This window comes from Chionomys nivalis, chromosome 19 (genome assembly GCF_950005125.1).
Source record: "Chionomys nivalis chromosome 19, mChiNiv1.1, whole genome shotgun sequence".
Taxonomy (NCBI): Eukaryota; Metazoa; Chordata; class Mammalia; order Rodentia; family Cricetidae; genus Chionomys; species Chionomys nivalis.
In genome coordinates this window covers 33,529,291-33,673,469 of record NC_080104.1, presented here as the reverse complement: position 1 = coordinate 33,673,469, position 144,179 = coordinate 33,529,291, and the positions used below count along the sequence as shown (strand labels likewise).

At 43.7% G+C, this 144,179-nt stretch overlaps 3 protein-coding genes across 11 annotated transcripts; 1 reads left to right on the top strand and 2 right to left on the bottom strand.

Moving 5' to 3' along the window:
• Nucleotides 1-13,961: 13,961 nt before the first annotated feature.
• Pdcl3 (phosducin like 3) lies at nt 13,962-26,037 on the bottom strand. Its single transcript, XM_057751179.1, has 6 exons — nt 25,943-26,037; nt 21,167-21,299; nt 18,935-19,025; nt 18,525-18,668; nt 17,089-17,297; nt 13,962-14,442 (listed from the first exon to the last, which is right to left on the bottom strand). Exons 1-6 carry the CDS (start codon nt 25,946-25,948, stop codon nt 14,300-14,302), a joined length of 726 nt encoding a protein of 241 aa, XP_057607162.1. The 5' UTR covers nt 25,949-26,037; the 3' UTR covers nt 13,962-14,299.
• Nucleotides 26,038-57,248: 31,211 nt separating this feature from the next.
• On the bottom strand, nt 57,249-97,304 carry Nms (neuromedin S). 7 transcript variants are annotated; one of them, XM_057751746.1, is made up of 13 exons: nt 97,246-97,304; nt 70,875-71,001; nt 69,674-69,818; nt 67,330-67,676; nt 65,437-65,492; nt 65,078-65,128; nt 62,855-62,878; nt 62,712-62,765; nt 61,192-61,266; nt 60,152-60,187; nt 59,522-59,563; nt 58,503-58,551; nt 57,249-57,375 (listed from the first exon to the last, which is right to left on the bottom strand). In XM_057751746.1, exons 4-12 carry the CDS (start codon nt 67,403-67,405, stop codon nt 58,513-58,515), a joined length of 453 nt encoding a protein of 150 aa, XP_057607729.1. In that variant the 5' UTR covers nt 67,406-67,676; nt 69,674-69,818; nt 70,875-71,001; nt 97,246-97,304; the 3' UTR covers nt 57,249-57,375; nt 58,503-58,512. The 7 variants fall into 7 exon arrangements, 6 of the variants coding, with proteins under 6 accessions (XP_057607729.1, XP_057607724.1, XP_057607723.1 ...); XR_009055622.1 differs by lacking the exon at nt 57,249-57,375 and having other exon boundaries at nt 58,530-58,551; nt 59,522-60,187; XM_057751741.1 differs by lacking the exons at nt 57,249-57,375; nt 58,503-58,551 and having other exon boundaries at nt 59,076-60,187; nt 70,870-71,001.
• A 46-nt stretch (nt 97,305-97,350) lies between these two features.
• Nucleotides 97,351-128,524, top strand: Chst10 (carbohydrate sulfotransferase 10). 3 transcript variants are annotated; one of them, XM_057751737.1, is made up of 7 exons: nt 97,351-97,713; nt 99,646-99,751; nt 110,768-110,899; nt 118,482-118,573; nt 121,201-121,435; nt 124,157-124,262; nt 126,148-128,523. In XM_057751737.1, the coding sequence occupies exons 1-7, from the start codon at nt 97,351-97,353 to the stop codon at nt 126,683-126,685; spliced, it is 1,572 nt and encodes a 523-aa protein (XP_057607720.1). In that variant the 3' UTR covers nt 126,686-128,523. The 3 variants fall into 3 exon arrangements, with proteins under 3 accessions (XP_057607720.1, XP_057607721.1, XP_057607722.1); XM_057751738.1 differs by lacking the exon at nt 97,351-97,713 and adding an exon at nt 99,178-99,280; XM_057751739.1 differs by lacking the exons at nt 97,351-97,713; nt 99,646-99,751 and adding an exon at nt 110,120-110,264 and having other exon boundaries at nt 126,148-128,524.
• The last annotated feature ends 15,655 nt before the right edge of the window (nt 128,525-144,179 follow it).

Sequence of the window (144,179 nt, the reverse complement as noted above, 5' to 3'; positions counted from 1 at the left end):
TTGGATTCCTTTATTCCTCCCCACCCTCCTCTGCAGAGGAGGGCAGTCAGGGAGGCAGATACAACAAGGGAGGCCCTGTACAGCCCTGGCCCTTCAGTTCCTCCTGCGTCTGCATCTGCGACCTCTTTAAGCAAATGTTGAGAATCAAATCTTAATGAGAAAACACTTGGGAAGCAAAATAGACCTGGGGCCTCCCTATACAAGCAAAACCAAGCAGGTGAAAATGTTCAAATGGCAAACGCAAACAGAAGACATTTTCAACTGACCCGGTGGAAGTGCCCCGTGCAGGGCCTCGGTTTATGATGGAGTTACATCTCAAAAACCCACTCAAAAACCAAATGCTGAAAATGCGTTTGCTGCATCTAACTTACATCACAGCGTGTCCCTGTCCACCTTAAACATGGGGCACTTGCCTTGGCCTGCAGCCCGGCAGCCTTCTAACCCACAGCCCATTTTGTAACAGCACATGGAGTATTTCCCTCTAACCGAATGAGCATGGCACTGGCGTGGGGATCAGAATGGGCCTGTGGCAAAAGAAACTAAAGAAACTGATTTTGCACAATTGCAAAGTTTAAAAACTGAGAATCAAGCATCGTAGATCTGATTTTGCCAGGAGATATAAGAGAAAATGGAGAAATAATATTTCACTCCGTATCACTTCCATGTGGTCAAAATGAAATACAAGGCAAAGAAAAAAAAAAAAAAACCTCTACTGGTTGTCAATTTGATTGGCTCAGAGAGCAGCTGAGGCATGCATCTGGCCAGGTTTGTAGGGGTATTTATTTCTAGAAGGGTCATCTGAAGAGGGAATACAGCCCCACAGATACAAGAGGTCTGGAGGGAACCATGGCTGCTTCCCCTGTCCACCTTTGCTCCTTGCTTCTGAGAACATCCACTCTGCTGTTGCCGCTGCCGCTGTCATCCTCCACAGACCACAAAACCCAGTGTCTTTGGCCTCCCAATGTGGAGAGAAAACAGAGGCTCCCCGAGAATCGTGTAGGCTTTTGTTGCCAGTCTAGGAGGGCAGAGGCGTCCAAAATTATGAACTAAATAGCTATCAGGTGCTCAGATCTCTAACATGGCCATATTACCAAAGAGCCAGTACGCTTAATAGGTAAATAATGCCTCATCTAGCCTGGTTTTCTCCCATTCTGCAGGCTGTCTCTTTATTCAAAAATAGGTAAATAAATAAAGCAATAAAAAAAAAGGAACGTAAAAAGTTGGTTTGAAAAGAAAGAGTTCTTCAAAAGGCATGTAAATTAAGGTTGGAGGTATAGCTAAATGGTAGAGCCTATATACACACACAGGGCCCTGGGTTTTATCCTCAATATTTCACACACAAAAAAGGAGACACAAATCACCAATTATATGACAATTAAAATTGTTTTGTTTAAGAGCAGGACATTGAAGACCTGCAAAGTTTAATGCTGACCAAAGTATCTATGGAAGTGTTAAAGTGGTATGTTTTCAAAGAAAATGTTCATATAAGATGTAAAACAGTACATGCATTTATTTTTTACCTTGTAAATCACTCCTAGGAGTAAATCCTAAGAAAACAGTTTTGAGTACAGCGACTGCCTGCAGAATGGGAGACAATTCAGCTAGATGAACATGACAAGATTAGTATCTAGACTGTATAAAGAATTCAAAAACTAAACCATCGAATAACTCAGTTGATAGACTAGCAAAACCAGTAACTAGTTCCCAAAAGTTGAAATACAAATGATCAATAAACATATTTTTTTAAATAAAACAAAAACCGGAGGCTCACTTGCCATCTGAAAAGTGCAAAACAGAATTACATTGAGCTTCCATCTCCCCCAGTCAGAATGGCAGTCACTAAGAAACAAGTAACCAGAACGCTGATGAAGCTAAAGGGACCCTCTACACTGCTGGTGAGCATGCAAACATGCCCTGCCACTATGGAAGCTGGTGCTTCCCACTCCTAAATCCTTACCCAAAAGCCTACAAGTCAGCACATCTCATAGATACCTGTGCATTCCAGGGACACCTGCACACCTGTCCACAATAGCCAAGTTATGGAACCAGCCTAGGTGTTCAGCCACAGAGAACAGATTAAGAAAATGCGATCTATACACAAGCTCTCTTCCAGCTAGAAAGAATAATGCAACTATTTATGTTTATAAACATAAATACATGTCACCCAGACCACACCAGTGAGCCTTATCAGCGGGGAGATGCTAGAGTAGCCTGTAAGCCTACATATAGAATGCACACAGTTGCCTACACATTCCCTGTTCAGCCTGCCTGTTTAGCTCTTCTTTCCCCCTTTACTGTCTTTCTTTAGGTCCTTGCCAGAATCCTGAGCCTAACTGTCCTGATACCCTGGGCATTCTTCCTCTTACTGAAGGCACCAACCCCATCTCCACACAGCTGCTTGCAGACCCCATCCTGTGTCTCCACACAGCTGCTTGCAGACCCCACCCTGACTCCACACAGCTGCTTGAATACCTCCACCGCTGAATCCACCACTTTCTTGGACCCTAACTCAAAAGACATTGTTTCTTCTCCATCTTCCGCAGGAGCTACCAGGACTTATGACTTGCTTGCCTTATTTTTGCTTTTCTCTCAAACTCTAATAAAATGGTTTTAAGCTTAAAGGGAAGGGAAGGAGAGAGACAGACAAACGGACAGGCAGAGTGGACTGGTTTTACCTATGGCTGGACATAGGATGTTTACTTTCTTTGTAGAGAGTTTTAAATCTAGACAACAAGTATGCATTGTTTTAACATTTGAAAAATGTAAATTAGATTCAGAAGGAAATAATAAGCCCCACCTTGATCAGCTCAGTTTCATTCAATGCCTGACAACTGAGGGACATATAGAGGGAATTATGAACCACAGAGAAGTTGCATTCTCGGACTCAGGGTGAACTCCACGGTCCCCAGTTCCCTTTGGGGGAGCATGATCTTTCCTGTCAGGCCCAGGGCACTAGCCACAATGGCAGCACCGCACACTTCATAGGCAATGATTCAGGAAGCTCACCGCCATCAGCAAGTGGCCTTGCTGGGTTTCCTGTGTCACGGGTTTTCCTGCCTAGAATAGATCTTTCCCTGGGCTCCCGTTTACAGTAAATGTAATTACATCTTCATGGCATCCATCTCGGTCTGTCACTTTTTCCACTGCTCCTATTTTTAACCAGCACATTGGGAGCATTTGTCCTCCCATTCACTGATGAGTTTTTAGGCCACGGCTTGGCTTTTAAGATGACAGTGCCCTTAATCTTATTGCGGATTCTTGAAATAACAGCCTGTAATTACGACAATGGAGCACAGACAAGCTCGTGCAGGTAACAAGGGCGGCTCGGCACTGAGAGCAGGACTCAGCAGCTGGGCTGGAAGGGAGAGCAGGCTCTGTCGGGCTGCCCAGCTGCGACAGGAAGTCAGTCTGGGCTATTTCCTCCTCGGGACAGGAGGGGAAGTAGATCTGCTTGTCCAGTGGCAAGGGGCTGAAGAGGCAGCTGGGCTCTCCACCAATCCAAGCACAATGGGAGAAGTGGGTTTCCCCCACCCCCTTGGACTTTGACTATCTTGAGAGTTTTAAGCCCTAGAATGCCACAGAGGCCACACAACTTCCGCTTGCGACACTCCCTCTTGTAGCCCCTGAAGCGCAAAGCTCTCCGAGAGTCCCCGTGTATCCAGCCTTCTAACCACCTCAGCTGGGCTCAAGCATTGGAAGGATGGTTCAGGCCCGGTCCTAGAGCTCCCGCCAGCCTCTTGGGTCTTCCGTACTGAGACTCATACTCTGTAGAGTGTGGACGAGCCATATCTACAGGGTGTGGGTCCATAAAATTTGTAGAATCAATGGGCAGCTGTGCCATTTATAGCCAGGTCCATGGGCTGTTGGGCAGCAGTGGAAGCCAGATCTCCAGACTTGATGTGCGATTCTACTAGCACTTTCCTGGATTAGAGACCCGGTTCTAAGCAAGGTGCAGCATTAGCTTGCAATGTAATTCCAACTCATCTTTCTCTCACAGCCCTGCAGAATCCATACACACAAAAAAAAGTCTGGATTTCTTCAGTCCATTAAATCAAAACTCGACCGAAGCGTATCACGGAGGAGACAGAAGCAGGTGACTGAGCCAAGCAAGAGAGAGCCTTTAAATTGAGGGCACAGAGCTCCAGAGTGCCAGCCTTAAGCCCCTGGACAGTTAATTTGCTCAAATCTTTCTGCCCCAAGCTATTCATGGCCTCAGGGATCCATTCAGCACCTCTGTTCTTTGTAGCTGGACCTGATCTGAAGCGCTGGGGCAATCGCCTCTTTTGCATATCTTAACATAAATCTCCAGTGCCTGCCTATTGTCTCCCTAGGAAAAGCCAACCTCATTAAGCCTCTGTGAGACCAGCCTCAGGAAGACTCCTGATTCTGACCTGATTTCTTGCAGGCCCAGGGCAGGCACTAATTTGCATCATGCAGCCAGTGCTGCAGCCTTCAGCTTCAAGCCCCCCTTGGCAGTCATTTGATTTGGGTACACATTTGAGCTCCCCCACCTCCGTGCTCCATATTTCTGTGTGCTTACTCAGCAGGCCTGCTGTCTCTGAAAGAGGACACGGCAGGCAAGAGAGTGGCCATCAAGAACCTCCAGGAGCTCTTAGTTGAATGTCTCTACTTCCTTAAGTGCCTCCTCAGCCACTGGCACGTTCCGATGGACATCTGGCTGGTCCTTTCCAAACGACAGGAAGTCTGAACAGGAATGGCCTCTTTACACACCTCCTGTTTGTACACAGTCTTTCATTCCCTCACTCACTCTCCTCCCCCACCCCCATCATGTTCCTGTCAGTCTAGGGTTAAGTTAGCAGTGGGTCATACAAGAATAAGCAGTCATGGGAGAGCTGCAGCTATTTGGAATAAGATATTGTCTTAGGGTTTTTCTATTGCTGTGATGAAACACCATAACCAAAAAACAAGTTGGGAAGGGAAAGGTTTGTTTGGCTTACACGTCCATGTCATAGTCCTTCACTGAAGGAAATCAGGGTGAGAACTCACACAGGGCAGGAACCTGGAGGCAGGAGCTGATGCAGAGGCCATGGAGGGTGCTGCTTACTGACTTGCTCCTCATGGCTTGCTCAGCCTGCTTTCTTATAGCACCCAAGACCACCAGCCCAGGGATGGCACCACCCACAATGGTGATGGGTCTTCCACCATCAATCACTAATTAAGAAAATGCCCTACAGCCAGATCTTATGGAGGCATTTTCTCAGTTGAGGTTCCCTCCTTTCAGATAACCCTAGCTTGTGTCAAGCTGGCAGAAAACTAGACAGCACAGCTTCCATGTCACTGGAAGGACACCCCTGCATGACTCAGAACTCACTTCAAAGGTATGCTCTCCCAACCCACTGGCACCGATTGAAACATAAACATTTATCCATTGACCCTGGAAGCTCATTCTTGTCACCAGCAGGAACAGAGGCAGAATAGAGCCTGGGGGAAGGCTTGTAGGGAAGATAGAAAAAATGGAAGAAGTCCTAAGGAACACTCCCCTATATTACAAATGCCCCTTCTGCTTTGTGCTCCGCCCACCTCTTCTCTCAAGCCGGCTCTACTGCCAAGAGAAATGGAGTACGTGCCTTGGACCCTGATGGCCTTCATCCTGCTGGGTGTGGGCACTGAGTGCCCCTACTGAGAATCCACATCTTAAAATTCTCCAGAGATAAATGGAAGGTCCAAATGGCCCAATAATGCTCCAACCTCCTCACTCCTGTTGATACCATCCCGACATTCAGAGGCTGAGACTCCTCACACTGATGAATGGCCGGATAAAACCCAAGACTGATGCCATCGTGGTTTTAACAAGAAGTCAGTGAGGGATAACAATAAAATAGCAGTTGCATCGCTTGAAGAATGGTTATGGAAGCGATGAAGTCATGTGACAGCTTAAAGACTTCATGTTTTATACGGAAAGGCTTCCTCTAGCTCAGACAATAGAAAGGAAAGAAATGATCCAAAGAGATGCGTATTTTTTAACACACTAAGAAAAATACAGAAGAACACAGGAAATAAATACATTATTTACATAAATACAAGGAACACTGTGTGATGGCAGACACATGCGACATAAGAGGGCATTGAGTGTCCTAAATAAGAAAGCTAGAAGACACCGCCTAGAACTTTCCCCTTAAATTTTACTGATGTGCTTACAGGTTTCCAGGTCCTATGATGCCCAACTGAGAATCACAAGGAGCAGACCAAGAAGCTAAGACCATATTGCAAAAGTTTCCTGTGCTAACTTCTCAAAATAAAATAAAACAGTATGCTGATGCTGATGACAGAAAGACCACAGACACCAACGAAACCTGCATGTCTTCACTTTAATTCCCACAACAGGAACACGGACCGACTCCTCTGTGTAGATGAGGAGACTGAGGTCCAGGAAGGCCATGCTCCCTCTAATGGCACTAGGAGAGGCTCACAAGCTTTGTCACACCAATAGGGTGTGATAAAGAGCCTAGAAAGCAAAGGAGCCATGTATTTCAGGAAGATTGGTGCCTTTAGTGTTCCCTCAGGTCTCAGCCTGACACATTCAACAAGTTCCTCAGTTGGCCCAGAGGTAATCAATCCTCAGGGAAGAATCTGGACCCAACCAGCAGAGATTCGGACCCATATATGAGCCAGAAAGCCCAAGTACTGTTTCAGAAGGTCCTAAATTTCCATCAGATCAGCTTGTGGTTCACCGGGGTTTTTTTCATTGTGCAACTAAATTGAAAGAAAGAAATCATGACCAGTTTCTTGGGTTGGAATAGAGATCAGCAGAAGAGTGCTGTCCTGGTGTACACAGGACCCGGAGTTGAGTATCACACTCACGGGAGTGGGGAGTGCTAGCTACTTATTAGCCATAAGAGCCAAGCAACTTAGTAAGTTTTTATGTCCAAACCTGTTTAGCTATCTGAAAATATAAATAGGTGAAAATTGGAAGGAAATGAATGTGCTTGTTCTTGAGTGAAGGATGGACACCACACAATGCCTCCAGCTTGGAGCTGGATGCTACTGTCACCTCACCTCCTGTCCCACCCAGCTCATAGCTCAGCCTGCTATTGACATGAAAAATACAGCTCTCACCTTAAAGGGAATAAGAGACAGTTTATTCTGGAGCAACCTTGAGTGATCATGGCGGGGAACACAGATTTAGGCTACCCCAAATTCCATGCTTCAGTGTGGAATCCGTTTCCTGGAGTTCTATAGATTTTACAGAACAAAAAAGGTCATAAATCAAGGTCAGTTTAAAATGCACTGGTGGGCACATCAGAGAGGTAAGTATAGCAAGATGGAAGAAGCTTTTCTATAGCCTGAGACGCTATTTGAAGGCGTTCTTAGCTTTGGGGTTGGTGGAAGTTAATAGTCTGCTACGCAATTGGATTCCAAGAATTTGTGTCTATTAGTCTCAGGACATTCGTTCCGACACAGAAGTGGGCAAGGAATGGCTATTCCGGGGACTAAAGCTAGCCCAGGATAATGGAATTAGCCGCCGGGACCTGCAATATTCCAGCCTCTCCACATCAGTGTGACTTCAATCAGCCATTCTTCGTGAGCATAGTTTCTTTTTAGGAAATCTGGTTTATGTTGCTTATCAAAGCAGCTGCCAAGCCTGCTTTGGAAAGATGTGACATAGTCCAAAGTGGCACAAACTTGTTTTGAAACTGTCAGCTCACCTAGAGCTGTACTGAAAATATGTAACATTGTTGCCCTTAAAACCTAGGGTATCGCCGGGTGGTGGTGGCGCACGCCTTTAATCCCAGCACTTGGGAGGCAGAGGCAGGCGGATCTCTGTGAGTTCGAGGCCAGCCTGGTCTACAAGAGCTAGTTCCAGGATAGGCACCAAAAGCTACAGAGAAACCCTGTCTCGAAAAACCAAAAAAAAAAAAAAAAAAAAAAAAAAAAAAAAAAAAAAAAAACCTAGGGTATCACCAGGCCATGGTGACATGCCTTTAATTCCAGCACTCTAGGAGGCAGAAGCAGGTGGGTCTCTGAGTTCGAGGCCAGCCTGGTCTACAAGAGCTAGCTCCAAGACAGCCTCCAAAGCTACAGAGAAACCCTCTCTTGAAAAACAAACAGACAAACAAAAACCTACAGTATCTCTTGCTCCAGTAAACTTACGGTAGGAGGTTGGGGAAGTTTGGGAGCCAAACCATTCATTTCTCACACTGGGTTCCCAAGAGAACTGGGACATCAAATCGGAGTCAGTAAAGGAGAGGGCCTGGAGGTGACCCACCTACTGCTCCGATGAGGTGCTCTCAATAGGACATTCCCTCCAGGTGCTGGCTCTGGGTGAGAATAATTTATCCTGTATATGTCTCAAATTCCACCAGGAACAAAGTTGCGCTGAGCCAACACATCCATTTGTTACTCAACTTTTTCCTGCACATGCGCGTTCATATAGTAGATACTGTGTAATTACTTTATGCCTCGGGTGATAATGTATCTGCTGCATGGCTCAAATCATTCCAGCTTTAGCCATCAAGAGATCTGATAACTGACGCATCCCCACTGGTATGCGACAAATCTTCCTAACTGTCGGGAGCCACCTCAGAAAGTTACTTAGCTAAAGTTTTACTCTTTCTTTAGGAGATTGTACTCACTTTAACAAGTAGTCAAGCCGGGTGGTGGTGGTGGTGCACGCCTTTAATCCCAGCACTCGGGAGGCAGAGGCAGGCGGATCTTTGTGAGTTCGAGGCCAGCCTGGTCTACAAAGAGCTAGTTCCAGGACAGGAACCAAAAAGCTACGGAGAAACCCTGTCTCAAAAATAAAAAAATAAATAAAAATAATAAAACAAGTAGTCAAGGAACTGTAACAACGTCACTCTTATTAGGAAGCTGGCATCCTCAGCATGCTAAAGTTTAATAAACAAACCTAATAAACAGACACAGAGGGTTGAAGTCTAAAAGCTGGAGTGGCCAAGTTAAAATAAAATAAAGCTGATTCATTTCACCACCCCGGACTCAATCTACACCATTCCCTCACAGCACGTTCGCTCTCATTTTTAGCATCTGTGAAGTCATGGTACACCTGAAAGGGTTCATTGGCCCTAGCAATTGGGATTAAGTTGTCAGTGTGCGCCACCTGCTGGTGAGATCTGGAAAGCACCAGTATCTTAAGAGGTTCAGAAGTTGGTACTGAATCAGGGACTGGGCGCTGTGATAGGCCTGACCATGTTTTTGTTTGGAGGAACTTGTACTTTATTTAATACTTTGGGTTATGAAATCAGTGGAATGCTTTAATTGCTGCTTAATAGACCTTATATTAATAATAGGAGCATGGAAGACAGAGGTGCTAAGGGTTATTTGAACTGTTGGGTGCTCACTCAAGAAGTTTCAGAGGTGAAGAATGTTAGCATGTGGCCTAGAGACTGGTCTTGTCATATTTTAGTGAAAAAAAGTGGCTTCTTTTTTCCCTTGTCTGAAGAGTCTGCCTGAGGCTAAAGTGAAGTTTTGGATTAATTCAGTTGTCAGAAGAATCTCAAGACAGCCTAGTATAGACTCTGTTGTGTGGTTGTTAGTGTTAACTCTAATGAAAATCTATAACGAAAAGGTACAAGCTGAGCAGAGTAAATTACAAAGTGTAAATTTTGAGGAGACAGAGAAGCAGGAAGTAGAATGCAGCTAAATCCTGTGTTCAAGGAGATAAACGGATTTAAACAATGGAATAAAGAGCGTGGTGACCTCGGGGCAAGATCCCGTGGGGCTACGTTTCCAACTTGTAGAAAGAAATAAAGAAAAGTTTAGAGAGGGGCATAGTGGGGCACACCTTTAATACCAGCACTGGGAAGACAGATGTCGGAGTCTGAGGCAGCCTGGCCTAGAGATCGCCAGGCTCAGGAAGTGAAGGACAGAGAACTGGTGAGGACATCATTGAATGGAGGGGCCATGTTCCAGTCCCAGGAAGCAGCAGAATTTGACTGTTTAGGCTGTGTGGTTCTGGCTTGAGAGTTAAGGATAGAAAGAAAATGGGCTATGGAATTTGCCTCCATGCCTAAAGCCGGTGAGGCCAGGTATCATGGGTGTCTCTGAATGGGGGCCTAATAGACAGGCCATTGCATGAAGCCGTGAAGTTGAAGCCTGGGTTGCCTTGGAAAACCCAAGATGTTAGAAATGCCAGAGTTGCGGATACCTGCTGAGGAGAGCTGCTAACAGGGAGTGGAAGCAGAAGAGGAAGAAGTGTGTTGCAGTCAACAAAACTGAATGGAGTTGAAAATCCGAGAAGCATTTTAACATCTGACATGGAGATGCAGTTTGGAGCTTGTCCAGCCGGTTTTCAGTCTTGCTTTGGCCCGTGTATTTCCTCTCTATGCTCCCTTCCAAGTTTTGCAATGGTAATGTACATCCTGTGTCATTGTATGTTGAAAGTATGTGATCTGTTTTTTGATTTTGATTTTTACAGGTGATTATAGTTAAGAGACTGCATGAATCTCAGAAGAGACTTTGGACTTTAAAACATTGTTGAGATTGTGATAGACTATGAGACTTTTGAAGTGGGACTAATGGAATTGTGCATTATATTGTTACAAGCTTATTGGGACCGGGGAGTAGAATGTGGTGGTTTGAAAGTAATTGGCCCCATAATCTCACAGGGAGTAGCACTATTGGGTGTTGCTTTGTTGGAGTGGGTGTGGCCTTATTGGTGAAAGTGTGTCATTGTGGGGGTGGGCTTTAAGGTTTCCTATGCTCAGGATACCAGTGTCCCAGTTGACTTCCGGTTGCCTGCAAGATGTAGGATTCTCAGCTGCCTCTCTAGTACCATGTTGGCCTGCGTGCTACCATGCTCCCCACTATGATGATAATGAACTTGAACCTCCGAAACTCTAAGCCAGCCTCAACTAAATGTTTTTTTTTAATAAGAGTTTCTGTGGTCATTGTGTCTCTTCTCAGTCGAAAAACCCTAACCAAGACTAGCTACTCAATCAAAAGACACTTTAAGAATGCTGTACCCAATTTCTTTCACTTGTTTTCCTTTGAATGTATGCACAAGAAGGATAAATAACAAAAATTCATGCCTGGATATCCAAGCAATCTCTTCGACATGAGTAGAGCAGAACCAGGAACACACAGGCTCAGAACCACGTTGACCTGTCAGTTGTCTTCCTCCAAGGCATGGACAAGCACTCTGCTCTTGAGCAAGCACAGCCAAGAGATGTAGTTAATATCCCTGAAGAGCAACCCTCACCCATGGGAGCCAGGAATGCGGGGAGCCGGGAATGCCAAACTCCAAGCCCCGGTTCCCATCTCTGGGTCGACAACACTGGAGGGTATCTGCTCTATCCACTGATTGCCTTTCTTACACTCCAGCTGGGCCTAACTCTTCCCCACCCCCATCCTGACTCAGTCTTCCCTTCTGCAGCCTGGGGACTCCTCCCAATCACTGCACCCAAGTGCTGGTTCAGGCCTGACCTTTGGGCAGATCAAAACTAAGATGTGCTAACCCTTCAGTTACAACACGTTCTTACAGACACAGGATAGTCAAGAAGTGAGCACTGCTTTCCCACCTGAGTTACTTTCCATTTGTGATGATTCGTGAGCCACCCTTTCTAAAAATAAGCTTCTGGTATAGCTTTTCCCTTAATTAGGAAGCTCACACAGAGCCCTGTATCTCATATCCAGTTTCTTGACTGATGTGTATTCTTCCTTATAATTTCTCAATATTGGCAGTTGTAAGTTTTTGGAAGGAAGACCAGAGAGGTCAGAGAGGTCAGATGACCTTTTCATCATGCCATGAAATGGGCCACATTGTCAACCTGGCTTGGCATTGATTTTGACCTTTGGCCTTCCCAGCCCCCACCCCCCCAACACACACACACACACACTGCACTTTGAAAACTATCCATTAAGAATCCGTTAAGAATGGAGCGCCTTAGGGGTTAGGAATCTACATTAAGCTCCTGGGGATTCTTCCTGGGGTTGGCTCCCTTCCTTCCCACTCTGTATGCAGTCATTTATCGCACGGTTAAGACGTCAGATTTACTCCGTGGCTCCAGAGACCTGTCCAACAATATATGCCCATCACTGTAGTCTGGGTATTTTTTTTCCCTTTGTCTAGAGGTTCAGTACCTTCTGAAATGACAAGACCTCCAGACTCACCTCCATCTCCTGCTGTGCCATTAGATGAACCCTGTGTTTAGAAAGCAAGTTTCTGGGCTAAGGAGACGGCTCAGTGGTCAAGAGGGCTTTCTGTTCTTGCAGAAGACATGGGTTCGGTCCTCAGCATCCACATGGCAGCCCGTAACTGTACCTCCAGTTCCAGAGGATCCAATGGCTTCTGTGGGCTCGCCCCTGCACCCATGTGATGCAGGAACATCACATAAACTCATGCAGGCAAGCGCACCTAAGTAAAAAGGATAAATTTTTTTAAAAAAATTTAAACGTTTACAAAAAGTCTCATCACCTCTGTCACATTTGGATGTGACAAAGGCAGCAGAGGGGGTGGCGGATGCCCTGGGCATAAACCCCAGAATTAGCTAAACCACAGACACTGGCAGCTCAGGCTCTCGTCACAATCCCAGTTTAGGATGATGATGCTGCTGGTCCTCTGGAGCAAGTGCAGACAGATGCTGAACAGCTGCTTGTGTGCAGAACTCACTGACCAAGGCCACAGGCACAGAGCTGTTGCCATCACTGCATCTGTCAGTCAACAAGGTCTCTATCTGGCATGGAGGCAGTGGTCACATCAGAGCAAAGCGGAAGAGTGACTGTTAGTGTCAGTCCCGCTTGGGCTCCTCAGAAGGGCCAAGCCTGCAGCCCCCGCCACTGCACACTGCCTGCATCTAGGTACAGCCCTTTTCTTTTCGTGTAATAATTCAGGCTCTAAGGCAGTGGTTCTCAATCTGCCTAATGCTGTGACCTTTCCTCTTGTTGGGATGACCCCAACCATAAAATCATTTCATTGCTACTTCATAACTGTAATTTTGCTCTGTGATGAATCATAATGTAAACATCTGATAGGCAGAATATCTGATATGCGAACCCCAAAGGAGTCGTGACCCATAGGATGAGAACCGCTGCTCTAACCGCAGTCTCTAACTTCCCAGCTCTCGGCCACTACAGATTCAAAGGCAGCAGTGCTCCTACAAGCCACGGTGGGTCTTTACAGTGACAAACTCCTTAGACTGTCCCAACCTTATCATTCAAACCTCATGAGCACCTCTGAAGCCAACACCCCCAAAGGTGTGCTTCAATTCAGCAGTGTGGGTCTCACATAATAGAGAACCAGGCACTCTCACACTAAAGCGGGGCTCTGTGCACTGTCAGCCCTTTAATTACAACAAAAAATACAACGTACGCTACAATCTGAACCATGCCCTTGTTCTTAGACTCTTACATTAAGACTAAATCAGCTATACATACTACATCCTCCAGAAAAAATATTATAAATATTTTTCTCTCATCAACGTCAATTTGACAGGATTCGGGCTCACATCCTGAAACTTTTTACGGGTCAACTGAGAGATAAAACTTACATATATGTATGCTTAAACCTTCTTTCCAGAAACCAAATCTAATAGGACCTCATAGCCCAAAACAGTCGGTATCTTTGTAGGTGTTGTTTTGTTTTGAGACAGGGTCTTGGTGGTATAGCCCTGGCTAGCTTGGAACTTTGTGAACCAGGCTGGCCTTGAACTCACAGAGAGCTCCTAGTGCAGGGATTAAAGATGTGCACCACCACCACAAAGAGCAGCTGACATCTTAGCAGCCTGAGAAACACGTTAGTTTGACTAGAAGAAAGACTTAACTGAAAACAAAGGCGGCAGCAATAGAAATCTGTCGCTAATTTGGTAAAACAGTGTTTGTCTTAAAAGCATTATCAGTCATTTCTTCACACAGGACACACATTAGGATTTTTCACCCACGTGGAGACTACTCATATATGTATTTTAGCTGGTAATTCTTTTGCTAGCTTTTCAAAATGAAAATAAAGAGCCTAACTATAAAGACTCTTGTCTTTTGCAGTTATTTTATTTTATTCACATTATTTTTTTTTTTAAAAAATTCCATTTTCCTTCCTACACGGCTGCATGTCAAAAAAAAAAAACTAAACAGTTTGCTGAAATACATGTAGGAAAACAGATATTTGGCATAAAGCTTATTTAAATTTTTCTTAACAAAACATTATTAATTCGGAGTTTCAAGGAATTTAATAAAATTTTCAGTGATGATTATTTCTGAAATGTATAAAATTTAAATATTATAAAAAGGTTAAACTAAAATATGAAAACTTTTTGCTTTTTCCTCCTCAGTAAAAATTCAGACAATATGTCATATCGAGAAAGTTCAAAAGGTCACAGTGGCTGCCATCTCAGTCGCCCTCGGAATCGCTGTCCCTTCTCATGGGGACAGGGCCTCGCACTGAGGACAGCAACACGTCTTTGATGGGCTTCTTGGGATCCTCCTCCAGGTCTGTCTTGATTGCTCCCGACTCGGACAATTTCCACTCCAGCTCTGTGCAGCAAAGAAAAAGCAAATCACACATGGCACCAGGTCTCCTCCAGGGGGTCCTCACCCACAGCCCAGCAAGGCAATTTAAATTTTTCCTGACAGGTTAAAAAAAAAATCAAAATTTGGGGACCATTTTAGTGACACAGTTCTGAAGTACTAAATAGAAACTCTTAGAAAGGAAAACTTAAAACTGTTTCAGAGATGACCAAAGGAAATACTGTATAAACTGGAGCCTGTCTGAAAATTACAGTAAGATACAAAGAACAACATGGCTGCCATTGCTACAGTGTCTCCGCGGAGACATTTCCATGAAGCATTTAGAGTAAACACCTCTACAGCATGGCAGAACCTAATAGTGAAATCTAATTTTAACTAACAAAAGGAAATGTTCAGCTTCATGTCTGATATCCTCTCCACTCAACTCAAAGCATTTGTGCTAATAAATAAATAAATAAATAAATCATACAAAGTAAAGACTAGGTGCCCAAGAACAAGATCCTGTATTTTAAATTCCACTCTTACAATCAGTGAAATGACCCCCACACCTTGGGAGCAAATTAATTGACGTCAAAGATCCCAGGTAGCTCGCCTTTCTTAATCAAATACTCCCACTACAATTGAGGGCCAGTTTTAGTCTCTCAAACTACTCTGAAGACCTCCATGAAACAGGGTTTGAGTGGTGGTTGCCAGGGGCTGGAGATAAAACAAGATGGTCAAATGGTTAAAAAAAAAAAAAAAATCTTCTAACATGCATGGTGACCACAGTTAACAAAGAACTACATACCTGAAACATGCTTACAAAGTGGATGTAATACTGTCATCAATGAGCTCAACTGACTGCAACCTGTTGTGTTCCTACCCTGAACATATTGTACACCTTAATACTTAGCTTTTTGTTGTTCTTGTTGTTGTTTTAAATGAGCCACACCTCAGCAATGCCAGGGGCAGTGTGCGCCACCAAGATGATCATATATACTGGAGTATTTTAGCTCCAGGTATTATGGTTGAATGTTGTGAAAACAGGCTCTTTAGAAGACAAAAGTAAGGTTTCTGACTCGACTCGAGAATGTATTTCTTTAATGTACACACACACCTGTATTTAACTGCCATTCACTTACAGGCACTGAATATGCAGAAGTACTAACTCGAGAATGTATTTCTTTATATGTGCACACACACACACACACACACACGTGTGCACTAACAGTGCTATTCACTTAGAGTATATGAAGATGTACTAACCCTCAAGTAAGAACTTTTCTGGAAATAAAAACAGGAGCAGCAACTACACTGCTAGTTAGACCTGGTGTGCCTCACCAGAACTGCTAGTTACATGTTATATGTCTCAATAACACTGCTAGTCACACACGCTGTCTCACCAGAACTGCTAGTTACAGAGCTGATGCTGGCTTTGGTTGTCCCCTACAGTAGAGTGTGGAGCTGGGGCATTTAAGAGGACTAATGTCTTTCTCACAAGATTATACTGGTTCTCAAGAAAGTGGAGAGGTGGCTCAGTGGTTAAGAACACTGCACTGCAAACAAACAAACAAACAAAAAGGCCATGGTGGCACACGCCTATAATCCCAGAAGTTGGAAGGCAGAGGCGGGCAGATCTCTGTGAGTTCAAGGCCAGCCTGGTGCACAGTCGGGAAGGCAGGGCTAGAGAGAGAAACAGGATACTACTACACAGTAAGCATGACACTTTTCTCAGTCGCTCTCACACACCCTCCTGTGCCAGGCACCCTCCCTTCTCCACAAGGATACAACACAACATCAGGCCTTCCCAAGAAGACAACAGAAGTCAGGGCTATGCCTTTGGCTTCCCAGCCTTCAGAATCAGGACTCAACGTAAACCTCCTTCAGGTGTTTTTGCTTTCATAAGAGAAAAGGCATAAGCTCATCTCACAGTATAACCACAAGAGGACAAATCAGGTACGTATCAACTTGTACTATCGTATGCCTCCGAACACTGGAATGTAGCTGACATGTCTTATGTATGTTTCCATGTCCGTACTTTTCCAGGCTGATAACTGATTGTTAAAGTACATAAAACCATGCTAAAACATTTTTGAAGAGAAGTAAAGCAGTTGGACAGACTGTATTTCAACAGAGATGAGCAATCTCATGTGACAGAGATGCCGCTAGCCTCAGATTCTGTGTCACGTGTCACACGTATTTTAACATCTCCATGGGTATAAAGCAATAAAAAAAATCTTCATAAGAGATAGCATTAAATCAAATTCAAAATTAAAAACTACTGGGAGTAAGCTGGGTGGTGGTGGTGCACACCTTTAATTCCAGCACTTGGGAAGCAGAGGCAGGTAGATCTCTGTGAGTTCAAGGCCAGCCTGGTCTACAAGAGTTAGTTCCAGGACAGGAACCAGAAGCTATAGAGAAACCCTGTCTCGAAAATCAAAAAAACAAAACAAAACAAAAAAACAGAATCTTCAACTGGGTGAAATTTTTTGATGCTACTATGAAGAAAAGGAGAGTGTTCAGTGTGCCTCCTCTCCTCGTGACTCGGCTCAGCCATACAGAGGCAGAGGTAAACAGCACAAACCATGACACCTATCTAAGAAACTGGCACTCCCCGTGAGGAGTGCCCCTGTCACCTCTTACTACACCCTCACGCCGTCGAGAGCCCCTCACCATCTATCGTCAGGTTCATGCCTCCGAACACCAGAGGACCAATGAACTGTGCCTTGATGTCGCCTCCCAGATAAACGAAGAGCGTGGGCAGATTCCTGTCGGGGTAATTGGGTATGCAGGTCGTTGAAATGGCTTTGACAAACTTTACGTCGGGAAACTTCCTGGCGAGTCCGCTCAAGTGCTGGTTTATCAGGGAACAGAGGGGAATCCTGGACACAGGAAGAGAAGAAAGGAGAGTAGCTGTGACCTCTGAGTAGACAGGGCAGCGCCCACTGGGCCGACTACTGACACAGAAACCTCAGAAGGGCTTCCTGAGATGCTTGCTGCAGCAGAATGAATTCACAGTTCTCAAATAATCCACTCTAGTGTGTTCAGGGAAAGTGAGTAACTCCAAATCCAATTTAATTTAACATTAAGTCTGAGAAATTAGCTTTGATAGTTTTGAAAGCAGCCATGTCTTCCTGTAAAAGTTGTTTAGAAAACACTGAAGAGAACACACGATATGATGCATACGAAACAGGTCAGAAAGGATGTCCTGCCTCTAAGTGATTTCTAAACAAGCACCCCATGTCCAGGTGAAGGAAGAGCCTGTGCAGTACCAGAGGCCACATCTCTCAGCAGTTATCTCAAGGTCACCCTGCTACCTATAGGTCATCAATCTCAGAATTCTCAAATGCCATTTCCACTACATGGAGGGATAACTTGATTTGGGATTTTGTGCTTTTTGTTTTTTTAAGAGTTGGGTCTTGCCATGCTACCCTTGCTGCCCTTGAACCCGCTACGTAGCCCAGGTTAGTCTTGGACTCTGTCAGTCTTCTGGCCTCAGCCTCTCATGCTGGGAATGCTAGCATGTACTACCCCAACTGGCAGAATTCTTTTTTTTAATAAAAGAAATTTAAGTCCTTGCTCTATGCTTTTAATAGACACACATTACTCACAAATATTAATTTAAAAGTCTTAAGATGGAAGCTGAGCACATCTCACCTCCTTCCGGTGTACTCAAACGTCATCTCGGTGAGGTCCCCTCTGGCCCAGTTGACAACTCTCTATCCCACGATCCACCTTCCTCACCCTTCCAGTCTTGTTCCCTTTACTTGGGCTGCTACTGAAACACAGACTTCTGTCCGGCTGTGTTCCACTAACTCTCCAAATCCCAGAACACCCAACACACAAAAACCACTCAGTAAACACAGACTGGATTCACCTTACATCTCCCTCTAAAAAACATTCTATATGAAGAGGGCAAAAGTATCGGCTCTGCTGGTCAACACCTCTCAGTCAGGACGGGTTGGGCCAATCAACCACAAAAACAGAGAACACAAGTTCAGGTAAAAACACACAAAACCTAAGAACAAACCCTTCTATATAGGTTAAGCTCCAGACAGGCTGAAGAGAACATCAACCAACACATTACAAACACGTGGAGATCAGCTCACCCTTGCTTGTACAGGTGTAAAATCACCCACAAGCCATCGCCGGCTCTGGTAACTTCTTGAACATAATCCTTCCCTGAGATCTCTAAAACTTCTCCAAATTTGTTCTTCAGTTGAGTTGCTTTCCACTCGGCCAGCCTTTGCTGCCTGCACAACAGGAAGAACACACTTAAATGCACAGATGAACCGCACACACACACATGCACACACACGTGTACACACGCACTCACACACACATGCATGCACATCTTTCACAAGAAAATCCCTGTGAGGCTGGTTGCCTTGCCTCACAGTAAAAGTCTAAGACCAGTTTGTTGAAATGTGTAATATTGTTAAAGTCCTGTCCCGATGCTCAAAGGACACATGCTTCGGTGTCCCACAGACTACCACACAGCCCCTCGGATGGTACTAACCGGTACAGCTCGATAGCTCGCTCGTCCTCCTCATTGAATTCATCCTCGTTCTCCTCCAGCTCCTCCAAAGTCATATCTTCATACGTCTTCACTAGATTTAGTTCCATTGGCAGGAGCATAAAAATGAAAAGATGAACAAACAGACATCTCAGCATCTTTGCTTTTCTCGTGTGTGTGCACACAACTCCTGAAGGTCCAGCCCATTGAGACAAGAACTAAGGTACTCTTTAGAAAGACAGAACTGCCTCCGCCCTTCTTAATGTCATGTTACTCTACAAAGATACAAATGGCAAGTTTCCCAGATTCAGGAAACAAGAGTCCCTTTATTTATTTATTTATTTATTTATTTATTTATTTATTTATTTATTTATTTATTTAAGATTTCTGCCTCCTCCCCGCCACCACCTCCCATTTCCCTCCCCCTTCCCCGATCAAGTCCCCCTCCCTCGTCAGCCCAAAGAGCAATCAGGGTTCCCTGCCCTGTGCGAAGACCAAGGACCACCCACCTCCATCCAGGTCTAGTAAGGTGAGCATCCAAACTGCCTAGGCTCCCACAAAGCCAGTACGTGCAGTAGGATCAGTAGGATTGCCATTGTTCTTCAGTTCTCAGTAGTCCTCATTGTCCGCTATGTTCTGCGAGTCCGGTTTTATACCATGCTTTTTCAGACCCGGGCCAGCTGGCCTTGGTGAGTTCCTGATAGGACATCCCCATTGTCTCAGAGTGTGGGTGCACCCCTCGCGGTCCTGAGTTCCTTGCTCGTGCAAGAGTCCCGTTTGCCTGCAGCTGCCTGCTCTGGTCTCCAGCGACACACTCACGGGCTGGATGTCCTAACACTCATGTCGCCTAGACTGTGTATTACACAGGCAAACCGTCCTGTGCTGTGTGCGCTCACTGCGAGGCTGGCTCTAGACGTGGGGTTGTCTCCCACCCTATCTCAGACCCGAGCACCATTGCCTGGCTCTGGAAGCCTTCTCTACCCCTCAGACTACTCAAGCCCGGCAGGCTTCCTTGCCTTTTCTCTCTCACACAGTACAGTGATCCATCAGCAATTCTGCTGGCCCTCCTTCAAAACACAGCCAGCTCTGACCACTTACCCTCGCCTCCACCACCACAGCAGCCAGTCCACGCTACTGGCATCTCCTGCCTGAGTTACCGCATTACTTTCAGACTGCTCTTCCTGTTGCTGTACCAACCAGCTGTGCTATGCTCAATAAGATGGTACTATTAAATATAGGGCATGCCATTCTGCTTCAACCTCCAATAACCCCTGCTTGGCAAAAAAAAAAAATCTGGGCTCTTTACCAGGAGAGTCAGGTTCCAAGTGGGCAGGCTCTGGGAGGCTTTGTGAACTCTCCACTGCCTTCCCTGCCGAAGCCCCACTCAGGGATTTTTCTAGGATCCCAGGCAGCTTTCCACTTGCTGAAGCACCTTCCCTCACCTTGCCTCCTTAAGGTCTACCCAAACATCATCTCAGTGAGGTCCCCTCTGGCCCAGTTAAGAAGACTCTCTATCCCACGGTCCAAACTTCCTTACCCTTCCTAGCCTCACTCCTTTCACTTCTGCTGCTAATGAAATACACAAAAGTCATTATTCAGTAAACATAGTCTGAATTCACCTTACAGCATCTTCCTCTAAACTAGCATTCATGTATGAAGAGGGCAAAAGTACCACCAGCTCTTCTGGTCAACATCTCTCAGTCGGGAAGTATCGACCCCCCTTCCCCTGCCAGGCACCTGTCTACCATTAGGATGCCTCACAGGAATTCTCATTCAGAAGGTATCAGGCTCCTTTGGACCAATGCTGGGAGTATCAGATGCAGGTGGTAAGAACTTAGGGAGAATCCCTCTCTCAGATGCCATGTACCATGTCAAACATCTTAAGCTTCCTCAAACTAAGTAAACTATTCTAAGTCAATAATCTTAACCAATCCACAAAGATTAATAAAACACAGCCTCGAGAGAAGACAAACACTACAAACTTGAACAAATTTCTATGGCACTGTCCAAAGCAGGTCAGAACAGCAAGTCGTGTGCCCATGTGACAGGCAAGGGCTGTGGTCTGCGGGGCCGCTCGCTCTCCGCTCTGCAGTTACCCATCCAGCTACCACCGGCAATGCTGATGCCAGGGCTCCGGCTCTGGCTCTTGCCCAGAAGGTCTTTATTATAGCAGTTGGTGGCTTGTTTCCAGAGCCAGACAGACACAGAACAAAGGAAGAAAGTGAGCAAGCTCACCCACTGACTGCTGGAGAAATGCCTGCTGCTCTTTTTCTGCTGCCTCCTTCTCCAGTTCCGCCAGGCTTTCCTTCGGGGGCAGGATGCCCTTTTTGCGTAGGATGTCATTCCACTCGGTATCTGCATTGGGGTCCTGGAACAGTAAAGACAAGGGCATGGTGAGGGCAAAGTCCAGGAGAGAAGTCACAACGTGGGGTGGCAAACAGGAAAGGTGGTGAACGGGGAGGAACTCAAGCTAAATTACTCTGAGGCCTACTCCTGAGAGCATCGAAAGATCTCCTACCCTGCTGGAGTCTCCTGGAGGAGCCAGCTTTAGAGCAAAACTCAGGAAATGGTGGGCAGATTGGCATCAACACTGAAACCAAGGCTTAGACCTACTTTCTGTTTAGTATTTTCATTCATAACTTAAACAAATTTTTTTTAGAACTATGATAAATTTCTATGATATTATCCAAAGTGAATCTGAGACCATAAAGCCACATGGTCATTTGACAGACTTGGACTGTGGGGTTTTAGGGTAGCCTCTGAAGTCTCCTAGTCCTGAGGCCCAGGAAGCTGAGGACTCGAGATGCCCCCTGACTTTTCTGAGACCTCACAGGACATGATTCCTGCAATAAAGTTTAAGTGGCTACTTGCATTGTTTTTGGTTTGTTTGTTTGTTTTTGTTTTCAACTTGAAACAAACTAGTCATATGAGAAGAGGGAACCTCAAAAGTCTCATCAGTCTAGCCTGTAGACAAGCCTTGGGGGCGGGGACATGTTCTTGATTGACGATAGCTGTGACGGGCCCGGTCTACTGTGGGCAGTGCCACCCCTAGGCCAGAGGTCCTGAAATATATAAGAAAGCAAACTGAGCAACTCAAGGGGAACACGCCAGTAAGCAAAGGTCCTTGCTCCTCAAGCCTGCCTCGAGGTTCCTGTCTGAGTTCCTGCTGAATTCTTTCAATGTAATAATAAGAGCGGGGGGGGGGGGGGGGGGGGGGGGGGGGCTACGTTCCTGGCACCAGATGACACGCATGGCTAGCTTTATACACGAAATAATTACACGGAAACTGTATTTTTTTGAACACTGCCTGGCCCATTAGTTTCAGCCTCTGATTGGCTAGCTCTTACATATTGATCTAACCCATTTCTAATATTCTGTGTAGCACCACGAGCTGGCTTACCAGGAAAGATCTTAACCTGCGTCTGTCTGGAGTGGGAGAATCATGGCAACTCACTGACTCGGCTTCTTTCTCCCAGCATTCTGTTCTGTCTAGTCCGCCTACCTAATTTTCTGTCCATCAGGCCAAGCAGTTTTATTAGTTAACCAATGAAAGCAACAGATAAGATACAAGACCCACCTCCATCATTTCAATGACGAACTGTGACACGGGAGTGGTAAGATGGAAAAAAAAAACAGAAAAACAAAACAACAACAACAACAAACCCTTTCTCCCTAAGTTGCTTTGGGTCACGTACAGCAGGTAAATTACTTGTTTGGGCAGTAACTAAGAAGGATGTGCTAGTGGCCAGGATGCACACAGGAGCCACTACAGTCAAGGTGACGAGGTAGGCTGTGAACACGCACACACATGCTAACTAGATATTGTTATTAAGCCGTGTCAAGGGCAATGACAAACAGGTTGTTGGCCTAGAGCAGTGATTCTCAACCTGTGGGCTGCCACATATATGCAGATATCCTGCATATCAAATATTTACATTATGGTTTTTAACAGGAGCAAAATTACAATTACGAAGCAGCAACAGAATGTTATGATTGGGAGTCATCACAACACAAGGAACTGTATTAAAGGGTCACAGCATTAAGAAGGTTGAGAATCACTGGCCTAGAATTAAAGGGTCCACATTTCACAGAGCAGATAGAGATGCTCTCTAGAGAGGAATGACATTTAATTATTACATGAGGGTGAAGAGGAATCAGCCAAAGTGAAAGAGAAAAAATAGCAAGCTTTGACTGAAGTGTGATTAACAAGCTTACTTAGGAAATATTAGGCTATATAGAAGTAAGAAAGCAAATAAGAAACTCTCTGAATTGAGGTGACAGAGCTAAAACTGAACTACTGGGTGTGCTGGCTAGGCTTATGTCAACTTGACTTGAGCTATAGTCGTCTGAGAGGAGGGGCCCTCAACTGATAAGATGCCTCCAGAAGGCTGGGCTGTAAGCAGAGAAGTCTGTATACAGCATTTTCTTAACTAATGATTGATGGGGGAGGGCCCAGCTCACTGTGAGTGGCACCATCCCTGGGCTGGTGGTCGTGGGTTCTATAAGAAAGGAGACTGAGCAAGCCATGGGGAGCAAGTCAGTAAGCAGCACCCTCCATGGCCTCTGCATCAGCTCCTGCCTCCACGTTCCTGGCCCAATTTCCTTCAATGAAGGACTGTGACATGGAAGTGCAAGCCAAACAAACCTTTTTCTTCCCAAGTTGCTCTTTATGGATGGGATTTCATCACAGCCAGAGTAACTCTGACTAAAACAGCTTATGTTGCTGTAAACTTGCTAAACCCTTCCTGTTTCTAAAAGGGGTTTACATCTATCTGGTCTCCTTCCTTGAGAAGTGACCACCACCAATATCTGCTTGTCTTATCCAAAAACCTGAAAATTTTATCTTCAGTGAAAACACCACCCTGAGATGACCACAAGACTATGGCATTGCCTACTCCTACATAAAAAGCATGAAAGACTTCTGCTTGAAGCTGGGCCTCTTTAAACAACAGGCTACAGCTACACGCTAATAAAAGAAGTTTTACCTTTATCTGTTAGTGCTGAGACTTTCTCTTTAAGGGAAGCCGAGCTCCCATGCCCCAACAAGAGGAATGGGGAGACCAAGAAAACAGCATTTCAGGCAGAGTGACCAGCAAATGGAAAAGGCACGGTGACATCGTGAGCTTCTGTCTTGAGAGGCTACAGTAGACCTGGGGAGGAGGCGACTAGGCTGACAGATTTCTCTAAACTTTAGGGGTCTAAAGGATAAATCTGGAGAGCAGACTGTCCCCCCCACTCATGATGGCTTATGTTTATTAAACACTAAATGCTAGACACTTCCCTTAGCTGAGCCAACTCTTGCCTCCCAAGTGTAGTGAGGTGAAGCACTGAGAAAGACTCTGCCATCTCTGGCCATATCACCCTGAACCTATCTGATCTCCTCTGATGTCAGAAGTTATCAGGGCCAAGCCTGATAGTACTAAAATGGGAAGCTGGTACTGCCATGCCAAACTGAAGAGGATCAAAGTGGTCTCAGACCTGAAACTTGCATACGCCATTATTCTGGGTTGGCATGGGTTGACAGAACACTGATAACAGGGCTCAGAACTTGGTCCGTGGGACCACCAGGCTCTAATCTCACTCCCGGATCACAATCTGGCTGAGAGAGTGACAGGGGCCATAGGTATGGGTCCATTCTATCTTGACAAAAGGTCCAAAGAGTTGGAACTTCTGTTCCTCCAAGGTTATTGTCAACCGTTCAAATAACAGGTATGGTTAATACAGAGACCTGGTATTTCAGGTATTAAGAAAACAAAAGTCTAAGGATCCAACTAGGTCCCTACTCCCTTAGGGAGATAACTATGAATCTCACCCAGGAGTGGTTTGCCTACAGAATGTTTTGGACTAGGCTGTGAGCATTACTTGTCCTGTTCTGGCAATAGAATATTTAACTAAGAATGTAGCTCGTAATCCTTCAACTGGTCTGTTCATTTCCTTGTATCATGTCAATGCAGGTTTTATCTTACTCCTGCCTTTTGGGGTCAGGGTATTTAAGCAAATGGAAATTAAACACGGGCGACTTTCAGTAGTCACTGGATGTCCCTCCCGATACTACCCTATGTTTCTGTCTCTTCTCCTATATCTGTGTTCCTTCTGCCTAATAATTCTAACCTTCATGCTCCGACCCTGGAACATATGAACCCGCCGCGACAGAAGTCACCCCAAAAAGGTGGCTTACAACACAAAAGGGCACAAGAAAGATGACGCTTCCTTTTAGAAAGGTCAGAGAAGGTGAAGAGTGCCATTTTAAAGCAGGAACCTGAAGAAGAAGAATCGGCAATGCAGAAGAGTCTAGAGCACTTCCTGGACTTTCTCCTCACCTCCAGGGGTACCACACCTGGTTTGTGGCCACCTCTTCCACTCTCCAAAGGGGGAGCCCACAACTGTTTGCCCCATCAAGACTCCGCAGTTAAACACAGCGACATAGAAGGGCCAGGGCCTGCCTTAGACAGTGGCAATTGTGGCTGTCACAGACTTTTGCTCTTAGAGGCTATTTCTGTGGCGTTTTCTAGCACTTTCTTTGGACTTTTGTCAAATACTATCAGCAAACAAGACCAAAACAGAAAAAAAAGAAACAAAAACCCTCAGAGGTTCTGATTTTCTTCATTTCAGAATTAACACTATAAGTTGGTCCCAGGGCTCAGCTCTGGAAATCTGGAAGCACCCCCCCACACACACACACGCACACCAATAAAAACACCAGCGTTAGATAGTCAGCTCTAGATGGCAGAAGAGTCGAGGCCTTCACCAGACCTGGAGGAGGACGACCCCAAGGTCAGGGGCCCCCAAAGGACAGAGATTTGCTGGGCCGGACACACCGGAGCAGGAGCACCCAGCCCGACTCTGGCGAGACTACACCCACCCTCTCTCAATGCGCCTACGCAGGCTTCTCTCGCGGCCTCGCCGCAGCCTGCCGAACTGGGTAATTCGTGTAGACCTCCTTCCAGGTCTGGCGCGAGCCCACCAAACCAAACGACCCTAGCCTTGGGGTTCCGACCACGCCACGCTCACCTGCATTTTGCCTCCACTCACTGAGATCAACGCTCAGCGTGACAGGCCCTCGAGTCCTCTCCGCGCAGGCGCGGCACCGCCTCCCCTCCGTCCTTCGCCCCGCCTCCAGAGGCGAAATGGATGAAGCCAAGGAGGAAGTGAGGGCTTGGAGTCTGCGCCAGGACTTCTGGCAATCGGTGCGACTGTGTGAAGGACTGGACGTGCCCCGATGGGTGGGACTACGGGATTGACGTCATGCAGGGCTGATTCCAGGCACTACCTTGTTAGGGAAAGCGGCTATTGAATGGGGCTGGCCTGAGGAGGTCCTGCAACTGCCCGGCAGCCAACCCGAGCCTGTATAGACGTCTCTTCTCTACGAACTGGTCAGAAACAATTGCCTTTCTGGGATCCGATGCTAGGATTAAAAATAACACCGGGTCACCTGCAAGTCACTCACCGTCTTTTCTGTGGTGGATGAGGTAAATTGCTCATGAGGTTATTTACTGAGAGCATATCGTAACCTACATCTGCAGTTATCGCGGTAATCAGTGGGTTCCATGCCCCATTCACTCCTCACAAAAAGAAAAGACGCCGGTCATTTGTATCTGGTTGAACGCCAGAGCTGTAATCAATGAACACAGGCAACAGGCTCCAAGGCTTGTTGTCCATATCATTCCAAACTGCAGCTGGGAGCACCAGTCTTCCCTGGTATTAAAAGCTGTGTCCACATTTGGACGAACTTGCTCCCTCCTGCTTCCAGAAGGCCCCAAGCACTCCACGGGGCTCCCTACTTTAGCTCTGCTTTGGAATTACCCAAGAACCTTCAAAAGTGCAGCTCACATCTGTAATCCCAATGCTCGGGAGACTGCGGCAAGATCCTCACTGAGCATCACTGAATTCGAGGGCAGTTTTGGCTAGTTAGCCTAGGGGTAAATTTGATTTTATGCTTCTCTCCACCCTGTACATTCTGTACAGCCTGCTTTAGGTAATTGTTTTCTCATAGCAACAGAAACCCCAACTAAAACACATAAAAACAGCAGAGAACCACATGATACCCCCATTCATCTTTACCTTAACATCATCCCCCCCATCAAAGACAAACTGATTTATTACTCAGAATGTATTTCCACAAATTTACATTTTCTTTCTTTTGAATAAAGCTTTGAGATGACTTCACTCTCCTTATTTCTGCAAGTGTGTGTAAGAAGGCCAAGTTCTCGTGAAAATATTTTGATGTGTGTTTGTGTGGTGTGTATTTGTATGTATGCGTATTCACATACATCAGTCATGTGTGTGTACAAGTGTGCAGAGACCTGAAGTTCACCTTCAGTGGTTTTCTTGATAGCCTTCTGCTGCATTAATTTAGTAAAGGTCTTTAACTGAGCCCAGAGCTCACCAGTGCTGGCTAGTCCTGGAAACCCCATGTGTCTGCTTCCCTGCTGGGATGGCATGGGTTGTCATGCCTGTCCAGCTTTTTATGTGGGTTCTGGGGATCTAAACTTTGATGCACATGTTTGCACAACAAGAGATTTATCTAGCTAGTCAGTGGTGGCACACGCCTTTAATCCCAGGACTCAGGAGGCAGAGGCAGGTGAATCCCTGTGAGTTTGAGGCCAGCCTGATCTACAGAGTGAGTTCCAGGACAGACCCCAAAGCTACAGAGAAACCCTGTCTTGTAAAATGAGAGAGAGAGAGAGAGAGAGAGAGAGAGAGAGAGAGAGAGAGAGAGAGAGAGAGAGATTCTAAAGTAGTACACAGTGTGCTAACTTATTAATAGGGATGGAACTCAGTTATCTCACAAGAACTTTCCTGTGACTCGTGATTATATGGGATATTATCTTTAGTTTACAATAACAATTCTCTGGGTGAAATACCTGGTAATTATGCCCTTTCAAAACCTGCTTGAAAAGCTTCTGCAACTGATATTGGGGTCCAGAAATGATGGAGGAAGGTCATTGGTTAACTAATAAAGAAACTGCCTTGGCCCATTTGATTGGCCAACCCTTAGGTGGGTGGAGTAAACAGACAGAATGCTGGGAGAAAGAAGCCGAGTCAGGAGTCGCCATGATTCTCCCACTCCACACAGATGCAGGTTAAGATCTCCCTGGTAAGCTAGCTCGTGGGGCTACACAGAATATTAGAAATGGGTTAGATCAATATGTAAGAGCTAGTCAATAAGAGGCTGGAGCTAATGGGCCAGGCAGTGTTTAAAAAAATACAGTTTCCGTGTAATTATTTCGGGTAAAGCTAGCCGGGTGGCGGGACGCAGCCCTGCAGCCGCTCTTATTACAACACAGAAATTGCAAGTTTTTACCTTTCGGGAGTCCAAGTATAGAAATGATTCTGCTCACGCATGGTTCCTCCTCCTTCTGAGGAAAACAGGAGCTCATTCACATGGCATGCTGAACTCAACATGTCAGTCCAATCTAAGACTGATATCAGGCGGATCTGCATGTAAAGACGCACCTCAGTAGCCGTGGTTACAAGAGCAATTAATATGCAGACTCTTAAGTGAACTATCACCAAAGGTGGGATTCTATGGCTGTTGTCAAATAACCTGAAACTCCATGGCCAAGCATGATTTGTATATGCTAGTTAGGCAATCACCATCTCAAGACTCCTTTGTGTATGGTTTCCCAGCCATTGACAAGCCATGATCCTCTTCCCTCTTCTCATTGTCTCTCATCTCTGATTATTTGTCTTTAAAGAGCAATGTGGAAAAAAAAATGTGTGCTGTGTTGCTATAGACGGCAGCACACTGTGTACCTCTGTCCATTTGGAGTCTAAAAGAGTTCAAAATCATTAATGGTGGCAGTGGGCGATGACTAGCTGCTAAGAGGATGCCTGCAGTGAAAATGTTTGGGAGTTTAGGGACCTTGGGGACTATTGAATACAAAAGGCAAATACTGTGATGGAAACATCTAGGGGAAAGTTTTGGCAGCCCACTGCTTTCCCAGAAGGCTGGCTGACTGTTGGAATTCTGCAATGATTTCCCAGGGTAAGGAACAGAATGCAAAGATCATATAGCTTTGGATTTTTTATAGCTTTTGCAGTTTCATAAGGAGTTATTCACAGCTTTGTTTTATATTCCGAAAGGGCTAGTTCTGAGACATCTGGTTCTACAGGAATGAAGAAAGCTCAGCAATGCTCTTTGGTTGACTATGTCAGCCAATTAGAATATCGGTGGCCTTTGGGCACCACTTGGTTTAACAGGAAGGAAAATAGTCATGAAAACCATCATAAGCATTTTTGTACCATTCTATAAATGTCAAACAGGGTGAGGGAAAGTTAGGTACAAGTAGGTAATGTAGGTTCTTTGTCAACCCTTCCCATAACCCACTCAATAAATATTCAACCTCACTCTGCATGGTGCGCCTATCCATCTAGGTCTTTCACCTGCCACATGGCTTCCTGCCTGGGACCCAGCTGCCTTCATGGCCTGCCGTGGTCTCGGACCCACTGCCTGCCACTGCTCAGGGACCTGTAGTGTGGTCTCATGGGTCACTGCCCACTGCTGCCACTCGGGGACCTGTAGCATTTTACTTAAACCATTACATCCACCAAAGTTAGATATGTCCTGATATGATAATAGTGTGTGCCCCCAATTCCCCACATCCAGCAACTAATGGGATATCTAAACTACAAATCAATAAAGAAACTTATAAGTTAATCTACACCACAGACCAAATGAACTAAAGAGACATTCACAGGACATTTCGGCAAGAGCTACAGAATACATATTATTCTCAGGAGCCCATGGAACTCTATCTTATAAAATAAATCACATTTGGGCTATTAAGAAACACTTAACAAGCCAGGTGGTAGTGGCAGAGGCGGGAATCTCTGTGAGTTTGAGGCCAGCCTGGGCTAGAAGAGCTAGTTCCAGGACAGGCACCAAAAATACAGAGAAACCCTGTCTTGAAAAACAAAAACAAACAAACAAACAAATAAATAAATAGCACTTAACAAATATAAAGAGTTAAAACAATTTACTTTCTCACCAGGTTATGGTGGAATAAAACACTGAAAGTTGATAACAAGAGGAAAACATAAAATAATTCCAGAAAAATGGAGATTGATCAATACACTCTTGAAAAACTAGTGGGCTTCTGACAAAATTGGAGAGGAAATTAAAATTTTTCTAGAATTAATTGAAAATATAAATACAATGTGTCAGAGGCTTTGTAATATGGCAAAAGTAAGACTTTGAGAAGTCTTACTCATAAATGTTCTTATTTAAAAATCAAGAGAAAAAAAACTGACTTTCATATGGTGTTTGAATGTAAAAAGCTATAGATTCCATCTACAGCTAATGTTATACTAAATGGGAGGAAACCAGAAGTATTTCTTCTGAAATGTGACAAGTATATCATTTCTCTTCTCTTATTCCCTCCAGTATTTGAAGTTCTCTCTCTCTCTCTCTCTCTCTCTCTCTCTCTCTCTCTCTCTCTCTCTCTCTTCTCTCATTTTTGAGACAAGGTTTCTCTGTAGCTTTGGAGCCTGTCCTGGAACTCTGTAGACCAGGCTGGCCTCGAACTCACAGAGACTGGCCTATCCCTACCTCCCAAGTTCTGGGATTAAAGGAGTGCACCACCATCACCTGGCTCAGAAATAGATTTTTTTAATAGGTCCTAAAATGTACATAGAAGCACAAACAAATGGCCAAAGCAACCTTAAACGGAAGAGGCAATTCTGGGGTTGTCACAATACCTGATGTCAAACTATACTACAAAGCCATAACAACAAAGCAGCATGGTACTGGCAGACAGAGCAGGCATATAGTTCAATCAAACAGAATAGAGGAGCAATAAGTAAGCCAACACAGCTTCTATCAGCCAATCTTCACTGAAGATATCAAGAACATAAATTGGAGAAAGACACTCTTTTCCACAGAACAAAAAGGAATCACATGTCAAGGGATGAAATGAGATCCCAAGTTGAACTCTGTACATAAATAAATTCAAGTGGTTTGCAAGTGGATCAAAGACATATCTTGCTGGATGATGGTGGCACAAGCCTTTAATCCCAGCACCCAGGAAGCAGAAGCAGGTGGATCTCTGTGAGTTCAAGCCAGCCTGGTCTACAAGAGCTAGTTCCAGGACAGGCTTCAAAGTTACAGAAAAACCTTGTCTCAAAAAAAAAAAAAAAAAAAAAAAAAAAACAAAGACAGATCTTACTTTTATTTTTAAATATATATTTTAATAAAATTATAATTATATCACTATCCTTCTCTTTGGCCCCTCTCACACTGTTAGCTTCCTTTTCTTTGATTCTTATTGTTACACGTATGCACATACATGTAAAACAAACACAGCCTGCTGAATCTCTTTTTATTGCTTGTGTGCATATGATTTCAGAGCTGATCACTTTGCAGTGGACTCCTCCCTAGGAGAGGCTGGTTCTCTCTCACAGCCACTAGTCACTGTGGTTCTTTGTTTAGGGGTGGGACCCGATGAAAAATTTTCCCCTCCCATGTTAGTATGTCTATTGATCTTGTTCATTGTTCAGGTTTGGTTCAGACAGATGGGTTTTGTTTTGGGCTTTGTTTTTATTACATGGCTTTGATACATTCAGATGTTCAGGCATTCCTCATTTACTAGATGAATGCATAGGTGGTAATATTATATATTTTAAATTATACAAACTATTTGTCAGTCTGTGCCACATGATGTGTGTTACACAGATGGTAGATATAACGGTCTGTCCTGTCCCTTTAAGAGACAATTCCAGCCTACTCCCTTGCCATCCACCACAGAGGCAAGTGGATTTTCCTTAGGCTTCCCATTGGGGTTTCTCTTTCTCTACCTCCCCCCTGCCTTTCTCCCTTCTCCCCACTTCTCCCTTTCCCCCCTCTCTGTTTCTCTCTCTCTCTCTCTCTCTCTGCTCTTCTCCTTTTCCCTCTTTTCCCTTCCCTTCCACAACCCACTAAATAAATACCCACTTCCTCTGCATGGTGTTCCTACTCATCTTGGTCTGTCACCCACCATGAGGCTCTGTGCCTCAGACTCTCTGGCCCTCATGGCCTGCTGGCCACTCGGGGCTCCCTGCGTGGGACCCGGCCACCTTTGTGGTCCTCCATGGTCTCCAAACTGCTGTCTGCTGCTGCTTGGGGACCTGCAGTGTTTCTGCTACTATGCCCCTTGGGGAAACCGCAGCACCTTATTTAAAACCATTACAGTGGATGTTTACCTGCTTGAGCCAGATGCACAATCTTTCTTCAGTTACAGCCAAGGAAAACTGTTCACTTGTAAAATGGAGCCACCCAAGGCATGAAGCCCGAGAGTGACTTAGAGCAGGACACAGCCATAGTTTCACAGAGGCCTATGGAAGTAGCTCCGCCTTCTCCCTGTTCCTGCAGTTCTGTAGCATCTCCAAATCTGCATTCCAGTCGCCTAGCTTGTCTTTTGTGGGAAATTCCCTTGCAATATTTGCCATCGCTTAGGTTCTCTCTGTGAAAACAGACTCCCAGGAAAGTTGTCACTTCAGCCCAATGACCTGGTGTCCTGTGGTTCTCTACTGCCAACCTCATGCATCTTGGTCCACAACTGTGGTAACCAGCCTCAGGGACCCTCGAGAACAAGTACCATGCACATTCTCTCTAGAATTCTGAAATAAAACTTTCAAGGTATATTTTAAATAGAACAGTTTTTACATAAGAAACATAGTCTTTACTAGACTTGTTAGGGTTGGAACCTGGCAACACTAATCCGCTAGGCTCACCCAGCTATCCTCAATAGGACATATTCAGTGAGGTATGCATAACTAAGCAGTCAGGGCCAAGGTGTGGTCCCACTCATCAGGGACCATCATCATCTCAGCCCTAGGCTCTCTGTAAGGTGGGCTGACGAGCTGTCAGAACTGTGAAATTACCCCTACTGCCATCAAGACTCTAAACTTTCCCTTCCCCTAGCATGAGATCAGAAATTCTAATTCCTTGGGGTCTATTATTTTAATAGATAAGCAACTAAACGGAGACCATGGGTGTTTTTACTTGTGAGTGTCTTCACTCTTACCATGATGGTTACAATTCCCTTCTCGTTGCTCTTTGACCTGAATCTTGAAGAATCTCTGAAGAATTCCTGAAATATGGCTGTACCCAAAACAAAGATCTTAAACACAATATAAGTAGGAACCAAGATTGGAAGACATCCAGGTAGTGGATATCTTCACGTAGCCACGTGTAAGAACCATCTCCCCAATTAAAAACTCAAGGAATGTTGCTAGTGACCACAACCAGGCTTGTTTCTTATACAAGTACATCTCATAATACAGTCACAGAATCCTTGTTCAGTGAGCAGCCAGGAACGAACTAACAGCCTCCCCTAACAAGTGAAGGCGAACAGATGTCAGCCAGGGTTTCAGACAGCAGACTTCCCACACGGCAGAGCTTTGTGGCTCCTACCATTGTTTCATCTGAATAGAAGTGATTTTTAAAATAGCAGAAATAGAACCTGGGAAGGAATGTCAAGAGGCTCTGAATCCAGCCATCAGACCAGTCAGTTTTTATAACCCATTTCCTGGAACAGCTCTCTCTCCCATCAATGTCTGTTACTCTTTTATCTAGTGTCCAATATTCCCACAGCAGGCTGAATTGTTAGTACTCTGCTACACTTGGGTATTATAAGAATTACATATTTATTAATTTAATTTATAGTTTTCTATGCCTTATGAACATAAGAAATGCTATTAAGGCACTAATTGCAATAAGCTTATAAGAGCATTAACCAAACTCATTTAATTAAATAGAAGTTACACAAAAATCTTAATTTTAAAATCTTTTAAAATATTTGTAAGTCAAATGGTCATATATTCATCATGGAAAGAAATTGAAAGGGAAAATTTGTTTAGTTTCGTTAAAAATAGACTCAGATGCTATCTCTAAATAGTTTTAGTCAGTAAAAATAGATGTTTCAAATTGCTAAGTACCCCAGAGTGAATAAAAAGCTTCCTCATGATTACTTTGTGTTCCTTGGGGTGAGAAATCTTTTTCAACCAGTTTCTGCTCTCATGTATTAAATTTTAGAGGGTAATCATTGACCTAACTTATGTAGATGTATGCTATACATTTCTTAAAGAAAGACAAAATTTGTGTCAGTGATGTCAATCATATACTTTAAAAGTATCATTATATTTTAAAATTGAAAAACCCAGAATAAATGTTTTCTCCTTCCCACTTCCCTAGATACAGCTATATTTACTGTCTTATACATTGTTCATAACACTGATGGCATGGAAGCACGCATGCAAACATTCATATATGTTTATACACTCACATAAATGTTCTGGGACTTTAAATAATTGAATACATAACTGAAATTCCCTTAGAAATCTGGGCTTTCCATGACACTCTATTCTCATTTTTCCCTAATCTACCTCTAGGTCTGGAGCCTGAACTCCTATGCTCATGTTCTGCATTAAGCATTCAGTAGTAGTGTAATCTTGGACAAATCCCTTTGTGTCTATGGTTTTCAGCTCCCCCCACCAGAAAAATTAGATGATAATAACAGCAGCTACCCTCAGAGAGGTCCCATTGCATTCAGAATGAGATAATTCAATTTCATTTCACTTAAACACACAATAATGTCACCTGCTATAATTTGAATATTTTTCTACCTTCCACTTAACCTTAGAAGACAGATTAAAGACAGATAGATATAAAGAAATAGATAGATAAAGATAGATAGATAGATAGATAGATAGATAGATAGATAGATAGATAGATAGACAGACAGATAGATGATAGATAGATAGATAGATAGATAGATAGATAGATAGATAGATAATTAGGCTTCAATGACTAAGGGACTATAAGAAATGGGAAAATACAAAAGATTTTGCAATAATGTTACTATTCAAAACTCAGGCTGCAGGGTCTTACCTGGTTGCCAAAGAAAGACACATTTGGCCTTGAGCTTCCCAGAAGACAAGGGATGCTCCTTTAGTCTCAAGTCTCAACATCTCTAAGAAGATCTATCTTCTGTATCAGTGGAAGCACGGCTTTCCCTTGTTTGAGGTGTAAGAAAGAGTTCAATGTGTTTTCTCCCTAGAAAGGTTTTGGGATCAGATGAGAGGGTGAAAATCAAATGAGTAAGTCTCACATTGATTGACATGAGCCAAACCCGCTTCCTATGGATTATAATACCGCATGGACGTTCTCTGACAAACCTGTGGATTATGTCTCTGAAGAGGATCTTAGGCTGAGCCTGGAGGCTCAACTTTTAATATAAAATTATGTTAGGATGTGTGACATTGACATGTGCCAGTTCTAAGCAATGAAAGTGGGTTCTACCTCTATTGTCCTAGGACTAAGAAACCTAAGGTGGATTGGACAGTTTAGGCGTCTCCAATGACAGAGCATGACAGCCTAGTGGTAGGGCATCAATTAAAGCACTGGTCATATTGCATCTGCAGCCAGAAAGCAGGGAAAGACATGAATGCAAGGGTTCAGCTAGCTTTCTCCTGTTTAGGATGCCAGGTACCCAGCCCATGGAAAGGCGGTATCACCCATATTTGGGATAAATCTTCACACTTCAGTGAACTTAGTCTAGGATGCCTCTGACAAGTCCAGGGGCTTGCTTTTATGGCAAGTTGCCACTCAGTTGCTGCATCCATGATGTCCATTCTGGAAACTATTGCCACTAATGGTCATTAAGTGCTTGAAATGAGACCAGCATGTCTGAATAACTAAACATTTTGCTTTATTTAACTTAAAATTAGATTTGAGCTGGGTGGTGGTGGCGCATGCCTTTAAGCCCAACACTCAGGAAGCAGAGGCAGGTGGATCTCTGTGAGTTCAAGGCCAGGTTGGTCTACAAGAGCTAGTTTCAGGATAGGCTCCAAACTACAGAGAAACCCTGTCTCAAAAAACAAAAACAAAAGATTGGATTTGAATAACCACATATGGTTGGTGGTTCTGCTAATCTTCAATCCTCATGACCCAAGTGCAGGAGCCGGTTGGAAATGCGGCTCTGCCGGGCAAGGAGAGCAGAGTGATCGCATCCAAGTGTCTCAGTTAGGGTTATTATTGCTGAGACGAAAAAATGTGACCAAAGAAATTGGGGGTGGGAAAGGTTTATTTGGCTTATGCTTCTACATCATCAAAAGAGGACAGGAACTCAAGAAGGACAGGGACTTGGAGGCAGAAGCTGATGTGGAAGCCATGGAGGAGTGCCGCTTACTGGCTTGCTCCTCATGGTTTGCTCAGCTTGCTTTCTTATAGAGCCCAACCCAGGGACGACACCACCAACAATGGATTGGGCCCTCTCCAATCAATAACTATTTTTAAAAATGCCCTTTGGGCTTATATACAGCCTGATCTTATGGAGACATTTTCTAAATTGAGGTTCTCTCCTCTTACGTGACTTTAGCTTCTGTCAAGTTGGCATAAAATCATCGAGCACATCAAGATTAAGTTCAGTCCCACCATGTTGGCCACGCACAGCAGATGGAGCACTCAACAGGCTACACTAGCCAATAGCCACCTCAAACATTCTTCTAGATTTATTCAGCTTCCCAAGGTCAGAACAGATACCTGGAATAATCAACATGTAAAGACCTATACGTTAGGTCACGGCTTTAGATATTCTTGTCTATAATCAAGTGAATCCATTGCTTTTAGGCTCATGGTTGAGGATGCCAGATGGCAATGGTGGAGAGTGTGTAGAGGAGTAAAACTGTTTATCTCATGCCTGGAAAGCAAAAGAGACAGAAAAAGGAGGTGACTGGAGTCCCATAATCCCCTTTGAGAGCAAGACTTCAGTATCCTAGAGAGACCTCCCATTTGTCCACACCTCTTAATAGTCCTACTGTGCTCAGAAACATCACCACCTTGGGAGCAAGTCTTTACCACAGGTTTAGAGGAGACCCAAGAATAAGCACACCTTGACCTATTAAGTAAGAATGATTCATGCTGGTTACTCAGGCTGCTTACTCACACACCCCTTCTAGAGGATGCTGCCATCACAAGGCCATCTGAAATTAGGCTTCGGAAGCAGAAGTTTTTGAGCATCTAGAATCTATTTTTATAGCAACGAGCACAGGCACCTTTGTCACATCAAATGACTCAAAGCCACTGAAATGCTTACCAATCCACTGCTGGGAAGTGATCAAGGAGGCTGTGATTCCTTGAAGTATCAAGATGAGTCAGAGAAGGATGAAAGGGAAGGGAGAATCAGAAATCACTACTGTTGATCAGTCTCACGATCTGGTTTTGAAGTACAGTGAAGAACGGGCAATGTTCAACTGCCCATGCCTAGCACTGATCTCTTATTAATCAACCCCCAGGCTCCAAAGACCTCTGTTCTCACATTAAGAGCAAGCAGCACTAGACTGCTGGCTCTCAAGAACTGATTATTTGAGGGTAATGGGAAGGACTCGACCTTTTTCTATTTCCTAGGGTTTTGCTTGCAAAGTCTAAAAGTCAGAGGTGAAATTAAAGTCCACAGTCAGGAAGCAGAGAGCCAAAAACCACCTGTCACCAGCTGTAGTTGATTTTGTTTTGTTTTTTAACTCTTTTGGTGGCCACCATCCAGCTCTCAAATAAATACACAGAACTTACTCTTACCTCTGAATGTCTAGCCTTAGCTTGGCTTATTTCTAGCAAGTTTTTCTTAAATTATTCTTGTTTGGCTGGGGGCTTCACCCCAGCTCCCTGGTATCCATATATACAAGGAGCCTCAACAAAAATACTTCTTTCCAGGGTTGGGGCATGGGGATCAGAAAAATAAGTAAAGAGTACAAAGACACAAGTAAAAGTAATAAAACAGAAACAGAATAATATCAGGAGGGAGTTCCAGTGGATACTGAAATTATTCACGTTTAATTTCTAATTACTTAAAATATCCCAACCCCAAAATGTAGTAAGATTTTTTTAATGTATTATTATGATACAAGGAAATGAACAGACCAGTTGAAGGTGGTGGGCTACATTCATAGTTAAACATTCTGTTGCTAGAACAAAACAAGTCATGTTCACATCCTAGACCAAAACATTCTGTAGGCAAACCACTCTCTGGATGGAATCCATTGTTATCTCCTTAAGGGAACTGGAACCTTAGTTGGATCCTTAGACTTTTGTTTGGAGAAGAAACATATCTACTTCTCATTCTGAAATATAAGATCTGGATTATTGTCCACACCTGTTGACAATAACCTTGAGAGAGCAGAACTCTCTGAACTAAATCTAGGTGGGACCTTTGTTTGGGGTAGAAACAGACAATAACATTAAAGAAATAGAGGTGAGTTTCAACTCTCTGACCTTTGGACAAAGTGGAAATAGGCTCACATTTTTGGACCCATGTGTATTTGGATTTTGTTAACTTTTTGTGTATTAATTAATAATAATCATAGTTTTTTTTTCTTTCTTAACTAAAAGATGTAGTCATAGGGTTTGTAAATGTGATAAAACACTAACATTTCCACATTATAGTCCTTCATTTATTTATTTATTTTTTGGTTTTTCGAGACAGGGTTTCTCTGTGATTTTGGAGCCTGTCCTGGAACTAGCTCTTGTAGACCAGGCTGGTCTCGAACTCACAGAGATCCGCCTGCCTCTGCCTCCCGAGTGCTGGGATTAAAGGCGTGCGCCACCACCGCCCGGCTCATAGTCCTTCAATGAAGGAAGTCAGAGCAGGAAGTCAAGGCAGGAATTTAGAAGCAGAAGCCATGGAGGAACACTGCTTACTGACTTGCCCCTCACGATTTGCTTAGCCTGCTTTCTTACACAGTTATGGACCATCTGCCCAGGGGAGGCAGTGCCCACAGTGAGCTGAGCCCTTCCACATTAATCACTAATCAAAGAAATGCCCCCACTGTCTTGCCCACAAGTCAATCTGTTGGGGATGCATACCCAGTTGAGGTTCCCTCTACTCAAATGACTCTTACTTGTGTTCAGTTGGCAAAAAAACTAACTAGGACAGATGGGATGGATTACATTGATTATCCAGTGTTGGAACAGGCATTGCTTCCATAGATAAATCCCACTTCTTGGGGAGTATTATTATTCTTATGTTATAAATTATTTTTGTATGCTATTGGATTAAATTTGTTAATATCTCACCAAAGATCTGTAGACATGCACACACACACACACAGTGTGTGTGTGTAATGAGACGCTGTTCTTTCAGCTGGGTGTGATGATGTCAGGATTGTGTTGGTGTCGGAGGATATGAAAGAAAGTGTTCCATAGGTTTTGATAGCTGGGTGATATTTTGGAGAATCAGCACATTCATCTTCAAATGTTTGGTCTAACTCATCAATGAAACCATATGTGTATTCTCCTTTTAGAAATGTTACTAGCTGCTGATTCAGTTTTGTTAACAGATAAAAAAAACCTACCAGTTTTTTTTATATTCCCTTGTGAATTCTGACTGTTCTTATCATTTAAGAAAGTGACTCATTTCAACAGAATAAGCAACTTCGTGAGAGTAGAGTTCTTCATAATACCCCTGTGTTATGTCTCGGGGGCCAAAGGAAACAGCAATGGTGGCTTTCTATCCATCTCTATCTAATATTGGCGATCTATCTTCTCTCTCTTTTTCCTTGGACAGCTTGACTGAAAGTTGTACAAACTCCTTCAAAGCGCTAGTTTGGGAGTTTGCTGATTCTTTCTAATGTTCTTTTCAATGCCACGGATTTCTAGTCTGATTTTCATTTTTAAAATTTGTCTTCCTCCTCCTCTCCTCACTTTAGACTTTTACTACTCTTATTTCCTTCACTTTCCAAGGCAAAAGTTTGGATTATTGATCGCAGATGTCATTTGAAATGCAAGATCATTTAAGGATCTGGGCTTTCCTCTGCTATAATTTTTATCCCCGAAAGAACCACATGTAAAGGGCTTTGTCCTCAGCCCCTGGTGTTTGTGGGAGGAATCGTAGGAGGTGGGACTAGTAGAAGGAAGTTATTCCGCAGGAGGAATGCTGGGACTTCAAGTACTCCTCTCTTTGTGTCACATGAGGGGAGGGGCTGTTTGTTCTGCGTGTACTCCCATGGAGATGTGCTGTGCTACAAAAGCTCAGAGCAAGAGAATGGAGGAACCATGAGTCAGCATAAACACTTTCCTCCCCTTAAGTTGCTATCTCTGGCATTTTGCCATAGTGATGGACAGCTGACTAATATATCTGCTAAGCACTGCTTTAGCTGTATGATACACATTTTTATAATTCATTCTTTGGTTCAGCTATATATTTACTTCTTTCCTTTTTACTTGCTTCATTGGTTAACTTACACTTCTTTATTTTCTTTTGGTGGGAGTGTGTACTTGTGCAAATATGGAGGCCAGAGGACAACCTCAAGTGTCTTCTCGGTTGTCCCTACCTTCTTGTTTTTACCTGGAACTTGACTATGCTGGTTGGCCAGCGAGCCCCAGTGAGCCTCTTGTTCAACCTTTTCAATACAAGCACACAGCAGGACAACAGCATTTGTACACAGGTGGTGGAGGCCGAACAGGTGATCATGTCTCCACAGCAAGGACTTAACCCTGTGAGTTCATGTCCCACATTGGCCTCCACAAACGCTGAGTAGTTAGAATCTTCAACTGAAGAGTGAACTGATTTCCTTCAGTTCTGTCGAATCTTTCCTCCCATTTTTTGACATGCCATTGTGAGGCTCCTTGTTGGTGATGTGGTTTTATTGGAATGCGTATCATGGCGAAACCATTAGCTTGTGCCTGCCTTTATCATTGATATTTTGGCTTCCTGCGACATCTGCTTTGTTTGAAGCTAACATATTGTCTTTTATTTGACTGGTGTTATCCTGGTATGCCTTTCTCTATTCCTTTACTTTTCAGCTACTTGAATAGGAAACACATAGTTTGGCCTCACTTTTTATTCCATATGAGAATCTGTCTTTCAGTGATTCACACTTATATGATTATTAGCACCGTTAGATAAATAACTACCATGTTCATGATTTTTCTACTCATTACCAGCACCATTTGTTGAAGATGCTTTGACCCGCCCAGCAGGTCCTAAGTTATTCCAGGGTCTTGAAGAGGCACTATCTGAAAGACATGGGGGGAGAGAGAAATGGACGCCAAGCAGTATTCCTTGTCAAGGCATCCCGTTTATTGAAGCAAGTTTCATGTCTTAAATACTCCTCAGAAAGGAGCTAGGGCAAGGGGGAACCGAGGAAAGGGGGAAGGGAAGGAGGGGCTCAGTAGCTAGGCAACTAAGTGGGGCAGTTTGGCAGCTAAGCACGGCAGTTGCAAGGTCAGTGGCTAGAACACCTACTGTTAGTGATAAGCAGGAAGCCATGAAGACACTCTGTGGTGCTTTTCAGAGCTTGAGTCTCCACGGTAAGCACGTAATGTTTTGGCTAACTTTAAGTTTTCTTGTCTCAAGATTTCCACCTCAAGGCCCTGTGAGACGTGAGAAAGGAGAAGCCTGAAATGGCTCCTGACAATGCTTTCTTTTGTCCCTCGTATAATTCTAGCTTCTTTGTCAAAAATCAGGTGATCATAGGTGTGTGGATGAGTATCAGGGTCTTCAATGGACTACCATTGATCCATCTGTCTGTTTTTATGCCACTATCAAACTGTTTGCATTACTATAGTTCTATAGTAGAGCTTGAAGTCAGGGATGGTGATGCCTCTGGAAGCTCCTTTATTATACAGGATTGTTTTTAGCTATCCTGGGTTTTTGTTTTTCCATATGAAGTTGAGTATTGTTCCTTAGAGGTCTGTGAAGAATTGTGTTGGGATTTTGATGGAGATTGAATTGAATCTGTAGATTGCTTTTGGTAAGATTGTCATTATTATTATGTTGATCCTACCCATCTGAGAGCCTGGGAAATCTTTCCATCTTCTGATATCTTCTTCAGTTTCTTTCTTCAAAAACTTAAGTTGTTGTCGTACAGGTCTTTCACTTCTTTGGCTAGCATTGCCCCAAAATATTTTATGTTATTTGTGGCTATTGTAAAGGGTGATGCTTCTCTGATTTCTTTCTCAACCCCTTTATCATTTGTATATAGGAGAGCTACTGATTTTTTTGAGTTGATCTTGTATTCTGCCAGTTACTGAAGATGTTTATCAGCTGTAGGAGTTCCCTGGTAGAATTGTGGGGTTCACTTATATATACTATCATATCATCTGCAAATAGCAAAAGTTTGACTTCTTCCTTTCCAGTTTGTATCCCCTTGATCTCCTTTTGTTGTCTTGTTGCTCTAGTTAGAACTTTGAGTACTATATTGAATAGATATGGAGAGAGTAGAAGTCTTGTCTTGTTCCAGATTTTGATCATGGTGGATGATTTTTGATGTGTTTTTTAATTTAGTTTGCCAGTATTTTATTGAGTATTTTTGCATCAGTGTTAATGAAGAAGATTGGTCTGCAATTCTCTTTTTTAGTTGAGTCTTTGTGTGGTATCAGGGTAACTGTAGCCTTGTGAAAAGAATTTGGCAATGTTCCTTCTGCTTCTATTGTGTGGAACAATTTGAGGAGTATAGGTATTAGCTCTTCTTTGAAGTTTTGGTAGAATTCTGTGCTGAAGCCATCTGGTCCTGGGATTTTTTTTTGGCTGGGAGACTTTTGATGACTGCTTTTATTTCATTAGGGGTTATATATCTGTTTAAGTTGTCCTTTTGGTCTTGATTAAATTTTGGTATGTGGTACCTATCCAGAAAATTGTCCATTTCTTTTACATTTTCCAATTTAGTGGGGTACAGGTTTTTGAAGTATGACCTAATGATTCTCTAGATTTCCTCAGTATCTGTGGTTATGTCCCCCTTTTGTTTATAATTTCGTTAATTTGGATGTTCTCTCTGTGTCTTTTGGTTAGTTTGGATAAGGATTTGTCTATCTTGTTGATTTTCTCAAAGAATCGGCTCTTTGTTTTCTTGAATCTTTGTATTGTTTTTCTTTGTTTTTATTTTATTGATTTCAGCCCTCAATTTGATTATTTTCTGTAATCTGCTCCTCCTGGGTGAGTCTGCTTCTTTTTGTTCTCGAGTTTTCATAAGTGCTATTAAGTCACTAGTGTGAGATTTCTCCACTTCCTTTATGTAGGCACTTAGTGCTATGAACTTTTCTCTTAGCCCTGCTTTCATAGTGTCCCATAGATTTGGGTATGTTGTGCATTCATTTTCGTGGAATTCTAGGAAATCTTTAATATTTTTCTTTATTTTTTCCTTGTTTCAATTGAACATTGTTCAAAAATTATGAATTTGTAGGCTTTCTGCAATTAGTGTTGTTATTTAATTATAACTTTAAGCCATGGTGATCTAATAAGATACAGGTTGCTATTTCAACTTTTTGTGTCTGTTGAGGTTTACTTTATTACCAAATATGTGGTTAATTTTAGAGACTGTTCCATAGGGTGCTGAGGAAAGGGTATTTTCTTTTGTGTTTGGGTGAAATGTTCTATAGATGTCTGTTAAGTCCATTTGAGTCATGACATCTGATAGTTTTCTGATTTCTCTGTCAAGTTTCTGTTTGACTGACTTGTTCATTGGTGAGAGTGGAGTTTTGAAGTCTCCTACTATTAGTGTGTGGGGTTTGATGTGTGATTTAAGCTTTAGTACTGTTTCTTTTACATATGTGGGTGCTCTTGTATTTGGTGCACAGATGTTCAGAATTGAGACTTCATCTTGATGGATTTTTCCTGTGTTGAGTATGAAGTGTCCTTACCCATCTCTTTTGATTTATTTTAGTTTGAGGTCTATTTTGTTAGATATTAGGACAGCTACACTGTGTTAGATATTAGGACAGCTGCACTCTGTGTTAGATATTCAGATAGCTGCACTCTGGGTTAGATATTAGGAGAGCTGCACTCTGTGTTAGATATTAGGACAGCTTCACTGTGTTAGATATTACGACAGCTACACTCTGTGTTAGATATTAGGACAGTCGCACTATGTCATTGAAATCACAAAATTACAAACCTCTTGTTTTTCCATCCCATTTTACTTCCAAGTCTGCATTTCCAAATCCCCAAGGTGAGACATCTTTTAGCACGTTTGCTTGGACCCCACTTTGAGGTCATAAGGTGAGACAGTAGCCATCGATGCTACCTTCCAAGCCTCACGAAGATGACAGCAAGCAGAAGTTCTGCTCTTCTGTTGACCATAGGCCCTTCATGGCGACGTTTCTCACTGGTTCTTTGTATTCTTAGGGTTGTATATGAACACAAAGGAAAGCCTCTTTACCAAATCATATGTGTGATAAGGTTCATTAATATAGAGGGATATTTGTATTGTTATGAGCTACACTTTACTCCAGGGAAATTTTCTTCCCCAGTAAACATGGGAATGGTACAGATGTTATTCATCTCCAAGAGACTATCCTGGAGGTATTCACCCAGCGAAGAGTTTAATGGGGAGAGCACACATGTCTGAGGTATCTCTGAGATACATGTACTAGAATCAGAAAGGCATTAAAGGGGGAATTATTGAGCCCCCTCTGTCTCTTCTCCAAAAAGATAAAGCTCCTTCCCATAGAGAATGGTGCGACTTTATGGCTTGCTCAGAATCTGCCCCAAGGGAAACAGCTTGGTCAAGTTGCTGAGGGACTGGGCAAATGCACTCATTTCCATGTCATCCCGCAGGCACGAGATCATTCTTTTCTCTAAATTAAATGAGATGGTGACAAATCATGTTTGTCTTCAGGTACAGAAACCTGGATGAAAGCCTTCTTGGAATTAATACAAAGTAACCTACAGATTGGCAAAGACACCAGGCGAACCAAGTGCAGCTCTAGGTGAGAGGAAAGCTCAGACCTGGGGTGGGGGCGGCTGTTTCGAAGGTCATTGTATACATTAAATGTGCAATGGTGCGGTCCTGAGAAACATGCTGTCCTCAGGCAGGAATGGGCTCCCCCCAAATATCAGTCTCCATATTTTACAACTGTTTCACACATTGCCATTAGTCTACAAAGAAACAGATGATGGTGTTCCTCCTTGCCCTTTGGAGGAACAAAGACACAAAGGGACAAATGACACACCTGAAGTGACACACATGAAGCATGCCTGTGTTTCACTCGAAGTTTGAGGCTGCTTATGGGTTCTTGCTACTGTGTGCTCTGCCTTTCCTTTAGGACTTAATGCTGCAAAGACCCGAGAAATACACTAATTTGTGTCAAACATGCAGGGCCTCCATCGCTGTTTTAGAATACTGGATTTTAAACTTGCTTAATTGCATGTCTTATTTATGTCTTCTTCAATCATAATTCAGATTTTTGCTGTGTCAAATACTTTTCTTGGAATCTTAGTCCAGACAATTTAGTCTCGTAGGGAAAAAAAATTCAATTTTACAGGAACAACTTGACCTTTTGTGGGAAGCGTTTTCTGTCATTAAAAACACTATTTTTGCAACACTGATAAGTGGTGGAATACATTACCATGGCTTTGATTGACAAGAGCATGTCACTACATCTCATCTCTACAGCTGCACCTGTCTTAGTATTGGACTTGATTCAAGCTAAGCAAATGGCCTTGAAAAATGGTTCTGTTGGTTATAAACATTGTTGAAGTGAAGCTGTCTCCCCAAATTTAACCACAGAAATACCTGGATTCATCTTTGATATAAGTGGAAAGATCAGAAAAATCCACGGAGAAAACAGAGAAATGGACAAGGTTATTTGGTGATCCTCAACAGTAGAGACCCAGAGAAGAAATCAAGGCAACAGAAGCATACACTGATATTGCACCTCTCTGGGGTCACATTTGTGGGTTAGTTTTAAATGTCAACTTCTACAACCTAGAATTGCATGGGAAGAGAGTTTCAGTTGAGGAATTTAGATCAGGTTAGCCTGAGAGCATGCCTGTAGGTAGTTGTCTTGATTATTAATTAATGTAAACAAACCAAGCCCATAGTGAACAATACCATTTCCTGAGCAGAGGGTCCTGAACTATACCGGACAAGAGAACAATTAGATGGGCATATAAGCAGGCAGCACGGGTATTCTTGACTATGGGATGGGATGAGACTGGCTGTTTGAGATGCTGCCTTGCCTTGCCCCCAAAGAGGGACTGTGGTCTAGAATTATAAGCCAAATAAAAACTTTCTTCCCTTACAATGCTTTTGGTCAGCACATTTCATCACAGCGAGAGTACAGTAACTACACCAACAATTTTTTCAGCATGTAGGTCTTGGTAGATCAGCACACATACACCAAGGCTTGAGTCCTGATGGCACATTTCTTGGTGAGATCAACACCCTCTTCAAGCTTCAGTTCCATCCACCTCAGCCACACCACCCACAAGTCAGCATCAGCCACACAAGTATGGGTCTGGGAATCTTTCCTTCCACAACTGAAAAACAAAACCAGACACGAGTCATTCTGTATTGAGTTGTGCTGTTTAGTTGGTTAACGGTTGGTTTGAATGTTGTTTATAAGTTTTCATTCTCTGTTTTTGTTGTTTGTTTTATGTTGTTCATTTTCTTTAATCTCCTCCTCCCCCAGACATCTAGTAGTTAAATCTCTCTGGGTTTTTTTTGGCACATGCATTTGTGATGAGTGTGCATGTGTGTTCACATGTATGTGGACATATGTATGTATGGGTGTGCTTGCATGTGTACACAAATATGGTGATATCCTGTCTCAAAACAACAGCAGCAGCAAAGGCACGGAAGTCTTATGCTAACTCTCTGCTTTATTATTGATGTGTATGAGCTGTAGAAAGTAACATGAATATAATGCACTTTTATTATATTTAGCCCCACTGCCCTCTTGAACACACCTCTAGTCCCCCTTACTCCCTAACGCTTCCCCTCTACCCTTATGTCCTTCTCTTCTAGGACCTACCATCCCTCTGCGTCCTTGTCTCTGTTGTTTCTGAAGAGAATTTAATGGATGATGGTTCCAGCAGTCACCACACTTGATGATTCTGATTTTCTTCCAGACTCCAAGGTTTCCTTCTTTGGTGTTCAATAATTTGATTTATTGATCGAGTGTGGTTCGTTGTTTTCTTTGTCTTCCTTGAAGTTCACAGAGTTTCTTATGTATAGATTAATATAATCAAATTGGGGGAATTGTGGCCATTATTTCTGGGCACATTTTTTTCTGTTCATTTTTTATTTCTATTCTCCAGGTGCTTTCATTTCATGCATGCGGCTGTGCTGAATAGTGTCTCAGCTTCCTTGGGGTCTCTATTTTTCATCATGCTCTCCCCCTCCTGTTTTTAATCAATCAGAACCACTAAATTTCTACCAGTCATAAAGCATATTGATTCTTCTGTCAGCTCAGCATACTGTGAGCCCATCATGAGGTTCTCATTTCATGTATGTCTTTCAATCACAGCGTTGTAATTTGTGATTTAATAAAATAGTTCCTATCTCCTTATTGATATTCTTTATTTAATGAGGCATTTTCATCTTATCTCCCTTTAATCTTTAAGCATGCTTTCCTTTATAGCTCTCTTATTTTTAAGGCTTTCTCTCTCTGTGTGCGTGCGTGTGTGTGTGTGTGTGTGTGTGTGTAAAACGTACATACTGGGGGAGTTGTATGCCTATGTCTGTACAGCGTCCAGAAGAGTCCCATATTCTACATTACTCTCCACCTTATCCCTTTGAGACAAACTGTCTTACCAAATCTAAAGCTAGGTCAGAGGCTAGAAAGCCTAAGGACTCCCTCTTTCTGCCCACCCCACAGATCTGAACTCATAGGTACACAGTCATGCCCAGATTTTTATGTGAGTTCTGGGGATTTGAACTCAGGTCCTCATGTATGTGTAGCAAGTGCTCAACTCTGCCATTTCTGCGACCCCACTGTATATCTCTGAAAACATTTAAAATAGTGATTTTGGATCTTCTGCTTGCTTGTTTCATCATCTCAGTCCCTGAAAAGGCAAATTCTGTCGCCTAATTTCTTTGAGTGGGTGTATGAAGCCACACTTTCTGGTTTCTGTACTTTTCTCGTAACTGTTTGAAAACGGAACTGTAGAAAGATGCTACAGCAAGTCCAGACGCTGATGTCTGCAGTTGTGTACTCATCTGCTTGTTCAGTGACTTGTCTGGACTACACCATTGAAATCTGTTTTTCCACAGTGTGTGACTTCTGATGCCCTTGCTCAGCTGCCAGTGAGACTTGGGTACATGCACAGTCTTGGTGACCCCTGGGCATGACTGGTTAATAGGCTGTCTCTTATGCCCTCTTTCCTTGACTCTCCCAATTGAGCTTCTGTTGAATGTTTCTATTAGTGCCAGACTTTTCCATTGTTTTTGCTAATGCCTTGGAACATAAATTGCTCTGTCATCGGAAATGGATTCAGGTCCTCAAGGAAAGATAAGACTCTCTCTGACCGCTCTGGGCTGTGGAAGCTGTCAATCTGGAGCTAAGGAGAAAACGAACAACTGGATGTGGATCCCCTCTCCAAAGCAAGAGATGTGTGTTAGTAGTCGGAAGAGGATGCTGAGAACTAGACTTCATGGTGCGACTACTCCTTAGGGTGGACTTTCCGAGCCATGGATGACATGGGCTATTGAAAGCCACTGATTGACAGACCTACCCCTGTCATTCAACTCCTGAGCTTCTGAAGTAACTTCCATTGATCAGTGATGGCTCCACCCCTCACCAGCTGCTCTGTTAGGACCCAATCGGCATAGTGGGAATTGAGTAAGGAAACAAGAGTTACTACCACTTGGAAATATAGGCCATTAGATCTGCCAAGGATGTCTGTCTGTCAAAACTTCACATAGCTCTTCTACCCCAGAGACCTGGGCCAGATGTGAGCTACTCCTTGATTGTCAAGGTCACTGAAATTCTTCCATGAGACAGCTGTAGAACAAGAGACACAATCCCTGGTTTGACCACCATGCCTTTCCACTGCTCCTATTGAACTGAGTTTCTATAAATTCTGTTGAATTAGAACTTCTCAGTTTCTTGAGTTTATCTTGAGTTCAGTGTCACCGTGAGTCACACATGAAATCTTAAGAATCCAAAAGATGAGGCTGTAAAAATGACTCAATGGGTAAGGGCATTTGCCTGTAGTACTGTAAGACCCTGTGTTTAGATTCTAACACCCACATAATAAGCCTGGCATGGTCTCACATGGACCTGTAAAGGGGTGACAGGAGAGACAGGAGGACCATTGGGGTTCTGTGATGCCAGCTTAGAAAACACAAACAAAAACATGAGCCCCAGCGTCAAGGAGAGACTCTGCCTCAAAACAATAATGTGGTGTGTGATAGAAGAGGACACCGGGCTCACTCTGTGAGGTCTGATTTCTAATGTCAAAAACAAAAGAGGGTCTCAGGAGGACTGTGCAGTTGAAGAGAATATGAGCAGTTGAGGTCAGATAAGACATGCTTTATTTACTAGTATACAGGCAGTGAGGTAGGCAGCCTCTGACAGGTACCAAGGCATACACTGTCACACAAAAACCGAACACGGGCTGGCCCAGGCACACATGCACACACACACACGCACACACACACACACACACACACACTGGCACATGGAAATAGATCTACAGTAGGTCTACAGGCAGAGATACATACAAGCAGGCCAGCAGACTCTCAGGTTTTTTACCTCAAGGATCACACCAAAAAGGGCATTTTCCCAGAAAGAGTTATATTCCAGATTTTTAGTACTGTTTACTTTTGAGTTCCCCAGACAACAGAAGTCAGCCAGTTTTGTTTTTGTTTTTGTTTTGCTGATTCAAAGATGTCCCTGCCACCTCCCCCCACATGCACATCCTGCTGAAACCCTGTGTCCAGTATTAGCCGTCTTAATCACAGTCACATCTATATCATTGCCATGATGTCTAAGCCTAAACCAACACTTAGAGCCTTCTGTTCTTCTGGCCTTGGTGGTGGGTATCTGTATCAATACAACACACACACACACACACACACACGCACACATGGCACTAGAAAAGTAATAACGATAATAATAATAATAAGTAAACAGGGGCTCAATACGTTCAGGATGAGGCAGCTAGCTGAGTCTCAGTGCTTTAGATTTACATTAACGTTCGAAAGCCACTATATCAGGAAAGCTGTTTTCATCAGTCACAATGAGGATTTGAGTGTGCTCAGATGCTAAGTGATATCCATTGATTTATTCCTTAATAAACAAGAGACAAGGAACAAACAAAATAAATACTTGCTGTTGGTGAACACTAGGGCTGTACTGGAGAGAGCAGTTTCCTGACATTGGCTGTAAGAAGCCACTCATGCTGAGGCACACGTGATTTCTGCTTTTTCTAGAGATGCCACCCCAGCTTTATCCTGAATTTAACTTGGTTGCTTCACAAACCATCCTGTTGTTTCTCCGTGCATGGCCTAATCGGGCTTTGCAAGCCATGGATCCTGTGTGTGGCTCATAATCACAGGGGTGGTGGGAAACGTGAAGGCGGCACTTTCTGAGATATTTAACCTATGTTAAATCCAGTTAGTGAATCAATTAAATTTTATTCATATTGAAAGAACGAAAATCACATTGGGCTGAGAAGGCCTTGTGGTTCCAGCTGGAAAATAGACTTGGATAGATTCAGCTTCAATACATAATTGGAAAAATGTAGCCATAATCATTTTAGTATGACCACTGTTTTCTTACCCACCATGCACCAGAACTTTTTCGCTACACCCAATTGTACTATGGACATCCAAATGCTGAACCATTCTGACTGAAGACAGTATCCAGTCTTTACATGATCCTGTCTCAGACTCAGTATCCACAAGACTCATTCAGCTTCTCTCCCCAGAATCTCCATGGGAGCCCAGGCTTTAAAAAATCTCCCTCTGTGGAACAAACTGCACAGCTCTGTAGTAAGAGATGGCTTGTTTGTTCCTGGCTGCCCAGACCCAAAATGATTACACAGAAACTATATTAATTACAACTTGCTTAGTCAATAGCTTAGGCTTTTTATTAACTAACTCTTACATCTTAAATTAACCCATTCCTATTATTTTATATCTTACCACAAGGCTCATAGTTTACCAGTAAGGTTCTGGGGCAGGTGTCTTTTTCCTTCAGCAGCTACATGACATCTCCTCGACTCTGCCTACTTTTCTCCTCTATTTCTTCTTACAATTCCTGCCTTACTCTATTCTGCATTGTCATGGGCCCAAAGCAGTTTCTTTATTAATCAATGGTAACAAAACACATTCACAGCATACAGAGGGGAATCCCACATCACCTCCCCTTTTCTGTCTAAGGTTTTAGCTTTAACATAGTAAAATTACATATAACAAAACAGGTATCAAGCAAGAATTACAGTTACAACATTTATTTATTTTATCTTTTATCATAACTAAGGAAAACTATAATTACAACTATTTTTCAACTCCATCAAAGATCCCAGAAGGATATAATGTTACCTTAGTTAACAGGAAGTACATTGTAAGCAACTTCCAAAACTCTAGAATTGTCAGAGACATCTCGCTGCCTGGGAAGTCACCCAAAGCTTTTCTGTACCATTGGGGCACCCATTTTCAGCCTACAGGTCCATATTATCTGTCAGACTTTTACATGAAGCAGAAAATTTCAAAGACAGTTCTGCCTATATTGGCAGTTTGTCAGTCACTTTCTTCTGTGTCCTGAAGAGGTTTCAGCAGACTCTTTCATGAAGCAGGAACCCTGAAGGACTGTCTTACCTTCTTTAGGCAACTTCAGCAGACATTTTTCTGTAGGTCCTGCATGTCCAGTTTTTACAGCATACCATTAAGCAGTTCAGGCAAGAGCAGTTTCTTTTCACATTGAGGGCAAATTTCATAACAAGTTTCTTTAATGTCCATTAACCTCTCTGAAGTAATTGGTGCTGCCAGAAGCAGACAAGTATGACTATCATAAAAGTCCTAAGGTTTTTTTTTGTTTTTTGTTTTTTGTTTTTTGTTTTTTGTTTTTTTTTTTTTTGATTTTCGAGACAGGGTTTCTCCGTAGCTTTTTTGGTTCCTGTCCTGGAACTAGCTCTTGTAGTCCAGGCTGGCCTCGAACTCACAGAGATCCACCAGCCTCTTCCTCCCGAGTGCTGGGATTAAAGGCGTGCACCACCACCGCCCGGCTAGTCCTAAATTTTTAAAGCATTTTAAATGACATACTTTGTACACCTTTGAAAGATTTGAAGAATACCTATCCATCTGAAATATATCTCTGTACATCTAGAAAACCTAACTAACATAACTACAAGTTTGACTATTATAAATGACTATCTATTAATCTGTATTTCTTAATTATACATTACATTTTAAATGAGCTGCATAAACACAATATTTTAAACAAGAGCAGAAATACATATAACAAAATTGACCTTAAATTTGTATCAATAGATCAAGATCCACACCGATGCAAAGTATTCAGATCTATAGCATGCTCCCTTTTAAATGAAAACAAACATTTATAAAAAATATTTGGGAATTTGGGTGTAGTTTTCTCTAAACTGCTTTTTGCTTTTTGTTGGGTGAAGTATTTGGGGGGTGTTTACAGAAACCTTTCAGTGGGTCTTGGTCCATTAAAACCACATTAGTCTGGAAGGAATCCACAGGTTCTCATCCTCTGTGGAAACAAAAACAACATGTTCTTAAACCTAAATTTTGAAGTCAAGACACCTTTCATATATATATATATATGTTTAGTTGTACTTAGCTCATTCACAGTCAAAAAATTTAAAGAAAACACAATAATATGCATAATCCAGATTCTTGGTTTATATTTTATCTTTTTGTGCCTTACTTTTCTTACTCTACTATTTGTTTGCAAGTTTAATATTTATTTTATTATTTTTACTCATTTAATGTATGACTGTACTGTTTTATAATTGTCTATACTCTTTTTCCTCTCTCTCTTAAGCCAACATACATCATTTCAATGCTGTGACCCATTTAGAGGCCTTTTTTATCTGAATTTGTCTTTATTGTGTGTGTATCTGTAATTATTTTCTGACCAGGAGTGCTTTTTTTTTTTAAATGTTAAGTGGGTGTGGCTAGGACCAACTCTGCAGCCCTGCTTGTTTACTCTGCCCAGCCCAAGATAGCAGAGGCATGTTCACTGCCGTTCACTGCCTCTGAGAGTCATGCACACCACCCCAGCTCCAGGGTCACAGTGGGTCTATGCCATCATTAAGCAATTTGTAACACCTGCTCACAGACCCCATTTAAGTGCTGAGCCTCCTAAAGAGCCAGAGCTGTACTTGCGACTAGCACAAACCAGCAAGCCCTCTCTGAAAGAATCCACACAGCCTTCGCTGCCAGTGCTGAGTCAGGGAGACCTCTCTTAAAGGAGCTGTCAGCAAACAGAGCCCATGGGGGGGGGGCAGGAAATGTGGCTACTGCCAGGCGGTTGTGGCGCATGCCTTTAATCCCAACACTCAGGAGGCAGAGGCAGGTGGATCTCTGTGAGTTCAAGTCCAATCCAGTCTACAAGAGCTAGTTCTAGGACAGGCACCAAAACTACACAGAGAAACGCCATCTCAGGGAGGGAGGGAGAGAGAGAGAGAGAGAGAGAGAGAGAGAGAGAGAGAGAGAGAGAGAGAGAGAGAGAGAGAGAGAGAGACTACCAAGAAGCTGTGCTAAACTCTGTTTTTTTTTTTTTGTTTTTTTTGTTTTTTTGTGTGTGTGTATGTGTGTCTAGAATTCCTTTTCAAGCTCTCGGATTTTATGTGGACACAGTCGCCTCACATTGGCGCCATTTTGTAGTAGGAGATTGGCTGGGAAATGAACAAGCAGCCTCCGCCTACACTAGACTTGTTTTGTTATAGTTTTTCCTTGCATTCCCTTTTACCAGCTTCCAGAAGATCAATATTAATGACATCAAGGAGCCCCACTGTGTCCTCCTTCAAGGGGTCTATTTATCATGACTTCATTTCTTGAAGCAAAAGGATGAGTTTAATATTAAACCAAAATACCAAGAGTTGGCAAAGAGATCATAGAATTGAATGACAATAAAATTGCTCAGAAATGAAAAATTTCAACCCTCCAAAGGAGTTTGTTTGTACCACATATATTTGCTTCTTATATCTTACTCAAGATCAATGCCTCCATAAAGACTGAGGAAGCCAGAGTGATTTAACAGGTTGGGTAGAAAGAGAATATAAAATGCTAGCTCAACTGCACCCGTTCTTCCACCCACCCAGACTCCTCCTCAGTCCCAGCACTACTGCTTAGCAAAGCCAGTGCCTGTCTCGTGCTCACACAGGCTATGTTCTATACTGGTAATGCATCATGGGTTATGATGATATGGACTGTAACTGTATGAATTCATATCCAATCAACCCTGTGTTCTCATCTTCTATCACCACTATACTCAGTCCATGGGCAATACTACGTCCCTGACCAACAATCTCAGTTGTGAGAACTAAAGACATTGGAGCCAGTGGGACCTGGGTTTGAATTCTGACTCTGCTATAGACTGAAGAATATTGAGAAAGGGCTTAACTTCAGTGTTTTCTAGCTCCTCTGGATAGAATTCTCAACACAGCAGATAGCAGTCATCTGCTCACAAAGTTCACCATGTCTTCCTCTAGGTGACACAGCTGGTTTCCATCTCTAGGCTCTTTTGCAGCAGGCTTGGCAACGTGATTGAGTTCTATCACATGACATGACCTGACTCCTACAATTCTCCTTCCCATCTTCCTTTTGTCATTTCCCATCAGTGGGAATATGGAAGGCTATTTAACCTATCTTGGGAAGAACCTCTAAGGTGGAAGGAAGCAGAGTCATTGCCATGGGGTGTATAAGAGCTGAAAATTGTCTCATTAAGTCCCTGACAGTCTATGGTTTATCTGCTACAAAATTTAGCATAATTCTAAAATGCTGCTTCCAGAACTGCAGGGTTTATAACAATGCATTTACTCTAGTGCCTGGAAGAGCATGTACTTAGGAAATAGAACCATAGGCCTCCAGATGGAAACTCATAGTAAGTTTTCTGTGCTAGAACAGCAGCCTGCGTGGCTGTGTGTTTGTAACTGTGTATGCAGCACACTTACCAACAGCTTCTACTAATTTTTGTGTCTAATCAGAGCAACATTCATATGACAGTTATCATCTTCTAGGCTCACACATGACTAAACAAGATGCAGAGAAGTTAGATAAGTTTTGCAAAAGTCTCACAGGCAACAGCTAGTGACAGAACTGAGCCCCTGGCCTGGCTCTTAACCACTGTATTAAAAAGTTAACAAGGAAGAAAACTATAGCTTGCCCAAGGGCTGATTGCTAATCTGATATCAGAGAAGAAGACAGTCAAAGGCAGTCATGGGGCTCCATCATCATGGCCTCAGACTCTCCTTGATCAGTGGACTCAAACTATGACAACACTGAAGATGATCAGCAAGCACTGAGTGCACATGAGATGTCACCAGCATTTAAATTCTTCATAAAAATAATGCACTGAGTCATGGGAGATAGTGAAGTCCTTTCTGGGTAACCACGAGGACCTGGGTTTAATCTCCAGAACCCAGGGTGTGGGCACACAAACATGCACACACACACACAAAAAAAAAACACATGCAAGCACACACACATGCACGCACACACACATACACACAAATAATAAAACATTTAATTCTCAGGACAACCCAATCATGTAGTTTCTACTCTTGGTCTCATAGAAATGGCAAGGAAACAAGCCCCAAATGGTGAGATTTTCCGTGACACGAGTAGTAAGGTGAAATTTGGACACAGGCCTGTTTCTTCTGTGATACTTCATGTGATGGGCATAGAGTGCTGGTTATCCTTTAGAGGACCCTGCTTCAATTCCTAGCACCTACATGGTGGCTCGGAGCCATATGTGACTCCAGTTCTGGGGGATCCGATGCCTTCTCCAGACCTCCGTGAGCAATGCACACACCCGATGCACAGACATACATGCTGGGAAAACATCCATATGCATACAATAATAAAAGTATAAAATAAATTAAGTCATTCATTTCTCAATCACATTAGCAGATACCATATTTGGTAGTACAGATACTGAATATTTATATAACCACAGAAGTTTTATTAAGAAGAGAAGCTTTAGACGAGTGATTCTCAACCTTCCTAATGCTGTGCCCTTTAATGCAGTTCCTTATTTTGTGGTGATCCCCAACCATAAAATTATTTTCATTGTAATTCATAATTGTAATTTTGCTACTGTTACGAATCTTAATATAAATTGTGGAGGCCCAAAAATGTGAGCCTATTTCCACCTTGTCTAAAGATCAGAGTTTGAACTTGCTCAAAGTTGTTAACAACAACTGTGGCTACATACCCTGACCTAAGGTGTGATTACTTGGTGTTTTGGACATTAAGATGGTCTGTACAGGTAAATCCACTCCACCCTGGCCAGAGGTCAGAGAATTCAAGCACTTCTGCTCCTTTTTTTGAGTTGAAAAGTTTGACCTAGGGAGTGACTGCCTTCGGGATACTTGGTCTAGGGTGGGTTCATTGCATAAACAACAGGACTCTTTTCTCCAGAATTAATGACTTGATGTCTCACAGTATTGAAGCAAATTCTAGTTGTCCTTTGTATAATGTTAAGGCTTCTTTTGTCTTCTTCTCCCTGTTGTTTTGGCGTATAAAAGTGTAAGGAAAATTAAACGGGTGATTTCAGTATTCACTGGAACTCCCTCCGGATACTATCCTATGCCTCTGTTTTACTATTTTCACTCGCATATTCGTTCTCTTTACTTATTTTATAATCTCCATGCTCCTTTCCTGGTAAGTGGTATACTTGTTGAAGCTTGTCTCTGACAATAAACATCTGATATATAGGAAATCTGGTATGTAACGTCTGTGAAAGGATCATTTGACCCCGAAATGGTTCAATCCCCAAAGGGGTTGTTACCCGCCACCTGAGAATCACTGCTTTAGACATTATTATTTATCACTATTATTATTATCTGTAGCTAATACTTATTCATTGTTATGTGATAGTACTATGTTAAGCCTTTTGTATACACTACCTTATTTAAATTACACAAAAAAGGCACTAAATGAGTGTTGGTATTATTGCTATCCCAGTCCAAAGGTGAGGAGATTAAGTTGGGGACAGAGCAAAGACAGAGGTTAAGTAACCTGAGCAAGATCTCAAGCCAGAATTTAAACTTGGACATTCTGACTCTAGAGCCAGTAGTTTGGCCCTTTCCTTTACATCATGATGAACTTTGAAGCCACAGAGCCAAAGCAGCAGGCAGAGAAGATCACATGGTAGGAAACCATGACCCCAAACGAAACTTCTCTCCTTTTAAGTAATGCATCAGGTATTTACTACAGAAACAGAAATCTGAGCAAATCACATCAAAGTCACCCAGCTAAAAAGCAGAGTTAGGATCTGATGCCAGGATCTTAGCTTATCCTAAATCTATGTGCTCAGTTATCAAGCTTGCTTCACTCCCAAGTCAGTAATTTCTCAGAAATCTATTATTCATGTAATATGCCTATTCCCACAGCCTTCCAACAGAAATAAAGATGCTGTATCAGTGCTGATTTATTTTTTATACAACTAAGTATTCTGGAGACGATAGAACAACAGAAATATTGTTCAATATACACATGAAGTAACTCGGCATTTCCTCCAAAGACCCAAACTCTCCTGTTCCACTGGAATCCTGCAAAACAAAAGATGTGTTCAGTGTAAGTGCAGCCGCCATCAGGATCAAGATGAGGGCCAGATACAAGTTACGATAGACACATTCTACACTTATACAGTGATGTGGCATGTCACAAGCACCAACATCGTTTTCCTTGCAAGCAGTCCTTATGGTATTTGTTGCAAGATATTTGATGACACTATGTAAAAATATATCACTGTAGTTGGTTTATTAAAAAGCTAAATGGTCTAAAAAAAACTAGGCAAAGGTTAAAGGCAGGACTTCTGGACAGAGAGGGCACTAGGAAGAAGAAAGGGGGAGTCGCTAGCCAAATGCAGAGGAAGCAGAACATGTAGAGAGGTAAAAGCTATGAGCTGTGTGGAAGCCTGCAGACTAATAGAAATGGGTTAATTTAAGTTATAAGAGCTAGTTAGAAACAATCCTAAGCTAAGACCGAGCTTTCCTAATTCATAAGAAGTCTTTGTGCCATTGTTTGGGAGCTGGCTGGTGGGACAGAGAATATTTATAGATATTTATATTTAATAGTATAGATATTTATCTTTGGTATTGAACTAGTTTTTTGGATTTATATAAATCTTTTGGCCTTGAGCAACACCTTGCTCCTGCTTTTGCTGGATAGTTCCATCTCCCAGGGTGATGGCAGCTTCCTCAGGCACCTTGGGCTCCTAGGACTCTGATGCTGGCAACAGATAATGTTCATACCTTCATGAGGCCAGGTCCTCAGGAAGACAGATCAGTCTAGAGTTGCCCCTATGCATGAAGTTCCTTGTCTAAAGGCCTCCTTGGAGTACCACCCCAACACACCAGGGTAGTTTTTTCTTCACTGGAAAGGTCAAATGGGAAGGATGGGGAGTAGCTCGGATCATATGAGACCTAATCTCTAGCACAACTCTGTCCAAAAATGACAAACTTCTCAAAACCAATTGTGAAAACAGAGGCTGTAACACTGCTGGAAGAGTCTGCTTCCACCATATTGGATGGTGGGGCGGTGGGGTGGGCTTCTATGTGCGGTGGACAGGCAGAGTCCTTTGTCTGAACAATAGCAATCCCACCTTCTGCCTCTATCACCTCCAGGTCAGACACAGAATGTTTGCTTGGAAGAGAAAATCTACAACGAAACTAACCTTGCTCTGTCTACTGGAATTTGTTGTCAATGTGTCTTCCATTCCTTGACTGAAAGAAAAAAAAAGCAAGGAGAAAGTCTTATAAACACTGAGACACAACTTCCTGAACATTTTCCCTATTGAACACAACGGCCTTGTTTTTCTAACTGAGCTCTCTCTCCCATCCTTGGAGACTTACACAGCAAGTCCACAATGTTCTAGGCTCTCACTGTTCCCAGGAACATGACCCCTATTCTCCATCACACCTCCTCCTTAGACAGCTCATGGGGAGACCTTCTACTTTCCAGACTTCTCAGCCTGGAGACGTAACAGTGATCTACTGCTTCTCAGAGTTCTTCCCAGAAAACAGCACTTTTGAAGATCAGGAAAATGAAAAAGGTAGAAACTGGGGACAGGTGATAAGGATTCCCATGGGCAGGGATGTTAGGAGTTAGGGAAACAAAGAACATAGGTGAGGTTTTCCATGCCATTTTCCAGAGTCCTGAGTGGACCACAGTGTGCTGTGGATTGTCAGGAAGACTAAGTGGTGCATCTTTTAATCTTGTTTTTTTTTTGGCAGGATCCTAGCACCCATGATTCACAGACTACAACTTAGAGTAGTCATGGATTAAGTCTGACTTACTCATATTTTTATGAAAATATTGAGAAGCTGAGGCCTTGTGTGCAGTTAGCGAATAGAGCAAAACTGAAACCTCCATGACTTTAGCAAGGACCTTTCTGTCACCTGGGAAGGAAGATGGCACCTGGACTCTTCATGCCAGTGTGAAGATCTGCTTGGGATTTGGGACTCTGGTTTACCCAGTATCTGTGCATCAAAAGAAGTCCTTCCCCCTTGACTGCCAAGCTCCTAGAGTATGGACATGCCCAGACTATGTCTTGTTGCTGTTTCCCTTGCAAGTTTGTAAGATTTTTTTGGTGAACCACGCCCTGCATGGAGAAGAGCAGTGCCCATGTGGTCCCAGCAGTTGGGATGACAACAGTGAATGCAGTTAGAAACAGAAGAAGGAAATCTGGTATACCCTGAAAAGGAAAAATGGCCGCCCCCAGGTGGAAGTGGGACCCTGCAACACAGAAACACAAACTGTTATGCAGTCACAGTCTAAGCCAAAGAAACATCCTTGGAGAAGGTTTCAAACAGGATGGTCCCAGACCAGCAGCATAACGATATCTGAAATACTTGTTATTAATGAAATTCTCAAAGTCCATCTCAGACCTATTAAATCTCAGGGAAGAGCCCAGTTATCCCAGTTTAACCAGATTCTAAGGCATGCTTAAGTCTGAGAGTCACTGGTCTGTGGGATTGGCACTGGCTGAAGTATTTGTCCTCTTTCTAAGTCTGCACAATGGCATGTGGGTCCCTGAACCAGAGAGGACAAGTCCCTAGCAACAGATGGCCCAGGTGACTCACCTGTGAGACTAGAAATGAAATATTCACCATGTTTGACATTCACCTGGTATTTCCATAATCACTTTCTACCTCAGGACAAGCCCAGGGACCCCCAACTTCAATGTTTAGAGAGGATATTCAGTGTCCTCTAAGGAGATCTGTTCTATCTAAATGGGCCTGGAAGAGTTACAGGTTCCAGCCACTTCTCTGCCCTTTTTTCTAGAACTTTCTGGAAATCAGTGTTCCCACGAGGTTCACATGCCTTCTTAGGAAAGTCCGCAGTAGCAGCCCCGGAATCCTGTGAAGGAACAATGTATAAATTAATTCATCAGGCATCACACTCATCACCTCACGCTGCCCTAGAGTGATGGTGTCCCTTCCTGGTTCCATTCGAAGGTCGCCAGAAGACAGGGGCAAAAAAAGCAATGGGGGAGAATAGCTGATTGTGAGGTCGATTGCAAGTTCCGGAAGGAAAGCTTGTTCACTCAACCAGTGTTGCGGTGTGGGATTTAAATAGGTTTCATTTGCTCACAACTATGAATAAACCCAACTCTGAAATGTACTTCTGATTTAAGCGAATTTTCAGTGTCAAGTTATTTTAGCATCTTGCGCTCATTTTCCATTATAACTTGGTTTAAGAATGGAGTTAGAGCCCAGCGGGAAGCCCGTGTGCAGGCAGCAGGGAGATCAAGCAGTGTTCTAGCGACTGAGAAATTTCCCAAAATCTTAGAACTACTGGGTTTAAATCTAGGAAGCTTCTGGACCAAACAGGACATGTTGGCTGTTACAGCTGGACTCAAGATAGCCAAAAGAAATTTTTTTAATTAATTTTTTTGCTGTCATACATAAAACCTTCATTAATTGTTCTTTTTTGATTAATAGTTTGTACAGAATCAGCTATTACTGAAACTGTCCTTACTGAACTTAAGGGAAAAGAAGTAACTTAAAACAGGCAGAAGCAGGAACATCACCAGGGCAAATTCCATGATGAGACAAAAGGACAGAATTGAAAAATAACATAAAACAAAAACAAAATGAACCAAGCAAAGGAAGAGAGGGATGGGATTGGATGGGGCTGAACCAGAGGGCCCCTCCCTTGGCCCTTCCAGTCACAACAGCATGGGGTTACAGCCTGGAAAGTCAAGGTTAGGGGACCAGCGTTTCTGCTTACAGCTCTCCCTACCAAACTGGATATTGGGATTCAAGGAGAGAACAAAAATGAGCAAGACAGGGTGACATCACACGTTTACCGTGGTGTCTACGATAAGCTGTAGTATATGGAGGGAGGAAACAGGCACATACTGGATGCGGCAATCTTCTCATCCTTCCGCTGGAGAGCTTGGCAGCCAGGCGCATCAAGGGGTGCACGGGCACAAACTGCAATAGAGAGACGCTCTGAGGCCTGAGAGTCTCAGGGAGGAGATGGAACCTCGGTGACTCTGGTTGAGAGCCCAGGGCTATGCACGTCTTTCTTGACTCACCTCTTTTACAGATGGGTTTAATTTTCAGAGTAAAATCAATTCTGGAGCCTAAGCTCGGAACATTTATGCTTTCAATAAAGCGCTTGCTTGCCTGGATACAGGTTTCAATTCCAACACACCACTTAAAAATCTCCCCTCGGGATAAGTCAGCGGCTTACTGACATTAACCCTAGACACTCCGTCTTAGCCTCAAAGTAGCTGCTGCCCTAGATTCTTTTTCTCTCTTCCGATGTGCTGTTCTGGGGAAAGGGGTACCAGGGCGGTAAGCATCGAGCTCTACACTGCTTGGCTTCACCTGTCTGCACACTCCCGGATAAGGGCATCTGTTCTCAGGTGTTTTGGTTTTGAAACAACCATGGCCTCTCCCCTTTGTTCCTTTTTGCTTTGTGGTAGCTGGCTCCTCCATATCTAATCTCGTTCCTAGACCCAGAACATCAGTGACTTTGTCTCTTGGAGGAAAGATACTTTGCTGAGTATTTGACAATCTTTAAGAAGACTTGGGAAGCCCTAAGTATATAGATAAGTGACTTTCCTGTAGTAGAATGCCAGCTGCTGGGACAGTGCATCCAAACTAAACTCTAGATTTTATGCCCTTCCCAGTGTTTCTCAAATGCCACCCGGCAGAAATTCGCCTACACAAACCACTCTTGAGGGTCGCTAAGAAAGTCAGGCAGGCATGATGGCGCCCACCTGGAATCTTATGGCAAAGTGGGAGGAAGCCCAGTCTGGACTACATAGAGAGAACTTATGCCAAAAAAAAAAAAAAAAAAAATGGGGATTGGGGATGTAGCTCGGTGATAGGGTGCTTGTCTACCATGCACAAGGCCTGCAATCTGAGCCCCGGAGCTGCAAACACAGGTTAGAGGTGATCGCTGTCATTCTCATTGGGCATCTACACCCTAACAGCCACAGAAGATGGCATGTGTGGATCATGGGGGTGGGGCGGGGTAGGCAGCACTGCACGCATCACACAGTAGTCTTCAGAACATAAAGATGAGAAGCACTAAGAAGCAATGGGTGTAGTGTTCACCAGGCCCTCCTTGTGATTGTGTTTAAGTACACGATTGCAAGAGCACTCTTCTTCCTTAGTCTCCCTTTTCTGCCATTTCTTCTTCTCTAATATTTCAGATCTGTCGGTTACCCACCATCCCCACCCCTGATGAGAAAGTGACAATTCTCCCCATCCTGGGCAGGGAGCGGGAACACGCGGAGGGAGCTATCATGCATGGGTATCCAGGCATTCCCTGCCTAAAGCTTGGCAGTGTGTGCATACAAATTCAGAAGGCATAAAAGGTATGCAGAAGAGCATCATTTTTACAGAAGGTATAATAAAATACTGACCTCAGAGTTAATGGGATGCTTTGGCTTCTGAGTTCTGGAGTAGTGAAATAAAAACTGAATAAATAAGAAAGGGATATTACCACCAAGTGTCACTTGCTCCAAACATGGCACAAAGTACATGTCAGGCACCACAAGGCACTCACCCTTTTGTACACATCCTGGTTTTCCTGGAAAGAGAATTGAGAAGAAAGTTCCATGGAGTTTTACTGGAGCGGGTATCTGATGACATTTTCAGTGTAAGTGACACTATGAGCCTGACTGGATTTACTCAAATATTATGAATCAGTCAAGACGTAGTTGACAGCTGGGCAGTGATGGCACACTCCTTTAAGCCCAGTCCTCAGGGGCAGAAGCAAGTGAATTTCTGTGAGTTCCAGGTCAGCCTGGTCTACAAAGTGAGTAGCCAGGGCTGTATAGATATGCAGAGAAAACCAGTCTCAAAAAAAATAATAAAGAAAAGAAAAAGAAAGAAAGACTGTAGGCAATTTGACACAGGTTTTTAAGATAAAGTTGCCTTTTACAAGTCCTCTCTGCTTATCTTTTCAATCTTAGGGAGGAAAGCCTTTCCCCTATTTCATAAAAGCCAAAGTTTATTCAACTCTTTTCCAGCTGCCAATCAGACTTCTCTAGATTTCGTGTGTATCCTTCTTACTTCTTTCTTTTCTTTTCATAGAAAAACATGTATCAACTTTAGTCAGGTAGCATTTCACTCATTCCCCCAACTATAATGCACACGTTATGAGGGCAGGTAGTTTTGTGTGGGTCGCCCCCCCATCCCTAGTACCTGGCAGTGTACTTCTCCAGCACCTCTCCTGAATTAAGGAATAAATGGGTCTCTGGTCACAGAACCTATTAGCTTTTTCCTGTCTAAATTCCTTCTGATCTCATGGGATAAAGAGAAAAGGCGAGCTTGAAGAGTTTCTGCACATGACACTGGGCGTAGAATACAACTACCTCCCGACTTGCTTGAACACAGAAGTTTCCTGCAAAGACCAGGCTTATGAAGAACAGAACAGGAGCGCATTAGGAACTCCAGCAGTTCATCCCAACACTGGACAGTTGGGGGCAGCAACTAAGCCAGGAAGAGGCAATAGCTCTCTCGTCATAATTTCAAAGTGTTGGCATCTTTGTTCACTGAATGACTATTTTTTCATCTGTGATCAGAAATAACGATTGTGGTAGGCTCGGGAGAAATGAAAATGGTAAAAACAAACAAACAAAAAACAAAAACCGCAGTCCAGCTAGGTCCCTGCACCTGGAAATCCCTCAATCCAAATGAATGCTGCAGCTGGTCGTAGGACAGCTACACCTCAACTGCCCCTGCTTATGCCAGAGACACCACAGCCTTCATATAAAAGCGTGAAAGCCACTGTTCTGCAAGGTAGGGAAGTAGTGGGATTTGGGGGACTCCGAGTTTTCACTTTGCGGCTTCGTCCAGACACCAGAACTATAAAGGTGGTTATATATAATCATCTCCAAACATGTGCATAGTGGCAAATTGAAAGCAAGATGTGCCTACTATTTCTTCATGATGTTTGAGAGAGAAGGTGGTACTTGGCTTTTGAATGAGGAGTCGCTGCATCATGAGGTGGCTAATGGCTGTCTTTCACTATGCTGTGGGTGCTGTCGAAAGCACTTTATAGAAGTTAGAGCTCCCGTTCCTCAAGGTAACTGGACTTGTTAGAGCAATTGCATGCATGCAACAGACAAGCCAGCTATGGCGCAGAGACAACTCTGTTCGAGAGCCTGGGCTGTAACTATAGGCTCCCAGGAAGGCAGAAACATTACTGACTAAAGAGAAGGCTGTATCAAAAGTTAAAGGGTCTGGTGTGTTTGGGCTACAGTGAGATTTTGGATGTGACTGGACTGTGTGATGTTGTGGGCTAGGAAGGGAGTGGAGAAGAAGAAATGTTACTCAAGGAGAAAACTGATGGGCTATGCTGAGAGTTGTGAACTTGGTCCTAAGACCAATCTTTCAAAGTTTCAATTAATCAGCATTGACTTTGTAGTTACTGAATTACTTCTATTGTGGTTACTATAGTTACTGTTAGTACGGTCCTTTACATGAGATCTACTGTGTTAAGAGCTGTTACACCATAATGCATCAATTTATAACATACATCATAGTATATAACTAATTATATGATATAGATAACATAATATTAATATATACGAAGTACTAATATTTTATGCTAATCTCTATCAAAAAAAGAAACTTAATTTTTCTTAAAATTGTATTTTATATACACATACACATATATACAACATTCTCTAGTGGACAGCAAAAATCATATATTAAACATAAGGTATGATGTAAACTTATATACTTATATAACTACAAGAGCTAGCATATGTATTAGTTTTACCTTAGGTTGGTTATAAAGTGTCTCCCACTGGTTCAGAAAGTATACCAGTTGCTAAAAGACAGAATGAGGAAAAAGAAATCAAATACAAGGATAAATTCTTTAGCCAGTAGAATTCTCTTACAGCATGTTTAAAATTCTAAAATCGTTCCATTTGTGAACCTTGAATTATCTCCTCACACAGTGCAGCGAATTTCAGTTCAACTCTCAGGATGTCTTAAATGAGGCCATGCAGCAATCGCAGTGAGTTTCTGCCGCAGCCAAATATCTGATCTTAAAATAGTTTTAAATGAACATTAACCACATGATATTTTCAAGGCTGGGACTAAATGCAAATCTCACAATACTACATAATAGCATACCTCAAGCTCCGCAATATCCAAGCCATCTGGAGAATTGGCTAAAGGTTGAGAAACTCCTATAACAAAAGACAATCAAAGCATCAATTCCAGAAAGAGATCATAGCATTTGCTTCTGTACCCATGCCATAAAAATTATACAGAGGTCTTAATAGAATCCATCACAGAGCTGAGAAAAAGGAAGTCATTGAGAAAGCAAGTTAAAAAGGCAACAGAAGGTACAGTTAAGAGGAACCGAAAAGATAAAACACCTCTACCTAATACTATCAAATCCAAGATGTGCAACAACACAGCTTTAAAACTCCATGTGTTCAATGTAATGGGAGTTGCTAGCCCATCTGCTAGCAAATCAATAAAGAAAGAGAGAATACTTAGGAAGCAAATAAGTTTATATTTTGGTGGAATCTGTGAGGATCAAATACCAGAAAGTAATATCAACAAAGTGTGTGCATCTAATCAGGACTTTTAAGACATGCAAGTGCCCGTCTCCACTGTACCAGCCCCTCCAGGGGTGTTCTGGGGAGAATTGCTACTAGCATATAATTGGATCCTTCCAGCCCCTTCTGACTTACATGAACACATCTTTTCATTTATTATACTCAAAGGTTTATGCAGCTGAAAGAATCCATAAGTGTAGGCCAACACTAACAAAATAAGATTAAATAAATACATATAATGTCCTGAACTTGGATACCTTACAGTGTGGAACAAGGGGCATATGACTAAAGAGAAGTTTATTCTAGCAACAACAAATATACATACATGCAGACATGCATGCACACATACACACACATACACGTATATGTATGTACACATATGTATTTACACTGTGGGTCATTTGTTCTCTGCAGTCTGAGGCAAAAGAAAACAAAGGCAATATTCCTGCATATTCCAATAATGGTGTTCAAGCCTTGAAGAGTAATTCCCTGATTTGAAATGGTAGAAGGTAATGTAGAGTTAATGTAGTTTCTCTAGCAAGACTGAAATTGGGATACATAGGTTAAGTCCCTTCAATGATTTTTGACGACTGTCACAAGCAAGAAATCTTCATCTAATATTGAATACTCAGATAGACCTTAACAAAAATCCCTGATTGGAAGTCAGATGCGATCAGGGCATGGGTTAATGGAAAGATATTCCTGATGATTATAATCATTTAGTAATGCAAAGTACTGCAAACCAATCCTACAAGATCTTATTGGAAAGTCTGTGCTAATACAAAAATGAAGACCACAGGACTCTACCCTATGAAAACAAAATCAAATAGGAAAAATAGGGGATGGATATACATATGAAATTTCAACAGCAAACTATGAACAAGATTCTGTTGGACTCCCTACAAACTGCTCAGAAATTGAAGAGGAGCAGCGCCCGGTCAGCACCGCGGACAGCGCCCGAGGGACTGGAGGATGCTTTCCTTCCATTTCCCCTGAGCTCTGAGAACCTCCTCCCACCTGGATATAATTCCTCTCCTCTGTAGAGTTGCTCTCTGCCTTCTTCAGCTGCCCACTAGCTTTTAGTCTGAGGGACTGTAAACCTACCTTTCTTCCCTACGTTCTCATCTCACTATCTCTGAAACAGACCACTGAGCTGGGTCTTACCCCAGTGCGCATGGAGACCATACCCTTCAATTTCACCACCACAGACTCAAGACACTCCTGGGGCAAGGGCTGTTTCACCCCAGTATCTTTGGAGAAAGTGTCCGTGTAAAAGGCCGTGGCGTCTCACTGTGTCCCTCACACTGGTTGGACACAAGTGCCACGCCTGAAAACGAGGGTTAGATGTAAGAATAGGTGGGAGAAGGAAGCTCAACTCTTTCGAGAATGACCCTGCAGGGTAAATATCCCAGTCTTCTACAGAACTCAGGTCAGGCGGATGTGGTGTCAGTCCCCTTACCTGAGGAGGGAATCCTCAGCATACAGAAGCAGTAGATGACCAGGACGGACGGGAACGGGGGAGGCAGATGTTTCATCTTCGAGGTCTGGCTCCTCTTTGCGGGCCACAGATGTGTGTTGTTCAGAGAGGCAGTGAGCACTTTCCCAGGGTTCAGAGGCAGAGATGATCCCCTGCCCTGAATCTGTCCAGCCCGGGGCAGTAAGGAGCCTTTATCGGCAGCAACCTAGAGCCCATTGGCTGAGCACCAATCAGCTTTGCGCAGGAGGACCCAGGCTTTCTCATAAATGTCATGCTGGGCCCTTATTTGTAGAATAATATCCTCCTGGTGTAAGCATTGTAGAGTCAAGCTAGCAATAAAAATAAGAAGTGGGGAGTCATAATTGTTATTCTACAATGACTTGAGAAAACTTCTGACTCAGGAAAGGCGCTATTCCCCCTTTCTTTCTAAATCATAGCGCTGGACATAAACCCATAAACCCTTGTATGCTGAAGTCGTGCTTCCTAAGAAACTGTTTCTTTTCTTGTAGCAACAAAGGTTGTCTCATAGTCTTTGGTACATCTAAGAACAAATCCTCATGTCCTAGAATGGATAAACATTACAGGGGGACAAAGTTCAATTAGAAGACTTCCTCATTTCACCCCTTTTCTATTCCATGTCTAACCCATAGAAAGCTCTTTTATAGAAAAAAGTAATTGTAATCAACATGCTTACACACGAACCGAATAAGGATGATACCAATAGATTTGCTGATGTTAATGGGAAAAGCACATGAGGTCCTCAACCACACACAAAGATCTGTAGGGAACTAAAGAAGGCAGAGAGTAGGAGAAACAGTCTTACCCGGGGAAGAGGACACCAACTGGCTATTCAATATTACATGGTTATCCCTGAAAATGTACATACAAATAACATATGGACTGAGAAGGTCTTCTTTATGTGTATGTATGCATAAACAATGAAGAGAAAGGGCATAAATTTGAGAATTTGAAAGAGGGCCTGGAGGGATGTGTGGGAAAGTCAGGAGGGAGAAAATGGAAAGGGGAAATGGTGTGATTATATTATAAACTCAAAAAACAAATTATTTTTAAAAAAATGATTTATCAATCAAAACACAATTTTCTACAGACTCAGGCAGGTGTGATGGAGCACTCCTTTAATATCAGCACTTGGGAGGCAAGAGACAGGTGGATCTCTTGTGAATTCCAGACCAGCCAGGTCTACATTGAAACCTTGTCTCAAAACTACATAAGTACATATATAGTCATGGTTGGAAATTTACCTCTTTAAGGCTTTTTCAGATTCATTTCTACAGATAAGTTAACTATTTCAAATTAAGTTGGCAATTTAAAAAGTGTGATAGCATGGTTACTTAATAATAATAATGAATTGGTACCGTGTGCTGAGTTTCTGCACGCTAGGGTCTGTTTTCATCGTCTCAGGTAGGTTAGCTTGTAATTATGCAGGAGAAAAGCACAGTACACTGGTGCTGTCCTAGTCTTATGAATGGAGAAACTAGATCTGGGAATCATTAAGAAACACTTAGCTTCTAAGGGCCAAAGCAAGAAAATGATCCCAAGGGAGGCTGAGCCTGTCTGTCTGTGGGTCCATAGACAATGAGATTTGGGTTGATAAGTTACTTCTTCTAAAATGAGCTCTTTGGGGATCATGTGAGACAGAAAGTAAATGAATGAAAGTTTCTATTTCTTGCCAAAAGGGTAGCAATACGGCAATAAGTATTTTAGGTGTTTTTCATTATGTATATCATTAGTTTTATTCTGTTAGAGGTTACAAGATAACTAATAGCCAATGAAGGCTTACAATGTATCTCAAATATGTTAATTTGTTTTTCTTTGATTATTTTCTAAATCTTTTAAATTGTTTTAAACATTGACTTAATTTACCTGAGTCAAAAATTTGAAATGAATGAAATTTTAAGGAACAGTTTTGATCAGTGCCGCTCTCGGATCTCATCAGAGGAGTTGCTTTGTACAATGGACAGCTCTTTGTGTTTGTAATGTTAATGCAGAAAATCACAAATACATTGTATGAAATTCTCAAAAAAGTAATACAAATGTTATTTTTGAAAGAATATTTTTGAGTGAGAGTGGCTCAAAGGAATTATTTGTGTCTTTAAATAATGTGTTTTCCAAAAAAATTTCCACTCATAACAGAATGGGAATTGTGACGCCGCTTTCATCACAATATCTTTTCTCCTTCCTTATGTCAGCGAGAAACAGAAACTTATATTTATTATGATATGTAAAATTTTAGTTCAAGACTAGCACCTGGTCTTTCCATGCCACAGACTCTGCCACTTATCTTAAAATATACTGATTGACTCACAGAAAGCCTTTACTGAACGCAGACATCTATGAAGAAGCATCTTTGAAGGGTAAACCACTTGCAAACACTGGAGATGTTCAACATGCAAATCGCAGCAAACATTTGCGGTGACTCTGTTGTCTGCCAGCAGGTGCTTATTGGACATCTGGAATGTGTCGAAAAGATACACATGCTTTTCAAATAAACCACTGAAGTGAATAATCCAAAGCAAACATGTTTTGTCCCGTACTAATTCTCACATATTTGCATATGCATATTTGGTCCACACGAGTTCTAAGATATTCAAGACAAGGTGTAAAGTATCAAATGGAATGTTAATTCAAAAATTTGAAGCTATGGGGAAAAAAAAAACCTCTATACTTATACTATTCCTTGTATACTGCTTTGAGCTCTGTTGTGCCCTCCACAGTTTATATTGTGTTGAAGGTGTATGCCTCAGATAAACTATATGTAGAAGTAGAACCATCAGTATATGGTTCAATGGAGCGGTCAGAGATCTCTGGAGCTGTAAGAGATCTCTGGAGCTGTCAGAGATCTCTGGAGCTGTCAGAGATCTCTCCCAGGCTTTCAGGTACATGGAGGAAAGGCCTAAGAGGGCACCATGGGAAAGATCTTTCCACAGCCATGGAGCGCAGCTTACCAGAAGCCAACCACGTGCAGCTGTGAAAACACAGATCTCTGCTGTTGAAGGCCCCGGTCTATGATATTTTATTGTGATAATTCAAGCAGGATAATACATCACAAAGGTATTTTCTAGTCAAAGAAATAAAAAGTAAAATCAAGATGTTAAAGTTGAAAACCCTCACACTGCTTCCAAATGGTGCCTATCCATAAGAAAAAAAATATTGATTGGAAATGATTTAGAGAAAGCTATTTTCAGGTGTGATTATCTCAGGCATGCAAGCAAGCTTTCTTCATATTTTGGTGTTGACCTCAGCATCTTGTCACATTATGGAAAGCTGACTAACACAATGCCTTCCATGTACAAACTAACAGTCTAGAGCCATATAGACTCCATCTGGTCTCAATACCCCAGAAGAAGAGGTCCCAAAGCGATGGGACAGGCAAGTAGGAAGCACCGTTATTTCCTGAAGTCTGGAAAACTATTGCAACCAGGCAACCCTGTGCTGCTCACCGGCTCTACCTGCCTTTTCTCAGAAGCCCCAACAAAGGCTTTATCTTGTCTTCAGACTCACCTTACCTTCGCTTCTGCATTCTGCTTCCTGGCCGTCCTGGTGCCTTTCCCTATGGTCCTTTGTGGAACAGCAAACCTCTTGTGTCCAGGACATCTGAGTATAGATGTGCCTTCGCTTAGGATGGGGTTAAAACTGCATAAGTTAAAAATGTATTTAGTACACCCAGCTGATGGACATCTCGGCTTGGCACCTGCCTACCCTTTACCCTGGTGATTATGAGGTTGCCAGGGAGTCGTGTCTCTCTTGTGCTGCCTTGCATTGCAAGCAGGGATTGTGCCGCATACTGCTAACTCAAGAAAGGACCAAAATTTAAATTATGAATTAGTTTCTACTGGATGGTGATGGTTTTCACATCATCATAAACAAAAAATGTCATAATCTGCTATTTTCTGTAAAATAAACTTTGTTTAAATTGCTTCTCCCTTTGTGTGTGTGTTTGTGTGTGTAAGAGAGAGAGACAGACAAACAGAAAGACAGACAGAGACAGAGAGACGACAGAGTCTGTGTCTGTGTATAAATACGTGAGGGGATATTGGTGCATGTGCGTGTCTGGAAATCTAAGGACAACTTTCAGAAATAGGTTCTGTCCTTCAATTGTGTGGTTCCCAAGGGTCAAACTCAGGTTATCAGGCTTGGCCACAAGCACCTTTAACCACTGAGCCATTTTGCTGCCCCCAAATTTTGTGTACTCTTTGTTTTATCCTGTCTCCTCTGGAAGCCATACTTGCTTGACTAGCATCTAAAATAGCATAAAGGCTGGGAGCGTGTCTCAACGATGAGTTGCTTCCCTAACATTCTAGAACTCTGGGCTGAAAAAAGGAAAATTATGAAACGCAGAGATATGTGGCTACCTATATATAAACTCTTACATTAGAAAATGGTACAGGGGCTTAGCAGGTGAACAGTACTTACTGAGCAAGCCGGAGGAGCTGATTGAGAAACCACGTTTTTGTTTTCTGTTAAAAAACAAAACAGGATGTGCAGGGTGTGTCCCTGCCTTCCTACAGCGATTGGGAGCTGGAGACTGGACAGTCCTTTAGGAAGTTTATGAGCCAGCCAGGCTGGAGCACTCAACACAGCTGCAAACTAAAGGAGGGACCTGGCCTCAGACCTGGTGGAAGGCAAATGCACACCATGACTGGAAATTGTCCCTTGACTTCAACACATGCTGTAGGACAGTGTTCACAAAAGTGCGGTTGTCCGGGGAGACCACAAGAGGGCTTGGGATCCCCTGAAACGGAATTGATAAGCAGTTTTGAGCTGCCCCATATGTGTGCTGGGAACCCAGTTTGAGTCTTCTGGGAAAGCAGTACTGTCTCTGGAAAATTTGTCCTAGCAAAATTGAAATAATAAAGTCATAAAAGGAAAAGATTAACAAATGTCATTCTATTTTTAAAAGTTGTATATTTTATCAAAGTATCACAATAAACATGAACAAAATATATATAAGTATATTAGAACTCCATAAAGAGACTTGCCGGGCAGTGGTGGCAGACACCTTTCCCAGCACTCGAGAGCTAGAGGCAGGGGGATCTCTGTGAGTTTGAGGCCAGCTCAGTCTACAAGAGCAAGTTCCAGGACAGGCTCCAAAGCTACAGAGAAATCCTGTACTAAAAAACAAACAAACAAACAAAAAAGTCTTATAATCAGATGGAGGGATGAGTTGTACATCACAGACAAAATTGTAGGCGAACTGGACTAGTAACGTGCAAATACATGCAGCTCTTTAAAAGATTAAGAAGGTTCTGTATGCATAGATGGAGTAAGGTCCTTATAGCACAATTTAAAAAGAAAAATCACATATAAAAACGGTATTTTACATGCTCTGGTAACAGCTTCTGGAAACAAACTAAAGCACAGCCATCCAAATAATCAGGTCAGCAATTTGGGCGAGGCTCCAGGTGAAGTTCTTACAGCATGGGCAGGGCTCCAAGGGGCTGGTTCTTTTTTCTGTTTTTTGTTTTTGTTTTTCAAGACAGAGTTTCACTGTAGCTTTGGAGCCTGTCCTGGAACTAGCTCTTGGAGACCACACTGGCCTCAAACTCACAGAGATCCGCCTGCCTCTGCCTCCCAAGTGCTGGGATTAAAGGCGTGCGCCACCCCCGCCTGGCTAAAGTGTACCTTATCTAAACAACTGACTTCATTACGTGAAGCATCAACCATTTGAATATGCATCTGCCAGAGAGCTAAACTAAAAACACTTTCTTCTTTTCTCACGTTAAACTAGATTCCCTTTGTAAATGTTTATAATATTAAAAGTCATCAGGCTTTCAAGGAACTGAACTTTAATCTGCAGGATGTAAAAAGCTTGACTTGTAAAGCAATGATAAGTTCCCGTGTTCAAAATATAACTTGCTAAGTTCCCTAGTGGCACCTGACAGCCTTCAGGAACACCTTTGGTCCAATGTAAATGAAGAAAGGAAAGATACATTTACTTAGGTGGGGCTGACCCCTATGAAGAAAGATAAATTAACAAATGAAAAGCAAGTTGAAGTGTCGTGAAATTGCATTACGATTTTAAGGGCGCTGTCTCAGATTCGTAAAGAAACAGCTTTACTTCAGGTTGAAACAAAATGTATGCAGCAAAAGTATTCAAGGATGGACTTGGGTGGTGATTAAATTATGAGAGTGGGTCCTCATTCGTGGTTGATAGGGAGCCTGTTCTTAGTGCTCCTCCCCTCCAGAAGAATAAAGGTGCCATCTTGGATGCAGAGAGCAACCTCACCAGACAGTGCCAGCATGCTGATATCAGACTTCTCCTCTTCCACAACTGTATGAAATACATTTCTATTCTTTATTAATTGCCTAGTCCTGGGTGTTTCGTTATAGCTCCACAGACACACTAATAAATATGCCTCTTGTGTACGAGGGAGGTACCAGGAAAAAGGAGCAAATCTCAAACTGGCAGTTTAAAGTCTGAGAGGGCTGGTTATGGTGAGGGCTTGGTTATGGGGAGCAGTCCAAGAAATACAGTGAGTGAGGCTTGTTAGGCTTTGGTTGGTAAGAATTTCCAGCTGGTTATTTCACTCATCCTTTCTCCTGGCTGCAGACAGAGACTGTCTTACGCGTGGATATTTCCTTTTTAGATGTGATTTTTCTCCTACACAGAGATAACTTCTCTTTTAAGAGCATCCGTTGTGATTACTGTTTCCCAGAATAATCAGCTCAGAATATTCTTTACGCAAAAGAGGCTTATTTTGGAGCAGCATATTACCAGCTCCTGCGGTCACATGTTTCAGGGTGGCAACTTCTTGTCTATCTGAAGAGCGGGCATTCTTAGAAAGATTTATTTCAGAACCTAGCTATCAGATCCAACAAAGCTGTTAGGTGGCAGAAGCAGCCTCCCTCCCCCATTGGCTGACACTGTTTCTGTCCACCTGAATGTTCTCTCTTCTTTCCTGCCTTCTAACGATGCAGCCTTGACCTTGTTCCAACCTCTTCATCGGCTTTTATTCTGGGATTTTTTTCCCCTCAGGTGATTTCATATTTATTGGGATGTAAAAAAGACCGTCATATTTCAAAACACAAATAAGCCCTATCAGGCAACCATACTGCTGTGTGTCCCTAACCATAATTAATGAACAAGACAGTATACGAACCTCTTGTCCTACTGCCCCCAAATAATTTCCATATTATGAAGAGGTCTTGCTTTACGATCGGCCGTTGTCTTGAGCCACGTGATGTTTCGCCTTTTCTTATCTCTTAGTTCACTGTTGATTAGAATATGTTTTCTCTTCACACTTCACTGCCTGCTTCCCACGACATGAAAACAAAAGAACTTAAACTAAGACTATAGGCTATCCCCAAGTCAAAGCGATTTTTATTTATTGTTCACCAAAACTTGTTTAATCCTCATGCATACTCTAAATTAATCAGGCTGTATACCCAGGCAACATTTCATTGTATAAATGTACCAAAATTTCTTTATTCATCCATCTGTTGCCAGACACACAGGCTTTCGATTTCCGGCTATTATTAATAGGGAGCAATAAACATAGTTGAGCAGGTGTCTTTGTGGTAGGATGAAATGTCCTTTGGTGGCATAAGAACAGACAGGAGGACCAATGGAACCAAATAGAAGACACAGATATCAATCCACACATCTTTGAACACAGGATCTTTGATAAAGAAGCAAAAAAATATCAAATGGGAAAAAGAAAGCATATTTAACAAGTGGTGCTGGCATAACTGGATATCAACATGTAGAAGAATGAAAATAGACCCATATCTATCTCCATGCACAAAACTCAAGTCCAAATGGATCAAAGACCTCAACATAAAGCCAGCCACACTGAACCTTATAGAAGAGAAAGTGGGAAGTACACTTGAACGCACTGGCACAGGGAACCACGTCCTCAATATAACCCCAGCAGCATAGACACTGATAGAAACAATTAAATGGGACCTCCTGAAACTGAAAACCTTCTGTAAAGCAAAGGACATGGTCAACAAGACAAAATAACAGCCTACAGAATGGGAAAAGATCTTCACTAACCCCACATCAGATAGAAGTCTGATGTCCAAAATATACAAAGAACTCAAGAAAATGGACACCAAATATCACATAATCCAATAAAAAAAATTGAGTACAGACCTAAACAGAGAGCTCTCAACAGAAAAAATGGCTGAAAGACACTTAAGGAAATGTTCAACATCCTTAGTCATCAGAGAAATGCAAATCAAAACAACTCTGAGATTCCATCTTACACCTGTAAGAATGGCCAAGATCAAAAACACTGATGACAACTTACGCTGGAGAGGATGTGGGGGAAAGGGAACACTCCTGCATTGCTGGTGGGAGTACAAGCTGGTACAGCCCCTTTGGATGAGTGGCGATTTCTCAGAAAAATAGGAAACAACCTTCCTCAAGACCCAGTAAAACCACTTTTGGGTATATATCCAAAGGATGTTCAATTGTGTCACAAGGACATGTGCTCAATTATGTTCATAGCAGCTTTGTTTGTCATAGCCAGAACCTGGAAACAACCTAATCGATCGAAGAATGGATAAGGAAAATGTGGTACATTTACACAATGGAGTACTACACAGCAGAAAAAATAACAACAGCTTGAATTTTTCAGGAAAATGGATGGAGCTAGAAAACATTATTTTGAGTGAGGTAACCCAGACCCAGAAAGACAATTATCATATGTACTCACTTATAAGTGGTTTCTAAACATAAAGCAAAGAAAGCCAGCCTACAAACCACAATCCCAGAGAACTTAGACAACAAAATGGACACTAAGAAAGACTTACATAGATCTAATCTACATGGGAAGTAGAAAGTAGAAAAAGACAAGATCTCCTGAGTAAATTGGGAGCATAGGGACCTTGGGAGAGGATTGAAGGGGAGAGGGGAGAGATAGGGAGGAGAGCAGAGAAAAATGTAGAGCTCAATAAATATCAATAAAAAATAAAAAAGAAATGCCCTTTGGGTATATGCCTACAAATGGTATAGCTAGATCTTGAGGTAGATCAATTTCCATCTTCCTAAGGAACCCCCATACTGATTTCCACAGTGACTATACAAGTTTGCACTCCCACCAGCAATGTATGAGTGTTCCCCTTACTCCACATTCTTACCAGCATGAACTGTCATTTGTTTTGTCTTGGCCATTCTGACATTATAAGAAGAAATCTCAAAGTAGTTTTGATTCTCATTTCCCTGATGACTAATGATGTTGGTAATTAACGTTTAAGTGCTTCTCAGACATTTGAATTTCCCCTCTTGAGAATTCTCTATTTAGAGTTGTATCTGTTTTTAATTGGTTTATTTGTTTTCTTGATATTCAATTTTTTAAGTTCTTTGTATATTTTGGATATTAAGCCTCTATTAAAAACAGAGTTGTTTAAAATATTTTCTTATTCTGTAGTTTGCCACTTTGTCCAAATGACAGTGTCCTTTGCCATGAAGAAGCTTCTCAGTTTCATGACATCCCATTTATTATTGATCTTACTAATGGTGTCTTGTTCAGAAAGTCTTTTTTGTGTCAATGAGTTCAAGGCTGTTTCCCAATTTCTCTTCTATTAGGTTCAGTGTATCTGCTTTTATGTTGAGGTTCTTGATCCATTTGTAGTTAAGTTTTGTGCATGGTGATGGATATGGGTCTATTTGGATTCTTCTACTTGCAGACATCCAGTTTGATCAGCACCATTCGTTGAAGATAATGTATTTATTTCAAGTGTGTGTTTCTGGCTTCTTTGTTTTAAAAAAATAATGTGTCCATAGGTGTATGAACTTATGTCTGGGTCTTCAATTAGATTCAGTTGATCAGGATGTCTGTTTTTATGCCAATCCCATTCGTTACTATAACTCTGCAGTACAATTTGAGGTCAGGGATGACAATCTCTTCAACAGTTCCTTTTTATTTAAAATTATTTTAGTTCTCCTGAGTTTTTGTTTGCTTCCATATGAAGCTGAAAATTGTTCTTTCAAGATCTGTGATGAATTATGTTGGAATTTGATGAGGAGTGCATTGAATCTGTAGATCACTTTTTGTAGATTGGCCATTTTTACAATTTAATCCTACTGAGCCATGAGCATGGGAGATCTTCCCATCTTCTAATAGCTTATTCAATTGATTTCTTCAATTTCACTTGTTTGGTTATAGCTAACCCAAGATATTATATATTTTTGAAGCTATTGTGAAAGATGTTATTTTCTTGGTTTCTTTCTCAGCCCATTTGTCATTTGTATATATAAAGCTAGTGATTTTGTGAGCTAATTTTGTGTCCAGTTACTTTGCTGAAATTATCAGCTATGGGAGTTTCCCAGAGGAATTTTTACAACACTTATGTATACCATCACATCATCTGCAAATAAAGGTGATTTGACTTCCTTCCTTCCAAATTGCATCTTCTTGATCCCCTTCAGTTGTCTTACTGCTCTAGCGAAAACTTAAGTGATGTAGGATTCCCCTCTGTATGCTCTGAATATGTTTTATTACCATTGGAATAAAGAAACTGTTTTGGCCTATGGCAGGGCAGAATATAACAAGGTGGAAATCCAAGCAGAGATAGAGGAGGAAAGAAGGCAGAGTCAGGTAAATACCATGTGGCTGTGGAAGAAGCAAGAGATAACAAACCACAAGCCTTGTGGTAAAATATAAAACAATAGAAATGGGTTAAGATGTAAGAGTTGTTTAATAACAGGTGGTGGTGGGGCATGCCTTTAATCCCAGCACTCAGGAGGCAGAGGTAAGCAGATCTCTGTGAGTTTGAGGCTAGCCTGGTCTCCAAGAGCTAGTTCCAGGACAGGCTCCAAAGCTACAGAGAAACCCTGTCTCGAAAAAAAAAAAAACCAAAACAAACAAACAAACAAAAAACACCCAGGGGCTGGAGAGATGTCTCAGAGGTTAAGAGCACTGGCTGTTCTTCCAGAGGTCCTGAGTTCAATTCCCAGCAACCACATGGTGGCTCACAACCATCTGTAATGAGTTCTGGTGCTCTCTTCTGGCATTCAGGCTTACATGCAGGTAGAACACTGTATTCATAATAAATAAATAAATCTTTTTTAAAAAAAGAGGTGGTTAATAAGAAATCTGAGCTAATAGGCCAAACAGTGTTGTAATTAATATAGTTTCTGTGTGATTATTTGGGTCTGGGCAACTGAGAACAAAAGTGCAGTCTTTGTTTATACTTAAGTACTGTATTGACTAGATTTGGAGACAGTAAACAACCTTGTCTTGTTCTAGATTTAGTGGAATTGCTCTGAGTTTCTCTCCACATAAGTTCATATCGACTATAGGCTTGCTGTAAATTGTTCATATCATGTCGATACATGTTTCTTGTATCCATAATGTCTCTAGGACTTTTTTATCATGAATGGATGTTGAATTTTGTCAAAGGTCTTCTCTGCATCTAAAGATATGATTTATGGTTTAGGTCTTTCAGTGTGTACATATGGAGGATTACATTGATGAATGTACATATATTGAACCATTCCTACATTTCTGGGATGAAGCCGACCTGATTACAGTGGACAGATTTTTTGGTGTGGTCTTGGATTTGGTTTGCAAATATTTTATTGAGAATTTTTGCATCTAAGTTCATAAGGGAAATTGATCTGTAATTTCCTTTTTGTTGTATCTTTATGGTTGAAGTATCAGGTAACTGTGGCTTCAAAAAACAAATTGAATAATATTTCTTCTGGGTTTTTTTCCAGAATAATTTGAGGAATATTGGCATTCACTTTTCTTTAAAAGTCTGGTAGAATTTTGTGCTAAAATCATCTGGCCCTGGGCCTTTCGCAGGGAGGTGGAGGAGGCTTTTAATAACTGTTTCTATTTCAGTAGAGATTATAGGTCTGTCTAAATTGCTTATTTGATCTTGGTTTAACTTTGTGCCAAGAAAATAATCTATTTCATTTAGATTTACCAATTTAGTGGAGTTCAAGTTTTTAAAGTATGTCGTTAGGATTTCCTCTGTGTCAGTTATGCCTGCTAGTGCTCTTAACCACGGATGCACCTCTCTAGCTGATTTTTAGACCTTCAGAACTGGTTTATAGTAGGGATTTAGGAAAATTTGGAGCCACGGGCTAAAACACCCTAGGGTATGTACACAGAAGTCAGGAGTGAGGACAGAGGCAGATCAGAAGAGAAACACAGGCAATGTGGTCCAAGCTCGTGAGCTTGTGGGGAATAAGGACCACACCAGGGCTTGGACCAGAGGCCATTCATGTTACACTCTAGCAAAGAATCTGGCCGTGTTTTGAAAACTTGGGAGAGGCTGAATTCAAAAGGCATAGACCAATTTGTTTGACAGAGGAAGTTCCAAGCTAGAATCACATTCAGGCTATGCAATCGTTATTGCTCACTTTGTTACGAAGACTTACATCAAGAGAGAGCAGAGTGTGGAGCCAAAAGATTAAAAAGCATTCATGTAGCACAATCAATAAAGGTGCCTGAACCTAGATAAAGTTAGAGACATGACTCTAAGGACAGATCAACATCAATAGTTAGAGAGATTATTGTCACTGATGGAAAACAAGGAACTTTACACTGGGACCATTGAGAAGGTACCCTTAGGACAAGACCTGACCCGATGAAAGCTCTGCTTTGTAAAAATGCAGACTCATTTGAAAAACTTCCATAAATTAAAAGAAAGCATTTAATGTATCTATTGAGACTGAGTTCCACAATTCCACATTCTGATTGGTTGTGGTTCTCTATAATGGCCTCTGTCTGTTGTAAAGAGAAGTTTCCTTGATGGGGAGTAAGGACTTCATTTATCTATGGGTATAAGGAAAATTATTTAGAATGTACCTAGGTATTATTTTGGTTTAGAAGAGCAGTGGTTGTAGGTTCTCCTGCAGAACCCATAGCTTCACTAGTTCAGGGAGGTTTGCTAGGTTTCCAGTACGAGATATGATTTCTTCTTGTTGAACAGGTCTTAAGTTCAACCAGAGAGCTGTTGGTCACTGACAAGGTCTGTGTGGCCCCTGCTGCAGTCTTAGAATTATAGTGCCTTTCTCATCATCGATATGGTTCGCAAGCATCATCAGCTATTGGTTGCTTCTCTCCTTGGGAAGCTTGCATGGTGACTTCTGGTATTCTAGTCCTCAGGGAGGAGGTTTTCCGATCAGTTCCAGCTCAAGGTCCTCTGGGCCCTGTGTCCAGAGTACATGGTGTCTTTCACAATCGAGACTTACCTACCTCTAGGGGACCTCTAGGGGATAACCAAGGGCAGCAGCAATAACTTGTAATGTTTGGGAAGTCACTTGGACAACCCTGACCAGCCACTCAAAAGAGGGTTTTTCATGCCTAGTGTTGGGGGTTTTGACCTAAATCTCAGAGATCATTGCAGAAGTGGGGTTTCATGGGTAGGATGATTGTAAGAGCCAGAGGAACATGGGGTTTGCTAAGCTATGGTGTCTCCTAGGAATGTCAGAAGTTACACACACAAGGTTTCACCAATATGATTGCCAAACATGAGCTGAACAAGGATAGCAATAGATAAGCTGGTGTGGGTGGAGGAAAACACCAGAGACCTCAGACCTACACAAAGAACAACATGAAACAAAGAAATACTGGGAGAGGGAGTCTTTACCAGAAAAACACACACCAGTTGGTCATCCAATACCAAATTGTCATCCCCCAAAACTATATGCTAGGAACATTATATAGACTGAGCAGCTTGGTACTCATGGATTTAAGAGGGGTGTGTGTGTGTGTGTATAAACAGCAACTAATAAAAAAGAAGGCCAGGAATTTGAAACAGAGTAAGGAAGGGCATATGGGAGCATTTGAAGGAAGGAGGAAAAGGAAGGGAAAAATTATGTAAGTATATTATAATCTTAAAAATAAAAGAAATAATTTTTAAAATAATGCACACCTATATCTATATCTAGATAGATAGATAGATAGATAGATAGATAGATAGACAGACATTCTTTAAAATACTAAAAGGAAAGTATTTGAACAAAGAGAGAGAGACTAGGGCATCCTTTTTGAGCAGTGTTACCTACGTTCAGCCATGAAATAATACAGAGATTCCGTGGCTGTGACAGGATAACTTGGCACCATTCACGTAGAACTAGTTTTTACAAATGTGAAAGACTCAAAAATGAGGGGTTCACAGAGGCTTGCACCAAAGTTCCAGGAAGTACTGAGGCCAGGAAACATGTACCAGGATTGAACTCACTGAATGAATTTCCTAAGCAGGCTGTGTGTGAAGCTGGAAAGGTGAATGAAGACCCAGGGATATGGAAAATGCCCAGAACCTGGAGAAACTCATTGAAGAAAGTGGCAGGAACTGAACCAGAGAAAAAGAGATCTCATGTGCCAGAGGCAACAGAACTGTAAGGGTGGGTCTGTCCAAACCCATTGGAGCCTAGATGATACCACCAAGAACCCCAAAAGCCTATGTGTAGCTGAAACATTTGCTGTCGACTCTGTTGTGTTTAGGTCTTGCTTTGGTCCAGTGTTTCATTATTAGACTCCTGTCCCCTTCTTGGAAATATTAATATCTACTCGGCTATTGTATATTAAAAATCTGCGACTATATTACAGGTGAACACAGTTAAGAGATTACCTTGAGTCTGAGAATGGATTTGAACTTAGACCTTTCAACAGTGTTGGAATTAAGTCTTAGGAGACTCTAAATGCCCCCTTGCATCATGAGATGGTCATGAGTTTGGGGACCAAGGGAGAAAAGTTATAGTTTAAAAGTGATGTGTTTCAGTGTCAGGTTGACAAGAGGTAAGCTTGTAGGGTTAATCTTTCTCAACTTGACTGGATTTAGAATCCTCTAAGAGATACACCTCTGGATGTGTCTATGAAGGCATTTCCAGAGAGACTTAGCAGAAGATGGAAAACACACCATTTATGAATTGGCAGCATCCAATGGGCTGGGGATCCAGAGGAAACAAAAGGAGAGAGCCTGATGAGCAAGGATCCATCTCTCTCCGCTTCCTATCCAGCTAGATATGAGCAAGTAGCTTTCTATTACTATGGCCACAGCTGGGACTCATTCCGGACACAATGCTGTCAGCGCCATGATGGGCAGAGTCCCTGCACTGCAAGTCAGAATAAATCACAGCTTTCAGCTGCTTCTTTCAGGTATTTGCTCACATCAATAAGAAAAAATAAGCTAATATATTGGTTTTCTCTTTAACAATATAAAAATGGTATTAATATTAGAAAACCTCCACCTACCTTGCAGGGTTGTTGGATTGCATAACAGTATATCTAATCTTTGGGATTTTTCTCAACACCCAATTCCATCCATGACTAAAGATAATTTGACTTCTTCTTTGCTACAGACACCTGAAAATGTCTAAATCTTCACCTATTCAGTCAGCAAGGCTGCTGTTTGCTATACAACTTTTTGTGCTGTCTTTGGGATTGGGAAGATTTTTTGGTGATAATCTTGACCAGATTATTGAAATTCTCTTTTATGTCATGTTTGTGCATAATTTTTACCACATATGAGTATTGAGTGTTGATATTGGAGCACTATAAATAGCTGTCATTCTAGAGTGAACATTGAATTCTGGTAAATTCTAGGAAACGTCTTTTTTTATTTACTTAGGTAATCATACTATTCTGACTTTTATTCTTTCTATGTGAGTTTCTTTTTAAATATTAGAAATGTTAATTCCACCTGGACATGGTGGCACACGCCTTTAATTCCATCACTTGGGGCAGAGGCAGGCAGATCTCTGAATTCGAGGCCAGTCTGGTCTACAAAGCTAGTTCCAGGACTTCCAGGATTCTGTTACACAGAGAAACCCTGTCTAAATATGTATATACATACATATATATATATATATATATATATATATATATATATATATATGAAATCTGTATTGTATTCCTCCAATGTAATGTGCATTTGTTCATGTTGAATTATCATTTTTATGTACTACAGGGTTTTGTTTGCCATTATTATGCTAACATTTTCCTGTATTTTTAATCATGACAGCGTGATGAGACCCTGAAGAGAGAGACAGAATCTTTTATTACAAATAAGAGCTTCATTAGGAGAGCCAGCGATCAGGAAGCACATGACTGGGTACCAAAGGGAGACATCCTTCAATTCTAGAGGATGGAGAGGGTTTCTTGTCCTTACAGTTTTCTGGACTAGAGAAGGGTTGAGGCGGTCATAACATGTGACTTTGCCTACACACCAGAAGTCATAAGGTAGGAAGTCACTGGATAAATGTAAAAGTCTAAACAGTTGTCTCGAACCCTGGTATCGGGGATAGCTAGGCTTACATCTATAAGGGAGGGGAGTCTGCAAGGGCACAGCACACTCCATCCATCTACTCTCTATCCAGGAGAGCTGCAGCAGAGGGCATGGCCTGATCGCCAGGAGCCAGAGGCCCTGCAGCCCGATAGCATTGGTCTGAGAACAGTTAAAAATGTCATCAAGAGTGCATCTACTGTTCCCTGTGATAACGATCCACATCATTGGCTTGAAAGATGTTTAGATCCACACTGTAGGAAACGCACATTATATTGCGACCCAGTGTGCATGGATGCATGGGTCTGTGTGTGCACAGTACTCGCTTATGAAAGGGTTGTTGCATTTAATGGAAAAGAGGCACTATTTTCTAGTCAGCATCCTTCTATCATTTTAAATGATGGCAATGGAGCATTAAATCTAATTCTCAACCGATGTCATGTGTAGGCTGAAGAAGCACAGCCTGCATGTCATATGCGCTATAGAGGCACATGCTGCTACTGTCGCCGTTATTGCTATTAACCTCTGATCTCTAGCACCTCAAACAATGCTTGGCACGTAGCATCTGATAACCGTTTGTAAATGAAGAAAGTTGTTGATCGGTGCCTTTGGCTGTGTGCTTTCAATAGAAGGTTCAGCGTAGTGTGTCTCGAAAGGCATTCTTCACCTTGATTCATAATGAATGAGGGTATCACTGAGGCCCATCTCTGCTTCTTAAAATTAATAGCAAAATAAATCTGTCAGCCACCAGGAGGAAGAGAGGCTGGGGTGTAATTACCATCACCTACACATATGCCCACTCGCTCATCCATGCAAGGCATCTCTCACCCCACTGTCACTTCATCAGGGAAATTACCTGCGGGGCTGAAGGGTAGATGAATTCTACCTTGAACTTGGATTCTGCTGTTCATTACCAAGGGAAAGGCTTACAGACAACAATGCAGCACTGAAAAGCTGTCTCTGGCTATTGCAATCAAAGCCGTTTAAGAGCAGGAGTAACCAGCACACCTCGTCTACCACAGAATTTCTCAAATGAGGGCCGGTTATTACAATCAGTGTATAATTTGAAATGGTCTGTTCCAATAAATGGGACTATGCCATCAAAATTCTCCAGCTGACTTTAAAAAGCATTTTCAGCACCCAGCAATGTGATCCAACCAAGAGGGAGTTTGGGAAAATCAAAATGTTTCCATTCAGAGAGAGAAATACAGATGAAATGCCACTATTCCTTTGTGCATTTCGGAGTCTCTCACCCTGAGAACTCTCAAGCAGACAGGGACGTGCACCCGGGTTACTAATGGCAGTTGTTTCCAAGACACTCAGTGCTATTGCCAGAGAATTGGGAAAGTCTTTAGACTAGAAACCAAGAGGGCTTAGCCCAAAACTGAATGTGGCTCTGACAACGAGGAATAATGGAACTGCAGGGGATTTATGAAGACTGTCTTCACTGAGCAAAAAGTGTTACAGAACAATTATTTCAGAATTTCTCTGTTTTGTCCCCATAATGGCCATTCTTAAATTAATATAGCGTTTTACAGTTAGGGATGTCTAGTACTGGGAGCCTGCAGTAACGCAGAGCCGTGACTGAGCCAGCGTTCCAGATGCTGCTCTTATTGGACTCACTGAGGGAGGTTGGTTTGTTTGTTTTTATCTTTGAGTGTCCAGTCCTAACCAGAACCTGCTAGAGTAAAGTCCACCAGAGGACAGAACTCAGAGATGCACATTTGCTTGGCACACTCAAGGTGGTTTCCTGACGGCTCCTCATGGATAGCATTTTTACCAAGGTGCGTCTTGGTGGGAAGGAAAACAGAGCATGCTCGTGGTGAGTTCCAGCTTTCCATTCCACATAGAGCCTTTCTGACATCAGCCCTAAAAGAATGTTCGGCCATGAGACAGCAGGGCTTACTACTTACAGTCTGTGCACGCTTATTATTAATAGGCCTTATCTGTGAGGGTTCCATTTTTCCAAGCTATATGAACTCAATATTAGAAAAGAAATAGAACCAATTTTTCAAAATGTCAACCCAGAAATACTTTGCCATAAGAAATGAACCCACTGTTGCATTCTGAGCTACACACTACACACACACACACAAAAAAAAAAAAAAAAACAAACTTATCTCTCTCTTTTTTTTGTTTGTTTGAAATAGAGTCTCCCTTTGTAGTGCAGGCTAACCTGGAGCTCATAATGTTCTTGCCCCTGCCTCCCAAGTGCCAGATTATAGGGTTATAACACTATAATAACACCTTGTTCTTGTAATGTTATCTTGATTTTCATTCTTCTTATAAAGTAAGGGACAGAAAAGGAAGGTTCTAGTCTTCAATGATTATAGAAAAATAGTAATTATATTTTCAATCAACTAGAGAGATATTAATTACCTAACTATATGCCACATATATGAATGCCACATATAAAAAAATCAGTGCACTCGTTTCTTATTATTTTCTTCTTAAACAAATGCTTCTATGTTTTCCTTGTTTGATATGCTCCTCTTCTTACCTAAATATAAATGTGCAAACTTACAGTGGCTGCAGTTTCACATCCAGCTCACACAGAAGGGCAGACAGTGTAGAGCCAGAAGGGAACACAACAAGTTGTTCAAAATAGCAGACCTATAGCTGCTCACTGCTTGAAAGCCAATGTTCTGGAGAGGAGACAGGAAGTAAGAAACACGGGCTTATTTAAGGGTCACTGAGGATGGAGATTCTGTTCCCTCAAAGCTATCCCTTTGTGAATTCAGGGGCATGAGAGGCTTCTATGTGGGGAGAAAGGGGTCTGCCCTTGTTTGCTTTCTGTTGCTGTGATAAACACCATGGCCAAAAGCAACTCGGGGAGGAGGAAGTTTATTTCAGCTTACACTTCCAGGTTCACAGTCCATCACTGAGGGAGACAGGACAGGAACTCGAGGCAGGTATTATAGAAGAAGACTACTCATTGGCTTGCTCTAGAAGTTAGGACTTCTCCTTAGCTAGCTTTCTTATCTAGCCCAGGACCTCCTGCCTGGGAATGGTGCCGCCTCTAGTGGGTTGTGTCCTCCTACAACACATTAGCAACCAAGAAAATGTGCCACAGACATACTCACAGGCCAATCTGATGGAGACAATGCCCCATGGGAGACTCCCCTAGCTAACTCTGGTCTGTGACAGGCTGAGAGCTGGAGCCAACTGGCAGAGAAGTGCAGGGCAGAAGTAGGCAGGAAGCCCACCTGCTTGAGTCATGCATGCATCTAGGCCCCCAAACCATCTTCGCTACTCAGATATTGCTTTCCTTTCTCTTCAGTCTGGAGAAATGGCCATTGTCTCTTGTGCCACAGAATAAAAATTCTTGATCCATACTTTGATAGTATTTACAATTCAGCAGGTGTTCCAGCTTTAAGAAACCAAGGACAGATCACTGTGAGAACGTCTTGGGACCGAGGCTTTATGTGCGCGTTCCCCTCTCTGAAGCATCTGCCTCTAGTAAAGATCTCAGTCACTTAACAGGGTTTTGTTTGTTGTGATTTTAGAATTTTTGTGAGCAAAGGGAAAAAACCAAGAACAGTTTCCTGAGGGGAAATTTTGCAAAATAAAGCTAGTCCTAAGTAGGTGATAAAACAAAATAATGTAGCCTTTATTGCCATGTCATTAATAGCTGTTGCCGATTTCTGGCCCTCGTGGACACTCATATTTTCTGTCTCTATAGATTTTTCTTCCTCTCAACATTTCATACAGACACATAAAATATGCGGTTCTTTGTGGCTGTTTTTCTCAAATTAGCACAATATTTAAGGCTCACATTTGTTATAGGATGCACGGTGCTTCATTCTTCTTGGATGAGGAAAGATATTCTACTATACGGGTATATTACTTCTAAAAAGCATCCATTGTTTGATGGGCATTTGGATTGTTTCCTTGAGTACTGTGGGTAATTATGTGAGCGATCATGCATTCGTACACAGACACGCTTTTATTTCTCTTGAGTATTTTGAGCATATTCTGGAAGAATTGATTTGCTGGAGTTTTGGAAACTCTCTTTTTAGTGTCATGAAAACACAATTAGTTTTCTAAAACAACGACCATTGTACATTCTCACCAGGATACATAAAGCTTTTTTCCACAATTTGCTAATAGTTGTTTCTATGATTTTTATAGTCATTTTAGTGGATGTGAAATGATAGCTCATTAAGACTTTGATTTTCATTTCCCTGCTAATAATGATGATGACCATCTTTTCATGGCTTATTGGGTATTTATACAGCTGAACAAATGTCTAGGCAGAACTTCTGCCCACATTTAAATTAGGCTATCTGCATTTTTATTATCAAATTTAAGAAATCTGCAGATAATTTAGGTATTAGTCTGCCATGGTCTGGATCTCAAATGTCCCCCAAAGATCATGTGATAAGGGCTTAGTTGCCAGACTGTGGAGGGGTCAGCAGCTCTTAGGAGGTGGATGTGCAGCTGGAGGAAGAGGGACCATGGCCTTGAGGACATACCTTATTCTGGTCCTTGTTTCCAGTTCCCCTCTCCCTCTGTAATTCTTCCCCTTGGTCTTTCTTTCTCTTTTCTAATCACTCTCTCATTCTCTTCCACACATTCTCTTTCTCCCCCTCTTTCCTTCCTATCCTCTCTTGACTGAGCTTAACTCAACTACACTTTCTTTGTTGTAATGTTTTACCTGATCACAGGCCCAGAAGCCACAAAGCCAAATGACCATGGACATAAGCCTCTGAAAGCAATAACCAAAAGAAATCATTCTTCCTTTAATGCCACTTTTGTCACCTATTTCTTTCATAACCGCAGATACCTATCACATAGTTCTTTATTATGTGTCTTTTTATATGAGATAGGCAGGTAGTAGATTAGGTAGGTAGGTAGGTAGGTAGGTAGGTAGGTAGGTAGAGGATAGATGATAGAAAATGTTTTCTCTTTGGTTTATCTCTTCACCTTTTGCTGTAGCTTAGGACCTTAATCCCAAAAGTTATATGTTAATAAATTTGGGGTTGGGTCCATAAAGAAGTGACTGGAAGTTCCCATGAATAGGTCAATAATAACCTAACACCCATACATGAATCCACTGTAGATGAATAGGTCAATAATAACATACACACCCATAAATACATCCATTGTGGATGATTAGGTCAATAATAACCTGCATACCCATAAACAAATCCACTGTGGATGACCAGGTCCCTGAGAGATCAATTTTTGGTATAAGAGTGAGCTCTCTCCTTTCTAGCATGACGGGGAGCCTCCCTACTGTGTTGTGGAACAGCAAGAAGGTCCTTGCCAGGTGCAAAGCAGGCAGATGCCAGCCCCATGCCCTTGGCATTTTCTTAGGATCTGGAATTGTAACACAATTAAGTCCCTGTTCTTCATGCATTACCAAACCTGTAATATGTAGTTATAGCATCAGAAAACAGATGAAGACATACCTTGGAGAAAAAAACACTCTAAACTTTGAATGAAGTCTATTTGTGTTTTCTCTTGTAGTTTGTGCTTTCAAAACCCACTAAATCTAAAAACTAACTGACCTAAAAACCACTCACCTAAAATCCACTGCTGAACCTTAAATGAGGTCTGACTAGTTTCTGAAGCACTATGCAGCCCAGGCAGGCCTTGAACTTGTGACTCTGGTCTCAGTCTCTTGAGTTGTGGGGATGCTAGGCCTGTACTGTCGTTTCCACATCAAGTTCATCAGCTTTTGTCATCATTCTCCAGGGGTGCCAGCGAAGTCATTCACAGTGAAGACAGAAGTGAAACTCTCTGTTTGCAGAGGACATAATACTTCATGTGGGAAATGCCAAGATCTTCATGGAAAAAAATATTAGAACTAATAAATCATTTCAGCCACTCTGTAGGACCTGAACATGACTTCAGAGCATTCTGGTTGGGCCTCTATGATGCTTTCATTTTCATTCTCTTGAAAGCATTTTCCAATTTCACTTGTGAATTCTGTTTTGACTCTTCAGTTACTTGCAAGTGTGCTGTTCAGTCTCTGTGTGTTTATGACTTTTGCGGAGCTGGCTTATCACATGGCATGTGCATCATGAAGAGAGCCCTGTCGTCTGGAGGGCAAGGCATACTCAGATGCTGCTTCAGTATGAGATGCTCTATAGATAGTTCCTCTGATTCACAGATGAGGCAAAGGGGAGCTAGGCAGAATTAGCGGGTTACTTAACACTCCGCTGCGTTTGATTTTAGGTGTCAGTTATTTCCCCAGAGGCCTGTGTGTTAAGGGCCGTTAGTGCTTTCCTGTAGAAAGGGATCATAGTGTTGTAGAAACTGGGCTCAAGTAAATAACACCCACCACTGCTGGTGCACCAGGATCTGGGCTCATTAGTGCCACAGCCAGGTCATGTCCAGAAGCAGAATTCCAGCAATTTCTTATGCTTCAAAGACATAGACCCTGAATTTCCCGACTTTTAATCCAGTGGCGTGTTTTGTTTGTTTTTGGATTTGTTTGTTTGATTTGGGTTTGTTCACATGTTCCTAATAAAGCGTGTGAGCACAAACTCACACAAAAACAGGAAAGTAGGAGGGGGACTTGAGAAGAAGGGACTTGATAAGAGATGGAAGGGGTACAAAGGGACTCTGCTCAAAGAGCATTATGTCCATCCTTATGAAAGTGTGGAAGAATAAATAAAAGAAAAATTTAAAATAGTGCAATGAGTCATAGCATTGCATTTCCCCAACATTAAAAAATTATTAGTTGTTAGCTATTTCCTTTTTTTTCAAATTTATTCTTTGAGAACTTCACAATGAAATACGATCCTATCTACCCTCTAGTCTCTCCTCCAGCTTTCCCCAAATCTCTACCACCAGGTTCCCCTCCTGACTTTATACCTTGTATTTTTGTTTAATGAACCACTAAGTCCATTAGTGCTGCCCATATGTGCATGGTGGAGGAGAGCATCCACCGGAGCAGGGGTAACCTACCAGTGACCACGCCCCTACCAGGGACATGCTCCCCCAATGAAGAATGGCTTCTCCTTCTCCTCCACCAGCAGCTAGCAACTGCCAATAGTGCCTCCCTCTTTGTGCTGAAAGTTTAGCTGTCATGATCTTGTACAAGTCTTCTGCAGGCAACCACAAATTCTCCGGTGAATTCCCCAGTCCACCCCCAAACCAGGTATCTCCAACTTTGAATTTGCATGCATGATTAAAGAATCCAGGACAGACATTTTTTTTTCTTTTACAATAAAGAATTGGGGTTTCTTTCAGAATAGCAGTTCCCAAATATTATGATCTAAAGACCCATTTACACACTTGAAAATGTTCAAGGATGCCCCAAAGCTCTTGATAATCTCACTTACGTCCACATATGCTTAAGAGTATTAGAAATCAAAGCTGCAAGATTAAAATAGCTATTAAATCACTTTAAAATAAATATCCCCATATGCACATTACTACAAATAATTCATATTAAAGAAAAATAGCTATATTTTCATTGATTACAATTTTGCAAATCTCTTTAGTGGTTAACATTACAAAACAGATGAATTTATACACTTCCCTCTGCATGTTGTCTGTTATTTTAGTCCAGAAATATGAAGGAAATTCTTCATATAGACAAGAAGGACAAAAAGAGAAGTATTTTATTATTTCTAGGTAATTTGGGCTATTTATCCTTGGTATTAACACTCAGCAGGTCCAGCTCCTTAGACATTAGTGCACCATGGAAACCAAATGTCTATCAATGAGTATATTTGTACTCTGTGAAAACAGATCATCAGTGTAGGGTGTTTCCTAACACAGCTCCTTCTCTGATTCCCGAGACACTGATGGGTATCCTCCAAACCAATGCAAGCATGAACTAACTATCTGGGACCAAGACTCAACGGTTCAGGTTGACATTTTGGTCTCACAAGACTGCTTTTACTTTTATGTCAGTAACCCACTTCCTCCAGCAAGGCCACACCTCCCCAAATTTCCACTACTTCTCAAACTAGTATCAACCAGCTGGGGACCAACGCCTCTTGAGACTATCCTGAGCACTTCCTATTCAAATCGTACCACAATCCCATGTTTGACAACTTGCTAGAACAACTCAAAGAACTCAGTAAAACGGTTTACTAACTATAGTGGACTCATTGTAACTCAACAACCACCAAGTAGAGGTGATGGATGCATGGGACAAGCTTGGAGGGAGGAACACCAAGCTTCTGTGCCTTCTTCAGGCAACTCACTCCCCAGCTCTTAGATGTGCTCTGCAGCCTGGAAACTCTGAAGCCAGTTGCTTAGAGGTTCTCATGCAGGTTCCTTAAGAGGCTCCATCTGTTATTAATGCAGTCTTAAGTCCCTCTCTGAGTCCCAAAAGATAGGGCCCACAGTCCCTGTCTTCTATTCTAAACAGTTCTGGAAACCAGTTTCCTTTGAACGTGTCTACAGTTGTCTGAGTAGACCAGAAGGCATTCCTGTTTCCCTGGAGGTCCAAAGGGAATTAGGATCTCTAGAACAGAAAGCAGGTAAAGGCCATTGTTCTATCATTATATTACATTTTTAAAAGAATGGTAGATGTAATACTACCAGTCTCATCAGAAAAAAAAAATCTTTCAATTTTGGAATGTTGTTAAATTCACAATGGTGAATGAAAGTATTCCAAAATTCTGAAATACTATTTATAAAAAATACTAAATTTTTTAAATTAAAATTTTTAAAAATATTTTCACTCATTTCCTTTGAAGTAACGAGCTCTTTTCATTCATTTTGGGGAAAAAAAAGGGTGTCAATTTCTCAGATTCAATTGATGTGGGATTCCCCTCTGTATGCTGTGAATATCACTGGTGAATAAAGAAACTGCCGTGGCCTGTTGATAGGGCAGAACTTAGGTAGGTGGGGAAAACTAAACTGAATGCTGGGAGAAAGGAGGCAGAGTCAGGGAGGAGCCATGGAGCCACTGCCAGAGACAGACACAGTGGAACCTTGATGGTAGGCCACGAGCCTTGTGGTAAAACATAAAATAATGGAGATGGGTTAATTCTAGATGTAAGAGCTAGCTATCAATGTAAGAGCTACCTAACAATACACTTAAATGATTGGCCAAGCAGTGACGTAAATAATATGGTTTCTGTGTGATTATTTCGGGTCTGAGCTGCCGGGCGGCTGGGAAACAAAGTAACAGTCTTCCTACAACATTCAATAGCTACAATTTATGAATAGTTTGTTCTTTTGAGTAAAAAAAAAAAGTGGGGGTGGTGATTGCATGATGCCCTGGGCTCAAATTCCAGCTCCAAAAGAGTTATTTGCGTTGCAAAGCATCGCTGGCTGGGCAGCCTCCACCCTTTGCCATGACCTAGGACTGCTTCTGTGCACTTCTCGTCTGTGATGGCTATTTTTTTGTCAGCAGCACAGAATCTAGAATCACCTGGGAAGATAGTCTCAGTGAGGAATAGCTAGACCAGGTAGGCTTGAGGGTATGTCTGTAAAGGATGGTCTCGATAGTGTTAATCAAGGGGCAAAGATGCACCCATTGCAAGCTGCACTGTTCTCTGGGTTCGGGTCCTGAACAGTGTAAGCATAAAGAAGACAATGAAAATTTGTCTTCTTACTTGTCAAAATACAAGTAAGCATTCATGACCTCATCCCCACTCTGCTTCCAGACCGCTGATGCAATATGACCAACGGACCTCATATTTCTCTCAATGTGATGCATTCCGCCCCTCCACAATGGACATCATAAAGCCTTTTTCCCTGTCTTAGCTACTTCTCTATTGTCATGATAAAACACCATGATCAGATCACTTGTAGAATAGTTCCAGAGGGTTAGAGTTCATGACCATCATGGCCAAGAGTATGGGAGCAGTCAGGCAGGCATGACATTCGAACAGTAGCTGAGAGCTCACATCTGACCCACAAGTACAAGACAGAGAGAGAGAATTAAGAATGGTGTGGGCTTTTTGAAACCCCCAAAACCAACCCCCAGTGACACATTTCCTCCAACAAAGCTATACCTCTTAATCCCTTCCAAATAGTTCTACCAATGATTCAAACATTCGAGGGACCATTCTCATCCAAACCACAACACTCCTCTGAATTGTCGGTTTTTTTTGTTTTTGTTTTTGTTTTTTTTTTTTGTACAAAACCAGTCAGAATGTATTTACTCTACACTGTTAAGGACTTTTGGAGACTTAATTTTTAAAAAGACAGTTTGAGATACAGAATTATATATATATATATTATATATTATATATATATTAATTTTTAAAAAGACAGTTTGAGATACAGAATGACCATCTAAGCAAAAAATAAAATGATGAAAGAGAGGCTGAACAGCTTGGGCCAGAGCTCTTAACTGGAGATGTGTTTTGACTAGACTTCTTGCAGGTACTTCCTCTGTATATTCAAGGGGCTATAAATGTCAGGTTCACTTAGTGTGCTCTGGATTGAGAGCAAGATGACATCATACAGGTCAGACCACTTATCTCCGAGGATGGCAGGCAGATGTTGCCTTAGGTGTCCACACTGGAGCTGTTGCAGGTATGAGGAACTTGGCTATGGACACATGGTAAGGGTAGCCACTGGGGGACTCTAGGGGAAGATTATTCCTCAGATCTTCATTGATTACATCAGCTTCTTCAAGGGTGGTCCCTAGTCATTTGAATATATTATCTGACTGGCTACTGCTGTAGTCTGTCCTCCACAGGGACTGGGAAGCGCTCTAGCTGGTCTGGGCTCCTTTGCAGATGTGGCAGCAACAGGGTCACCATTTGAGAATCCATCTGCTGGTGCTAGCAGGAGGCTCCCTTAAGTTGTTTTTTATTAGGACATTTTTATCACAGAAAAAAAAATGACACTACAGCCCCATAGATCACAAGAGATATTATTGCTTCCTAAAGGACATTCTCATTTGGTTTTTACTGCAAGAATATGGTGCAGAGGGGTGAACTCTCAACTGATCGGGTTTCTCCCCCACTCCTAGGATACAGGCTGTGTTATCAATTTTATCTCCTAGATAAAATTGCCACTAGATTGATTGTTTGACAGTGAACAAGGCAAATCATACTCTTATGCATAACAAATAAAAATCACTTTTTTTTTTTTTCCAGATCCTGTGAAAACACTTTAGAGATGATCCCGGGAAAGAATGCATTGGGAAAGGGAAGAAACAAAGGGTTTCTCCACCCTTGTCTTTAGAAGGATCTGTTAGCTAAACTATGGGAACTAGTAACTCACAACAGGACAGTATAGAGCTGCATTCACAGTAGCGATGGCTGAATGGACCACAGAGCTGAGCCCATGGTGCCACTCCAGATGGCAACCAATGGTGTCAGAGAGTGTCCTTGAGAATGTCCTGCATCAAACAGGAGCACAAGTCTCACTGGGATCTTTTAATGAGACAGAGCTGACTTCTTGGTTCAGGCTGGCTTAACTCAAGGATTAAGGTCCCAGAAACTCAACAGCCACCCACGTCATTCTGAGCCAGTGGATCCCGGATTCACTGTCTTAACAATGCAAAGTATGACAAGCAAGGGGAGCAGATGAAAAGCTGGCAAATCTTTGGTGGGATAGAAAAGCAGCTCCCTATGAGGGAGGAGATTCAAAAGTGAGACCCCCTTTTAGACCCAGTGATTAAGCCTGACTGGGTCCGCCAAAAGACTGCTGTCTACCTGAAGAGAATGGATGTGGGGGAATCTGATTGGGAGTGGGGGGGGGATAAGGTGGGAAAGAGAAAGAGCATGCTCCAGAAAAGCCTGCTGCTGGGAGGCCAGCTGGAGGAAGCCCTTTCAAGGGGAGGTGTGGAGGAAGAGAGGTGGGGTGGTGAGGTGAGGGAGGGATTTAGTGAGGAGGAAAGCGGCTTAAGAACCTGAGCATGGGGGGGGGGGCAAGGGTTCCTGGGCAGCCATTGTCGGGACAAACGACAGTCAATGGTCAGTCATAATCATTAATCAATTGGGCCTTTTTTAAAGTTCACAGCTTCTGAGTTAAATCTACCGAGAATGAATGTTTCATCACACTGAAGCCTAGTTCAATACTCAGAGCCGGGTCTGTGCCTGGGGGCAGGAGAACAGGCTCTGAGCTAAACCTACAGCTCTTGAGCCAATGTTGCAGATCATAGGGGTCTACTCTCCGCGGTGGCTGTTTGTGTTGTTCATGGGGAGGCCTTCTGCTAGTCTGCAGACAACTCCTTCTGAGACGAGTTTACAGAGAAACCAGGCCTGCCACTTCGTAAAGGTTTTCCTGCAGAAGCTTCTTAACCTTATCTGGGGGGCGGGGGGTGTTAGGGGAGATGGGGGAGAGGCTACCCTACCTTCCTTTCCATCACAAGGACAAGTAGGACTACCTAAATGCCCAACTGGTAAAGGTTATTTCAAACCAGCTGGTTTTGAGTGAAATAATAACCCCAGAAACCTGATGCCACCACTGGCATCAGGACTGTACTAACCCCGTCCCCCTTTTTTTTGACAGGGTTTTTCTGTGCTGCTCTGGCTGTCCTGGGACTTGCTCTGTATGCCAGTTTGGCTTTGAACTCAAGGATTCACTTGCCTCTCTGCCTGCCTCCTTAGTGCTGGGATTAAAGGTGTGTGCCGCCATGCCCAGCTCTTCTTCTTCTTCTTCTTCTTCTTCTTCTTCTTCTTCTTCTTCTTCTTCTTCTTCTTCTTCTTCTTCTTCTTCTTCTCCTCCTCCTCCTCCTCCTTCTCCTCCTCCTCCTTCTTCTTAGTATTTCTCTTTATTAATTGATTTTTATTGAGCTCTACATTTTTCTCTGATCCCCTCTCTGCCTCTCTCCTCTCCTTCAACCCTCTCCCAAGGTCCCCATGTTCCCAATTTACTCAGGAGATCTCGTCTTTTTCTACTTCCCATGTAGATTATATCTATGTATGTCTCTTCTAGGGTCCTCATTGTTGTCTAGGTTCTCTGGAATTGTGATTTGTAGGCTGGTTTTCTTTACTTTATTTCTAAAAGCCACTTATGAATGAGTCCCTGCTTCTTAAGCAGGCTTTAATAAGACCCAGTAAAATTTCCATCAGGCCAATTAAGAAACTACGGATGGGGCTGGAGAGATGGCACAGTGTTTAAGAGCTGGTACCACCTTTGCAGAGAACCTGAGCACCCACATTAGGTAACTCACAACTCCCTCTTAACTCTAGCTGCAAGGTATCCTGTACTCTTCCGGACTCAAGTGTACACCCACACATCCATGGACATGCACATAGTCACATAACTAAAATAATAAAATGACATAATTAAAAGAAATTATGGATAGAGGAAGGTATGGTGCCCGATTCTTACTCTGCCCTATACTCCTGAGGCAGGGACAGGAGGATTGCCTCATGCTGCAGGCCAACCTGAACTTCACAGAGTTCCAATCAGTCAGTCTGTGCTACAACAACAACAAAAAAAAAACCAACCAACCAACCAAACAAACAAACAACAACAACAACAACAAAAACAAAGCAGAAGCCGGGTGGTAGCACACGCCTTTCATCCCAGCACTTGGGAGGCAGAGGCAGGCGGATCTCTGTGAGTTTGAGGCCAGCGTGGTCTACAGAGCGAGTTCCAGGACAGGCTCCAAAGCTACACAGAGAAACCCTGTTTTGAACCCCCCCCCAAAAAAAAAGTAAGAAAAGAAGCATAATTTAAAAACTAAGGAAGAATACAGACCTGTACTGTACCAAAGGTCTTGTGATCAGACCATTTACCAAGTTAAAAAAAAATTCAGGATTATTGATCTATTTATGTGGGGTTTTGTTTGTTTGCCTTTTTAGTTACCTTTTTCTAAATTTTGGATTCTGTTTGCCTTCTCAGAGGTGTTTTCTGGCACGGCGCTGTTGGTGCATCTGTTCAATTTCTCCACAGGAGGGTAGCTGGGAACCAATGGGAACCTGGGGGCCTAGGATGATGGCTGCGCCCGCCTCCTCCAAGCTTCCTGCGACGCGGACGCGCGCACAAGCACGGCGGCGGCGGCGACGCGCGCGGGCGGGTGGGCGGCGACGCGCAGGGCCAGGCCCGCACTCCGGGACTACGGTGGGCGGCGGCCTCGCGCCCCGGAGCCAGCGCGCACCCGGCTTCCTCCTTCCGGCGTGGCTACATCCCTGCACCCCGTGCGCCGCGGGTAGCGGCGCGAAGGTTTGGGGCGGGGCTGGCCTCCGGGACACCAGGGACGCCCACAGGCCCCGCGAGGCCGGAGCGGAGCGCCGGCAGCCGGGGAGGAGCGCGCGGGTACCGGCTGCTCGGAGGGTGAGCTGGAAACCCTGGGTTGGCGGGTCTCTCTGAGGTGCAGTCCCCCACCCCCATCCCGGGTGGACCGGAGGGTGATGGACTCGGTTTTCCCTGGCGAGCTACCTCGACGTGTGCTGGGGCGACTTAAAGACGTCCCTGGATGGAGAGCTTTCCAGACAGAGCTTTCATCACTTAATTATGCAACGAGGCGACGTCCTTGTGCGGGATGCAGTGATGAATGGAATCAGTAATACTTGTACCGTCCATCATCTACCTCTACCATCGTGGGCAGGGGATTTGCATTTGTAAATTGGGGTGGAGGTGGAAAGAGGAGAACATTTTCCGTCTTGGGTCCCGGGAGCGTGCGGGAGGGAAAAGAGGACGGGAGGGAGGAACCTGTGCAGCTTTTCCGAGTGAGCGCACGGTTGAGCGCGACTCCTGTGGCGCCAGGGGAAGGACCCGCTGGAACCGCAGGAGCGCTGCCAGCAGGTCCTGCGTGCTCCACCTCAGACTTTTCTCCACCAAGAGGCCTGACAGAAGTTGGAGGTCTAGACATCAATTTCTGCACTTTCTGGCTGGAAACATGAAACAGGTTTTCCAAAGGCTGGTGCTTTTTTCTAAGTCTACTCCAGGCAGGAAAGGGCTGGCCGGTGAATACAAAGTAGCGCAGCCAGGTTCTGGTTAGCTGAGCAGCTGGATTGTCTAAAAAATTTGTCCTGACCAGGCAGAGGCTCTGGGCCACAAGGAGTTGGGTCATTGCATTGGTCTGTTCGAATTGTCAAGAGTGGGGAATGGCTTGAGACATTGTTAAAATGAGGCAGCTCAGCTTCGTTCTGGCTTGCTGATCACCAGCCAGGACTTCATCTTTTTTAGGTGAGTGGGTTAAAAAGAAGAGACACAAAGAGAAAATGGCTTTCTACCTTGCGTCCCCTGGATAATCAGGACATAGTACATCTTGAAGCAGAATTGGAATTTCAGGATGAAAAGAAACATCTTTGCATGTTTGTTCTTGAACCCCCAAAGAACAGAATCTTAGGGAAATACCTGAGAAAGTCTCTACTTCCAAGAAACGAAGATAGGGGTTCTTGTAAAACTGAAATCTGAAAGAATTTGTAAATATTCTGGGCCTTTTTCAGCAATAATCGGGTCATTTTTTTTAAACTTGAGATTATACAATAAAAAAAGCTATGAGAGAGCCAGGGTTATAGCAGGGAGAGAGGACTATGAGAGACCTTACGGTCCCATGATCCAGTCTGTTTTCTCCTCACACCATCTAAATTGTTCAAGGTATGTGACATGAAATACCTAATTTTAACATTTTAGGATTTTTTTTAGAATAAAGGCATTTTTTTTGCTTATTTTGCCAACAACCCTCTTAAATTTGTGATCTCTCTAATCCCTGGAGGTTGACTTTTAATCCGTTATTCATTTATCAAATGCCTTTTGTCTAGAATCTGTCCGGTACTAAAGCCTGAAGGAACCTAGAATCCAGACTGTATCTGTCACTGGAATAATGGATGGTGCTGAATAAAAATTATTTACCCAGTGCTGAACAAATGAGACAGTGGGATTGGACTGGTTTTTGGTAAAAATATCTCATTAATAATTTTACTTTTCATACTAAATCACAGGATAACTTAAATAGCTAGCTCTCTTGGCATACTTTAAATATATTCTTGTTTATTAAAACAATTCAGGTGCTACCTGCTTTCTGTGAGGGACCTGTCATACAAAATACAGTTGAATAGTCCCAAGTGACTGTTTCCAGTTGAAACTGAGTTATATTAAGAAAATTCACCTAATTTTCAGTGGTGCTTTTGTTACTTTGTTTTAGTTTTGGTCTTTTTGTTTTGAGATGGGGTTTTGTATAGCCCAGTCTGACTTCAAACTCTGTATGCAGCTAAGGATGGCCTTGATTTCTCACTGTTATTTTAAAATCATCCTACACAGGACAAGAGGAGCCCCAAACCTCAAGCAGGGCAAGAACAGCATGGGAATGTGACACCTTCAACCCCAGGCCCCAGATGGTTCGTGATGGAAAATGTGAACCCATCAGGTATTTAAGATCATTGCTATTCAATATCTGTAGGGCTTCCTGTCTCGCTTGTATAGAGATTTTAGGGAACTTAAGCATCTGATGATGAATATGTGCATGCATAATTAGAAATGTCTCCTTAAATATACTAAGGGCACACACACACTCTGCAGCTAGCACTGAGTTGGTGCCCAGGTTGGGGGGGGGGCATCCCACACAGCTGTCCTGTGCAGGTGTTCACGATACTCCATCACTCACAGCTTCTGTGTTGACCGTTGTTGGATTTGTCACTGGACAGAGTTAGGATGTGTTTTCGTCCTGCTCAACAAGGACAACCCAACCTTCTAAAGCAGGGTTGGAAGGACTGCAGCAGAGAAGACAAAGAAAATTTCTGAACTCGGATCCAGAGAAACGTACGCTATGAATTTGAAAGCTCCAGCGATCTGTAGTATACTCTATAGGACAGGTTCATACGCTGAGCTGTGCTTTATTAAGCTGTAATTTAATAAATCTGGTGCTACCCTACAATCCAGAAACAAAAAGTATGACAGACAGATGATATCCCCATCGTACCAACCTTGGGCTCTGGTCCTCCTCTCCCCAGCATCCTTCTAGGGGTGATAGGTCCTTGTTATTACCAAATTGTATGGCGCTTCCTTCTGGTCTGGAAGTGTGAACACTGTATCTGTGAAGCCTGAGGTCTGTGTGATAGGGTGAGAACCAGAGCTCCCGCCTCAGCCCAGAGGGCCCTCAGCGGCTCTGCTCCTCAGGCCTTCCTCTAACCCCTCTTGCTCATGTTGCTCCAGGGACACTGGCCTCCCTGGAGCTTTCAGAATTCCAGACCTTAGACTGTGGCTTATTCAGCTCATCCTGATTTGCTCCATTCCCCTTTTCACCAGTTTTGGTTTTAATAAAAAATAATCTTTATTATATCAAATTATACATTCAAATATACAATTTCACTTTCTTCCAGGTATTTTGTTCAACTCATTGTAAATAAGGAACTGATTTATAAAGTCTTGGTATAAAAACATTCAGGGTTCTGGTCGGGAGGGTGGGTGGAGTGTTCTTTTTAGTGTTTATAATTTGTGCGTGTTTTTATATTTATTTTTCACACATGCACAAGTGTATATGTGTGTATAGTGTGTGTGCTAGTATATAGTGTGTGTGTGCTAGTGTGTGTCTGTATATATATATATATATATAGTGTGTGTATGTGTGTGTGTGTGTGTGTGTGAGAGAGAGAGAGAGAGAGAGAGAGAGAGAGAGAGAGAGAGAGAGAGAGAGAGAAAAGATACAGCACGTGGAGGTAAATCAGTTCTTTCCTTCCACCACGTGGAAGTCACACAGATGCTTAAGCAGGGAGGTTACATTGAGCAGGACCTACAGTGTATGGCAGGCCAGCCCCTACTAAGTGAAAAGCTCTGACAGCATGTTTTGAAAGTCCTCAGAATCCTACCAGCTTGTGGAAAGGAGCCAATCAATTGGGTGATAAAAATATATTCAAGTTTGGAGTTAGGCGCTGGTATTTGTGGACAAACAATAGTCTGCTGAAAAGTAACTTAATGTCTTTTAAACTGAAAAGCAAAAAAAGAAAAAGAAAAAGAAAAAAATTTTGGGTCATCCATAACTTCTTAAAATATACATCCTATTTAACTGCAAAAATTTCCCCTCAATCTTTGAGGATAAACGTTCAGGACTAGTGAAGTGAACTGTGGCAGAAAGAAAAAGACAAATCAACCGTTAGCATTCTGAAAACAAGAGTCTCATCTCAGCTGAAGAGATGAACTGTCGCCTCCCACCTTGTAGGACTAATAGGGAGCCCAGGATCTGGCCTTTCTATGCTGTGCTGCCTGAACAGCCTTGCAGTGAGAATGGCGATGCTTCGTTCTAGTCTCTCCAGGGAGTGCTCGCTCCCCTCCCCGCATTTATGTGTCTGTCCCTTTGCCCCACTTTTGAATGATGTAGCCAGGGTGTTTGCTGTAAGGCACCTAGCTGCTCCCAGTTCCCCGGCTGTGGCCCATAGCCACTTAACAGTTGGGGATACTGGAAAGACATCGCCATGCTGATGGAAGGCCAAGTGGTCACTTCCAGTGTTGAGCACTCTGCCAAACTCACCTTCTATCCTGGAGGCCCCAGCCTCCCTGCTCTTACCTTGCTCTGTTGCTAAGCACAGATCTTTCACCTAGCAAGTCAGTCTCTCTATTAGCATTCAGGAACGGAGCGGGTTATATTACTACATTATGTGAGTTGCTGTGTTCTCAGGGGCTCAGATCAGCACTTGGCGACTATTACTGAGTGAGTGAATGGCTAAAGCCTGTTTAAACAGAGTTGATTGGGCTTGCGTGCCATGGGACTTTTTCCGGAGCCTTTTCCTAAACCAGTGTGAGCATATTAAAAGCAGAGTGAAGGATGGGATTAGATTTGATCACAGAGCAGGAGAGGCTTCGTGCTTCAACAGGGGAAAAGCATGGGCAGCTGAGAAAAGTGAATCTATAGGCGTCCCTCTTTTCAAATGCAGGAGAGGGGAGGGTTGCATCAAAGACAGTACCTGCCCTGTGACTGTCATTAGTAATTGCGGCTGTTCATATGCACACTGCCTCTCTTTAGAGAAAGAGAAGAGAGACTTGGACTTCTTGGGGGTTCTGCTGTATTTTTTTCCCCTCCCTTGCTTCTCCATCTAGTCTCCAGTTCTGCCTGTGGGTTTTCAGAGCCCACCCTCTGACTTGGAATCAGATGTTGGCATCTTGACATGTGTAAGTACCACTTAGTGACTGGAAAGAGGAAAGCGCTGAAGATGGATACGCCAGCTCCTGGGGGCTGAGGCTCTGTGTGCAGGAGCATACTGTGACCGGAGAGGTGTGGGTACACTCAGCTCTGCCCCCACCGTTAGCTGGAAGTGGCATAGTGGAGTTGCATTTGGCTCCTTGAACAATGGGGAGTTAATTACAGAGAATGTCAGGCTTTTTAAAGGCTATTTATCACCTGGTTACCGGAAAGCAGTGGCCTTTCATGGAACCCTGGAGGAAGGACTGCATGCCAGCTTCCAGCCCCCTTGCAGATAGATATTGTGAACCTGAACCTTAACACCCTGGCATGGTGGCAAGCCTCAGGGAGAAGATTTATATTTAGGGGCTCAGTGCAGAGGCTCAGAGAAGTGAGACTCTGGGGTGCTTTTTGTTTAGAAAATAGGGCACATTGTCATAGGGTCTCTTTTCCCATGGGTAGCAAATCTTAACTCTACAGAGTCGAGTTCTCTATAGATGGAGAGCCAGAGAAGAGTGTAACAGAGACGCTGATGGGAGATGGTCTTAGATTCTAATCAAACTTTTCTCAGCTGTCTATTAAGAGCACATGTAATTCAGAGTATCGTTGGACTGCCCTGGCTCCATAAGATTTTGCAGCCAGTCTTCTTTAAATGTAAAGAGAGTGCCTATTACTCTGGAATGTGCCAAGAATCTGCATTTTAACTAGATCCTGGGGCGGGGGGAAGTGGGGACAGGGCTGGTGAGGACACTGAAGTTTGAGGAGGCTGAGTGAGGTGGAGAGTGACTGGACCAGCAGTTTCCTGTCCTAGGTGCTTATGAGAGTGTTGTATAGAGCTCGGAAAACTGCTTTGGTGTCACCTCCATAGGCATGTCCATACCCAGGGCATCACTGTTTCTCGAGATCTCTGTAGTGATTCTAACGTGCAGCCAAGACTGACAACCACTGGCCTCAACGTGAAGCCAGACTCATTAGATAGATGCTGCTGTAATCACCAAGGCAGTCACCTGTTTGTTAGCTAGACACGCCTCTCTCCGGGACTCATCAAAGCCCTCCGTACTGTATACTGTGGGTCTTCCTAGCTCCCTCACTGGTGTATGGGGGAGGGGCACGCATGTGTTCACATACATATTGAGGCCAGAGGTGAACCTTGGATGTCATTTCTCAGGCGCCATGTATGTGTGTGTGTTGTGCCTGTGTGTCTGTATATGCACCATGGGTATTGGGTGACTGAGGCAACCAGAAGAGGGTTAAGATGCTCCCTGGAACTTGAGTGTAGCTCAATTGTAGGCAATTGTAATCCCCTGGATGTGTATGCCTACTGGGAACCGAACCTGACTCCTCTACAAGAGCATCAACTGCTGAGCCATCTCTCCAGCTCCTACCTTGTTTTTCTGAGACAGGATCTTGTGTTTACCTGGAGCCCACTGACTAGGTTAGGATGGCTAACCAGTGTGCTCAGGAACCCTGCTGTCCCCGTCTCCCTAGCACAGGGCTTGTGAAACTGACATGCTCAGCTTTTCTATGGGGGTTCAGACACAGGTCCTCCTGCAGTGAGCCCTTGACTGAGCTCTCTCCCCAGCCCTTCACTCTGGCTTCTAGGGATAGAGATGTAGACCAAGCACTTAGCCAGGTTGGCTTGGGCTGATTAGAATGCTCCCTCCTAAATGAAAATGGACCATCGTCGAGTGAATATTGGCTCTTAGCATCTTTGAAATTTATATCAAAATTTAAAATCAGATGCCCCACTCCCCATTTTTCTGTATGGGGGCACAGGTTTGGATATGAAAAAAAGCCTGGATTCCATATCAACTCTGTTAGGGCTGGTATTTTCTGAGCCATATTTGCACCGCCTCGACTGTATCCTGAACCACATGGGCCTTTCTTTTCCTTCAGTACTCACAAGCAAGCTCCCTGGCATGGAACCGTCCTCCTACCTCCTTAGGCTAGGGCTCTCTCTGGCCCATTTGCCCAGGTCATGGCCTCTTGCATTTTCTTGTAGTACCATCTCCCTCCAGTATCACCATGTACCACTTTTCTGGTTCCTGTGGGTTTATTAGACTTGAGAATCTATAAGGACAAGCGAGACCGTTGTATCTCTAACACATATTCTATTGGATAAAAGAACATGCATTTTCAGAGTGAAAATGAATTGATTAATTTTTTAATTTCTTTGCCCATTAAGCTTACATATTTGTATACACACACACACACACACACACACACACACACACACACATCCATGCTAAAAATAAAGAAAATAAATCCACACCAAAGAGAAATAAGGAATATGAATGACCATGGCCTGGGAACATGGATTCAAATACCAAACTAGTAACAATTTCATCAAGTTTTTTAGTAACAGAACAAAGAAAACCACTCAGTTTTCAAATACATTAATATTGGGTATGTGGGCTACAGCAATATAGCGCAATCTCTGCTACAGGCCTCAGATATTATCTGGTGGCATTCCTAGCCTTCCAGCTGGTGGAAGCTAGGGATCTGTTCATACATTCTAGATGGTTTTATTACATAGTCACAAGATGTCAGGTCACACACAGAGCTGGGAAGTAAATGAATATTTAGCATGCTGAAGATCGGCCAAGATCATTTACCTGGAGACCTGTCACAATCCAGCTCCCCACAATCACTGAAGGTTATTGTTCTGTAAGATTTATTGTTCATGTGTACGCATGTGTCTGTGTGCATGCAGGTGGAGGTGCCCACAGAAGCCAGAAGATGGCGTTGGATCCATTGAAGTTGGAGTTATGGGTGTTTGGGAGCTGCCCAACGTGGGTGCTGGGAACTGAACTCTGGTCCTCTGAAGGAGTGGCAAGTGCCCTTAACAGATGAACATTCTCTCCAGCCTTGAAGTTTTAAATCAGAACATTTAACATTAGTATGACTTTTCTTTCCCTGGGAACTTCCTAACCTCCTTACTTCTGAGTGTCCTATGTTATAAAGAGGAGTAACGTAGGAGCCAAGAGGAATGAGTGTTTTGAGAGAGGATCAGGCGACAGTTTCACTGGTCGACTCACATTGTATGTAGTTTAGAAGCCAAGGTTTATGCATTAACTGTGTTCCCTTAGTTTACACCTTTTGCCCTTGTGCCTGTGTTAACCGCTATATTTTCTCACTATAGGCCCTGAGCAGGGAAGCTAAATGCTTAAATATTGTGTGTCTCCCCCTCCCTGGTTTTACTAGCTGTGGTGTGCCTGTCTGGTGAGCACCACAGGCCATGCAATCTTCTTTGCAAACCTGATTTAACTGCCCCCACCCCTGCTCCAGACTATCCTGTCATAGGGAAAAAGTACCAGCTTCAAATGTCAGATATGATTAAAACACAACAGTCCAGACAAGAGGAGGGAGGTGCTCCAGCCGTGCCTGTAACCTTGTTTCCTTTAAAGAAAGCCCACATTCAACAAAACCACAGTGGAGTGTTTGGAGAGGGTGTTTGCTGTATTATTCTCTGCAGTTCATGCTTAATTATTTATTTTTTAAAGCAAACAAGAATTAACCAAGGAAGGAAAATATGTATTTGCTCCGTGTTCCAGTGCCCATTGGCGCACTGGCCAGCTCATCAGTTTTTCCTGGCTAGAAAAGTCCTTACCTCCTTTCCCCAAACTGCACATGGTAAAGAAACTATGGCTAACAGTAGTGAAGCAGAAAAAAATTAAACAGCAGCTAAAAGCATCAGGGTACATGTGTGCTGGTGGCATTCTTTGACATTTTATTCATTTTATTGTGAGAAGGCTATGTGCGGTAGAAGAATGACGTTTAAAATATAAATATGTCTAAAGTAAAAGTGACCATCTCTCCATCTTCTCGGAGTACTACTCAGTGCATTATGGGTGTCACATTCTCAAGTACAGTGTGTGTGCATATTATTTTTATTAACAAATAGGACCAGACACCAGTCCTGTAGCTCCCTTTTCTGCGTAGTGACGATATATGTTGGCACTGCCTTTTAGTGTAGTGTTTTCTTTTAGGTTTAAAGTTCTTGGACTCCAGCACGATTCATTAACTCTTTCATCAGCATTTTTAAAGATTTACTTTATTTTGATTTACGTGTATGTCTGGGTCCCCGTGGGTATGAGTATATGAGTGCAGGTGTTCGTAGAGGCCAGAAGAGGACTTTGGTAGGATCTCCAGGAACTGGGGTTGTACAGGCAGTTGGGAGCTGCCAGACTTGGGTGTTGGGAGCCAAACTCAGGTCTTTGGAAGAACAGCCAAAGCTCTTGACCACTGAGCCATCTCTTCAACACAGCAGCACATTTTAAGTTAGGTGGTAATTCAAGAACGTGCACATAGGCTGACTTAGAAAATATGATCTGAGTTCAGTAGCACTGATGTTCTAAGAGCTCTTGACGTTTCCTGACATCAGATATTGGCTAATAAATTGATATTGCCTCTCATGTAGAGGCTGGACTCTGTTGAGTCTTCACGGTGGCACCCTGCTTTAGAAAGATGGAAAAATAGGCAAGCTGCATCCTAGGGTCTGTGTTCATGAGGCGCTGTTCTAGTTCTTGGTGTGTTAATCAGTTGTCATAGGCTCACATACCTGGAGGGGCAGCAGGCAGTGCTTAACAAGAGCCCAGGGCAGCCAATGAGAGAAACCAATGTTGGGACACCAACGGGGCAATGATGAAGGAAGCTGGCCCTTCCTCTCCTCGTGGTGTAGGGAGCAGCTTGAACACCAGTGGTAAAGCATCCATAGCAGGACGTGGGGTCATGGGTTAGTGCCATCTAGCCTGGACTTGTCTTGAGATACTTGCAAAGACTTGGCACTTTTGTTCTTTTTCAGAGGACCAATTTGAACAGGGGCTTGCGTTTCTGCACCTGAACTTTTTAAGTCCTCGTGTCCTCCCACAGGAGACCCTTGTATATTAAGAAACTCAGGAAATGAACTGGAAAGTGGTAGGAAGGAGATAGGAGCCTTGTAATTACTTCTCTCCCTCCCCAACACCTGCACAGTAGCTGGGCTGGGAAAGAAAGGGACCGTCTAAATATCAGCTCTGAGGACATTTTACACACATCATTGCCTTGAAAATTGTTAAACTTTCAGAAACTAAAGAGCACACTGAATGTTACTGTAAGCTGTGTGGCTGTTGTGATACCCAGGCAGACTCTTCTGTGGGAATCTCAACACCTTGGCACATGCGCAGGTGATAGTTTTATCCATAGAAACGAGAAATTTGGGGCCCAGACAGCAAGTCTGTAGCCACCAGCTAGAGGGCAAGAAAGATAGACATGCCCTGGTACCAGCCCAGCCAATAACACCTGGGATTCCCTGGTTTAAAGCAGCCGCAGAGCAAGCATGACTGGACTTTCCAACCTGACTTCTCCCAGCAACACCAGGCTTCCTGCAATGTCTGTGAAGCTCTGTATTTCAGAGAAATCTTTATCTATCCCTTCCAGCTTCCTGTAGTGGTGGGTGGGTCCTGTGGGTACACCAAATCAGATTCCCTCAGAAGACCAGTTCCTGCTGAGAATTATATTCATTAATATAAAACCCCTGAGAGCCTGAAGCCAGGCACGAGTGCTCAGGGACCAGAATGCCCAGGCAGTCCATGGGAAAGGAACAGAGCGGGTACCAGAGTGGGCAGTACCCAGGGGTCGCCTATCACCTGCTGTGCAGAGTGAGCAAATCTCTGGAGGGGGGGCAGTTCAGCTCTCATCTGTGTGTCCTCACTCGCAGTACATAGCTCAGGAGAGAGTGGGGCATTCAGCACAAGGGCCTCTTTGTTCTGCACTGGACCCAGCTCCCCGAGACTCAGTCTGGCCTCTTCACCAGCCTCTCTGCTGCAGGATTTCTCAGCAGGACACTCCCAATCAACCCTTGGCAACACCTCCTCCATGTGTCATTGTCCTGAGGACAAGTTGAATGAACTTGGGACTGAAGGATCTAGCACAGCCTAGCCCTCGCCTGTCTGTAAGAGGGAAAAGCAGGAAATCATCTGAGATGGCATCTCTACTGCTATATTCATTTCCGGCCACCACAGTAGAAGGACACAGACGAACCTGGAAAGGGTGACAAAGGGTTGGCCAACTTGGTTTGCTAGGGCCTATTGTAGGAAGTGGGTGCTTGACCTGAACTAGTAGGTCATTCTTCAGTGACAGACAGGGTCCTAAGTGGGAGGGCTAGGAGATGAGAAAGATAAAGACAGCAGGGGTCAAAGGTTCCTGTAAAGGCTGCGTCTTATGCCAAGCAAGCTTATTAAGAAGTATAGCATCTTATAAACTATTTTAGGGAGAAAAATGGAACAGAGTTAGCAAAAAGCCATCATGGGACAAAGCCAGCAGGAAGTTAATCCATGTTGTACAAGGGGAACACAGGGTACCTCAAAGATGTCAGAGAGGAGGATGCAGCAATCTGGGGACTGATAACCAGTAGCCCCATAGGGTGGAAAAAGGTTCTCAAAATCCAGCGCCACAGCTCCCCCGAGGCCCTGGCGCCAGGCCATTTCTGGCTCTGCCAAGCATGTTCCTGGTTTAGAGAAGGAACTACTTTCTATCTCCATACTTCTGGGCCTCAGGGAAAGCCTTGGGGTGATCTAGCCCACAATATGTACTAGTTTTTTGTTGGCATAGCTTCATTTTGTGTAGGGAGGATGAAGGCCTCATGTCTGAGGTGGACTGTGGAGGTTGAGGCCTAGAGCAGTTGGCCTGAGAGGCAGCCTGAAGTCAGACACAGACTGAGATTAGCAATCCTCATTGCCCTGAGCCGCCCTATTGAGAAAGGAAGAAAGAATGAAACTTTTGGGACTTGGGACAGCCTACCTCAGGTAGTTGAGGGATTTGACATGTCTTCTAACGGGTAAACTGCAACCACTCAGTGAAATCTAAGTTTCAGAAGCGGCAAATGGTTTCTCACTCCAGGTGTGTCCCATGTAACATTTAAGACATATCTAAAATTTATGTGTTGTTTCCTAGAAACTTAACGAGGTATATCACATTTCTACATATTTACCCTGGCAATCTTCCCTGGGGACATGCAGGAAACACTAGACCCAATATGTAAGCACAGAAAAAAAATTAGAGATTTTATTTGTTTGAGTAGATTCTGTAAATGTATTTATGTGAAATTGAAACTAAACCGAGATCGTATATTTTTATATAATTTTGCAACCATACTTGGAGACCCCAGTGAAAACACACTGGACTGCACAGGTGGGTCCCTGAGAGTACTGCAAGACACCCCCTGGGAAGGTACATGCAGCATGGGCGGTGGCAAGCTCCCTGGCAAGGACATGCAGGCAGGGATGTCAGAGATTCACTCACTCGGTGCCGTGGAAGGAATTGGGTCTCAGATGCCTGGTTCCCGTGATGCTCCAGAATACAGCATTTGGGGAATAAGAAGGGTTATTATTTTCTGGGTCTTGGCTGAGCTGTGACTAGGCAGGGCTAGGAAGCAACTTCTGAAATCACCCACTGTTAGCAGCAGCAGACTGGAGACCATTTCTCTTGTCTATATTGATGGCTGACCTTAGTCAGCTGGTGCAAAGCAGCCCAGTTTGATCTCTTTGCATGGTCTAATCCTGCTTCAAGAAGTGCCACTTGACTGGAACATACTTGTTTGTCCCTCCTGCTGAGGATTGACGGTGGTTTCCTGGTTCCCTGTGCGTCCTTGTGGCAGAGCGACTTCTGTGATAGGCTGAGGACCGAGAGATGTGCCCTACATCACTCTCAGTGATAACATGAAGAGCACCGTCCCCCAAGTTCTACGCAGGTCCTTGAAGGCAAATGACCTGAGGTTATGGAAGGACAGGTGATTGGTTTTTTATTTTTTTCTTAAGGAGTCTCACGCTGTGGATATACCTTATCCACCAGTCAGCGTTTTTAAACACAGCATCTTGTGATGGCCTCACCATGGTGTCTGCACTCCAGGAATTGCCAACAAATATCTAGTCCAGTCCTTGGCAGTCCTCCTTCCGGGCCCTCCCAGGAGCTTCTTGTGACATTGACCTGGGAGACAGGAATCAGGAGACAGATCCGCAGTGGCACAACCTCCTGGATTCCAGAATGATAGTTGCTCATTGTCATTCCCCTCCACTGGGTGTTGAAAGTTGACTTAATTATAAGATGGGCCCTTCAGTAATATTCATTAAATATGAATGTTAAATTAAATGTCAAGTCAGAATACTCACTCTAGCGAAGTCGAAGTGTTCTTAATGATTTTGGTTCTGTTGATTGAAATCACCAGTGTGACTTTTTGTTTTTTGTTTTTTTTTTTGCTTCAAGTGACAAAGGCATCTCACTTGTGTCTTCCAGGAAGGATCATTGAATGGCTCCCGTTTGACAACATGCACCACCAGTGGCTGCTGCTGGCTGCATGCTTTTGGGTGATTTTCATGTTCATGGTGGCCAGCAAGTTCATCACGTTGACTTTTAAAGACCCGGATGGTAGGTATGCCTCATGGCAGAATGGGTTTATGGCGAATGGAGTTCTCCTGCAGCACTGTGCTCAGTCACCAAGCATAAAGGACCGCTGTCCTGACCAAAGGCTACAAGTGGACTTCCAACGTCTTCATATAACAGAAACCAGAGAGAGGAGGGGCAGGGAGATGGCCATGCTGAGACCCTCCTGAAGAGGTTCTGGGTGGCTGAGTCACTGAGTCACCTTTGGGATAGAGATGCTTCCTTCCTGCCGCACCTCTGAGCCCCTGGCAGCAAGGACTGACACAGGCTGTGCCTCACATCCTGAGAAACCCAGCTGTGGTTGCTCAGCCAGAGTGGCAGCTGTTTCACACTGGCGACATGCGGTCGCTGGTCGTCCTCGGCATCCTGGCAGGAGGGTTGTTTAAATGTGTGTGGTGAGGCTGCCTTGTAGGATCTCATCGCCTTTTACTAGTTGGAGGAAGATGACACAGGGCTAGGTTTGCTCTCAGGCAAGCTGCTTCATGTTCTTGCCATTCGTTAACCTATGCTCAGTGTCTGCTTACAACACGGATGCGCTCCCTGCTCTGACAGTACCAGCTGAGGGTCTGGTTAGTGATAGGCGGGCTGCCGTGTGCAAGGAGTTGTGAGATGTTGCACTTCGGTTCTGTGCCACTTCCTCTGGGCCAAGTGGAGGAGCCGAGGAGAGGAGGGACATGGTTCACATGGGGACAGCTCATTAGTGCTGTAGATTGGCCAGAGAAGCCGTTCCTGGGAGCTGAGCACAGTTGTGTGCCGCCTTCTGCAGCACACAGCTCATTAGAGGTACATCTCTACCAGCAGAGTTCACCTCTTCTATCTAATGGCTATGCTGACCTGAACTAACCTGTATCACTGTGTCCAACAGTAGTTTGACCACTTGGCTATAGGCTCCTTTTATATCACCAAGAACCCTGGTTATGGGCCTAACTATTTTAAGGGCATCTAACATCCCATAATTCTCCATTCTCTCTGTCTCACTTTACCAGCGGAGAGACAAAACTGGAAGCAGATATGGGGGATATGGGAGAAGAAGGAAACCCCAAAGTTAGCCCATATGGTTTACACTCAGGGATAATTACAGGCCCTTAACATGGGGTACCACCTGCCTGTCATCCCAAGTCCCATCATTGTCTTCTTGAAGTCCCTGGGAGAAAGCTGACGAGGTTTGCACAGCCCGGGGCAGGGGTGTTATGCTTGCTGTATTGGACATCCCGGGCCATCACATGGTGCTTAGGAGCTGGGGCTGCATCAGAAGAGTGAGCTTCAAATCTTAGAGCAAGGAGGGAGTTTGAGCAGCGATCTCAGTGTCACGGTTTGGAGATTTTAGCGATGAAAGCAGTCAGTGTGGTGATCTCTCGTGAAGGCAGAGAATTGTTTTCATCCTGGAGGCATTTCACAGTCAGCTGCCATGTTCTGTGACCTTCTCTGATGGCACAGATAAAAGTCAGATTTCTGAGATGGGAACCAGCCCCAAATGTGGAACAGCTAAAACACCAAGAAGAACATGTGGTTTCTGATCCCTAGATATTGTCTCTTAGTAAGGAAGGCACAGGCACGGCAGGGAGACTCAACACGATTAAATTGTTTGTGGTTTAGTTTGCTTTAAAAGCCAGGACAGTGTATACTGTATCTCAGTGAGACGTCCGTCAGTCATAGTTAAGCCTGGTGACACACACCTTCCATTCTTGCCACTCTGGAAGCCCGTGCTGGGGACTCACCTGTGAGTTAGAGACCAGGTAGAGCACACGTGAGGCCCCATCTCAAAAGAATAAATAAATAAATAAATAAATAAATAAATAAATAAATAAATAAATAAAACTAAGCAAAGCAAAACTAAGAATTAAAAAACACACTCTTGCATTTTACTGTTCTCTGACAGGCACCTTTAAAGAACTCCTTCCCAGTGGGCTCTGGTAAAGGCAGTTTCACTGTCCTGGGAGGTAGCAGGGCTTATGCTTACTGCTCTCAGAAGTGCAGAGACCTAAAATGCAAAAAATTTAAGAGACACTGAAAGTAAAAAGCCAAGAAGGAAACTTATGAGCCTTCCTTAGTAGAGGTCAGAGGACAACTTGTGGGGGTGGTTCTCTTTTTCCATCGTATAAGTCCCAGGGATTGAGCTCAGGTCATCAAGCCTGTCACCTGTGGTGGTTTGACAGGAACCGGCCCCCAAAGGAGGTGGCCCTTCTGGGGGGTGTGGCTTTGTTGGAGTCAGTAGGCCTTGCTGGAGGAAGCCTGTCACTGGAGGCAGGCGTTGATGTCTCAGTTTCACAGTCGGCTTCCTGCTGCCTGCAAGATGTAGGCCTGTCAGCTACGCCAGCACCATGTCTGCCTGCCGTGTCCCACCATGATGATAATGGACTAAACCTCTGAACGGTAATGTTGGTTGTTTTAGTCTTTTGCTCTTTGAGGAGCCCACCACCCAGCTCCCAAATAAACCACACCAGAATCTTATTCTTTCTTATAAATGCCCAGCCTTAGCTTGGCTTGTTTCTAGCCAGCTTTTCTTAACATAAATCATCCCATCTATCTCATGCCCCTGGGCTTTTTCCTTTCTCTGTTTCTGTATATCTTTCTTTACTTCTTACTCAGTTCTGTGGCTTGCTCTGTAGCTGGGTGGCTGGCCCCTAGAGTCCTCCTCTTCTCCTTTTCTCTCTCCTTGATCTTTTTTTTTTCCCCCAGATTTCTCCTCCTATTTATCCTCTCTGCCTGCCAGCCCTGCCTATCCTTTCTCCTGCCTTGCTATTGGCCATTCAGCTCTTTATTCAACCAATCAAAGGTTAGACAGACAAAGTATCATAGTTTCACAGAGTTGAACAAACGCAACATAAAAGAACTCAACACATCCTTGATACATTAAACAAATGTTCCACAGCATAAACGAATGCAACACATCTTAAATTAATATTCCATAATATTAATGTGGAATTAATTAAATGTTTTCCTTTTTAAGAGTTGCTGTGGTCATGATGCCTCTTCACAGAAATAGGAACCCTAACTAAGATACCGCCTTGCTGGACTCACCTTCAAGATTTTAACTGGGACAAAAAAGCTCTCTAGCTCACCAAACAGCTCTGCCCTAAGACTAATGATAGGCATTTCCTCTACACTCTGACATTGGAGTTGTCATATAGCCTACTCTTGAGTGCCTTCAGAGGCAGGGCACAGTTAGCCTCTGCTTACCCCAGCATGAAGTTCAGGGTAAAATGCCCTCACACCGTAGTATGTTGTAAACTAAGACATCACAAGGATCCCTGGCTATCATGGGACTTAAAATACAAGTTCCCTGTCATGGCTCAGAGGGGATGTTGTTGTCTTCAGAGTGTCTGGTCAGATCACAAGCATCGTTGTTCATCAGATTTCTCCTTCAGTCTTAATTCTGAGTAAACTTATGCGTGCACTATCTTGCTAGTCTGAGTGATTAGGCCTGGATGAAGAGTCTTGAAGTTAAGTATACAGTGCCCACCCAAGGCATCAAAGAGGACCCTGGGCTGGGGGTGCTGCAGACATCTCTTCCACCCTGGGTCCCTCTGTGACCCCCTAGAGAGGAGACTTCTCCGTCTCTGGGAAGCATCAGAGGTGTCTGTGAACTCCTGGCTATGGGTTGTTTGCTTTCAAGCCATTTTGGCTTTTGTACCAAGGGTCCCACATGATATCATTGCGAGGAGGTAACTGACAGCCCAGTGGTCCCCAGAGTGAAGTTCCTATGCTTATTGGATGGCCCTTGGTTCTGGTGTTCAGGGAACACAGTAACACGGCTGGCTGCCCTTGAGTTCTTCTTTCCCGCTGGCTCTCTTCTCTTAGAGCTGGATCCCTGGTGTGGAGTCCCGGCCACATTGTGTATGTGTTTTCTTCATGCCGACCTGTCCATCATGATTTCCCTGGCCACCTGGACTGAGCCAAGAACCCATCTGCCCTGCCTCTTCTGACCTGCTACGTATCCATACTTGCTGCTTTTGATGCTACCGTGGTTTCTGTCAGCTCAGCAGAGAAGCCATATTGATATTTGTGCAATGATCTATCCTTAGCAAATACCATTTCTACTGAACAAGAATCGGGTGTTAATAACCAGATTGTTTCAAGGAAAATAAATCCAACCCAGTGATAAGTACTTAGTGGCATGATTAGTCAAGATTTGAAATACTAAGCAATCCTGGAGTTGGTCTGGGGTATTTGTCCACACAGTTTTCTTTTATCTGTTGGACTTGCTTTTTCAGTCTTAGGCCTGATTGCAACCCCTCAGGTTGCCTCTAAGTGGCTGAATTGCAGACCCCATGACTTTGGATTATGTCTGCCTGCCGCCCATAGCTTGGGTTTGTGGCTGAGCTAAGAGGCAGGAGGCAGCATCATTACAGACCACAGAAGGCAGCTAGGGGACAGTTGTGACCACTTTTAGAAAGGCGAAGCAAAGTGGTACTCCATTCACCATTGTAGACATCTTGTTCAAACCCAGGAACAGCCACCATTGTGACTGTTAGCAAACATAGTCTTAGATATGAAGGTGCCCAAACATGCCTCAGGGATGTGCCCAAACATGCCTCAGGGATCACAACCCTTCACCCTGAGGCTGGAGACTTGCTTCTGAGGGGCAGAATAGAGTGAGGGACTGACCTCTGATCCCAGCAGCAGTGCTGGCAGCTTCTGAAGAGAACGCCCCTCCAGCAGAAGGACAGAAAGCAAAAACTAGGCCATTCTGCTTTCTCTGTCGGTAGTCGTTGGGTTGGGTTAGCTGGAGAGAGAATCCAGGGGCCTCAAATCATGAAAATGTTCACACCAGGGTTGTGAGTGACAGGCGAGCTGGGGCTGGAGAGTGAAAGGTTCCTCAGTGGCCATGGCCTTCTGTGTGCTCTGAGCATGGGAAATAGGTTGTTTTCCAGAAGCCAGGGGCAAGTCAGTTACTTGGCATTCAGAGCACATTTCCCTCTACCCAGAGCAAAAGGAAACACAGGTTTCACAGATCCATTTAGCATGTCAACACTCAGAAGTGACAGGTTAAATCTGTGGGGGTTGGACCAGTCAGTGTAGGTGTCAGCGCCCCTGCAGTGCAGTTAGAAACACTGGGGCGGGCGGCTACACGACTTTGGCCGCCAATATCCCTCAGCAGGCGCAGAACAGCTTGTGCGTGTAGCTTCCAGCCAGGTTTGCACGTTTACACAAATGTAGACAAAGAGGAAGATAGCTGTGGGGTTCATGAAGCAGGGATTGTAGTAGAGCCCAGTAACTGAGGTGTGGGAGCAGGGCTGTATTAGGAAGCAGTATGGTGCCTTCTTTCTCATTGTGCGGAGGAGAACCAGAGCAGCATCGGCAGATGCTGTGTGCTGCAGGGAGGCAGCTGTTCAGCAGCCTGACTGGGTGAGGCCACCGTGGCGCTGCAATAAAAAGCACTGGCTGCTCCTCCAGAGGATCCAGGTTCAATTCCCAACACCCACATGACGGCTCACACCTGTCTGTAACACCAGTTCTTCTGGGGTCCTTGGGTACCAGGCACATATGTGGTACAGATACATACATAGGTAGGGAAAAAAATTCATACATACAAAGTAAAATCAAATAAAGATAAAAGTTATAAAATAAATTTAAAAGAAAGCTCGACTGGGGTGGCCTGGGGCTATAGCAAAGCAGGCAACATGTAGGCATCACTGAACCAAGACGGGGGACATTTTTATTAAGGGAAGTAACACTTTTATATATTTTGTGTGCTTTTATTGTATATTTATGTTTCTATGAGACATAGAAAGCATGTTTGTTTTCAAAAAGTGATAGATTATGTCCAGATTCTACTTGAAAGGTTTCTACAAAATCTGTTCACTTCAAGTTTTCTTGGCTGAATGGCTTGTAAACCGCCTTCTGGGCTGACTTATAGTCACGTGACTGCTGACAGGAACATGGAAACGCTGGCCTGACTGCTGGAGTTTTGTTTTTGCTTTTCTGTTTGTAAATTAATTTGGGTGAGGGCATGGTATGCTGGTCACCAAGGAGTGGCATACAATTGTAAGAAAGACCACTAGGGACTGGGGAGCTGACTCAGTGGGTTAAGAGCAATGGCTGCTCTGGGACCCAGGTTTGATTCCTAGCACTTCCATGGCAACCCACAGTCACCTGTAACTCCAGTTCCAGGGTATCAGTGCCCCCTTTTGGAACACCTTAGGCACCAGGAACACACATGGTACACAGACATACATTCAGGCAGAATAACATACGTAAGTTTTTTTTTTTTTTAAAGAAAAAGAAATAGCACAGGATAGAGAGATCCTGTGTTTAATTTACCACCTGTCCTCACAAGGTAACTGTTTACAGAGCTACACAGCAATCGGGATACCAGCACAGGTACGGCCCAGGTGCAGAACACCTCTGTCACCGTGAGGGTTCATCATATCATCCTTGGTGATTGTTGTCTTTTCATTTTGGTTTGAATATTTTTTTTTTAAAAAAAATCTAAATCTGCAGTTCATTATCTAGCCCGGGTGGACTACAAACATGCACTTTCCTCCTCCAGCCTCTGAAGCACGGGGATTATATAGGTGTGTGCCACTGTACCTGGCCGCCTCAGCTCCTGAGCCTCTGTACAGTTGTGTCATTGCCCTGTAGCTTGTGACCTTTTGACTTTTCAACAGGCACGTGACTTCCTAGAGTGTTCATTTGCATGTTCGTAGCGTTATCAGTAATTATTTTGCCTTTTTTATTGCTCAGTTGTATTCCGCTGTGGGTGTATCCCTGTGTTAGCCACCTACCTGTTGAAGGGCCGGTGAGCCATTTCCAGTTTGAAGATATTACAAATGAAGCTGCTATAAGCATTTGTCTACGGGTTTTTGTTTGAACATGAATGTTTACTTCCCTATAATAAATGCTAGGAAACAGAATTGCTGAGTCTCATTACCATATTGATTTTTTTTAAAAAGAGAATTACCAGACCCTTTTCAAGAGTAGGTATTCCGTATTTCATTTCTGCAGCATTGTCTCCATGACCAGATTTCTCTGCATTCCAGCCTTTGGTGTGGTCGCTGTTCTTTCTCACGTATTCTGATGGTCCTTTCTTCTGTGATTCTGATTTCTGTGGTCAGTGATGGTGAACATCCTCGGTGAGGTGTCTCTGCATGGCTTGCTCCTTTGCAGTTCAGGATTTTTATAGTTTCTTAAGTGCTGGACCTGTGGATTTCCTTGTGTCTTCTGAGTGGGAGGCTTGTAAATGCTTTCTCCCTGTACGCAGCTTGTCTTTTCCTCCTCTTCAAATGGGCTTTTAGAAAGTATAGGTTTTTAGCTTTAATGAAGTTAAGTGTTCTAAGGATTTTTTTTTCCTGTTTGTTCTTTTAAATTTCGTGGCTTTGTATTTTACAGTTAAGTCTCCTAGTTCTTTTCTGGAAAAGGTGTGAGGATTAGGTAATGGCTCATTCTAATGGTTGAGGTTCACTTGCTCCATGTCCCTTTCTTAAACTGACTGACCCCCCAGTTGGGTTGCCTTTGCCAAAAGTAATGGCTGGGTGGGTGCCGCCTTTCCTGGAGGTGGCATTCTATCCCACCAATTTCATGTTCGGTGCTCTGTGAGAATATATCTGAATCATTTGTCTTCCAGGATATAGTGCCAAACAGGAGTTTGTTTCCCTGACAACCATGCCGGAAGCAGGGAAGCTCAGAGGAGAGAAGCATTTTCCTGAGGATACGAAGGTGAGCACAAGTCCTGTCCCTCTGACAGTGTCTACACTGCACAGTGGCCCTGTCACATGGCAGCAGCTTCCCCCAGCATCTCTCACAGGTTCCTACTATGCCATTGCAGCCAGATTTATAGTTCAGGGTGAGAATTCCTAATCTGAAAATCAAATGTATGAAAACTACCCAATCTGAAATTGAGCACCAAAATAGTGTCACAGTGGAAATTTCCATGCCATGGAGCTTTGTTTTATGCAACGAATTATTTAAAATATTCTCTATTGCTAAGGTTATTGCTTAATGCTACTCTCTTCCCTAATGCATAAAAGGCCCTGGACTCAATTCCCCAAATTGTATAAAATTATTTTCAGGTGTATATAAAACATAAATGAATTTCAGGTTTGGACCAGAGTCCCTGCGATATCTATTTTTTGGGGGATGGAAATATTCCAGAATTCAAAAGAAGTTTCAAATCCAATGCACTTCTGTCCCTGAGCATTTGGATAAGGGATAGCAAAGGTTATTAAAGCCGGAGTCCCTTGGCTTTTTCTCTGTGTTTCCATTCATTAGCTTGACTTCGGTAAGGCCAGTGGTCCTCTAAGCTGCCTTCCTCACCACGGGTCCTCTGAAAGTATTGCTTGTACTGAACCCCTTCCTCACGGATGGAGTCTTGCCTTCACTGGGAGAAGGACTATGTTGAATAGGGTTAGGAAGAAACTGAGGATTTGAGAAGGTTTCTGTCCCAGAGTGGAATTTGGGGGTGAGTGGAAACATGGGACCAGCCTCCAAACTGTATGAATGAGCAACCGAACCCATGACAAGGGAGAGGCCCCCAGATGGCACGACAGATAATAGACTCAACCCAGGCAGTCAGCTTTCATGGAGTCCTTAATGCCTGGGTACTGACTGCATGTATTCCTCTGCAGGGCCACTTTCACACATAATTCTCTTTGTTCCTGTGCAGGGACAGGGATATACTCAGGACAGTCACTCTCCTTGCCCATCCTCTTGCTGGGTCTGGAAGGTCACAATTAGGACTGAAAGGATGAAATATCTACTGCCAAAGATGTCTGTCAGCCTGGGACTGGCCTAGGGAAAAGGGCAGGCTGCTGCCTGGTTCACAGTGTGACGAGGCTAATTAGAACTCAGTAAGAATGGAGACGTTCCAACCAGAGAGCAGGTGGCCGTTGTGGCTTCTTGTCAGCAAGGCATTCATGTAGTAAAGGTCAGGTCTGTAAAGCTCTTCAGAGATAACCCAAGGGCATCTTGAATAGAAAATATCTCAGTATGTGTTTTGAGAATACCACAAGGGCAGGTGAGCTATTTGCAAAGCAGTTCAAGGCATGAGCCCCATTGAGAAGATACATCTGGGAAAAGAGTTTACCCTGTCGTGGTCCCTTGCTATTTCAAGATACCCACTAAAGAACACATACCTTCTTTTATTTAGAAAAAAAGGGGGCCGGGCGGTGGTGGCGCACCTCTTTAATCCCAGCACTCGGGAGGCAGAGACAAGCGGATCTCTGTGAGTTCGAGGCCAGTCTGGTCTACAAGAGCTAGTTCCAGGACAGGAACCAAAAGCTACAGAGAAATCCTGTCTCGAAAAATCAAAAAAAAAAAAAAAAAAAAAAAAAAAAAGAAAAAAAAAAAGAAAAAAGGAGAAGTGATGTGGGATTGCCCTCTGTATGATATGAATATGCTTTATTACCATTGATTATTAAAGAAGCTGTTTCCACCAGTGGCTTAGAGTAAAGCCAGGCAGGAAATCTGAACAGAGATGTAGAAAGAAAGTAGGCAGAGTGGTAGAGGTACCAGATGTCAGCCAGAACTTTACCAGTAGGCCACAACCTTGTAGTGATACACAGATTATTAAAAATGTGTTAATTTAAGATGTAAGAGCTAGTTAGTAAGACGCTTAAGCTATTGGCCAAACAGTATTGTAATTAATATAATTTCTATGTGATTATTCGCGTCCAGGCAGCTGGAAAACAAACGAGCAGTCTCCTCCTACAGGAGCAGACCCCCAAATACCACATACACACTCACACATACACCCAAGTCGTGATCAGTAAGGGTTCCTGAACACTGGTCCATGTGTTACTGGTATATCCCTTCTGTCCCATTCATGCCCCTCTGCTCTTCCAGTCCACACCCCTCCTCCCCTACACAAGGGGACTGTGCTCATGTACACACATGCACACAAGCACATATACTCAGCTAAAACTTTCTCGGGTATCCCCATAAGACCTTGTAGCTGTCACACACCCAGGAAGGCTTAGTTGCTGTGGAAAGAATGGTTCTTCAGGGCTGTGGAAGATGGGGGTGAGCTTGAGCCCAGGACAACTCCTCAGAGGGAGAGAGCCCCATACACGGCCTCTTCTCTTGGAACTCCAGCTTTCTCATCTTCTCGACTTATCAAGATAGCCTTCTAGGGAAGTCAGAGGGACCAAGTGGACATCTGTCTTCCTGGCCACCTGTCCCCGTGCATCTCTAGAGCTCAGCAAGGCTGTGGGGAAGGGGCTGGGAAGTGGCAGGAGATGGTAGTCGTCACTCTAGAAATGGATGGAAAACAAGAGAAGGGGACTTCCGAGGTTCTCTCCTGCTTCATACCCACGATCCTGTGCCTCCTCTCTTCCTCTCTCTGGCAGCCAACGGGGAAGCTGCTCTCGGATGGCCATCCTGACCAGCCCCAGGTTTATCTGGAACGCCTGGAACTCATCAGAAATGCCTGCCGGGAAGAGGCTCTGAGGAACCTCTCACACACTGAGGTCTCAAAGTTTGTCCTCGATCGAATATTCGTGTGTGACAAGCACAGGATTCTTTTCTGTCAGACTCCCAAAGTGGGCAACACCCAGTGGAAGAAAGTGCTGATCGTCCTAAACGGTGCGTGTGGCATCTGGGGGTGGGGGAAGGTGGCATCAACGGAGGCTATAGTTTGTGCAGAAAAGACCCACAGTCTTCCCGAAGGTTCTCTTTAAAAGCTGGTGAGGCTAACTTTGTTTTGTTTTACAGTGTTAGGTATGGAACCCAGGGCTGTGTGTGTTCTAGGCAAGCAAGTCTTCTGCTGCTAAGCTACACTCCCAGCCAGCCTCTGGTGGCTCTAACTGGGATGTTTGGATCACAGAGCCATGGGCAGGATTCGCTTATGAAGTTTAACCACCCACAATTAGCCCTTCTTATTTGTGGCACGCGTCTTGAGTACTTCGAGGCCACCACACTCTCTGAGGTATTCTGTAGTCAAAGAGCCCACAGCCAGAGCCTGGGAGGAGACTCCAGCCTCCTGAGCCTCAGGCAGCTTCACTCACAGACCAAGCTGACTGGGTAGACAGAAACTGCTCCTAGTTTTCTTCTGTAAACATAAAGCATTAAGTTAGCTTGCTTCAGAAAATCTGATGTTCACTGGGGAACAAATTAAATCATAGAAAAATGAGTTCATCCACTATGGTTTGGATGATTCACTGCTCTGTGTAGACACGTGCTTATTAAATTCCAATTCATCTAAACTGACCTAAAATAATTATCGGATGTCTGTTCAAATTCAGCTCCAGCTGGCTGAGTTCCAACAAACAGCATTGGGACTTCTGGTCAGAAATTGTACGCCAGGTACCTGGGGAATGATTCTTGTGGTTCCGCCTCATACCCATAGATCCCAAGCCTACTCCTGGCAACACTAGCCAGTGTTTGCTGCCGTTTGCCCTTTGTCCAGATCAGCTGGAGGACAAAAAGGACAAGGCCTCATCTTCTGGATACACAGTTGAAGTTAATGTGTTCCTGAAGTAACAGAACAGTGTGCTGGGTTTTTGAACGGGAGATCAAGGCTACAAATCAAATTGACAACAAAACATACAAGAAAGACTCACAACAAACTTGCTGTGTTTGTCAGAATCATGTGCTGTGGTTTTATGTATCAGTTACAGATTATTTAAATTGAAAACAAAGAACCCTTTCCTTGACGTCAATACTACCCATAAAATGATTAGTGAGAATAAAAATTGAACTTTATCTAAAGAAGGCTTTTATTATCCAACTCATTACTTTGTTTAGTAGAGAAAGTCAGCTTGTTTATTTTTAAAGCAACATGTATTTATATAATCTTATTTCCTAAAAAAGAAAAAATAAACAAAAGCAAAAAGCATAGCTGTGGGCTTTCCAGGTCATATAAAGCTGGAAATTCCTAGTGGCCATGCTCAGCTGGCGCCCAGTATGCTTGGACAATGAGTGGGTCCAGGCACGGATCCAAAGCTCTGGGTCCTCCACCATCCCCTTGTATAAACTGATGGCGTAACTGCTCCATGCTAAGGCTACAGGTAAGGTTTTATTATAGATATGAGAGAAAACAGCCAACAGTATCTGGAAGGGTCCAGAGCATAAAACGTAGAAGGCTAAACATTGCCAGCAGACTGGACCTGGCCATGAGAGAGGCAGGGGCAGAGCAGAGTTGATGGTGGGGGTGGAGAATGGGGGCAAAGAGGGAGACCGAGAGGTAGCGTAGCCGAAATAGCAGGGTTCTAAGGAGAATGAGTACCTGCGGGAAGGAAACACGTGAACTGGGGAAGTTCAGAGCAGGGAAAAGGTGAGAAGAACCAGGATGCCAGCATGGGCTCTGAACTGTGCAACAGGCATTTGTGATGCTAAGGGAGCCTAGAGGCCAGCATGTGCCTTGGTACACTAGGCAACTGTCCTGCCTGTGATAAGGGATGTCTCCTTTTGGTAGTATGGGGAAAGTACCACACAAGTTCCCAGGAAGGCTGGCTTTTGTCTGACTGCCAGAACCTGGGGAGATGGCTTTTCCTTTGGACCGGGGCACATCTCAGTGCTCCGTACTAGGGCGTAAATAGTTGGGAGAGAAACGAATGAATGAGTTGAGGCTGTGCCTCTTGCACAGGTGACCCAGGAGAGCTTCCTCCTTGTGGGGACTCAAAGCTTGGCAGCACAGAGTCAGCACGAAGCTAAATGTTACATCTCACAGATGCTGGCTAAGCCCTTGGGGTCCCTGCACCTTTCGTTTCCATTCGTCTATATTGGGAAGAGAAAGGTCTGCACAGCCCCCAGCTCCCCTACAAAAACCTGGTCCCCCTGCTTCTTCGAGTATGTCCTCCTTGCCCTGGTCCCCAAACTCTAGCCAGGGCTTTTCATCATCAAGTGTCTTTGCCTTTTGTCATGTGGGCTGCCATGGCATTCTGTGAGAAACACCGTTGGTCTAATAGTGTTGCAGAGACCAGGACTGTGGTTACTGTGCTCCAGGCCACGCCCTTCCAGCATCTCCTGCCATCTCAGAGAACAAGCTCTTTCATTTTTTTAAGGAGGGTTCAGCCTCTAGGTGTAGTACCGGGGCTGTCAGTATTTTCTTCCCCATTCCCCACATGTCTTTCTTCCAGTTAGCTGATGGATTAAAGAAAAAAAAAACAACAAAACAGCTGCTTTTCTTTCTGTTAGTCCCTCCAGCAGGAACAGCTGGAATCCAAAGGTGCACACATGGACATTTGAGGAGGTAACTTCTCATGTGTGCTAGGGAGGTTATGGGGCCTGAAATGACATGGACAGGCATCCCTAAAAACCACACTGAGCCAGTTCATGCTCACCTTCTCCTCTTGTTTACCCCAGGAGCATTTTCTTCCATTGAAGAGATCCCCGAAAATGTGGTCCATGACCACGAGAAAAATGGCCTTCCGCGTCTCTCCTCCTTCAGCAAAACGGGAATTCAGAAGCGGTAAGGGCAGCTTCTTCAGAGGGGGCGAGGGAGGGCCAAAACTCTTGCAGCAAAGGTCGAAACTCAGTTTGTTTTTGTGGTGTGATGCACTTGGCTCAAAGGACCGCAGGGCCAACTGTTTCGTCTTGGCATGCAGCGGCCAACAATATCCTTAGCGTGTCCTGCTCACTACGGCTCAGCAGCCCTCCTGAGGATTTCAGAATGCCTTTCCCCACCTTATCACAAAGGCCGTTAGAGTTTGCATCAGCTTATTGCCAGAAGTGGACAGTACTTTGTGTTTGGATTTTGTTGTTTTATGGGTTCCTTACTAAACAGGGTTGTTTCTCCGTTATAAAGAAATTGCTGCTTTACTTTCCCAAGGCACCATGCCCACTTCTGCACATACTTCCCGCTGGGGTCATCGCGTGAGCAGGTCCATCAGAGGCAGGGCAGGAAGCAGTGGTAGAGTTGGCATCTAATGAGTGACCAAGTTCTCCCATTTTAGCTGTGAAGTAGGGTTGCGGGAGGCTGCTCGTTCGTTCCCGGCTGCTTAGACCCGAAATAATCACTCAGAAACTATATTATTTGCAATACTGTTTGGCCGATAGCTTAAATGTATTGCTGGCTAGCTCTTATATCTTAAACTAACCCATTTCTATTATTTTAAATTTTACCACAAGGCTTGTGGCCTACTGGCAAGGTTGCAGCTGACAGCTCACATCTTTCCCCTCTGGCAGCTACAAGGTGTCTCCTGACTCCACCTTTCCTCCAGCCTTCAGTTTAGTTCCCCCGACCCCCACCTAACGCTACTCTACCCTATCACAGGCCAAGGCAGATTCTTTATTCATTAACCAATAAAAGCAACACATATATACAGAAGGACTTCCCACACCAAAGTGGCTTTACTGAAGTGGCCAGAATTCAAGAGCTGCCCCTCAGTGTCAGGTGGAGCCTGGGCTTGTCGGCCCTTTGTTTTTCATTGTGTAACTTTTCCTTGGGTAACTCGGTCTTTGTAAACTTTGGTCAGACATCACCCTGGGTGTATACTGTCTTTCTGGGCTCTAAGCACTTCTTTATGGGGCTTTGTGGGAGTCCCTGAGTTAAGATAGACAAATCGGGGATGACAGTTTCTGGCTTTCAGGTGAGCATGCTGTGACTGTAGTATGGCCACAGACTGTAGTATGGCTGTCCTTGTCGCCGTCAGCACCATTACAAACCTGTCAAGCCCTTGTCCCTGCTCTGCTGCGACCACCCTGGGCAGCTCACCCAGGGTGCCTTCCCTATTGGAAGTGTACAGTCTGGCTTCCTATTCCTTTTTCCCATTCTTTCTTCTTATGCTGATTGCTGCTGGCAGCTTGGGGGTGCAATCTTTAAAGCTGTGCCCATAAAATCAGTCTCTGGCTTTGGTGAATACTGACCTACAGTTCTAGCCCTGGTGACTTGTAAAAGCTTTAAAGTTTTGAGTCAGCCGAATGAGACAGTCTCAACATCAGTCCCAGAAGGTGAGTGCCAGTGCTTTGAGCAGTCTGGTTTGCCTTTCTTTTTTAAGACTTACTGTATGTCTGTGGTGCTCTATCTGCACATATCCCTGCACGCCAGAAGAGGGCACCAGATCCCACTCACTATAGGTGACTGTGAACCACCGTGCAGATGCTAGGAATTGAACTCTGGACCTCTGGAAGAGCTGCCAATGCTTTTAACCCCTGAGCCATCTCTCCAGCCCCAGTTTGGGTTTCTAAGTCTCTGTTTCCTTACCTGTAGAATGGGTTGATAGCAACATTCAGTGCACAGTACAGAGTGCACACTGTGTGTGGGACACTTTTCCCAGGGCCCAGCTTGGTGTTACTCCCTCTACCTCCTCTTCCCTCCCAGAGCATCAGTTTTGTCTCTATTTGTTTTTCCTCAGATTGAAAACATACTTCAAGTTTTTTATTGTCAGAGATCCCTTCGAAAGACTGATTTCCGCCTTTAAGGATAAGTTTATTCACAATCCACGCTTTGAGCCTTGGTACAGGCATGAGATCGCCCCTGGCATTATTAGAAAGTACAGGAAGGACCGGACGGAGACCCGGGGCATCCAGTTTGAAGATTTTGTGCGCTACTTGGGTGACCCAAACCGCAGATGGTTAGACCTTCAGTTTGGGGACCATATCATCCACTGGGTGACCTACGTAGAGCTTTGTGCACCCTGTGAGATAAAGTACAGTGTGATCGGACACCACGAGACCCTGGAGGAGGATGCCCCCTATATCCTGAAAGAGGCTGGCATAGACCACCTGGTGTCGTACCCCACGATCCCTCCAGGCATCACCTTGTACAATAGAACTAAAGTCGAGCACTACTTCCTGGGCATCAGCAAACGAGACATCCGGCGCCTCTATGCACGTTTTGAAGGGGACTTTAAGCTCTTTGGGTATCAGAAGCCAGATTTTTTGCTAAATTAATGCATAAGACCCTTGAATTCTTGCTAGGTCAGGGGCTGACTAGTTGGAGGTCTTGGCACAGAAATGGGACTCCCTTCAACATTTCTGTGGTTCTGTGAACAGCTGACGTTGGGCTCTACTTGTCTGAGCTTAGATGTCAGATGCTCTGAGGGCCCTGTGTCACGTATGCCATTCCCCCTCACCACCCCGTGTCATTAGAAGGTCACTAGCCATCACTCCATGAGAGGTTAGCAGAGACTGTTTACAGAGTGGCGGGCAGACCCAGAGCAGACAGTGTTAGAAGCTGTTTCATTCGGTGTTACATTGTCCTTGGCACTGGCACCTCAGCAGTGGCCAGGTGGTGTCACCCGTGACCTGTGGATTGTACAGACACAGCACTTGGAAGAGAGATGGAGATGTTTAATGGCTGCAGAGGTTACTGGAGCCCACGCAGACTCAAATATAAGTCATAATGATCCCTTTTTCTTCTGCCTTGGAACAACTGTAACCATAGACACAGGTCATATATGCCCCTCGAGCTTGAGGCCCTGTGACATTTGGTGGGGATAGTTCCAGAACAGCGTGAGCAGTCTTTTCAAGATCCAGGCTAGCTCATTTTTTTTTTTTAAAGACCTCTGACCCTCCAAGCACTTGCTTCATTCTGCAGAAGAGATTCCCTTCCTGAAAGTGAGGGGGTTTCAGGACCATCCTTGGGGACTTGGAACTTGGTGCAAGGAAGGAAGAACTGGATGGTCCTGGGAACGCAGGCTGCTGTGGAATCGGGTGCCTTTGTCTTTGCTCCTGCTTTTTATCTTGGAGTGAGCAGCAGGGACTCTCCCACCTGTCTCCTCGATGAACCTCACTGTCCTTAAAGGGGAGAAAGACTAAGCATTTCCAGTGGATAGATCCAGGCAGCTGCTGACAACACCAGGCCACACCATGCCTGGCCTGCAGAATCCAGTGCTGTCTCCACACTGCCATGTCCGCTCATGTCAACAGACAGGCTCCTCCAGCCCCAGTTCTAACAGTGCCACCGTTCCAGACTGAAAGGCCACAAGTTGGATAATCAGATTCAACAGCAATAAAATCTTGGATGAGGCCAGTCTGGCAACATGCCCTCCAGGCTTTGAGGCCAACCCCAGCAAGAAGGAAGCCACATCAGCGTGTCAGCTGCCAACCAGCAGCCAAGTGCTGCTACAGATGACTGGACGGTCTACCTGAGGAAGTCTCTGGCACACGCATGTGCCCAGGGTTGGGAGAAACTGTGCTAGCTTTTCCTAAAGGCCACAACCCTCTTCTCCAAAAGTCTTCCTAAACGTGTAAATGTGAAAGTAAAATAAACTTTAAAATATGTGCCAAATCTGACCAGTGGAGAGGGGGCTCCAGGGCCACAGGTAACCCCTGGTGGCTTCAAGCTGAGGCCAGGGATGGGACCGAGGACTGGAATGAGGCCCAGCCTTTCCTGGTCAACCGAAATGCCAAGAACATAACATTGGGTTGTTTTTAAATGGAGTTTTAGCACAGCCTTCGTAAAATCACTTCAGACCTAAATTGCTGATCATCAACCTCGTGCCTGCTTTTGACAGGCTTCATTGTTAATAGCGTGTGTGGCAGTGGTGTTGATAGCGTGTGTGAAGTTAAGGCCTTCCAGGTAGTTCTGATTAAAGTGGCATTTTCTCTCGTGTGGCTGACTGAGTTGATCTGATTTTTCTCTTTCTCTCCTTTCTGCCATACTGGTCATTTTCCTAACATACTTTGCTGAACAAGGAAGTATTTCTACCACAGTAAGTCGGGAACAAGCCAGCTCCGCACACCTGATCCCAGACAGCCAGCATCCCCAGAGTGGCTCAGCCTGATACCCTCCTCACAAGGTCTTGGAAGGCCCTTCTTATCTTCACAAATCATGTTCCTCCACTCAAGGAGGCAGTCCTTTCCCCTGTGTCCCTTGAACCACTTCCAAATTCATTACAGCTGCGACTTCGGTTGCTCTGCTCCCCACATTGCTGCACGCTTGGACATTGCGCTGCCAAGCCTGTCCTTGGGCTTCTCATCAGCCTGCCTGAACTGACACGGGGTCTCGTGGCTCAGAAGCTGTCCTTGCAGGGTGGGAACAGCAGCTCCACCCTCTAGATCCATTGGGTGGTAGAGTCACCTCACGTCTCTGCAGAGCTGATTAATCAGCTCTTGGGCTTGGTCCTTCCCCTTCAGCTTCAAGCTGTGGAAAGTGCCTTGCCCAAAAAACTCTTTCAGACCCTGCCCCTGCCCACTGCTGTTGGCAGCTCCACCTGGTGTCCTCAGCTGTAGGAAGAGAAGCAGCTCCAGTCTCCAAATAGCCCGTGGACCGCTAATTTTCTCAATGCATACCATGTGTCTGCAGCCTGCCCCCTTCCCTCCCGTCTGATTGTCTTGCTTTTCTTTGGGGCTAACAGGCAGGGTTCTGCTGACATGCTCTCATCGCTCTTCCTGGCCCTTGTATTCATCAGAGTTCTCTAGAGAAACAGAACTGATAGAATGAATGTGGGGTGTGTGTGTGTGTGTGTGTGTGTGTGTGTGTGTGTGTGAGAGAGAGAGAGAGAGAGAGAGAGAGAGAGAGAGAGAGAGAGAGAGAGAGAGAGAGACTAGAACAGCTTAGAAGGTATTCTTGTTGTCCAGCAGTAGCTGTCTTACCAATGCAGGGTCTAGTAGTTGTTCACCACACGAGGCTGGATGTCTCAGCTGATCTTCAGGACACACCAGAATCCTGAAGAAGTAGGCTCTAATGCCATTGAAGGAATGGACACTTGTTAAAAGAGCAAGCAGGCCAAGAGCAAAAGCTTCCTTCTTCCACGTCCTTTCTCTAGGCTGCCAGCAGAAGGTGTGACCCAGATTAAAAGTGGATCTTCCCTGCTCAAAAGATCTGTGCTAAAATGAGTCTTCCCACTTGACATGATCTAACTAAGAAAAGTCCCTCACAGGTGTACCTAGCTGCTTGGGGCTTAGTTCCAGATGGAGTCAAGTTGACAGTCAAGAATAGTTATCACAGCTTCTGAAGAAGTGACCAATTTTAGGACCATGGTTCACACCCACGTTCATCTCACATCGTGGCTGAGAAGCCACACCTTTAGGTTCCGTCTCCACGTAGTCTCCCATTCTCTACCACCTGACAGGCTGAGACTGCCCAAAGTCTTCCTATTTTGGTGCCCTTTGCTTAGTAGCTAAGTCTTGAACTTCCCTCTCTGGGCTCACGTTTTATCACACAGATGGCCCTCAGTTGGCAGTGGTTACTTCCTGATAGAGGCATTGTAAACTGGAAATACCTTGAGTCAAAGATACATCAAGTACCTTAATCCACGGGCATGGTAGCTTAGCAACACAACACAATGTGGGTCGCCAGTTGTTGGCTCTTGTGATTGGCAGCTCACTGTTGCTGCTCAGCATTGCGTATAGCTAATCTGGGGGAAAGGATCAAATTTCAAAATACAATTTCCACCAAATGCATAGTGATTTCACATCATCAGAAAGCAAAAAGGAAAAATGAAAAACAAGTCAAAATATGCCTAAGATGGGAGCTCTCTGTATACCTCGTCAACACCGCTCCCCTGATACTCTGCCCAGGAATCTCAGCGAAATATTTGTTTTCTTCACTTGCAGATTTGGCCTGCCACCAAAATCTCCAACACAGATACACTCCAACCAGGTTCTTGATCACTCTGTACAATGTCCTCTTTTCAACAGTGTGTTCCTAATGTCTCTCTGAGACCGCCCAGAACGGCCCTTACACTACGTTCTCTCCAACTATTATTTTGGGTTTTTTCTTTAAAAGGAGTGTGTGAACCTGAGTGTGTATGTGCACCCACATATGATGTATAGGTGCCCTTGAAGGCTAGAAGAGGATGTCAGATCCTATGGAACTGGAGCCATCATGTGGGTACTGGGAAGTGAACCCAGGTCCTCTGCAAAAGTAGCAGATGCTTTTAGCCACTGAGCCATCTCTCCAGGCCCCAATGTACACGGCATATTCTCTAAGAAGAGAGAAGCTGTCTCTAAGAAGACAGAAGCTCCTCTGTTTTCTGAACCCTCATAGAATATCCTATAATGTCCATATTTCCTGCATGCACCCCAGAACGCCCCCATCCTCAATTATCTATTTCTGCAGCACCTCCCACACTTTATATAATACAGCAGCAATCTCGGTGCCAATTTCTCTCTTGCTCTGCCTGGGGTTCTGTAAGAAATCACCGTAGCGTGGGAGGCTTAACCAAAGCAATTTGTTTTTCATTGTTCTGGAGGCTAGGACGTTCCGGATGAAGTGCAGACTGACCCTGTTCTTGGTGACTTGCAGGCAGCTACCTTGCTGTCCTCAAAAAGGCAGAAGGAAGGGGAGTGCTCTGATCTCCCTATGCTTCAAAAGATAGTCATTTCACTTCACCCCACAGTCTTGACCTCTTCTAAATCTATCTCCCAGGGGTCCCCATCTCCATACACCATCCCCTCGGGGATTGGGACTTTAACTTGTGAATTTTAGCGGGAAAGGGGGTTTAAGTCTTAATATTGATCCGCAGGACCCAGACTCTATTTATCTGTGTAGCTTCCAGAAACACTAAGATGACCGGGTATGGCTATATGCAGTCCCTTGTTTTCTACAGAGAGCCTCCTTGCTGCCCTCGGCACTCCCTTTATATTGGTGTGTGTAACACATTGAACTCCCCTCCTCTCTCCTCTGCTGCCAGCATTCAGCTGGAGCCTGAGCCGGAAACCAAAGCCCCGTCTACCTTCACTGCATCTCCCAAATTCAGAAACAACTCTTCTGTTTTCTATCTTTTTTATCTTTTAAGTTGAGGGTGGGGATGTGGTGTAAAATGACAACTCCAGCCCCTAGAGGAAAATGTCAGTTTTTTTCATCCACTTAGTTGTGTGTATTAGTCACTGTGGTGAGGAGCAGCGGGCTGCGTTCCGCCACCGGGCTCCTGCACGGCTAGCTTTACCCAAAATAATTACACACAAATTGTATTCTTTTAAACACTACGTGGCCCGTTATCTGTAGCCTCTTATTGGCTAATTCTCACATCTCGATTAACCCACTCCCTGGTCCCCTTAGGCTTGTAACCATATCATAATGCAGAAATGCAGTCAGTCAAACTTAAAAGTCCCCATAGTCCATAAACCACCAGTAACACTGTCCTGGTAAGAACATTTATCTGTACACATAAGTCAGATGCAGGTCTTAGTGCCTAGGTGAGACACACTCATAGGCAATGCTTCAAGGTCCTTAAAAAAAACATGCTGAATATCTAGGAGCTCGAGGAGAGTCCCCCTTCTGCATTCCTACTTGGTTTGCCCATGATAAATAGATTTGCAGTTCATGACTCAAACTGAATAGCTTCATACCAATACTGGAGTCAGGTCACACTGCTCAAGAGCCCACATGGATACTCACAGACAATACCAGACCATGTCTGTTTACCTGTAAACATTTCAACAATGTTCTGTAGAGGTTTGAATAAGGATGATCCCCATAGGCTCATGTAATTGAATGCGTGGTTATTAGAAAGTAGAGCTAATTGGGAGGGATTAGGAGGTGAGACCTTGTTGGAGTAGGTGTGGCCTTGTTGGAGGAAGTTTGTCACTCGGGGTGGGCCTTGGGGTTTCGAATGCTCAATTCAAGCCCTGTAGCTCTCTCCTCCTGCTACCTGCAGATCTGGATGTAGAACTCTCAGCTCCTCCTCTGGCACCATGTCTGCCTGTGTGTCACCACACTCTCCACCATGACAGTGGACTAAACCTCTGAAACTGTAAGTCAGCCCCAATTAAATGCTTTCCTTTACAAAAGTTGCCATGGAACACTGACCGACTGTCATGTGATATTTTGATTGATTGCATTCTGATGATCCCAAGACAACCAATGAAATTAGCTTTGGATCAGAGGGCAGAGCTAGCTGCTAGTTGACCAAAATGTGAGTCCCATGAACATCAGCGTCACCTGAAGAAAATTGCATCTCTTTCCATTTGTGCACTTTTGACTTTTCCAGAAATGTCATGCACCTAGGGTTATAAATTCTGAGACTAGATTCCTGCGCTCCATAGCTATAGTCTCTTAGGGTCACCCGGATTGTGCATCTAAGGATAGTTGGTTACTTCATTACGTGGGTGAGTGTTCGTGCAAGGGGAAAACCACATTTGGTTTTTCCGTTCAGTCCTTGATCACTATTTTCAGTCCTTGATCACTATTTTAGGTGTGTCCAGTGCTGGGCTTTATCCCAGTGGCTCTCATGGTTGTGAATACGTGTGCAAATCTTTGAGTGGGTGCCACCGACCACCCCAGCCATTTCTGGGACGTGGTTTCTCAAAGACTAGGTGGGTGAGGATTCGGTGATGACAAACAGAAACAGATACAGAGACAGTTTGAATCTGAGTGTATTTTGCTGTTCTCAAACAGGGGTTTTTATACAAGATGAACAGGTATGACAGTTCTTAAAAGATGTGTTCAGTGTAGCAGTTACAAAGAACAGTTATCATATCATTTGGCACAGGAAAGCATAAAATCAATCAGGTATTACATTTCCTAAACAATGGGTTCAAAGAATCAATTATGACACCAAACAAGTACAAAAGGTGACTTATAGTTAATGAATGATTCTTAGGTCCTGATCAAGTTCATAAATTTTCATGTGTAATCCTTAACAAATGTCTAACTTTTGTCTTCTTAAAAATTCTCAAAACTCAATTTAAAACTATACTTAAGCAATACTTTCTATACCACAATGTCAAAGCCAACCTCATGTACACACGCATAGCCACACAAATTCATATATTGTCGGGAAGATATTCTATCAAGGTATTATTTTATAATTATGTCAATGATTATGCAGCAAAGCGCTGAAGATGGAGTCATGGCCAGTGACCCCATTTCAAGGGGATGGCTTCTTACCCAATTTTCTTGTTTAAAATTTTTGTCCAGGCTATCAGGGACATTTCATAAGTATAGAAAGGAAATAGAAGCAGACAGACTGCCATGAGAACTATGACTCAATAATTTCTCTCCAGCTAGAGAGTTCCAGGAGACCTCCTCCCTTTGGAGTCAAACACCCCAGTCTGTGGAACTTGTCACACAGATTCTATTGGGGTTGGTGTGGCAAGGGGGGTATAGGTTATTGTGTAATGCTAGATGCTGGGTCACAGACTTTTATTCTATATATGGGATGCTGGGGCTTGAAGGAAGGGCTAGCATATGGTAGCCAAGCATTTTATCATTGGGCTCCACCCCAGCCCTAGATATTTTTGGATGGAAAGAAAAATAAGTATTATGACTTTGAGGAAATCGCTAATGTACAAAACTAAAAACAACATCAATATTACACAGAGGATTAAAAAAGAGTTAGATACAGGAAAAATTACATTTGTTCCTCTGGGAACGAGGATAAATATGGAATCTCATGCTATAGTGAAGCCCATGGCTTTGTGTGCTTTTTAAAAAACTAATAAAAATAAGGGCTGGAGATGGCTCAGCAGTTAAGAGAACTGGCTGCTCTTGCAGAAGACTGAGGTTGGATTCTCAGCACCCACATGGCAGCTCACAACCATCTGTAGCTCCCGTCCCAATAAGTATGAGACCCTTTTTTGGCCTCCATTAGCACTGCAGAGACATAGCACATGAAGGCAAAATAACCATGCACATAAAAAAAATTCTAAAGAAAAACCTAATGAAAATAAAACAAGTGATTACTATGCCTTGGAAATTTAAAATATGAGGAGAATACTTCAGTGACACATGTTCTAGTTTTCAGTTATTTAGTAAATATTAGATACTTAAAATCCAAGGTTGTGAGCCATCAGGCCGAGAGCCATCCCACAGAAAGGCGAGGAGGACTGCAAAGACCCAGGGACAACTGCTTTATGTGACATGAGACTGACACCCCTTCTCTTTCTTCCCATATAGCCTGCATAACCTGCTGTGATCCGTTTAATTACACAGAGTGTCACACGTTCAGTGTTCCCGCTGGTTCTCACTGGTCATATAAAGGACCAAACTAAATATGGACACTCATACAGCTTTAGGTAAAAGTGATTGAGGACCTCAAATCTGTTTGTTATTTTGGACTCCATCTTCTTACTCTTTCTCAGCCAGCTGCATGCCCCCATTTTCCTCCAGGGGGCGCTGCTCTTCCTTAGCTTTTCACTTTGGCGAAAATCACTTAAGATCTTACCGAAAAGCCCTAAGGATGTCAGAAAACGCCGCTGTTTGAGATTAGGCCCGGGATCTGTGGGGTTAGGATTTCTTTGCTTAAGGGAAGGTAGAAATAGAAAGAAAGCCAAGTTTCCAGTAGTTGCTAAAAGGCTCTGAGCGGTGAGAGTGGAAATTCCGTCTGTTTTATCGGATTGTAAATTCTTAAAGCAAACAACAGAAAGCTTCCCTTCTCACCAGGTAATCCCCAGCCAAAGGCAGGCAGCGCCTGCAAGATTTTGTCGGACATGGCGGCGGGTACCATTGGTCTCTGAACGGTTTTACTGTGTTTTCACACCCCTGCAGGAGCAGTCCAGGAACAACAGCCGTATCTTGCTCTGAAGGGAACAGAGACAAGCTGTGGGCTCGGAGCAGCTGTTCTGTTAGGGAGGGATGGTCTCGGAATGCTCAGCCTTCCCCAGCCTGTCTCAGCCTGAACGGATCTTCTTAGGGTTTTGGGTGAGAGTCTCGCTGTACCCATCTGGAATTGCATATTTATCAATGTCAACAAAAGCCGCCCAGCCCGGACCGAGAGATGATTAAGCGTTTTGCACTAGCGAGCAATTTTTCTATTCAAGTTGTGGATAATTATTCTATGAGAAGGGGGGAAACACAGTAAACAGAAAAATCAAGATGCCTTTAAATATCTTCATGTGAACGTATCTGTATGTGTATATGATACCAGTAAGCCAACAACTTCCATTCATGGCAAGGAGATATAAAATGGGTGTGCCCTTTGTCTTTGTGTAATGCAAAGGTGTTTCCCCTCTTAAACCCTATGCACTCCACAGAGACCGTTTTCTTGTTTCCCCTATTGTTAGAATGGCATTCATAATTTGGTCACTCATACAGAGAGGCCACCTAATTCTTCTGCCTTTACAATCTTAATGACAGGTGATTTTAAAATCCCCACGGCAGCTGCTTGGGTTTGTGCCCTGGAAGCACCTTGTGGGTCCATCAGTATAGACAAGAAAAATGAAGGATGAGGAGAACTGAGAAAGGACCTAGGATCCGAAAGGACCATGCAAGCAGAGTAGGTAAGGGTAGAACTACCCCCCCCCGCCCCCCGCGCCCGCTCCTGCTTGCTTGCTTCTTCACCAGATGGTTCTGAAGCCAAGGTATGAGCTGCTTTGAAAAGAAAATGTGTTGGAATCATAAGTGTGCTGTGTTCATGCAGCACGTGTCTTGAGGCCTTCTGGGGGAGATTCCCTCGGTGATGCTGTACTGGCATAGACTGGGGGAATCTGAAGGTAAGAGAAGGCCACCAGGTTTCTTCTGATAAGAACTGCGATCAACTCCTTCAACAGGTTCTGAGCTGAGAGATTGGCTAGTGGTTGCTCTGCACGGTTGGCAACCCTATTCTGTGTACTGTGCATATATTAGGTGGTCAGAGTATTCCCCAGTTGTTTTATTTTTATATGCTCTAAGTACTGTGAACTCCACACAGTTTTAAAAACTGTCTGCCAAAGGCCACTCAGTAAAAGAAGTAATCACTTTGATGCTCCCTTCTTCCTCCAATGGGGCTCCTTATCCATCCACTGTTCAACTTTGATGCTTGAAGAATCCTCCACCCTTTCTTTGGGCATCAATGTGTTTCCCTGACAAAATTGTGGTATAGGAACAATTGTGAAATTAAGAAGCACCACCAAGGGATTATTGCATCAGAGACTAATGGCTATTAGGGGTAGATCTTAAATGACCCCAAAGGCTCATGTTTAGACATCAGGGTCCAGTGTTCAGAGATGGGGCTTTTGGGAGACTATTGGATGATGATCGTTTAAGCCATACCAACGGTGGTAGATTGTGTTGTTTCCAGCCATTAACATTCCAGGGCTAAGATGATGAATTAGCTATGTCAATGCTTTTGAAACATATTTTTGTTTTATTTCATCCATTTGTTAATTCATAGTTTGGGGAAAGGCTATGTCTATGTGTATCTCTCCTCCATCCCCCTTCATACCTATATTTCTCTCTCCTCTCTCTTTCTCTACCACTCTGTCTCTTCTTACCTCTTCCCTTTCTATGTAAGTCTCTCCTCTTCTTCCTCCTCCCATCCCCTCCTCTTCCTCTTTCCTGACAGCACAGCCATATATTTTTGCCATGATGGAATGCCTCATTGTAAGCCCCCAAACCACGCTGCCAATCAGCTGTGGACTGACGCCCTCTTAAGCTTCAAACACAGCACTTAACTCCTGTAAGGTCATTTCTTCAGGCGTCGCCATAGCAACAGGAGCTGACTCGCGCAGCAGGACAGTGGTTTCTCTGTTCTTTCCCTGCCTTGACAATGACTAAGCATTTCTCCCTGCTGTAGGCATAGCAACACTTCCTGCTAGCTGGAGATGCTGTGCTGCAGAGCTATTGACAGTCCCTTACATTTCAGTGTTTAGCAAATGTCGCAAGCTAAAAATGCTCTTAGGACCTTGGGCAAGCCAACCCAGTGGGAGGGAAAAGGTCCCCAAAGCAGGCAAAGAGTCAGAGACAGCCCCTGCTCCCACTATTAAGGGTCCCACAGGAACGTATGCTATACAACCATAACATATATGCAGAGGAACTAGGTCAGAGCCAGACAGGCTCCGTGATTGTCGGTTCAGTCTCTGTGAGTCCCTATGAACCCTGGTTAGTTGATTCTGTGGGCTGTGTCCTTGTGGTGTCCTTGACCCCTCTAGTTCCTACAGTCCTTCCTCCCTCTCTTCCACAGGATTGCCCAACCTCCACCTAACTGTGGGTCTCTGCATCTGCTCCCATCAGTTGCTAGATGAAACCACTCCGAAGATAATTATGCTAGGCTCTTGTCTGTGAGTATAACAAAATATCATTAGGAATCATTTCATTGACTTTTTTTGCCAATCATATTTGGTTCTATCCTAGGTCCTTGAACTATCCAGCCTCTGGGTCCTGGCCCTCCAGGCACTGTTAGGGATGGGCTTCCTTTCTTGGCATGGATCTCAAGTTGGACCAGTTGTTGGTCACTCCCACACATTCTGGGCTACCGCCACCCCAGCACGTCCTGCAGGCAGGACAAATTGTAGGTAGAGAGTTTTGTGCCTGGGTTAGTGCTCCAGTCCTCCCACTGGAAGCCTTGACTGGTTACAGAAGATGACCGGTTCAGGCTCCTTATCCCCCATGAATCTTTGCAAGGGTCACCCTCATAGATTCAAGGGAGTTTCCATTGCATTAGGTTTCTACCTCATACCCCCAAATGCCCCCCAATTCTAGTCGTCTCTCCTAGTATTCTTCCTGCTCTTTTCTGAAGGGAAACGGGGAGTGGAAAAGGGGAGAGGAGAGGGGGGCCTGGGAGAAGAAGGGGGGGAACTTCAGTCAGGATGTAATGTATGAGAGAAGAAAAAATACATACATACATAAATACATACATAAATTTTAAAAAGAAGAAGAAGACAAACCATCCCCTATCACCAAAAGACCTTGGGTGCCTTAGTAAATCATAAGGCTATAGATTCAATGGTTTTCTTCTCCACTTTGCGGATGATAAGTGGGTGCAATTGGGTTTTCAAAAGCAGCTCCCCTGTCAGAAAGATGCAATAAATAAAGCACAGTTTTATTCCTAGCAATACCACCATTAAGCATGAACTTCTTCAAGGCTCAACACATGAGCCATGGAGCGCTAAGAGCTTCTAACAGGAGCTTTTATATTCTGGGAATAGAACTTGCAATCTGAAATCAACTACTTCCTGTTTTCTTTTGAGCTGGGTTCAATAGCACACACCAGCAAGCCCAGCATTTGGGAGGCAGAGGCAGGAGAATCAAGAGTTCGAGCTTGGGAGCACCGAATGCTCCACAGAACAGGGAGAAGAAGGAGAAGGGCAGTTTTTTAAAACAAGTCAGATGAGCCCAGCTGGCAGCTGTGTTAGCCAACAAGCAGTAGTAATATTACCTGGGTTATTATTTAAATCCTAGCATAGGACTTATTTTACTAATCCACAGATGTGAGCTCCCAGTTTGAGTGGTGAGATGTGTGATGTATGGCCAGGAGCACCAGAGGGTCGGGTACAGTGACCATGGCTGGAACAAGACGATGTGAAAATTGGATAATGGGAGAAGGCAAAGCACACACCCTTCCATCTCCCTCCATCTGCTGTCATTATTTCTTTCAATTTTTCTCCCTTCTTGCCTTCCAATTCAGTAATACCTCCCATTATCCCATCAATATAACAAATAAGAACAGCAGCTACTGTTGGGTAAAAGGGGCACAGTGAACCTCACAATGATGAAAGAGCCCTGCAGACAATGGCCCAGAAAGATAATTCCCTAGCAATCACAGAAAATTATCTTTACCGAGCAGCCCGGTGGCAAAGCCGAGAGGAAGGCTTATTATCAGACGGACGTAGATTCTGAGTAACCATTGGAAACAGATGGAAGGAGGCCAGGGGAGGTGATGACAGTCCCCCATGCAAACGCAGAAGTGTGGCAGAGGATGTGCACTCTTTGGGGGATGCTCCAGGTTCAAGGGCGTCAGAAAGAAGGAGCAGCGGGGGGAGGTCGCAACATGCAACGTGATAGATTGGACTAGGTTCAGAGTAGCCTGGTGGGGCCGGCCCTCAAGCCCAGCTTGTGCCAAGTAGACATACTTGGTGATACACAGGGTGCCCATGATCTACAGATCACAACTCATGGACCCTAAGCAGGAACAAGGAGTGTCACTCCAAGATGAGCCACTCTGCCCCTGGCTTGGGAGGAGGTCCCTCTTTCCCTCTTTCCCTGGCGGAAAGGGCATCATGGATGGAGAAGGACAGCCAATGACATGGGAGGAGGGGATCCCAAACCTAGTGATAAATCAAGAAGCAGCATGCTCTGTGGGAAACAGCACAATGAGATAGAAGTGCCACACCCCCGGACAGGAAGAGCCTTGGCAGAACGAGCAGAAAATCAGAAGCGTGTGCAGCAGCAGCCTGCTACTGAACCTTACCAGCGTATGAAAGTGAGAAAGGCCATCCAGGGTACCCTGTCTCATCACAGCGTAGGGTATGTGGGTTGTCAGTTCCTGGAGTTACACTCTCCAGGAACCTAGGAAAACAACCTTAAACTATCAAATAGGCCTGAAAATATTGGCTAAGAGTAAGTTTTTGAAAGACTTTTATTTTTTACTCTTCCTACAATTATTGGCCTGTACAAATTTTCTACGTTGTTTTAAACCAATTTTATAATTCTATGAGTTATCTACATTTTCAAATGCAAGTAATTAAAATTATATTGTAATAAAAAAAATGTTGTCAACGATTACCAAGTCTCTAAAGCTAAGAGAGAAGCAAGGACCACTCACTCACTCTGTTACATCTGGTGTTCAGACTTCGGCCTCCAGAAAGGGAGACTTCTGACTTTGTGTCTCCTTGTTTGTGATACTTTCTTGCAGTGCCTTGAGAGACAGACTTAGAAGTTAAAAAGAGAAAGAAGAGAAAGGGTTCTATTGTATTCATATTTTATTCTTCATTTATAGTTCTCCTCAAATGCTTCTCTGCATTTGATTGACCTGGCATCATTTTCTCCCCTACACTCGACATGCCTCTTACTGCATTTCCGGGCCGTTTTGTTAGAAACTGGCTGTTTTATGTAGCAGTAACTCTGTTTTCCATAGGATCCCAACCCCAAACCCTGTCACTCTCTGCCTGTATTAGATTAGTGGCTGTGTTATTTTTGTGAGTATTCCTGCACGCAGCAGAGGACTCAATGATACGTCCCACTTGCACTATCTTTTACAACTACTTTAAAAAAAAGCTAAGGAAATAAAGGAGGCAAACCATGTGTTTATACAATATTTTATAGTGACATGATTTCCTTTCCTGGTGGCCCCTGCTTCTTTACAGTGTGGGAAAAGTCTGACAGCAGTAAATACCTTAAGCATTGTTTATCTATAAATGCCTTTGTCTTTCCTGCATTCTTGGGTCTTAGCTTTGCTGGATACAGGACTTGGGGCTGGCAGCTGATCTCGGTTTCCTTTGAGCCCTTTAAATCCCTTATCCTGCCATCTTTGGCTTCCACGGTTTGCTGAGAGTCAGCTGTCAATCTTACTGTGATTTCCCATTAAGAGACACGTTCTTTCTCTCCGTCTGCTTTCGGGACTTCCTTCCCATCTTCGTTTCTTTTCAGCAGTTTTACTATGATGTGTGTATTCTCAGGTATCCTTGTGTTTACCCCACTTATAGTCCAGGGAGCTGCCTGGATTCATACATGGAAGATTTTCATCAAATTTGGACAGTTGCTTTCTTTACCTCTTCTCATACATGTTCTGCTCTGCTTGTTATCTGCCCTTTGCATCTGCGATTGTATGTTGGCACAATTAATGGCGCCTGTGTTTCTCTGAGGCCTCTTTCCTTTTTTCTCCTCATTTTTTCCCCTCCATCTTCAGATGTTTTTTTCTGTCAGTTCAAATCTACTGTTAAGACTCGGTTGGAAATTCTCATTTGTTTTGCTTTTCACTACTACGATTTCTACATAGGAGGGTGTGTGTTTCCATCTTCTTACTGAATATCATCCTTCATGCTTACTGAGAATTTCAGTCCTTCACAGCCACAGGACAGTGCTTGCCATCTCTTTTACAAGGGCTGAAGGGATTCTAGCCCTTCTCCCCCATTCCCTCTGCTAGGGAGGTATCTAGGCTTCGCTGGGTTAATTGAAAGAAAGAACCGTACGTCCAGCAAAAGTCCACAAAGCATATAAACACAGTGCGGTGCCTTTCAGAATTGGCTGGGTGAGGCGATCTTCACTTTTGCCTTGCATCTTTTTGTCTAACACAGAGGTTGAGCTGGGTTCCCACACTTGGTCACATGCACCAGGGCACTGCTCAGAGGCCCCAGGAGGGCTTCTGTCTGGGTGAGAAAGGTGTATGGCAAGAGAGGAGCAATTGGGTCCTTCAGCCTTCTCATTCCCAAGAGCTCATGCATCGTCCACCCTCAGGTAAAGCTACATCTTGCCAGAGCCTGTACCTCACCTGGGGTTGAAAAACGAAGAATAACTAATACTCCATGTCCTAACTCAAGGATTGGCCAAGGAGGGGGTTAAGCGGGTATCCTAGTGAATTCTCAGGAGACTCCTTGAGATAAATTTTATGAGCTTTGTCTTTATCAAAGGTTATTCACAAGTTTAAAGCTTTGAAGTTGTTGTGTGTTACAGTGGAACTAGAATTCAAATTTAGGTCTTCTAATTCTCTGTGTCAGGTTGTCTCTGGATGGCATCTTCTGGTTTCCATCCTTCATAGCATACCCTTCACCATGAAGTCTGTAAGGAACATTTCCTTCATTTACTCTGGCCTCAGATTGTGTCTGTTTCGTTTTTCACTTTGGCTTTTGATATAAATCCTTAGGGTACCTCCTGACTTGTCCACTTTGGCCGGGTTTCAATGTTTAGATGAAGGTTGGCACTGAAATTATAATTATCCAGAACATAGAAACTGTGCCACCGAGCAATGTATCTTTAGCCCTCTCCTAATAAGACTTGGTAGGCTGTGGAGATGGAGTAGCACCCCATGAAAATGCCAACTGCCTATGGTTCAGGTTCAAACACATATTCCCATTCCATAGCGCAAAGGCAGGACCATGTGGTAGATGCCCTCTGAGCACCGAGGTGTAAGGAATTCTCCTTTCTGTTCCTGCTGGACTCTATAGCACAGGTTCTACCCAATGACCTCGGGTCACCAAGAAGGAGCTGACTTAAAGATAGCCAGTATGATTAAGACAAGAACACAGTTCTGGGCTAGAGAGATGGGTCTGTGGTTAAGAGTCTGCATTCCTCTTTTGGAGGACCTGAGTTTGGATCCCAACATCCACGTTGGGTGCTCACAACTGCCTGTAATTCTGATTCCAGAGGACCCAACATCCTCTTAAGGCCTCCACAGGCCTCTATGCCCATATGTGCATATGCACGTATATGTGTGTAACTAAAATAAAATAAAAATAAGTAAAAAAAAGAACAGTTCTGATTTCCCAGGTGCCAGTTGTTGTGACTGTGATGGTCCCTCCAGAACTCAAGCTGGTGCTTGTTTCACTTGTAACAGTATTAAAATCTGGGGCCTCCAAGGCGATTAGGCTATTAGAGTTACACCCCAGTGACAGATCAAGAACTGTGCCATGGTGGTGAGAGTCCTTACTCTCTTGGGCTCTGTCACATAAATGCATGCTTGTCCTTCTGCCAGCACTGTGCTCTTGGACCTCTCAGCCCCCAGAACTGTAAGCTAGATAAACATCTGTTTTTTATAAATTACCCAATTTCAGGTATTTAATTATAGCTGCAGAAAATGTACTAAGACATAACTTAACCTTGGCAGGTACAAAGGAGCCTGGAAAGAGACCCCTAATTGGGCTGATAATTAGGCAGAAGTTAATTACAATGGATTTCTAAGTGTCACAGTACAGGAAAAGAAAGCCAGCTGGCTGGGCGAGAAGTCAAAGGGATGGCTCTTCTCAAGGAGCAAAGAGGGGAAGATGGAACCCAGCCAGCCTAGGCTGCTCCAGAAGGAGCTGGAGCTGCTCTCGAGTCTACCCACGACACCTCCTAGTCCTGTGGAAGCTCATAGTTAACCTACTACGTAAGACCTCCATCATAGCCCAGAACTGACGTTTAGTATAATAAGTTGAAGTGGGCCCTTGAGACGCCCATCATGACAAACTCACTTCCAGGTGCTGACCCACAACTCTACCCTGATGATATATATATGGAGGTGTCACCCTGCTAGTCCCTGCTGTGCTCACGAGGTACAATCTAGCTTGCTGCCTACCCTCCACCCCTTAATCTGATGATACCCAAACAGGGCATCATCTTGGCTACCCTAAAAATGACACCCCTTCTATCAGGCCCTTTATACTTTACAGATCATACTGCATCTACAGTTTCTTTAGATCCTGAAAACAACCCTGGATATTGAATAGAATATTGTGATTGTCCCTCCATCAATGTCTCTAGTCACACAGCAGCAGGCACACTCATGACTGGGCCCATGCTTCTGGTGCTATCTAGGGGTACAGGAAATGGATGCCAGTTAAAGAAAGGACAGGAAAGAAGTGTTACTGGAAATTCTGGGGAGTCTCAATGGAGCCACCATACCATACCTAGGAACTCGGGCTCCACTCTTGGGGTACTCAGTTTTGATAACAAAAGAATTTAAGAATGGACACAAACAGAAGCTTGGGGACAAAGAACTGACTCATAACAAGGCCTGGGCATGATTTATTAGTCTAAAAGGAAATCCTTAGGGCAGGCAAGCTGTGACTCTCAGAGTTGCCTGGGAGGGAAGAAGAGAAGAAAGAAGGAAGCCACTGATGTTTGAGAGGGGGTGGCAGGGGAGGTCAGCATAACCAGGAGTCCACG

Coding starts and splice junctions, on each gene's coding strand:
- Nms (XM_057751741.1), bottom strand. CDS start 67,405: ATGAAACATCTGCCTCCCCCGTTCCCGTCCGTCCTGGTCATCTACTGC. Junction 62,879..65,077: donor CACTTTATAACCAACCTAAG/GTAAAACTAATA, acceptor TTCTCTTTCCAG/GAAAACCAGGATGTGTACAA. Junction 60,188..61,191: donor TGAGAAGATTGCCGCATCCA/GTATGTGCCTGT, acceptor GTTCCTTCACAG/GATTCCGGGGCTGCTACTGC.
- Pdcl3 (XM_057751179.1), bottom strand. Junction 19,026..21,166: donor ATTTCTCCAGCAGTCAGTGG/GTGAGCTTGCTC, acceptor AACTAAATCTAG/TGAAGACGTATGAAGATATG. Junction 14,443..17,088: donor CATGAACCTGACGATAGATG/GTGAGGGGCTCT, acceptor TTTGCTGCACAG/AGCTGGAGTGGAAATTGTCC.
- Chst10 (XM_057751737.1), top strand. CDS start 97,351: ATGGGAACCTGGGGGCCTAGGATGATGGCTGCGCCCGCCTCCTCCAAG. Junction 118,574..121,200: donor ATTTTCCTGAGGATACGAAG/GTGAGCACAAGT, acceptor TCTCTCTGGCAG/CCAACGGGGAAGCTGCTCTC. Junction 121,436..124,156: donor AGTGCTGATCGTCCTAAACG/GTGCGTGTGGCA, acceptor TGTTTACCCCAG/GAGCATTTTCTTCCATTGAA.